General features: G+C 39.8%; 3 protein-coding genes and 1 long non-coding RNA gene across 5 annotated transcripts in view; 2 read left to right on the top strand and 2 right to left on the bottom strand.

Annotated features, from left to right (window-relative positions):
- Positions 1–28199: 28199 nt before the first annotated feature.
- LOC148733555 (uncharacterized) lies at positions 28200–32493 on the bottom strand. The gene is made up of 2 exons (XR_016000081.1): positions 31236–32493; positions 28200–30633 (listed from the first exon to the last, which is right to left on the bottom strand). It is a non-coding gene; the product is annotated as an uncharacterized LOC148733555 (long non-coding RNA).
- A 1069-nt stretch (positions 32494–33562) lies between these two features.
- On the top strand, positions 33563–75901 carry LOC148733556 (protocadherin Fat 4-like). 2 transcript variants are annotated; one of them, XM_088757224.1, is made up of 33 exons: positions 33563–34056; positions 39224–39413; positions 40818–40991; positions 41223–41442; positions 41982–42259; positions 42713–42832; positions 43296–43449; positions 48249–48448; positions 49586–49782; positions 49991–50099; positions 50795–50944; positions 51509–51928; positions 52654–53952; positions 54400–54549; positions 54935–55170; positions 55921–56104; positions 57885–58986; positions 59518–59754; positions 60341–60939; positions 61543–62247; positions 62752–63337; positions 63734–63941; positions 64300–64519; positions 65713–65832; positions 66506–66580; positions 67025–67201; positions 67555–67749; positions 68384–68537; positions 69416–69540; positions 69643–69946; positions 70299–70531; positions 71299–73356; positions 73705–75901. In XM_088757224.1, exons 1-33 carry the CDS (start codon positions 33614–33616, stop codon positions 74074–74076), a joined length of 11994 nt encoding a protein of 3997 aa, XP_088613350.1. In that variant the 5' UTR covers positions 33563–33613; the 3' UTR covers positions 74077–75901. The 2 variants fall into 2 exon arrangements, with proteins under 2 accessions (XP_088613350.1, XP_088613349.1); XM_088757223.1 differs by lacking the exon at positions 33563–34056 and adding an exon at positions 37025–37639.
- Positions 75902–77471: 1570 nt separating this feature from the next.
- On the bottom strand, positions 77472–79546 carry LOC148733557 (transcription initiation factor IIA subunit 1-like). The gene is made up of 2 exons (XM_088757227.1): positions 79061–79546; positions 77472–78326 (listed from the first exon to the last, which is right to left on the bottom strand). The coding sequence occupies exons 1-2, from the start codon at positions 79169–79171 to the stop codon at positions 78219–78221; spliced, it is 219 nt and encodes a 72-aa protein (XP_088613353.1). The 5' UTR covers positions 79172–79546; the 3' UTR covers positions 77472–78218.
- Positions 79547–111706: 32160 nt separating this feature from the next.
- The window catches only part of LOC148733558 (protocadherin Fat 4-like), a 63706-nt gene continuing 51677 nt past the window's right edge, over positions 111707–123735 (top strand). Inside the window, exons 1-3 of the mRNA XM_088757231.1 lie at positions 111707–112323; positions 118500–118517; positions 121589–121752. Coding sequence (XP_088613357.1) covers positions 112063–112323; positions 118500–118517; positions 121589–121752 — 443 coding nt within the window. The 5' untranslated portion in view covers positions 111707–112062. The remainder of the gene's footprint in view (positions 112324–118499; positions 118518–121588; positions 121753–123735) is intronic.

Raw genomic sequence — 123735 nt, forward strand, 5'->3', positions numbered from 1 at the left:
GACTCTTAATGCCTCTTTCAACATAATACGTTTCGCACGTTCATCTGGCTGTGTGACTGGTGGGTTCCACGATTTAAATCTTTTCTCTTTCTGCTCCTCACTCCCACTTGCAGTGATCGTGGGTGGTCTCCCTCTATTCGTCTTTCTCGTTGGACATACATTTGTAATCTCCATCCTAGCTAGCACTTCCGGTGATGTCGTTAATGCCAGGTACAGACCCAACTCCTGACTGTTGATACTTCGGATACTGATGTTACTCTCGTAGAAAACCTCACACACCTTATCGATTGTGAACTCAATATCAAGACTAGGATATAAAGCAATCACGTCGGTGGAGCCAATTATTAAGTTGTCGTTATCCTGGTCCTGATTAACTCTGTTCATTTCCGCGATCATGTCTTCCGTGCTCGTGCATATGGCGCTATTCTCTCTCGATTTCCATACCTCTGTAAGTACAACGCTCACCAGGTGAGAGAGCTTGCAGTTGTAACCTACCATTGCCCCGCATACCGGTCTAACGGGGGGGCCCTTGTACTCATCACTGTACTCTTTATGGTCCTTACGTAGGGTATATAGCGGTGCTACTTGGCTATCACTATTTAACATATTGTTCTTTACTCTAGTCTCGTTATTGGTCTCGCTCCCTGCATTTAAAATGCGCACCCAAGACGTCGAATGTGCATTTATGAGCTGTTGTAACCGGTCATGTTCATCTTTGGTAATTAAGACGCTATCGACAACGTGCGGTTGAGAAGCTACTCTGTAGTTCCCCATGCTGTCTACGGAGAGGCGACCTGACTTGTCTGTTTGAAACACCACACTCTCCTGACTCTGAACTTTCTTTTTCATTGAAACCAAGCCTTCCTTTTCGTTTTTCTCTAGGTTGCTCCATTTGCAAACCTTTTCATCTTTCACGTATTTTTCTGTTATTTGATTTAATTTTACTTTCAGGTTTTGCATAGCAATTTCCGACCTTTCGTCAAGAGGTTCAGGTAGATGCACTCTCTTGTTGAAGGGGAGATCTGTTGCCCTCATATTGCTGAAATCAAATGTGTAACTCTTAACATCGTACACACTTCCCTTTGTTTCTCCTTCAGGCTCTTTGTTCTCGTCTTGTTGGTTCTTGTCACCCTCGATTTGCTTCCTCTTTGTCCATCTCAGCTTCGCTAGCCCTTTCTCAATCTCCGCCTCACACTCAACAGTGTTCACCTTGTCGTATACAGCAAATTTTGGTGGCAAACTCAATATTTTCTTTTCCTTCCCATCAGTAGAACACCCTCCATAACACCTAGGTTCAGAGTTAAATGTAACCGGCAGGTCACTATCCGCTATTGTAATCCCTTCAATTTGATCAGGTATTTCTCTACTCTGTCCATATTTTTCCCTCAAAAAAGCAATTTTCCTTTTCCTTTTCACAAGAAGAATTTCTAAGCCTTAAAACCTATGACGTCCTCTTAAGATAGCCAGAGTTAGAATAAAACACAATAATGAAGATAAAACTAGATGGTGCGTAACATAACTAGATGGTGCGTAACGTAACTAGATGGTGCATAACATGGTGCGTAAATGTAATCGGATCAGTGGATCTAATCCGCTATCATAATGGTTATCAGAATATCATGATAACTCCTATGAATGTACTTATTATACTTGCAATCACGTACATGAGGTGCTAAGGTCATTCTACCCTTCAGCAAGATATTCAAACATACTTGAATACCCAGTCCATGCTGACTGATTTGGCGAAAAGACAAAAATAGCCTAGATGTCTGTGTTTTTTTAACGTACTCTTAAGATAGCCAGAGGTAAAAGAATACACAATATAGAGAACAAATGAATCGTCCAAATACAATTTATAACTAAAATTCAGATGTAATTCGCTATCATCATGGCTATTGGAAAACATTCAGTTGCAATCAAACGAAGTTTCTTTCGTCATCTATTCTGCTTGTTGCTTCCATGCCGAGGGGCAAGCATCAATGTCGAGATTGTGCGTCGAGATTGCGCGTTCAACGTATTCCGAAATGCTGCTGAATGTTCTGTTGTCCTGGTTGTTAACATAACAAGCATAGTCAGATTACTCGAGCTGATAATTTTTCTTCCAATTATACAAGAGAACGAAATTGTAAACTGAAATTCAAAAGCGGTGGAGGAATGCGAAGTTAAACAGAATTTTGGCCTCGAAGAAGCTTTTGAGCGTTCCCGCAAAAACCTGGCTGGCTGCACCTTAGTGAAAAATTACACTGTTTTTTTTTTTCATTCTGCAAGGGAATTTTATTCCAAACGTCATACGAAATGAGCCATAGTATATGTTGCTATTTTGTCAGTACCTGGCATATCCGGCACTAGTGTAGATATGGCTGCGATAGAAACATTTTTAAGAATTGCCGTTAAGGAATGAACGACAAGGAGAAGTCAACAGCTTTTTTTTTTGAAAAACGATTCTTATCGCTGTCGAGGTCTCTTGTACCTCAAGCGTTCAGATGATCTACAACTCTCGAATTATATTTTCTACTGTCAACAGCTTTTTCGAGGTTGAGCCCTTAAGCTCAAGATCTTACGCTTGTCAAGCTTGAGGTCATTTTTCTCATGTCTGATCAATTTAAAGATGCATGGCTTTGTTACTTAGAATACTGACAATTTTATCCACTCAGAGTAAGTCTCTGAAGAAAATGCTTCCTTGACAATGATGTTGTGGATAAGAACAATCTAGTGCCTCACGTGCAGTCTTACTACGACACCCTTCTATCAAAGATGACATATTATGTAATTTTCGTGATTACATAATTTTTGTAACCTGAATCGCCAGAGCGCGAAAGTTCCTTTGGGGCAACACGACCAGACCATAAGGCTTTCTCAGTCACTGAACCAAGCAATTAATCAGTCAATCAATCCACCATCGGTGAAGCTTCATAATTATAAATAGTGGGGTTAAAGGTAACTTCGTGCCACATTGCACCACTAGATTCTCCCACATCCCCACAACACTTATAAGTTGCAATGACTCGCTTTTATTTTACTCTTTTTCTGACGTTATTTGTATTCGCTGTCTTTTTGACGTCTTCAAATTCTTGGAGACGTCGAAGAAGGCGACGCTGGAACTGTTCGCCTGTTCAATGCAAAGTGAGCAACTGGGAAGCTTGGAGCTCTTGTGATCAATCTTACGGCGGGGGCTCAACCTCGCGCTCCCGGCGGATAACGCTCAGGGAGTCTTGTGGAGGTAACTGCCCACACCATTTGAAAGAAACTAAAATCTGTAACATAAACTGTTGTCCTGTTGATTGTGTTTTCGCTTGGAGTGCATGGAGTAGGTGTACCAGATGCAGAAAATCGACGCAATCACGTTTCCCAAACATAAAAAAGCAAAGTTCCTGTAACGGGCAAGATGGTCCCGCTAAAGAAACACGGGCTTGTAGCACTGAAATGTAAGTAACTCCTAATTTGTAGTCTTGTTTGTGCTGAAAATTTACGCTTTAATCATTGAAGTCGTAGTGCATCCAAGCAGCCATAATGTAAAATAGCTTAACCGGTAAACTTTTAAGAAATTTTTTTAACTGCGTCTAGGAATCTTATTTGTCACAGGTACTCTAAGGTGTGGCTTCAAAACGAGCTGTAGCTGAAAAGTCTTTCATGGCTATGTAATCCAGCAGGTGTATTTACCAGTCTCATTCGTCAGTCTCTTCTTGAGATGTGTATTTTCATGAAGTTCTTATTTTTTTGTCATCTCTACTAGTAGTGCGAGAAAAATGTTCTTGTAGGGAATTGAAGTTGTCTTTTGGCAAATTACAGTGATTTTCTTTGAGGGGTGGGAGAAAATTTTGGAACACCTTAACCCTTCTGATCATTCTGCTGAAGAGGATTGCTACTTTATCATGGGAAGATGAACGTAAGGCATTTTATTCTGTACTCTTTATTGAACTTGGCAGGCGATTTTCGGCAGCAAAACCGACTTTATTTTGAAAGCAATTGATGACTCTCAATAAGAGCTTTTTATACATTGCATTTTCAATCGCAAAACATGGTACAAGTTACTACAGAAGATACAATATCAATATACCCACTGTGAACTTCGGAGGCGTTTGATAATGGCCCAATTCGATGTTTCACAGTACCATCCATGTAGGTCTTTGGAAATATTACTTGGAGAAAATCTAACTGATCTTTAACTAGTAAGCAGTGCTTTCGTGACGATCGGTAAGAGTTAGTTACTGAGATCAGAAGATGATTAGCAAATGCCACAAGTAATTTTACTTTGCGGACCCACTTGATAAATATGTCGCATTGAATGCAAACTGTCATAACTATCATAATTCTATTCGGGACATGTTCAGGTCGTTAGGCAAAAACTTTGCGAAGCAGGATCATAGACAGGATGTCAAAATTGTAACCCGAGTGAGCTACATTTGCTGAACAACATCAATGTCCATGATTTGCACGTGATCAGAGCATGGCTGAGGCCGGTGGTGCAATTAAAGAGTAAAATTTGAAGTTCTCCTCTCTGAGTTTCTCGACGATTCAAAACAAAAATTAATTTGTCGTTAGCTCTCTGCTTATCCCTGAAAACAGAACAGAGCAGCCTGTGGCTGAAAAACATAGGTTTTCTACTTTTTCGAAAGAAGAAATCGAAAAACTGTAAGAGTAGAAGGACACCGAAAACACGGTTGTCAAGAGGTACATATGCAGTGTTTACAAGAAATAAAGTTGTATTGCTACAGACGCTCATTTTTTACCTGTTTTCCATGTGTGACCACTGGATATATAGCAAAACACTTTGTATTAAGACTTGGGAAAAAAAACAATACTGTTTTCTATTCAGTCTCTCGGAAGCAGACATTCAGTCCATAACGATACACTCGGATATTTCACCACAGGCTAGTTTAAACGTCAAACTGAACCGTTTGATTACAAGAGAGGGGTTTTTCGGGCTTAAACTAACACTTAAATCGTGTGTTTTTATTTTGGGCGCCTGGAATAGGTAGTTGCGGGATTTCGACACAATCATGTTCCCTAAATATTGAATCGCAAATTTCCAGTAACGGACGAGCTTCTCCTGCAAAGGGAGCACGGTCGTGTAAGACTTTGTGATTTGTATTCATGTTTGTAATGACATGCTTGCGTCAATCACGGAAGTCATGGTGCATCTTAATAAAATCGTTGAAATAGCTATTGGCCTCATGCCCTCATGCCCACATGGGCGGTGCCAGTCAACGTGGCGGAATTTAATGAACAGTGTCTAAGTGGCTATTTTTATTACCTGTTTTTGACCCACGATTTGCCCTTTGTAATCCAAAGTGTAGCTGCAAAACTAGGGTTGTGTAAACCCACCGGACTGTGTAACCATTTTGTTCGTCACAAATTGAGATCCCCAAAAACTACCTCAGATGTGTACTTTTTCATTCTCTTTTTGCCGCCCGTGTTTATCACACAAGGTAAATATTTTTTTCTGTAACTGCCTTTAGGCATATCTCAGTGATATCATCCTCTTTTGGGTACATAGTTTTTCTTCATCAGCTTGGCCTTTTTTTACCTTGTGAAACGAAGAAGGTAGTAAGTCGCTATCAACACGATTTAAAGCAGCTTGGGCGGAGTTGATATGCCAAGGCGCTGGTGGTAGCGGCGAATAGTGGGGATAATTTTAGAATTCTCCCACGCAATTGTATGGGGTTGTACTGTGCACATTTCAAAAGAAGCCGACGATAGCGAAAAGCGAAATCAAACCCCAAATGTGTAAAGGGCGGATAACATTATCCAGCGGATAAGTGATTGCAAAACGTGCTGCGCTATCCACTAAATTCTTGGGTTTCAGGTGACGTCACAAGCTTTGCTGAAGTTGGTGTCCGGCATGTTGGTGTCCTTCGAGTGTCAAATTTATGAATAATTAGTCGATTTCTAGAGTGAAGCCCTCTCTCTTATCGCCGTATTATTTCGCCAACTACATGAATATCCAGAAAGAAAAAAGCGTTAAAAGTATCTGGCATTCATCTTAAGGTATCCCAGTGCTCTCTGAGTATGCCGAAATTTTAGAGAGTTGGAAGGAAAGATGTTTGCAAACGATCTCGGTCATCGGGGTTGACCCTGCAAACATACCAGCCGAGAAGTTCAGTCCAAAATGCTTGCCTCCTGTAGAAGTGTCGGACTTGCTGAGTTACCTCGTTCTTGAGACCAGCTTCTACACCAAGAAGCAGTTCAAGGCGTTCAAGAGGCTAGAGGCGTTTAATCAAATGGCATCGGGACTTGTAACCTCAGTTGTAGGCAAAGTAATCGCCGGGAAGTATGTCGTGAGAGCACGAGCTTGGCATTCACAGCATATGAATGATCCTTTAGTGAACATTTGGGTCATTTCCGAAAACGATGGTCTTGTAAGCCCATTGCTTGGGATGCAAAGCTGGACTGGCTGAGTCATGCTCACATATCGCGAGTGTTCTATTTTATGTTAGAGGCAACTACTCGAATTCATGGCAAGCTCGCTGGGTGTCACGAAAACTCAGACCCCTCGAAGTGTTCTCCAAGCTTCCGAAGTGCTCCATGATTCGATAGTGCATAGCATAAAGCATGAACCAATTGTTTTATAACATAACCGGTGGAATAATGCAACAAATCCGACGCGAAAGACGGATAACAATATCAAGAGTGATTCTTCAGTGAAGCGAATCGTGACGGCGCCCAGCATATGCCGAGTCTTCTTTCCCGTTGTTTTTCTCTTTCTGCCTCATTTAGGAACTCTAGCCCGAGGGTCGCAAAATTGTCTTCGTTTTGGGACTGGTGAGCCTAGTCTCTGTTTGTATCCATTATTATCGCGAAATATTTAAGAATTTTAACAGAGCGACAACAAGGATCTGTGCGACGAAGTACAAAACAGTTAACAAACGTCCCTTTCGGCTCGTCAAAATCACGCCACATTTTAATACTTTGGTGTTGCAGCAAGCGCATTTGATCCAGTTAACTGTGAATGAAAAGCTCAAAATTAACGGGAAAAATGGAGGAAATCTAAGCTAAATGAAGTCTTGTGTCACTCTAAAATGTTTTAATACTCAACGATTGGACGATTTTGCGAAACGTGCAACTTGCGGCCTTGTTTTTGCTGCTTCAGTTGGATCAAGACCCAAAAGGTCAAAATACACGCGGCGTTACCAGGAGTGATCATGAGTCGAGTTTATCCCTTGAATTTTCGGGGGGTCTGAGTTTTCGGGGTCTGAGTTTTCGTGACACCCCAAGCTTGCTTGCACTCAGATAAAATGCTCATGGATTTTGCCGACATATGTCATTGAAGTGCCGTATGCGAGGGCTAAAGACATCGATGTCTCATCGGCTAAGAAGCTCAAAGAAAAGCTCGACCAAAAAATCGAGGATCTACAACAGCCGCAAGCCTCCAACCATAGAACAACTTCTAGTTTTCCTGTTCTTCCGCTTGATCTTAGGTATAGCGCATTAGATCATATATCTAATGAATTTTGCGCTATAGAAATAATAAAACTATTAAATTATTATACGAAAAAATCCTTAGTCTTTATGCTTTCCACTTTTGCTCGAACAGCCAACAACAATGCATAAAACCATCCCTTCTTTCTCACATTACCCTGGCTCCAGAGGTTTCTCTTTTTCTCCCTGTTTACAATCCTTTCGGGCTACGAAGCAGCGAGATTGGCCGGGCTGCGTAGCAGCGTCTCTTTTTCTCGGAGCCGCGAGCGAGAAACCTCTGGTGGAAAGCGTTGGGAGCCTCAGTTTCATGTATTCAAATTTTGAAGACTGCTCTGATTGGATGGTTATTTTAATCCTTAAATCCGTAACAAGATTGGTCGAAAAAATGTTACTATGGGTAGGGTGTACCGGGAAATTGGTCATGATTGAGGGGGGTAGCCATAGTGATTTTGTTGACAACATTTCAAAAGCTAAAAGTGTGACTTATGAGTGAAGCGTTTTAAAGTGATATAAAGTGATTTTTCGTTTGTTAAGACATAATATCAGCATCTACATGGCTTTATCTAGGAGTTTGTTTGACAACACACTTCCTACAATTCTTGATAAGCGTTTTCCGGAGATAGAACAATTCTCGGAGGAAGAGAGGAGCGCTTTGTTTGGTATTCTAAGCCATGAGGATGTCTTCGCCATATTGCCGACTGGACATGGCAACCTGAAATTCTAAGGTGGTGGCACAGAAGTATTTAAAAACATTCAAAATGGTTTGAGTAAAATGCTCTATGATAAATATATAATTATGAAAATTTTTCGAATCTCACCTCCGTTTGCAATCTTGGTTTCGGATCTTTCGCGTCAAATATATTTGGATCCAAACGAAGAAGTGAATTATTGCTATATTCTTGTGAATCAGCTATATTATGGTCTTGAGAAATAAGTTTTCGTTTAGTAGTATTTTCTTTGTTGCTGTCACGAAGCGGCGCGCAGTTCTTCTTTCTTGTTCGGAAGAGGCTAGCGGTTGACGGGGAATCCTTCGCGCATCTCTTCTCTCGAATAGAACTTTCGACATTCACAGCTGTGCTAAATTGTATGCTACTTTCTTTACGAAACTGGATGATCTCTTTGTGCTGTTCTAAAACTTTTTCGTATTTTAGAACGGTTCTGTAACACTTCTGGCACAAAACTTGCAAAACTCCAACTATGTCTCGCACTTTATCATCGAACACAACTTCAAATCGCTCGAGAAAATCACAGTGATTTGGCTGGAAAATATTACATGAGAAGCGACCACTTATTTTGATGTTCACATCGCATATCCTGCAAGAGACGTTAGGACAATTGAAAACCTTTTTGATCGGAGTTCTGCTGACTGTTTGCATATCAACATTTCGAGACATGCGAAACTTTGACAAGTTATAAACACAAAGAACTTTACTTTACCGCCCCTCCCACTGTATATTTTTTCGTTTACAAATAGAAAATATACCTCCCTCCCTCTTACGAATCTGTTATATGATCGCCCTCTCCTGATTGGTCGACTCAAAAGTGGTATTATCGATAGATGTCACTCATTTGAATACATGAAAGTGAGGCTCTAAACGCTTTCCACCAGAGGTTTCTCGCTGCTACGCAGCTCGGCGAATCTCGCAGCTTCGCAGCTCGAAAGGATTGTAAACAGGGAGAAAAAGGAGAGAAAAAAGAGAAACCTCTGGAGCCAGGGTATTCTCACATGGACTCTTCGTTAGATACGGTTTGTTTACGTTCGAGGGACACCAAGATAGCGGATAGTAACCGTTGCTAAGCTATTAGTCATGTGGGTGAAACCCAAGAATAGAGATTTCTCTATTTGGATAGTGTTTAGAAAGCAAAAACGATTTTAAAAACACTTTGAACACTCAGAACTTGAAGGGTCCTAATTAGACTTACTTAAGTATTTATAGATGATGTTGTCATGTTTTTTGTTAAGCGGCCATGTGCCATTGATTAAGTCGGCCCCTTAAGCTGCTTAGCTTTTATTACTACCTGCTAAAATAAAGGTTGTCTTTCTGTCTGTCTGTCTGTCCTTCAGAGCACAGATGAATAACTAAACGCGGTACTTGCCGCCGAGTGTTATTTGAAACGAATTACTGACATTCGATTCGGGGAGAAAATACCGCTAAGTAGTTATCGTGGAAAATTTCTGTTGCAAACGCTTACCAAATGGCCACAATTTAACTGAAGATGTTTCAAAACATACACTTTAATTTCCAACGCTTTTTGTCGAAAAGGATGAGTATTGTCTGTTTGTAAGAAACGAAGATGTCATAATTTCATCGCCAATGCCATACGGAAACGAGTTTTATTTTTCCATCACAGAAAACACACGTATTTGTTGAAAGTCTGCCAACATGTTTCATTGGATATCTTGTATGTGTCCAAGTTCGGGAAGTGATCTGATTCTTTTGCGAGCGGTGGAAGCGACCTTTAGCTCGACCCTGAGAATCATGTGCTTGACCATTTATGATAGCCCACGGCTATGACAAATGAGTAAATTGTCATTATTTTTTATGAAACTAACAGACATTTTGCAGAGGTAGCTAAGCAAAACACATTAATTACACATGTCGAAAGATCTCCTACTTGTTTTTTTTATTCAGTTAATAACGTTGAATCTCCTTATCACCATACCTTAATCAAGAAATCGTAGAAATCGTAAAAGTCGCAAATGTGATACATATTGAGCGTATTAGTTATACATGATACAAAATAGTAATGTAGGCTGTTATCAACTAGATATTTTAAAGCAGCAGCTTAGATATCACGGTGGTTAATCTGGAGCGTTAAGGCGTTCCAAAAGTTTCTCTCATCCCTCGAAGAAAATAAAATCACTGAAATTTGTTAAATACACTTTTTTGTGATCGATCAATTGTGAGATAATCTTTTCCATAGCTAAACAATAAAAGTCGGCTGAGAAGGTTCTCTGTAAAGAGTGAAAAAATGTGATAGGACGTCGAAATTATACAGAGGTTATGAGTTTAATACAGGCTGAAAAACAAGAAGTTATCATTCGCCGAGATTCCTGAGATCTTATGGCTACTGTATTGATGGAGGTGCACACAATAGCCCAATGTGTCCGTGTTTGGATAGTGAATGCGTCAGGCGAGCGTCGCCCATTTATGTTGTTGTGGATCATCTTCTGCTGTGGTTTTACAAGCCAATTCTAGAGTTACAATCTCTCGCACAGCCAATGTGCAAGTAAACAGATACCTTTTATCTGCAGAAAAAGGCAATCCTTATATCACAGACAAACTATGCACTCCTTGACCTAAGTTTATTTAGTCATAAAGTCATACGTGTCATTTCCATGCAAAGGCAAACCACAATGCCAAAGTTGTACAAGTGTTACGAAATGCCGCCGCAACAAAGTTTTATCGTCTTGGTTGTTACAATATCTTGCACAGGCAATATGAAAGTAAGCTGACGGCTGCAACTGGGTTTTTTCTGTTACTGTCAGTGTTCCTTTTCTCTCTTCTGTCCGATATTACCTGGCTGCTTTCTTCCTAGAGTACCTATTCCCGTGCGCAAGGCTTTTTGACAACTGCAGCGATGTAAAGATATCAGGAAAAAAAAGCGATTTGGCGCGAAAGGTTTTGACAAGATATCTTTGCGGCCGCTATCCGGTGTAGGATTCGGTTCGGGAGAAAGAAAATAAGAACGAGCGAAAATAAAAACGAAATATGCCTGCATTTTTAGTACGATCTACAATTTTGAGTTTTAGACTGTTTAAATCTCCGACCCACTTTTTTTTTTTGTGTCGCACTACAGTTAAGGATGTTTGGTATCGTTCTTAGAATACTACCAACTTCAGTAACAGAGACGGTCTCGTTAGACAATGCTTCTTAGATCCTAATTTTCAACTTAAGAAAAATCTACCGCCTCAGCAGTCATGTCTGGGGGACGGCTGAACTCTAATGAAGATAACAAGATTTCGTGCGGATAATAGACATCAAAACACGGCAAATGAATTATGGTTTTCGATAGGGAATAATTCGTATAGCATCTACCACTTTCATAAATGGCTGTCGAATTAATATTCTTTTGTTAAAATTTAAATTAGCCTTTCTGGCCTCTTTCTCCAGTACAAAATTTAAAAGAATACATTATCTCAAGCGAGGCCAGAAAGGCTAATTTAAGTTTAAACAAAAGAATATTAATCCGGCAGCCATTTATGAAAGTGGTCAATATGTTACTCATAACGGGTACCTACAATGTACGTGTCAAATTGCACGATGAGGCAAATCGACGTTTCTTCAACATCTTTTGTCCGGAGACACTGTAGTCAGGAGACAAGAAGACAACACTATGGAAATTTTATATAAACAGCGTCCAGGAATCCTGAGAATTTTTCACCTGTTTTTGCTCTAACTTTTCCCTGACCCCTTAAATAGTCGTGGGAAAAAAGGCTGTAACCGAATCAACATGTATCAAAAATGATGTTAGCGCCCTTAAGTTTCATAAGTAACTTACCCTCGTTTATTTTGAATCGTTTTAAAATGCCATGTCACAGTTTTCCAGTTCATTGGTTGATGCTCCTTTTTACGATGTTAAAAGTGTTTTTTTCTCTTTTTTAGTTTCTTTTAAAAATAGAATCTGTAGTTCTAGATGTTTGTGGTCAGGCCAAGGGCCAAAGTAATTACAAAAGCTAATCACAACAAAGGAAATAAATTCTTTATACAAAGCCGGCGAGAGCACAAAACAAAAACAGGAAAACGTCCGAAGCAGTGCGATTGACCGAGTGGTGATCGGTTCGATTATTCAATTTGATTGACTAACAGGGTAATGCTTGTCGATAACTGTCAGCGCTCATTTATAGCTTATAGGCTCTAAGTTTAAGCATATGGGTTTTAGTTTTTTGCTTTGTATCAAACACGGGGTGTCGTATTTCGTCTCTACATTATAGAAATTAAAAACAATAAGTGTTATATTTTTAATCGCTATTTTATCTGAATTAACGGAGCTCTGAGTAATCGAGAAAATACTGCTAAATAGACATTTTAAAACTTTTTCAGCACCGGACAACGTTTTCGCAGTAAGGGTATGTAGCGATGTACTGAACTTAGATAAACCGCTGATGAAAATGCCATGAATCAGTATTACATTGAGTTTTTCGGTATGAGTCTCATCTGTATGTAGGAAACGAAGTTGTCATAATATCTTCGCCGAAGCCTCGACAAATTCGCATCCTTTTTATTCGCTTGACGTTCAATTATCACAAACCATGTATCACTTCAAAGGTTATATAATCAAATTCGAAATAAGAGAATTCGCCTATTTCAATCATAGCAACCACGTTTGTTCCACGTGTTCGACTTAGCTGAAAGGTGACGAGAATGTTTGTCCCTGCTAGATTTCATTGGTTATCTGATATGTGTCAAAAACCGAGAAGAGATCTGTTTCTTTACGTGCAGAGGACGCAACATTTAGGTTGATTCACGAGCTTCTCCATACTTGTTATCCCGCAGTTACGTCAAATCACTAAGTTGTTACTTGCGTGGCGTGTAACCAAATCTGGGTCGTAACGTCTGAAGTAATTGAGGCTTTCAACACGCTACGAGTTTAGAATTTTTGCAGAAATGGTCAAGGTTAATGCACACGTCGAGAGACGTGATCCTCACTGGGCATCGTTTTTAGTTAAAAGCATTGTATTTTCTTTATTGGATTATCTTAATCAAGTTATCGTACACACTCCACTGAAGTACCTTAATCCATAGTTCTTGTGTATTGAGCTTACGCTTTGCTTCATTGTGTGATAATAAACGTAATAACCCTTTCTACGAATGGAAAAGAGAAATGTGTCAATAGTAAAACTGTAATGTATGAAAACAGAGGTCTGAGCTCGCTACAAATTGAAACTGAGCTGTTATTATTCACTTGAGTATTCATAACAGATTAACTCAAACAACAAACTAAGCCGATTTATCACGGTGTGGCGGTTTTTTCGAGAGACCTTTGGGTTGCGGTGTTGATAGAGGAACACATTAAGTATATTACTAATGTTTCTGTGAATCTGTTTCCGCTGAACAAGGTGTATGCCAAATGGCTAATCTATTTCTAAGTACGGGGTTTTACAAGCCGATTACTAGAGTTACAATCTCTCGCACAGCTAAAGTGCAAGAAAGCCGATGACTTCAACTAGGCATTTTCAATTACTACACTCCTCCTCTCTGTTTTGTCCAGCTATAGCTGAGTCTGCTTTCTTCTTTGAAAACCTATGACCGTGCATAAGGCTTACGGCTGGTGCAGCAATATAAAGATAAATGAAAAAATAGTTTGACACTATAGATGTAACGAAATTCAAGTAGTTTCCTGCAACTTAAAAGAAATAGAAGTTTACAGCAGTTGGGTTTTGTATTTGGAAAATTTTTCACCGAATTTTATGAAGTCAGGCTATGCATGAATACACCCAAAATACTTTAAGACGTCAATCGGCAGGTTTGGATTAGGCCTAATAAGGCATATTACCTTCACTTTTCCTTATTTGTATAACAGTCATTCTTAAATTTGAGCTGTGTAATTTAATTATTTCTTGTGGTTTTCCGTAACTGAGATTGTTGAATATTGATTTTGAAGTTTTGGGATCATGTTCTGTTTTAGAGTTTTGCATGGTTATACTTAATATACATGTGTGCTACTGGTCCACATGAATCACCAACCTACACTTGTGAAGCTTGAGATCAATAAACCTTCCCATTGTCAATGTTGTCTGAGAAACTTTTGATTGCAATACAGTAAACGATTCCTGGCCCTCATTTGCTATAACATGTTTCACGTGCACGTTTACACTGTTCTCGACTACCGAAGGTCTGTAATTTTTCGGTAAAACAGGTGTGATGGGGCTTATCACGAAGGGTGATACAGTTTTATTTTTTGCGGTATCAAAACAGTTCGACTAAAACTCTTGAACGCTGAACTTTATTGCGTGTTTTACTTTAAATTACGCAATTTTACACCTGCCTTACAAACCACTTTAGTTCACTTGACTTTGTTAACCCGCCAGACACTGGTAAAAATGGACCCTCTTCACGCTGAGTGAGTTTCTATAAAAGATTCTTCCTTGATACTGTTTTACTGGATAAAAGATCTACTGCTAAATGCGCAGGGGGGCGATGAACTCCGCTGAAGATGCACGATCTGCCTGTCGAAATTAGACGGCAAACACTTATGCAGTATTTTGTATTTACAGGACATTAATCATGGTCATCGATGTGTAGTCATTGCTGGGGTATAGGTTGCCCTAGGCGGTATCCATTTTTAGAGTAAAGTTCTTCGTGTCACATTGCAGGGTGAGGCTCGTCGACCTACCATACGACTCTCTCGGGGAGAAACTCGTAGTAGTGTGCTTTTCTTTTTTTTTCCTAGACTAGTTGCATTTACCATTGTGGTGACACCCACAGTACACTGCCGCAGCCTCATTACTTAGGGGACCGATAAACTCTATTGACGATTACACGATTTCCTGCGGACATTATAAACAACAAAGAATGATGTTTTATTTTGTGTTCACAAGACATTAATCATGGTCACCGATGGGTAGCCATTTATGGGGCATAGGTTACCTATGGAAGTATCCATTTTAAGGGTAACTTCGGGTCACATTGGGTGGTGAGGTCCGTCGACCTTACATACAACACCCTTAAGGAGACACTCGTAATGGTACGCTTTCTTCTCTCTATTTCTATGCTAGCTGCATTCACTATCGTGGTGACACCCACATTATATTGTCGGAGCCTGAACGTTTTCTTGTAGCGCAGCCAGGAAATTTTTGTTTCTTCAACCAAATTGTCAATCCATCAGTCATTCAATCAATATGGGCGTTATAAATTTACCTTGTCGCGGTTCTTGGCAAGCTCATCACAGCTTGATTTTTACGGCCTCAATCATCGATGGGTTGTCGTAAATAGCGCAAAGGCTATTTTTAAGGAGGTATCCGATAAGAGAGTAACTCACTGCCAGGATCCTCGACGCTACCCACATCACTTTGAAAGAGATGAGTAATTCTCTCTAGGAATGGCACATCTTTCCAATCACTTTCTAACTCTTTTTGTATTCGCTGTTGTTTTGACGACTTCAAATGCTTGGAGACGTCGAAGAAGGCGACGGTGGAGTTGTTTGCCTGTCCGATGCAAAGTTAGCAATTGGGAAGCTTGGACCTCCTGTAGTCAATCTTGTAGCGGAGGTGCGACCACGCGCACCCGGCAAATAACGCTCAGGGAGTCTTGTGGAGGAAAATGCCCATACCATCTAAGCGAAACTAAAATCTGTAACCCGTACTGTTGTCCTGTTGATTGTGTTTTCGCTTGGAGTGTATGGAGTAGGTGTATTGGATGCGGAAAATCGACTCAATCTCGTTCCCCAAACATTAGGCAGCAAAGTTCCTGCTATGGACGAATTTGTCCTGCGAAAGAAACTCGGGCTTGTAACACTGGGATGTAAGTACTTTCTTATTTGCTTTAATACCTGGATGGTTTCTTTTTCTTTAATCTTAAGGTTATGTAATTCAGTTTGGACAACGCTCCAGACGACATTTGAGTAAAGATGGCATCATGCAAAATCGTACTAGGCCAAAACCAAACGCCTCTAAATTTTTCATTTATTATATTCGATATTTAGTAAAATTTCAAATTAAGAGTTTAAAGATTCATAGTTAAGCCGTTACTCAGTAACTGGCCAAGATTCGGAAAAAAGTATCAAAAAAATTCAGGAACGGCCAACGCTTTGGCAGTAAAGAGACGGAAAAATGAAAATGGCTTGAATCAGTATTACAGTCACGCTTCTTGTCGGTGTAAGTCTGATAGGTCTGTAGGATGCGGAGTTATCATTCAGTCTTCGCCTATGTCCTATGGGAAAAAATTCGTCTCCTCGTTGCTCTAAAATTGAATTACCACAAAACATGTCTCAGAAGAAAAGAATTGACCTTTTTTCATCACTGCAACCACGAGAACCCCACGTGTTCAACGCAACTGAAGGATGACGACCATGAAATATCATCTGTCTTCTGATAGGTTTCATTGGGTTGCTGATGTGTCAAAGTTCATGCAAGATGTTATCTGATTTGTTTTCGTGCAGAGGACGCAACCTTTCGCATTAAGTTTCATCTTAGATTCACGAGCTTTTTCATACCTGTTATCCTGCGACTATAAAGAATTACTTAATTGTTACTTGCGAACTGTTTAACTACATCTACAACATCTAAAATGATTGAGGCTGTCGACACGCTAATCTTTTGTAAACAGTTTAGATTGTATTTGCAGAGCAATACATGTTTCTTACACGTCGTACATATATCGAGAGACCTCATCCTTATTGTATGTTCTTTCTCTTTTGAAAATTAACAGCATTGTAATTTCCTTATCAGCTTACCTTAATCAAGTCATCGTATATCCACATTTATATCTTGCCGGCAAATGATAGTTTTTTTCTTTTTGACATATTGTGCGAAATTAAGTTATTTTGCGGCTTTAAATTTTGAAATTGATGGCTACTGTATACTACGCTTTTATCTGCGCTCAGAAATATATTCACCCTGTTTAACAATAATAAAATCTGTGACGGGTTAAGGTCTCAGAGAGGGTGACATAATAGGTGTATTCAATAGCCCATTTCCGAATTACCCTTGGCCTCATTTTCAAAACGAGGCCTGGTGCTCAACCATTCTTGTGAAAATGAGTTTAATTTGCATGTGAATGCAATTCCTCTATTCGCTCCGACGAAGGGCTAACGCTCGAATCGAAACGTCAGCTTTTGTAATCGTTACGGTGGCCAATTTACCATTTCAACTTTGTTGATATATCCAAATTATATTGTATCAAGCTTATGCTTTGCTTTGTCAAGTGATAAATAAGGCAGTAATCCTTTTCAGGTCAGGAATTAAAAAAAAAGAAAATTTTGAGGAAGTTTGATCGTAAAGCTTGAAAAAAAAGTTAAAGGACACCTCTAAATTTCATTGAAGGTCTGAACCTGGTACAAATTGAAACTAAGCAGTTATTATTCGCCCGAGTATTTTGTAATAGATTAAACTAAAAAATTTAACCAAGCAGTTTTTCGAGAGACCTCTATGTTTTGAGTAAGTTGCAGTGTTGATCGAGGTTGATATTAAGTTGATTAGTAACGGTTCTGTGTGTCTGTGTTTGGACAAGAAATATTTCGGGTGGCCAATTTATTTCTAAGTGGAATAGCGAAGGGGTTTTGACAGGATAAGTTTCGCACGCGTGCTGATCTTGTACCGTGATTTCGCTCTCGCAACAACGTAACCTTTCTTGATGTATGATTTTCACTGAACGCAGTGAAATCAGTTCGAAAGAAGGAAATGAGCCTAAATTCAGTACATTAATAATTTCGAGTTTCATGCTTTTTATTGACTTTATGTCTCTGACTAGCTTTTTGTCTTGGTGTGAGTCTCCATTCCATTGTTAAGCTGAAGATTTAAGGAAATTAATTAAAGTAACTTCCCGCACCTTTGTGCAATAGGAGCTCAAGACAAGTAGAATTAAGAGTTAAATTTCTTACCGAATGTAATGAAGTCAGGCTATGTTCGAATAACATTGAAAACACTTTTAAAGACCTCATTCAAGTCAGAAGGCCTAATAATGCATTACAATAATCGTCCAAAACTTCAATTTCTCATCTTTCTTTTATCAATGAAGGACTGCAAAAAGAAAAAGGTAAATGATAATATTTAATAATGATATACACTAAGAAACCTTTCAAGTACTAGTGAATGCTCTAGACAATGGTTAGATTTAAAAAAATATCATCTTGCCGTGACTTAAAATCTGCAATATGGTCTTTCTTCGTTCTGAAGAACAAATGCGGAAACTCGTCGCAAACAAGAAAGGCTAACATCAAACGAGCCAGTTCTTTTAACGGGAGAGCTTATCCTTCGACCGAAACACAGTTCTGCAACTCATGGATGTAAGTGCAATCAATATTACTCGATTGATGCTTATATGGGCTATTTGCGGTAAAATCGGGATAATCATGATTGTTAAAAACTGGATCATTGGATAATGCAATTCAAGACTTTTCATTGGCTTAGCCATTATGGCATATGAGCCAATATACCATAAACTACGATATGGTAAGCGTACGCATAAGCTTAAAATTGAAAGGGAGCTAAAAATGTAATAAAATTTAATAATTTAACGTAGCGTTTTTAATAAAACAATTATTCCACTCGTGTTTGTTGGATATGAGATGATTATAGCCAACGAGGTGCTACGCGCTTCGTTGGCTATCCATCATCTCATATCCAACGCGCGCTCGTGGAATAATTGATAATTACCAATCACGGTATTACACGCTTAGCGGTTGTTTCGAATTATTTTGTACCTTTTTAACCTTTTAATAAATGCATCGAAAAAAAGATTGAAGATGCAAGATGTTGGAACTCGAGCCATTCTGGTTTGTTTTGCCCGCGTCAACTGGAAGAGACTCTCGGAAAATAACCTCACCTAATATCTGTGCATCAGTGAGGTCTATTGATTTTGGCGAACGTGTCACTCTATGTTTCACTTGTTATCGGTTGAATTCGTTTTCGCGATAATTGGTGCTAATTGTACTTATGAAATGACAAATCCGAACTTGTGGAAATATTGAAGCAGTTACTCATGCAACGAAAATAAACTGTTCTCTACGCTTTACGTTACCGCTACCGTTGTTTACCCATTTCAGACCACGTGAATAATCTATGACGTATGAGGCTGAAAAGGGCTATTAGCTACATCACAACACCTGTACCAAGTACGGAGAGCTTCGGATTACTTTGACACGCTCCCAACAAAAGGCATTTGCAAATACGAATTCATGGCTCGTGTTATTCATTTGTTTCTAGTGCTAGCCTTAGTTAGTATTATGTGGACGCCCTCATACGCTTGGAGGCGTCGTAGGAGAAGGCGACGTGCTCGTAGGTGCCCTGTAACCCACTGTAGTGTTAGTAGTTGGAGTTCTTGGAGTTCATGTAGTCGATCTTGTGGTGGAGGAACTTCTTCCCGTTCCCGGAAGAAGATTATCACCGAGTCTTGTGGGGGAAGATGTCCTTACTCCTTGCGAAGCTCTAAAAGGTGTAACACAAACTGTTGTCCTGTAAATTGTGTGTATACCTGGAGTTCCTGGAGTAGTTGTGTTGGATGCGGAACCTCAACGCAGTCACGAACACCACGTATTACACGACACAGCTCGTGCAATGGGAGATCGTGCCCTGCTAAGCAAACACAATCCTGTAACACTGGAGTGTAAGTACAACTGAAGTGGGATATCTGATCTACATTTGTATTGGTAATTTGAAGGGGCATATAGACTGGAGATGATTTGCTGCATTTTCGCTTTGTATCACGTACATGATAAAATTCGAAGACTTCGTTCAATCCTAGACGTGATTATTCATCACTCGAACACAAACCTGAAGTTTAATTTGTGCACTATCAATCAGAAATGACGCATTTTGTAATGGTTAGTAAAATGCGAGTCGGGTCTTGCGAATTAAGATGCGGAAAATGTCATTCAGAGAAACATACGATAATTCTCCGAAGCTATTAGGCATCCTATATCTTCCATTATGTTATGTAAACAATTGTATCTTTTCCTGTTTTTGCTTGCTAAATTCTAAATTTACTATGGATCATTTTCAGCGTTTCCGTCATGCCGTCATATTCTTTTCTTGGAATGCGTTTTTTGTTTGTCCTAGCTTGCAATAGAGATGAAAATCCTAAGATAAGAGAAAGTAGAACATACATATTGAGGTCTATTGTTTTATTGGCGAAGTTTAACTTTTTATCGGCTGACAAGGCACATAGGTGGTCTGATTGTGGTCAAGAAAGAAGGTAGCGTTTTGTAATGGTTAGTAAAATGCGAGTCGGGTCTTGCGAATTAAGATGCGGAAAATGTCATTCAGAGAAACATACGATAATTCTCCGAAGCTATTAGGCATCCTATATCTTCCATTATGTTATGTAAACATGGATATCTACCTCTGAAGTTAGATCCGCTACAAATGAGTTTTCTGTGTAAATAGTCGCACTAATTATGAAATGGCTAGATTACCAATCTCTGACCGGATGAGTGAGTTTGTTTTTCAAAGGGTGCCTGTGTAATGAATGCTAAAATTCCCTCTAATTTCGTTAGGCAAAGGCTTCTGGAAAGTATTTGCGATCTGGCTGGCTCCTCTCAGTTATAAAAAAAAACTACTCTAACTGACTCTCTTTCACAATACATAGAGTCCACTGATGTACATAAAATTCTTCAAAATAGCGATACTGTATTTCCTCTTGTGTGTGTACCTTTTCACCATTTACCCTTACTTGATATGCCTCAGTTTTCCTTCCAGTTGAATACTTATTTACTGGTCTCTATTGAACATTGAAATTCTGTTGAGGTGATAGGGATGGAGTATAAAAGAGTTTCCTATGCTTTTTACACCAGTTCTCCCCAATTCCTCCCTTTCTCCCCCCCCCCCTCCCCCCTTAGAGTTTGTCTCAATTTCAAACGACATTCTGGAAACTATTGTAATCTTTTTAGTCCTTTTTTTTTATCAGTTCTGGATTTCAATGTATCAACGATCTGCACTGCTTCAAATTTTTTTTCGTATGTTAAGGACTGATGTCATTTTCATCATTACATCTGTAAGTGTTTTCTCACCACGAAAAATACCTCTCTGCCTTGTAGAGCGCAGGAGTGCTCGGCTCAGGGATACCTGCTGTTTAGCGATATCATACAAAGCTTCTCTGGGTATTTGTGATAATCGCGGAACGCGTTTTAGGCGATCATCTACTGGAAATACAGGTTCCACAGAACAGGGCCGTTATGGAAAACGATACAAAATGTCATTTAATCCCAGAGCTGACCTCTAAATGTACAAAAACTCATTAATTTTACTTGAAAGATTAATCTAATCAATTTTGTTTGAGCGTCTCGCAAGGCGTGGTCACTTAGGGCAGAACTGTGTTCCGCTTTAAGTGACCGTACGATACAGGTAGAAGGCAACTTAAAAAGGCCGTAAAGGGTGAGCACGACCGCTTAATAGAGGTAAAAATTACAGTGACTTAGGGAAAAAAATGCGAGAATTTGAAAACAGACCGCTTAATACAGGATGATTGCCTAATACAGTACCGCTAAAACGGGTTCAACAATATTTTTCTCCATACTACACATCGCCCCGTTTACACGGGTAGACAGAGACACTTCCAAAAGTTAGATTTAAACTGGAAGTCGTTTGACGCAAGAAGTTTCGTCAACCACTTATATTGTTTTCAAAGACGGATTTACTTACGCTGTCTGCGAAATGAAGACACAAACTGCATCTCAAAGGTTTTGCGTCACAGTTGCCTTTACAATCGTTGACGTTTGTTTATCTTTCCATAATTTCACCTTTTGAGTGTTTCTTTACCTCTTTTAGTTTGTCTCAATCGTGGCCCTTTTCAAAAAAATCCTCTTTCAAAGCTTATTGTTTGACTCCCTCAGAGTTGAACAATTTTGATTCGGAACAAGCATACGAGACTTAATATTTATTTTCCATTATCAGAGAAATGATTGTAATTAAAATTTGTTAAGTGGCATTTAAACACGAAGGCGCGCTATAAAAGGAGCATTAGGTCCCACTGGACCATTCGTCAATCAACCGTCGTGTGATGTAGAACTCTTAGAGTCAAGTCAGCTTGAGCTACAGCTACTCCAAAGCAGTGAACAGGGGGCGCATTCCTCAAAATTTTTTTATGTCTTTATCACAATACAAGAATTTTTGAGATTTGTATTTCCTTTCTCCAATGGAAGCTGTCTTTATTTGTGGCGGTAAATTTGAGATCGAAGTAGGTGGTTCGCACGTTACCTCATGCCCATGCTGGTGGAAGTCAACAATAGATATCTCATTAGCTCCTTTTGTTCGTCTACCAGCATTTAAATTTGACCCGCACAGTCAACAGGGAAGACTTCCTTATATAGCGCGCCTTCGTGTTTAAGCCCTTGGTGTCAGCCTATCAGGTGCATAATTCCAAATCCAAATTCTTGTCGTATTTTCCGTAATATATTCATTGCAAAAGTGTTTCTTTCCTCGTGAGTTTAAGCGGATGGCTTAGTCCATATTTACAAAACCTCACTTTTCCGATGCCATAAGTCGTTCTGCTGAGTTCTCGAAATATTCGTGTACAGTTTATTTGTATTGAAAATAAATGCCTTTAATCTAGACGTAATCCAAAGCATTATTTAAAATTTGGATTACGTTTGAATGATGCCTTTAAGAATGTACCGTGTAGAAAACTTACCGAACATGTTATGGTATATGCTGCTTCATGAAACGTATTTTTCCAGTTGTCGAACCCAAGCATATCACGGAGAACTCCTTCATTGTATCCAAGATTTCTCCAAAAACTGGTTGACACAGGGCCAAACAGAAAACGACTTCTCAATAAACTCCCTTTCTTGTAAACGGAGGATTATACATAGCTACTCTATGCATTTGTGATGATCGCAGACCTATGTGACCCGATGGTGGCTATCTTATTGGATTGATGAAGTCTAAGAAAGAAGCAATTCCGCTATGCACACAGGTAAAGCCACAAAACGGCAATGGTCCTTGAGTTAAAAGTTGTCGCGTTGGGTCGCCTCGTTTTTCTTATTTTTCTCTCTTGTCACAATCATCGCCTCTGCGATTAAGTCCACAAGCTCCTTAGGAATTCACGTCAGCAATATAAGAACATTCAATATCATAAGTAGCTACATTGCAACACCTTTGCCAAGTACGAAGAGCTTCAGGTTGCTCTGACACGCACCGAAAAGGGATTTGTAATACAAATTCATGGCTCGCGTTTTTTATTTGTTTCTATTGTTAGCCTTAGTTAGCATCATGTGGACGCCCTCATACGCTTGGAGGCGTCGTAGGAGAAGGCGACGTGCTCGTAGGTGCCCTGTAACCCACTGTAGGGTTAGTAGTTGGAGTTCTTGGAGTTCATGTACTCGATCTTGTGGTGGAGGAACTTCTTCACATTCACGGAAGAAGATTATCACCGAGTCTTGTGGGGGAAGATGTCCTTACTCCCTGTGGAGCTCGAAAAGGTGTAACACAAACTGTTGTCCTGTAAATTGTGTGTATACCTGGAGTTCCTGGAGTAGTTGTGTTGGATGCGGGACCTCAACACAATCACGAACACCACGTATTACACGATACAACTCGTGCAACGGGAGATCGTGCCCTGCTAAGCAAACACAATCTTGTAACACTGGAGTGTAAGTACAACTGAAATGGGATAACTGATCTAAATTTGCATTAGCTATTTGAGTGAAGTAGCCTATAGAGAGCAACCTTGTAGAAATTTTGCCATTGTTTCAAATCATGTCATTTTCTTGTTAACTTTCAATGAAAACTATTATGAGGATTATTCACCCGGGCGCTAATTAATTTGCATCAGTATGCAGTATGCAGGACAGTTCTCACATGAACCTCAAGTATGTTCGGGCTCTGTAGATAAGTTATGGATAAGCATTTGGTAGAGTTTCCTGTCGGTAAATCGGAAACAACTCGGAAACAACTCGTGCTCGAGTCCTCTCGGAGGACCCACGATTTACTTGTCCTTTACTCATTGCAAAGGTGTAAAATATTCTGTACTGATTACGATAGTATTACTTTGCATTTGGAACTCATTGCCGCGAAAAAAGTGTAATGTGTCGTGCTTGACTTAAAAATTATGGCAAAACTCATTTTATCCTTGGTACATTTCAGTTCATGTCACGAAAATACCTGTTTACTTAGGATTAATTTTTGAGACAATCAGCCTTGCGCTTAAATCGCTGTCAAAGTCTAAAACTAGTACAACTATAGATAGGAATCTAAGTAGGACGATGTTCAAGTTTTATATAGCGTGATTTGCACGTAATAATTGATCAGTCAGCTCATGTGGAAGGCCATTTATCTGAAAAATCGACTGACCCCTCTGTTTGCTACGTTTCAGCGATTAATACCCTCTGAGCTTAAGTGGTGGTCTTTTATGAATTCTTAGAACTGAAGTTTCTAGGGGATCTTTGAAAGCGTAACATGAACGCTGTTTTTTTTTTTTCTTTTTTGATCGGTTTAATATTTGCTAGCTGTCTATGGAGAACGCACAGAAAAGTTATTGCTAAACAAGTCACAAGAAATTAACGACAGACCCTTTGGTCGGACGAAAGCAGCAAAAATTAAACTAATCTCAAGATCCTTTGGAACCGTTCTCTAAAACTCTCTGCTACTGAACTGTAACACTATACGATGACTATTATTTGTGTACAAGAGTATTCGACAGAGTGTCACCAGGTCACGTGCGTTATATGTGACAGCAAGAAAAGTTATTGCTTAATTGTCTTTGTTACAAGTACTTGAACACCTACCGCAATATTTTTGTAATCAGTCTTTTAAAATCATTTATTGCGTTTTGCTTGTTAACGTTGTCTGTTACCTGATAAATCGAAAAACGAAAAAGAAAAACGACTGGAGTTAACGGCTTTAAAACCTGCAACAGAGGCTAATGTTGGAAAGGTTGTTGTTGTTGTTGTTGTTTTTTTTTTCGGGGGGGGGAGGGACATTAGGGTACGTTTGATACAAATTATTGTTATGATAATTTACTTGAAAAAATAACGCACTTCCGATTGGCTGAAAACGAGTGCATTTTTCATGTAACATGAGTGCAAAGTTGTAACTTTGCAAATTAAAAATAGCGCGCTCGCTGTCAAAATGACACCTTCATCACGTAAATTATTTACAAGTAGAAAAATGATTTCTCGTACAATCTGATATAAATTATCCTCGAAATCACGTTTTTACCTATACTTATTATTTTACTTATCTATTGATTTACTTTTTTGGAAGAGTAACATATCTTTATTCTCCACCCCCTGCTTGGAGACAGTTTATTGCATTGTTCGCTTTGTTCTGATACGTGATGACGGTATGGTGCAGCCGTCAACCTGTCTAGCTAAGAGTTAAGTGTAAAAATTTGTAGGCGTAGTTCACTCCTAGACATGATTATTCATTGCTCGACCACATACCCTGTTACGTTTAATTTGCGTGCATTCTTGACAATCAAATATGACGCACAAATTGCAAGCCAGACTCTTCTGCTATTTCAGATCGTAAAGGAATTAATTGGTCGCGGCTGACTGATCTAATAATTTCGCGGAAAGAAGCACTTTTTGAGAAGAAAGTTAATTTTTGTCTTCAATTGTCTCTTTTCTCTTTCTTGCTTGCGTGAATTCATTTTCCGTTTCTTCGTCATACCGTCAAACTCTTTTATTGGAATGCGTTTTTTGTTTGTCTTAGCTTGAAATGAGCAATGATATAAACCAGATGAAAATCCTAAGATAAGAGAAAGTAGAAAATGCGGTTTTGTCCAGATTTTTGTAGCTGCCCACGAAAAATCCGAATTTTTCTTGCAAAGTTAGCTTTAAAAATGATTAGAATAAAAAGACGTCGCTCACAAATTGCAGGAGAGGTTACCCTTTGTCTTTCATAAAGTCATTATTCTACAGGTAGAATTTCTTTATTGTTTTCTTTCTGTGAACCTAGAATGCACTTTCACAGGTCCGAGCCTACTCAATGGACGATCTGCGAGATAAAAAATCACCTTCTGATCCTTAGGAGTTGTTCATGCGCACGATAGAAATTATGTTTTAAATCAAACGCAGCTTAAACCCCAAACTAACATGCGATACAATAAGTCGTTAAAAAATCATGAAACGTTGGTAATTTTGCCAGATATTAGGGCGAATTCAAATACCTCGACTACACAAGTGTGGTAAGAGACTTAAGTTGTGCATAGACAAGTCAGGGAAAAAATACATATCCTTCAGCAGATAACGAGACTGAGCAGTTAGGTGCTAATTCGGAAGTATTGTCTTTCATAAGGGCTTAGAACAGTATTAAACTAGGTCTTAAATTCGCCTGGTACCATACGCAAAGGTCAAATGAAAGATTTCTTCGGAGTGCGACGCTTTCCTTCTTGTTAAAAGCATGAAGAACTTTCTTTTGGACCTTTTTCTGCTATTTGTGGTGTTAAGTGCCTTAATCGGTCAGTCTAAGTCGTGGCGAAGAAGAAGAAGGAGAAGGTGGTGCCGGCGAAGGAATTGTATTCTGAACAGCTGGGCAGCAAGTGGAAGCTGCTCAAAGACTTGTGGTGGTGGATCCATGGTTCAACGGAAGTCTATTAATAGATGGCCCAGTTGTGGCGGCACGTCTTGTCCGTCTTACTACAGTTCTCAACGACAAAGAACTGTTTCGTGCAATACGCAATGCTGTCCTGTTAACTGCTTGTGGACGTGGAACTCCTGGAGTTCATGTGACGGTTGTGGCATATCACAACAAAGTAGAACAATGCGTATTATACGGTCCAACTCGTGCGGGGGCACTGCGTGCCCAAGCTCTAGAAGTCAGACGCGGAGTTGAGTTATACCGGAATGTAAGTTGTCCATTACTTCTTTTAGCTTTAGAATATCCTACCTTTAGCCTTAGAAATCCGATGCCTGATTCTTTTCATACTATGTCCATAATTTCAGATGAGCAACCTCGTGATACGTTCGCCAGAACTAAGAGCAACGCAGTTGCTTTTTCAGTTAGAGTGCTTAGTCCCGAATCATTTTCAGTTTATGGAGCGGAGAAACACTTTCATATCCCTTTTGACTTAAAATGGTATACGACCAACACACTTTCGACAATTGTTTCATCTTTTTCGTGATTCAACTTTCCAACTGTATACCCAAAAAGAGCAGATATTTCTAGTGTACAGAAAGCAGAAGAGACTGTTATTTGTTTTCGGATCGCAAAGCACCTTAAAGCAGGTGCAATGGATAGCAGTTAACAACTTTGTTGGGAAAGGAAAGATTTTATCCAGGGAAGCAGAGGCCCCACCTTCAATCCTATCATCTATTCCTTGTTTGCGTGATGTTTTCATTCTGCTAGGGTCATGTACTTTGTTTTCCATCAGTCTGTGACCCTATCTGTGCCTTTGCTTGTCATACCCTGTAACAGGCCAAACGACATTCCAAAAAAAGATTTCAAATAGAAAAAAAAAAAAAAAGTTTTGATTTGGCTTCTTCTGAACAGTAAAAATTGTTTCTCTAAAAGATAAATTTAAAGTTCGTGTACCTTAAGAAACTGACAATTCAAGTTAGCGCAGCATGTCTAAGCGTTACGAAAGCAACAGATGTTTGTTTGTTTGTTTATTCAAGAGAAAATCCTACAAATACGCGCGCCAAGTTCGGCCACAAGCAAGAGACGTTTGGTGAAAAGATGCAAGGATTTACTCTAGATCTCATCTAAGTTTATGAAATTTCATTGTAGAGGTTGAATGAAAATACACCAATTGCACCGGTGCAAGAATATTTCAGAATCTGCATAGACAAGTCATTACGCCAAAATTCCATCTTTCAACGGGCAATAAGACATATGTCGTAGGTTAGAAACTTGTTTGGAAGTTGCGGCATTCATAAAGGATTGGGAAACACAATACATTAGGTCTAAAATTGCTTGCATGGTACCTTCCTTTGAGGTCATTTTAAAGATTCCTTTAGAAGACAACACTCAGCCACTTAGAAGCATGAGGAACTTCTTTTATTTCGCACTTCTTATCTTTGTTTTGTGACCTGATTGGTCTGTCTGAGACGTGGATAAGAAGAAGGAGAGGAGGAAGGAGGCGGTGCACGCCGCAAGATTGTGTCCTCAATAATTGGGCCCCTTTCGGTAGTTGCTCCAAGACTTGTGGTGGAGGGCTCTGGTTCAAAGAAGGTCTGTTCGAACTTGAGCAAGGTGTCGTTGTAAAAAGTGTCCTTATTATTACAGTTCTCAACGATATAGGGCTGTTTCTTGTAATACGCAATGCTGTCCTGTTAACTGCTGGTGGACTTGGAGCTCCTGGGGTCCATGTCAGGGTTGTGAAGTGTCACAGCAAACCAGAACGATGCGTATTATAACATCTAACTCGTGTGGAGGCACTACGTGCCCAAGTTCTAGAAGTCAGAGGCGGAGTTGTAATACTGGAGTGTAAGTTAAAAACTTTATTTCCGACGTTTTGGTTTCCTTGGCAAAAAAAGCTTACGCCGGGCGCCGAAAAGCCTGATTCATGACTTGTTCCTTACCTTCAGCATTTACATTTCCACCTGTTGCAATCACTACTTAATACCTATATATTCCACTGCTCCAATAAAAAAAAAAAAAGACAAACAAAAGCGAAAGCAAAAAACAAACAAAGGATATCGAATCTAAAAATTTGCCGGCTATAATCCAATTTTAGCACAAATAATTAAGGGTCTGCCTCGCAAAGCTTAGCAATGGCCTCGCAATCTATGCAATTTGTAAATTGAGAAGTGCACTTAACGTTATCAAAGTTGTTCCGAAAGGATTAGTCCTGTTAAACTATTCGTCATCGTAACTCTGATGCGATGTCTTTGCAACATTTGCGACTGAGAGTGATCTTTAAAGAAAAAAGTGTCTATCCTCAGGTACACGCGTAAGTCGTGCTTTATCGTGCCCGCGCCACTGTCCTCCAATCAGGTTAAATATACTTTTAGGAATTTTTAGATCTCAGTATTCTTTAGAATACAGCATTTAGTTACAAAGAAAGTGCGTAACAGAAGAAGAAGAAAAAGAAGAAAACTTTATTCAAGTGTCCATGTGTTTAGCTTTCGTTTCTTTATGCTTTGTTAAAATCGTTCAAAGATGTTTTCCCCCGATCGCTGACGCTTAACCTCCTCCACGATTAAGTACGGTCCGATGTAACGAAGTGAGTGTTTGCCGTAACGGGACGTTCTGATATAACCTGCGGGATATTAAAATCAGCGTTTCTAAGCTCATAGCCTTGATAGGTAGACTGAAATATTTCTGTAATATACAGTGGCATTAATCCGTTTTTAACTTTAAAAATGAGTGTAGCTATGCTTTGTAATCTCCTTTCATATAGTGTTGATAGAGAGGCTCTGTTTAGTAAAGTACTATACGTGTCCATCTTAGATTTGAAAATTGCTCTCAGTGCTCGTTCTTGAATACGCTCAAGCTTACGTCTATCGGCCGTTTTGTAGAGTTGAAGTTTGGCTGAGTAGGGTATAAGGTTGCGTAGCCTCGTTAGAACTCCCACTTTCTGGCTTGTTTTCTTACAGATAGCACTTTTATGCGTCGAAAAGGACAAAGGAAAGAGAGCAAATTGTATTGAAAATAACTGCCAGAGGCCACTCTCATACTCTCTTTTCTTTCAAGTGAGGCTGTTAGTCTCTAGAATTTAAGACTGTGAAAAGATAATTTGATTGAAAGCTAAGCTTATCGATGAAAGGCCGCAGCCGGGAACAACGAAGTCTATTACTTAGAGGGCTAAAGAGAAGGATACATAGCATTTGTGGTTGCTGGGTCCTTTTTGTGCCTTTCCCCTTCTACTTGTTAGGGTCTCATTTCATTTTAGTTTAACTATTCAGTTTTAAAGCTTGCCTGCCCATCCCATAGGGATGATAGAAACTCGAAGAATAGTTGATTTCCATAAATCATAAATGTTTGTGTGTTTCCACGCACTGTGTACTCGGACGAATGACTTTTTGTGTCACAAAATTTAACTTTTATGCCAATGCAGTGAGTACTGAGCGTGCTCTAAACAAAGAAATCTGTATCTTACATTAATTTCCCTCGGCAATTAAAAGGATATAATGTCGCAGCCTGAGGGCTCTTTGTGAATACCGTAGGACACAAAAGGATATCTCAGAAAACAAAATATGATACGTGAAGATACCGGATGGATATAGCAGTGTATGTCGTCCTATGATTTGGTGTGAGACTGAAAGTATTGTCAGATTGTATCACTTTGTTCTCTTGATTGTTATTTGAAAGTATGAGAAACTCTCCTCAGGTCGTTTATGTTGTATCTGTGGTATTGTGCATCCTTATTAGTCTTTCTGAGTCGTGGTTAACTCGCCGGAATCGGCGGGGAACCCGAAGAAGGCCATGTACTCAACAAGTAGATTGTGTTCTTGGTAATTGGAGGACATACAGAAGTTGTTCAAAGACCTGTGGCATAGGATACTCAGTTCAGCAGCGGTCTGTCAAAGTTTGGCCGAAATGTGGCGGTAAAAGGTGTCCTTATTACTATAGTTCTCAACGATATAGAACTGTTTCCTGTTATACGCAATGTTGTCCTGTCAACTGCTGGTGGACATGGAACTCCTGGGGTCCATGTCTGGGTTGTGGCGTATCTCAACAAAACAGAACATTGAGTATTAGAAGGCAAAATACTTGTGGTGGTAATGCATGCCCGCGATCTAGAAGTCAGTCGAGAAGCTGTAATACCGGAATGTGAGTTGCTATTTTTTTCTTTTATTTCCATTTTTTGAGAGATCAGCTCTTGTCTTTCTATTCTTTTCACCCGTTCATACTAATTCCTCAGTCCCTGCATTTGCTAACAGAAAAATTCGCTACAGTCGAGGCGATGGAGGAGTAATAGGTCTTTTTGTAAGGAAAAAAATGGAATCTTGAAAAGTCATCAGGGTCTACTTTCAATTTTTTTTATTGTTATTTTTCCTTTTTACATTCTGTGCTTATTGCTTATAAAATCTAACACACAAACTAAACTTGCCTTTAACAACGCATTGCTCGGAAGTTAAGAATTAGATTCGTATCTCTAAGTAAGTGCTTTTTAAGCATGAGCGTTCGCTTGATTGATATTTTTAGTTACCATTGGTTAGATACTATTTTTGTGACTACGTTGATTTGGAACCAGAGTTTAGACAAAGTTGCTTGGATTTATGATAGACAATTCAAGGCTCGTATTGGCCTTTACAGCCATTACAGAAGTCACCATCAGTCAATGATGTGAAATGGACACCTATCTTCTATACAGAAGGGGAGCCAACGACGACGACGACGACGACGATGACGACTTGAGAAGCACGCACTGCGCAACACTTTATTTTTCTCAACAAGATGTTTAGAAGTCACTTTGAGATTATCACGGCTAGGAACGTAATTCATTTCCGGTCCTTTTGAAGTTATGACGCTATCATGCGTCATAAAATATCCTAAGGGAAAACCCACTGTTACAAGAGTGGTAGTGATAGAAATAAGGCTATTGTGGTCTGCGGAATTAGCCGTTTTAATCTCGTTGAACGCCCCACCAAAAGCCGTTTGCATGAGCGAAGCAACTATTATGCATCGTCATTTAGTAAGCGAAACAATAACAAAACAGAGAAATAACCTTTGGAAACAAGCTCATGCTTGTCGTGTTAATTGAGAGCCAGTGTCACAGGTCACTCGACTGAAATACTCTCGTGTAAACAAAGCGTATAACATTCCTCATGCTGTTAGCATCTAATTTGCAGTTGATGATTTGAAATGTTCTCAAGTCACGAGTCGCTCTCAGTCCAATGCATGGGTTTATCGCCCGTTATGATACATAATCAATCAGACTAGACACCTATGTCTGATCCTTAGGAAACTTTTCGGTGACATTTCAATGGAAATACTAACAAAACTATCAATAAAATTCGGAAAGAAATTATGGTGGTTTCGCACTTAAATGGAATTAAAATTTAGTTATTTCATGTGATTATTTTTTGTGATGGTTAGGCAATATTTTCAAGAAAACATTTTTTTCGCCTATTTCGTTTACTTTTAATTCTCGGCTGGTACCGGCATCGCTGGGAAAAAAATTAGGTTGAAAGTCTCAATTTAACCTTAACTGTTTTGTACAGGATTCGGAAAAAAAAAGCGTTATGTAACAAAATCGACTCTCAAACTAACACTTTTGTAAAACACTTCTGTTTCCTAATCTCTCGTAGCTTACTACGCGCTTCTACAAATAAAACTTTTAACTCGATTTGATGGGATTAGTACAGTCTGAATTAGGTAACATTTGCGGTAATAAACAAAGTTTAAAAATGACAGGCAGCCAATCTTACGTTGGTTAATGCTCAGCTGTGTAAATGCGTTTGAGGAACAGGATTACCGCTGGGTTGCCCAAATATAAAGTTGCAGGTAACGCAAGCATAATGATGGTCATAAGTACAATCTTAGCTGATACAAGCGCCGCATTACACTTACTTCTTAGATTTTTTTTTTTTTCCATTCAGAATGTCTTCAATGGCTTAAAATTGGATCTTACTGAATGTACATGTGCACAAGTTGACACCAAGTTCAGCGGAAGTTTTTATAACCGGAGTTTTGACTTCGTTCCAGATCGTAATGACATTAGATCTTTAAATGCACGCACGTTACAAGAACCTTCATGGGCTATCTTCGGTAAATTTTCTCAGGGAAATTGTACTTGCGTCCGAACATGAATCATGTACGCTTTGTTTCTTCAATTTGCGATCGATTTTTGGATTACTTTATTAACCCTACGTGTCTGTTGGAGCAGTGTTTCCGGGTCTTTTCCCATACATATATATATATATGTATTGACACCGATCATGTGCCATAACATTGTCAAAACCGTTTTTAAATGTTTTAAAAAAGGTTTTTAACAGTATATCTTTCTTCGTTATGAACGACTTGAGATAAATACTGCGTTACCGGAATACGTGTTCTGCCTTGTTTCTTTCCAAACAAAGGTACAACTTTGAAAACTCCTCAAATTCACCGCCTTTTTAAGCGGGGCAATATTTTACTTCGTGAACCCTTAAAACTTGAATTTACAAGTTAAATGAAAAGTAAAAGATGGAAAGATACGGACGCATAAAAAACAAAGAATGAAAGATAAGGCCAGGTATTCGAAACGATTGCAAATTTACCATACGGCAGACGATATGTGTGTTTCATCTTTCCTAAGTTTTAAACCAGTGCTCTTCTAACTGCTTATCAGCTTGCCGTGATTTTATTTTGTCGTTTTCCAAAGGTATATTAATTGTAGAATAAGTATTGATCTTAATACGCATCATAACATTTAACCCGCGAAACGGAAATTTGACCGCACAAGTTATTGCAGATTTTCAGACTTAGTTATCATTCTAAGAATATTATAGCACGTGGTGGACGACGTTTGTTTGACTTTCATCTCAAACTTGTCGCGCGGAGCCAAAGTAGTGGTTGTTTGAGGCGTGTTACGTAAATAAACAAAGTGGCCTCTACTTAATTATTTCTCAATCACCAAACAACGTCGTGCGTGCCCCTCTAAACGTTTTACTAAGGTTTCTCTTACGATTTCTTCGTAACTACGACACTTTTCGGCTTCTTAAAAACATGAGGAACTTTCTTTTTGTCATTTTTCTGCTATTTCTGGTGTTATGTGCCTTAATCGGTCAGTCTGAGTCGTGGCGAAGAAGAAGGAGGAGAAGGCGGTGCTGGCGAAGGAATTGTCTTCTAAACAGCTGGGCAGCAAGTGGAAGCTGCTCAAAGACTTGTGGTGGTGGATCCATGGTTCAACGGAGGTCTGTTTACAGATGGCCGAGTTGTGGCGGCACGCCTTGTCCGTCTTACAGCAGTCCTGAACGATACAGAACTGTTTCGTGCAATACGCAGTGCTGTCCTGTTAACTGCCGGTGGACGTGGAACTCCTGGAGTTCTTGTAGTGGTTGTGGCATGTCACAACAAAGTAGGACAATGCGTATTGTACGTTCCAATTCCTGTGGGGGTATTGCGTGCCCAAGTTCTAGAAGTCAGACGCGAAGTTGTAATACCGGAATGTAAGTTGTCCATTATTTCTCTTACCTCTAGAGCATCCCGCGTTGAGCCTTAGAAACCCGGCACATGATTCTTATCTTACTTGGTACATCCTTTCATATGCCTGAGCAACTTCTTGATACGTTCGCCTCAAATAAGTGCAAAGCGACTGCTTATCAGAGAGCTAAGTCCCGAATTATTTTCAGTTTCTGGAGCGGGGAAACTCGTACATAACCCCTCTGACTTAAAATGGGTGATGACCAACACATTTTCGAAAGTTGTTTCATCTTTTTCGTGATTCAGTAACAACACTCAAAATTTCAAATGCATCCAACTTTATTCCGAAAATAGTGGATAAAGCGCCTAAAAGCAGGAGCAATTGTCAATATAGGAGAGATTTATTGTGTGGGGGGCAGAGGTCCCATCGTCAACTCTATCATCTACTGCTTGTTTGCGTAATGTCTTCATTCTGCAAAGGTAATTTTCTTTGTTTTACATCAGACTTTGTTTGTCATATCTTGTAACAGGTCAAAAGACATTCGGAAAAAAAGGCAACTGAAAACAAAAACTGAAAGATATAGGCTGTACCTTGAACCTTTGTCTCGAACTTGCAGTATTCATAAAGATTAGGAAACATGCTACATTGGATTTAAAATTGCTTGGTACTTTCTAATGATTTCATATTAAAGATTCCTTAAGAAGGTACCTCCTTGCCACTTAGAGGTATGAGGAACTTCTTTTGGTTCGCTCTTCTTATCTTTGTTTTGCTGTGTACCTTGATTGGTCTTTTTGAGTCGTGGACAAGAGGAAGGAGGCGGTGCACACGGCAAGATTGTGTCCTCAATAGTTGGACCCCTTTACTTTAGCATTTATACCTTCACCTATCTTAACAACTTCTTAATACACATTTTTTGGCTCGAACCAACGATGGACAAAAAAAGGCAAAGACAAAAAAAACAAACAAAGGATAACCATTCCCAAGAGAGCCAGCTATAATCAAATACTAACACAAACAAGTATCTAACTGCGTCGCAACGCTCAACAATGGCCTTGTAATCTATAAAGTTTGTAAATTAAGAAGTCTACGTTAGGCTATCAAAATTGTTCTGAAAAGGCCCGACAAAGTCAACCCGGTTTTATTGCACTGTATGCGAATCAAATCCAGAATTTTGCTCCGTTGTAATATATGCATGGCTGGTTCAATAATGTTAGTGTTGCTAAACAGTTCGTTACCGTAACTCTGCTGTGATATCTTTGCAATATTTCCAACTGAGTTTGATCTTAAAGTAAAACGTGTCCACCAGATAGACGCGTTTAGGTAGACGCATTGGTCGTGCATAATGGCAAGCTTTCTTCTAGCGCAGCTGTCCTCCCATCAGGTTTAATACTTAAAAGAATTGTTAGATTCTGGTGTTCGTGAATAAAAAATAACAGCATTTAGTTAATGAAGAAAGTGCGTAACATCGGAGAAAAAAAAGGAAAGAGTGCGAGAGGTGCTGAAAATAACTGCCACAAGCCACTCTCGTCCTCTCTCTTCTTTCAAGTGTGACTAACAGTCTCTAGAATTTCAAATTGTGAAAAGATCAATTAATAGGGGGCCGCATAACTAATCGATGAAAGGCCGCAGGGACTAAAGAGGGTTTCTATATCCGGAGTTTTATCCAGATCGTCAAGACTTTAGATCTTTATTGCATGACTGAAACGCACGTTGTAAGAAGCTTAAGAAACCAGATTACCAGTAGGTTGTCCAAATATAAAATTGCAGGTAGTGCAAGCATAATGATAATCATAAGGACAATCTTACCAAATACAAGCGCTGCACTACACTTGCCTCATATATATAAGCATTCATAATATCCTCTATCGCTTATAATTGTATCTTACTGTATGTACGCGAATGCAATCGACACAAAGTCCAGCGGAAGTCTTCATAACCAAAGTTTTGACCTCGTTACGTAAGCGTTTACTAGCCGCAAGCTTAAACAAGATCTAAGCCTGCGTGAGCCCCAGCCTAACAACGTAACTCAGCAATGCGTTGTTTATTTATCTAAGCGTGACCTGTTCGATGTATGTTATGTGGGGTACACAAAGGGCCACCTTCACACGCGCGTTGAGGGACACCGTGAAAAGGCGTCATTTACAAGTAGTTTTCCAAAGAACATAACACTACTGTTCCGAATAATTTCTTAGCACGCTTCAATGTAATTAAGAAATGCGTAAACAAGTTTGACTGCCCTGGTAATGAAATGCTGTGTATTCAAGATCTTAAACCAGCATTGAATGCACAGTCGGATTCTCTTCGTGCTAGTAAAGTATTCATGTAATTAGCTTGGCACTCTTTTATGCAAATTCGCTTCAACTTAACCTTTTCACAAACCACATTTTATCATTATTTATGTAACCTTGGTATTGGCGCAAGATGCACCGAAACGTCGGTTTCTATCACTTGTATTTCTTGTCTCATAAATGAAAATAAAAGATACAAAGGTACGAAAGCGTAAAAAACAAAAAATGAAAGGTAAATCAAAGGCAGGTATTCGAAATGATCGCAAATTCACGATACGACTGACAATACATGTGAGTTTCATCTTTCTTAAGTTTTACAAACCAATGCTCTCTTGCTGCTAGTCAGCTTTTCCGTTTTCCAAATGCATATCAATCATAGAATTAGAATATACCTTATGACGCATCATAGCATTTTTAGCGCCAAAACGGAAATTTGACACAGTTTATTGCAGATTTTCAGACTTAGCTGTCATTGTATCGCGTGCTTGACAACATTTGTTTGAGTTTCATCTCAAAGTTGTTGCGCGGAGCCAAACTAGTGGTTTTTCTAACGTGTGTTGCGTAAATAAACAAAGTGGTCTCTAAATAAAATCTCAATCAGAAAATAACGTCGTTCGTGCCCTTACTGGTCTATATTCTGATAAAACAACACTTCGCAGTAAACAACATAAGTTTTAAGTCAGCAAAACACAGTATTCGTGATGTTAATTGGAAAAGGGAAGCACTTCGACGGCCATTGGGTTAACTTTTGCCTACGGTCAAACGATAAAACCACCTGATATTTTACGCCAACGTTAATTGTCATCAAACGTCTCACTTCAAATTGAAAGATCGTATTTCAAGCACTACTACGCCACTCCAGTGATTAGCCCTCTTACCACTCACTGAATCAAACTATGCGGCTATGAAGGTCGTAACGAGTTTTGTAGCGCTGGCTTTTGCGACTTGCTTCCTCTCCACTGTGGATTCTTGGCGTCGCAGACGGAGACGTCGATGCTATCGTAATTGTACGCCTGGTAACTGGGGAGGATGGAGCACCTGTACGAGGTCATGCGGCAAAGGAACACAAGCTCGCACAAGGGGGATCTCTGTGCCTGCTCTTTGCGGTGGTTCATGCAACTACAATCTGAGAGAGACCAGATACTGCAACACACAATGTTGCCGCGTCAACTGTGCCTGGAGTTGGAACTCATGGGGTCCTTGCAAAGGTTGCGGCATGTCGACTAAATCACGTACTCTGCGTATAACTCAATATCCAAGCTGCAGGGGGACGTCTTGCCCCAGTCAGAGAAGTCAAACCATAAGTTGCAATACTGGAATGTGAGTTATTCAGAAATCGTTACAAATGTTAACCTTTTTCGTAGGCTGTGTACTTCTATCACAAATTGCGCGCCTTGTGTTTTTGGAATATAAACTTCTAGCCTGTGTTGTAGTATTGTGTACTTCAGTTCTAATGTTTCTTACCGTGGACCGCAGCTTGTGTTTATTTTTCTTTGACATTTTTTGTTGACTTTCGAGGAGAATTTAAAAAAATTCTACCTCGATTTAAACCAATTTCATTGATAACTTGAATCTGCTACGTGTGATTAAGATCGTATGATACATTGTTAATGATTAATTCGAAGTAGAGTATGCTTTTGTTGAAGCATGGCTTAAAATGTAATTCTGCCACTCAGTAAAATGGGAGATTTAACGGCGCTCGTGGCACACTAGCTATCCACATGGAAATCTATTATTGTGTCAGAACTGTAACATTTATTCCTTTATGTTTCCGTGCCTTACGTGCCCTGACATGATCTCATTACCCTATCTTAGTGAAGACAAAAGACAGACATGTGTTAATGTCACATCTGGCGCTGTACCCAATTTTTTTTTTTTTTTTTTTTTTTTTTTTGTTGTCCTTGCATTAGCCATTACCTAGTAAGAAATTTGGTGTTTAACCTCTTTTTTCGCTGTAGATCTTCGATATATCTGATGGAAATAGTTAAATTGAGGTATTTTAAAGATCTGTACTCTACTAGATATCTTCTTGACCTGCAGGGGACATTGACAAATTACCTTCCGTTCTCTGCGTTCTATGGTATAAATTCTAATTTTCTCTAACTATGCTGTTTACCACACACTTCTATACGTGCAAAGAGGGAAAGAAACTAGTTTACGTACTTTGAGCCTTAAATCTTAAAAGAAAACGTTACAACGACCTCTCTGTTGACCTACGGAACCTGGCACTGGCGCTTGCTCGATTGCATAATACATTTACGTGAGGTTATGCGTTGCGCAACGCAAGTCGAGATCTTCGTAGAGCATAACTATGGGCTGGTTTCGAGTTTTCTCGCGAGAGAGATCCGATTGTGATACTTTCTTGTAACTGGACACGGTAGATGCTTCATTACTGCCCTGTAGAATGAGAAAGAGTTGGATTTTTGCATGCCTAAAGATTTTATCTTTCAATATTGAAAGCGGACCTGCCAACAGAGATCAAATTTCTGGGAGGAGAGTATCAGCTCAACTCAAAAATACTTACGTCGAGCCTTGAAGAATGGGATTATCTGAATATAATTAATAATTACGAGTTTTTATGTGCTTGAACTTCATACCGGAGATGGGTCTAATTATGAGGTATCATTGTCGCTTAAGGTTTAACTAAGCAGTAAGTGAAAATACATCGGCGCAAATCCGCCTTGGATCTTGACAAGCCTAAGTCATTAACGTTAAATCTAAGACAACAAGTTAAGGCCGATTTTTTTTTTTCGATAATTTTTTTTTCGATGGGAAAAATCTGAGACGGTAAGTAAACGATCGTTTGGGAAATTTCCGAGATTTGAAAAGTTTGCATTACTAAGTGGGTGTGAGCGAATTTCATTTAAAAAAAGCATTTTAAGCTCGCCTTTTGCTTTGACACAGATGCTGTCCGGTGAATTGCGCAGTTAGTGGTTGGTCAAGCTGGGGAAGTTGTGATGCTGGGTGTGGACAGTCCGGCAAGAGGATTCGAACTCGTTCAATCACAACGCAGCCTACCTGCTCAGGTACTGCATGCCCGTCTCTCCGAGAGTCTAAGTCTTGCCAAGGACCATGCTGCCCAAGAGATTGTACGGTTAGTGTCCAAAGTATTCTCTATAGCGTACCGATTCGCTTGTCTCAAGAGTAAACACTAGGGACCTTAAGCATCCACGACAGCGACGGCAACGAGGACGTGGAAAAACAAGAGATCTAATTTACAGAACAATAGGTCAGCACGTGCATTTTGAAACTTTGTACATTTCTTAGCCGTCCTATGCAAAACAACAACGTGAAATCGCCAAAATTTGCGTCGTCTGCGAACCGAAACCGCGACGGCAAATTATTTTAATTTCCATTTGGAACGCAACGCTACTTTTATACATCATGCTAAAGTTGAGCTCTGGCGCCCGTATGAGACAGTAAGCTCATGCAGCCATTTTTGAAATTCTAACTAAGAGTAGAAATTCATTTTTTAATCGAAGTCTTCCTTGGCGTTGCCGTCCTGACTGCTTAAACACGAAGGTGCGCTATAAAAGGAGCCTTAGGTCCCACTTGACCATTTGTCAATCAACCGTCGTGTGATGTAGAACTCTTAGAGTCAAGTCAGCTTGAGCTACAGCTACTCCAACGCAGTGAACAGCGGGCGCATTCCTCAAAATTGTTCTATGTCTACATCACAATACAAGAATTTTGAGATTTGTATTTCCTTTCTCCAATGGAAACTGTCTTTATTTGTGGCGGTAAATTTGAGATCGAAGTAGGTGGTTCGCACGTTACCTCATGCCACCATGCTGGTGGAAGTAAACAATAGATATCTCATTAGCTCTTTTTGTTCGTCTACCAGCATTTGAATTTGACCCGCACACGTCAACGGTGAGTGACAAATGAGCCTAGGTCTTCCTAGGGAAGACTTCCTTATATAGCGCGCTTTCGTGTTTAAGGTCTCTAATACTGGTGATGAAAAAAAGAACAAAAAAGGCATCTCCTTTTAAAGTGATTTTTCTCAAATTTGGATTCAATTCTGAGAGTTACGAAGTAAGCAGCAAATAATACAAGGTGTACATATGCATTTGTAAACTTCATTTCAGTCATCGTTACTTTGTTGCCGGTAGTTTCAAGCATTTATTAATGAAAGACTGAACAACGCAAACAAATTTGCTGAGAAGCTTGCTATTTGTATATATATAAATAGCAGACAGTACCGTTTCGGCCTTCTGGGCCTCATTTGGCTTTGTATGCCAAAGAGCTATATCTAACTGCAGACAGTACCGTTTCGGCCTTCTGGGCCTCATCGGTGCAGTGCTGATGCTAGGATGGGGGAGAACCCATATGGTTGCCCCGAACGATCCCACATTTGTGGTATCGTCTAAGCCATGCCAGAGTGCTCTAACTTAAAAGGCCTAGTGAGCTATGCACAATGCTAGCGGCAATGACTCACCCCACAGTGCTCAATTTGGACATGAAAGCAGAGCTTTATATGCTTTTTTAAAATCATTAGGTCACTAACTGGTCTAGTTGGGGGAAGTGTACAGCTCCGCCGGGGAGGTGTTCTGTTAACAGTGGTACAAAGACAAGATCTCGTAGAGTTTCTAGATATCCGAGCTGTAGTGGAAAATCCTGCCCACCCTTAAGCGAACAGAGCCGATGCACACCTGTTCCTATCTCTTGCAAGGTAGTCTTATTTTTGTTATTGTTGTTGTTGTTGTTTGTTTGTACTTTTTGGTTTTGTTTGCGTGCAGTTTCTCAATTCTTTTGTTATATTTGGTTTCTTTCTGTTTTGTTTGTTAACGTCTTTTTGGCCCTTTTCAGTCTAAGATTTAATCTCTCAGAAATTTGTAATTATTTGTTTCATCAGAAATTTTGATATGATCAAAACTCCTTTTTACACTCACTGTATCATCAGATGAACCCTTGGAGTTCATGGAGACCTTGTGTCGCACTTAATGGAAAATGCGGGAGAGGTTCTCAGTACCAGACACGTACTGTGGCGAGACAGCCTTACTGCAGCGCGGCGTGTCCGTCAACCAGGCAAACACGTTCGTGCACGCATAGTTGTTGCCCTGTTGATTGTGCGGTGTCCCAGTGGACTCGATGGAGTGCTTGCTCAACAACATGCGGAATAGGTAGGTGACACACGTTTACATCAGATAACTTAATTAAGCACTTGAAATGAAATAAAGAACAATATTATGACTTGCAGATGATATGCAAAGTAAACAAACTGTCTTCGCAGCAATGAAAGTAAAGAACACTGAAATAATTTAAGTTTTGACTGAGCATTATGCTGGGATCAAAGCAAATTTAAGATGGTTTTTTTGTCCAGTGGCTTCGTGGCTCAGTTGGGAGAAGTGCTAAACGAGGATCTGGGAGGCACGTCTTTCAGTCCTGTTTAAGCTTGAATTTTACAGGTTTCTTTTCTGCAATTGCTTTTACTCCAACTTTCTCGTAAATATCTTTTCTAAAATTTTTAGGACTTGAAACGTTTGTTACCCAAGGGCATCACCTTGAAGAGAATCTTCTTACTTGCGTGCATTTTATTAAAAACACACAAAAAAAGTCAAAATACAATATCATTGCTTCATTAGAGAGATTATAACATTAGCGTAAAAAGGGTAAACGGTTAAGATTTTCCATCAGCCTGTTATTTCTTTTTTTTTTTAAGGTTCAAGGACCAGAACACGAAAAATAAATACTCAGCCTTCTTGTGGTGGTAAATCTTGCCCAGCACTGAAAGACACAACATCTTGCTCGCACTACAACAACCGTGACTGCGTGATGTCCAGTTGGACAGCCTGGTCACCCTGTAGTAATGGCTGTGGAAGCGGTACTTCCACTCGAACACGCACTGTCGTCACGACAGCGTTATGCCGCGGGAAAGCATGCGGAGCGAGATCAGAAAGTAAACGTTGCACTGACTTCCGAGACAACAGAGACTGTGTGGTAAGTTACCCTACCATGGCTATGTTTTGTAAGGATGTATTGTCGTTTAGAAATCTTAGATTTGAATAAAAATTATTGCAGAATATATATGTTCATGGTATGGACAATCACTTGTTCTGCAAGGAAGGAAGTATTTCATTAATGAACATACGTTACGTAGTCATTAGAGAACGGTAGTTCGCCGGAACTCTTCAGTACATATTTCTTCCTCTCTCCCTACTACCTCTCTCCCGGCCCACTCTACAAGAAAAATAAAAAAAACAATGGCGGTCTCAAAATCCACAAAGACGCAATGTATTTCCTTCAAGTTACCAGATAGTAAGCTTGGCATCCGCTTTACAGGCTGTATGCGGGACTGACATATTCTGTAAAAGGACATTCCTTCCGTACAACTTCTCACATTGTCTTTGTGGAATTTCACATAATTCATTTAGGCGTGTACTACTGTTTTAGGTGAACTCTTGGGGCTCGTGGGGAGCCTGCAGTGAAAAGTGTGCTGTTGGATCGAAACAAAGGACGAGGACTGTAAAGATTTCTAAAAGGTGTCAAGGCCGAGATTGCCCAGTTCTACAGGTACGTTTTCTCGAGAAAAAAAAAAAAAAAACGCTTGTCTCTCACCCTTCTGTGAGGGATAGTTTGACTGGTGTCAAATACTCTTGCTCCATACTGACATCACATAAACCCGAACAACTGCATCAATTTAGCAGAAAAATTAAAGCTTGCTCAGTCTCTTCTAACCGTAGTGATGCAGTAGTAGGTACCTCTTAGTGGGTTCGTGCGATTTTCGCGAACCCTCCGGTTTTACGGTCTTTCTTTTTTGGAATGTTTATACGATTTTATTTCATTGAGAGAAAATAATGGACCCAAATCGAAGAAGGGCCTTTTGCTATTATTGTTCTTTCTCTCCGCTGCCAAGCTCAACCTCTTTAATTTTCAATTATACCCATCATTCATCGCCAGTCTTTTCCTTAGGTTCGTTCAGACAACCACATGGTGAGTAACTAATCATTTATAATGTCGTCTTCGCTTTTTGCAGAATACTACTCAGTGTGGAACGCCAAACAATGGTTGCCAACACAAGTGCAGCAATGGTGGCTGTTCATGCAACAATGGTTACTATCTGGCTTCGGATAAGAAGAACTGCATCGCTAAAGATTGCAGGATGCCCAAACCGTCATACTGCGCCCCAGGTAAATTTATAAGCACGAAGTCATAAACTTTGTTCTACAAAAAAAAGTCGTGGGTGTACGGTAGGCGTAGACATAACGATTTATAAATGTAGGTGTAAATTAAAGCTGGATTTTCCTCAACACTCACATTCCCATCCGGAATGAATTGAGACATAAATTTTTTGACAGTTTTGTTACTTTGTCAATGTCAGTGTAATACTAGGCAGGCAGTAGATGAAAATAAAGAAAAGTATCAACGATTGGATTATTAATGAATCCGATACCAAATTCTCCGAACTAACATCATAACAAAATTAAAGTAAGACAGCAAGGAGAATTACTAACGAGATACGAGATTGAAAGGGATAAGTCAGTCGTATTGTATATCAATATAATTTGGATATATCAACAAAGTTGAAATGGTAAATTGGCCACCGTAACGATTACAAAAGCTGACGTTTCGAGCGTTAGCCCTTCGTCGGAGTGAACTCCCGCCGACGCAGCCCCAAACAGTTTCTTTCAAAACTATCAGCCTTTATTCGTAGTGTATATCGTTATCTTTCATCTTTCAAGGGTTGAAAATTTCATGTTCAGATTGTTAATTGTTTCTTTCAAAACATTTTGCCTACTTTAAACCTTTAAACTTTAAACTTTAATGATAAATACTCCCAAAAAAGGTTTTTCAGTACCTATTTACAAATATGAATGCTAACTATATCTGACAAGCTATTGTTAAATTCTAAATTCTAACTGTCACTCGATCATTTATTCATGGCAAGTTTCAGGACTTTCTTAAAGGCTTTTAAAGATAGAATGTTTCTGAGGTCTTCGTCTAACATGTTCCACAGAGATACAGCTCTATAGGCAAAGGACCCTTGGCCGGTAGCTGATCTGAATAATTTGCCTACGTTGTTTTGAGCAGGTGTTCTCACTGGAGGGCCCAACAACTCATTTAAAATCGATTTTTACTGTTTATTTAACCGATCATAAAAATATTTAACTCCTTTTATTGAACAACAGCTGGCGCCTTAACTTTTTTTTCCTGAGGACCTAGAGCGTACACTCACATCCTGACCAGTGATCTTACACATATTCATTTGGCTTTTCCGGAGATCTCTCAGTTTAGAATCTTAATTACCAGGTCCTGTTTCTATTTACTTTGCGTGATCTTCTTTTCATTGTTTTCTTGTGTAGGTGAAAAAGTATATGTTTTACAGGCTTTTGTCATACGTGTGTTCGTTACGAATTTGTAATGATAAGGTTCTCGGTTTTTTCTTTTACACACTTAGATAAAAATAAAGTGTTGAGACTTTGTGGCGGTGGACATTAAGCTGTTGACGAGTAAATTTTACTTCAATCAAAAATAGTTTGACTTTGACGATGTCGTAAAAAGACGTTTCTTTCTTTTGACGATCATTCAATTTTCAAAATTACCTGGCAATAGATAGCGGTGGGGAGTATATTAATCTAAAATTTTAGTTCTATGCTTTTCTTCTTTGATCATTGAAATTGTAAATGTTTGTTCGTATGTTTATTTGTGGTTCCTGGATATGAACCTTTCACATGTTGATATAAACCAAACGAATTAGATAGAAGGTGTTTATTGCTAGGCGTGCTTCGTGCGTTCGCCCGCAGACCTTGAACTTTTAGGTTCAATTTTTTGAAATATTAATACAAGCAGCGAACTAGAGACACAGTAATAAGTGCTGTGATCGTACTACAATTATCAAGATATCGTTGTCAGTTCTCCCCTCTAGCTGCTTCACATTTACTTGTACATTTGTTGTGAGAATTTGGTGTTAGATCAAGATAACAACTACCTGATAAGCTTGAGTATTCTAATTACCCATTTGCTGGATAATGTCTGCATATTATAAAAGAATTTGCATGTTAATCACTTCTGGAAGTTAAAAGGTTAAGGTAGCTCTCGCTGGCATTTAGTTCCTCCTTACAAAACGCTGAAATATTTACGTCTTTCCAAACCACTACTGATTTGTCGAAGTACTCGTCGCGGAGCAACGAAAGGCAGAATTTATTACCTGATAAAATCCAAAATTGTTCTCTCCATTTGTACCGCCATTTGGTTGGAGATCTAAGTCGCACCTCACATCAGTCTTGGTATTTATCAAATACGGTACAGTTGAAGGGTCAACCACTGTAGCAGCAGTGCAGTTAATGTACTGATTTCCTCGAATGTTGATGAACTCGTACAACTTGCAACTCAGAGAGCGTTCAGTTGATGGGTACAGGGGGTCATAGTTGGAAGGTGACGCACGAAAGTAATCCCGGAATTCAATGCCAGTTGTTGGAAATTCACAAGTTGCCCGCCACTGAGTGGAGTGCTCGCTAACTGTTTGCATGTTGACTTTCGAAAGACGGTAACTCGATCAATTTCCATTCACGGCGTAATCGTCTTGCAAAGATTTTGTGCTAAACATGTCCGTATCTCTCCGATTTCGGCCTTTTTCTAGCGAGTAGCTTTGCACAAGGGTCCAAGCTGCTCCCGGCTCCGAACCAAAATCACAATAAACGTGTAGAATGTTTTTAGCCCCGTTTAGTATTTGATACACTCCGTTTTCGTGTTTCCCAGACAACATGATATCGTGACAGGATCGCATAGTCTTTTGACATCTGTGACCACTATAACCAGGCAGACACTCGCACTTGTGCCTTCTGGCCGTGACGTCACATATTTCGCGACATGTGCCATTTTTTTCGCATGGGCTGAAAGAGCGATGTAGAACAGTGTTTGGTTAATCAGGGTTTTGGTCTTAAACGGATTATTCTTAAAGGAAAATGATAAAAAATTGAATTGATGCAGTATAGAGGAATTACTTGTCCCTAAACAATTGCTTCTCAAACAGGTTTGATGTCGCCCTCGTACGCCTAAAAACTTAAACACTTACTTGTAAGAAGTTTTAAACTGACCATTTATGGATTGCAAGCGTCTTTACTTCGCTAAATCGTTAGATTAGGAAAAAGCCTAACGTATTCACTTTTAAGGTCAGGACTAAAGATCAACAGGTTATGAGAATTGTACCGTTAAAAATAGACATTTTCTAATGTGACAAAAATGGAAGTAAAAAAGTATTGGGAAGGTTTCAGACGATCTGTTCCATCTCATCGCTTCAACTAGATGTAGTCTTTACAGGTATATATTGGATCTTTAGATTGGTTTGCTCTTAATTAATTTTCAAGTTTCGCTTAACTCTCTCGGTCAGGCGAATAAGACATCGCTGCAATTCACTGAGGGAATTCTATAATTCCGCGTTTGTAACTTCATAATTTTCGATGTATAGTGAAAACAAAGTTAACCTTCTTAAGGTAGCTCCGAACTATCTCGTAATACCTCCAACCCGACATGACTAGTAGGGATTCAGGATTTGTGTATGGAGCAGCCTTGTTAAGCTTACAGTTTTCTGTTTCCTCACTATTCTCCTTGAAATTTTCTGATAAACACTGGCAGTTTTCGGCGCATTTTAGAAAGCAGCTGTAAAGGTTGCTTGTCGAGTGTCTTGAAAGAGAATGGCCGAAGATGCCATAGCTATCCGAAATAGCTATTACGAAATCCATCTTTTGAACTTGGCAATTTTATCTGCTCACAGTCGTCGTCGTCAGAGCAATGTGTAGTGACAGACGAGGTAAGGGAGAAAAATATCAGGTTCATTTGTGGTGATTCCACTGTCTAGTAAGTTGACTCCTATGTGATCGCTAATCGCGAAGCTCTATTAAGGTGCGTCCTTTTCACGGCCTTTTAAATTCCCATCACGCAGTTGGTGACTCTAAGGGATGGCAAATTGGTGATTGCCATGGAAATTGCAGTCGAGGAGAGTTTAGGTTTGCGTCAGGCGAGCCTTCTCATACTGATTTAGCTTCTGTGCAGAACCCAATATTCTGAGGCATATTAGAAGTCGCACCTAAAACCAGATAGGGCTGTGGAAAACAATTTTCAACAAACTTTCGATCTCGTTTGAAACTGATCTTGAAAGGCTGAAGTGATATCCATTATTGATATTATTTCGCAAGAATACTTGGAGGGCATCGTTAATTATTGACGTGCGTATGTTACTCTTCGCGATCGCCACGGTAATTTTATCAACTGCCAGTCCCTTTTCATTACTGATTTTCTGCTGTAGAGGTACTTTGAACACTTGCCGTGAAATTCATTAACTTCTTGTCAGAGTTGATGGTGACAATTTCAAAAGATGTATTCTTCCCTCAATTTTGTCGTGCTGTTGGTTCCTTTGTTTTCTTTGTTTTTATTTTATTTAATTTTTTCCATAGAATTTCTTCTACTTGATTGAAAGCAGGAGGGTTTTCTTTACCTTATGAAGAAAGAACGTGTTTCGGGAGTGTACGTTAATTCTTATCGTGCAGGTCTATAACCAGAAAAAAGAAATTATTACTTTGTTTCTTGACGAAGTGCTGGCGAAAAAAAGCCTCAAACTTACGACTAAATTGGAAATTTGGAAGGGAAGGCTTCTCTTATTCGAATTGTCCTCAAATGTTTCAGAACATTTACGCATAACAAAAGTGGCTCAAACTTAATCATTCATTCAACATGAAACAATGCTGCGTTAATAATTATAGTAAAAAATCTCTGAGTAAAGTGTATGCTATAATCTTTTCACTCCCAACATCTGATTCGTAGTTCTCTTCTCCAGCTGTTATATATTTCCTTGTAAATAAGTTGAGATAATTTCGTGTTACATCAAGCAACATTTTAACTCAAATGTTTGTCTGATCTCAATTGAAAATGCATTGGCATTGAAAGGAAAAATTGTACTGGGTGTTGCTCACTTGAAGGTTTTATCTTGTAGGCACTGCTCTCGGAAGCACTTGCAAGCATGCCCTTGTCGCGTGCCCTGGAGGCAAGACCACTTATCCTGTCACATGCTCGCTAGGATGTCCTAAGGATTATTCCATAAAAGGAGAATCTACCGTCACGTGTCAGACATCAGGAAAGTGGTCTTCATATGCTACGTCATATTGCCAACGTAATAATAATCCACCTTCGCAGGTCAGTGCTAAAAATTTAAAGAAAACGTGGTGGGGAGGGGGGAGGGAAAGGGGGGGAGAGAGGAGAATCGAGCATTACCAATCGGATACTTCCCTCTTAGTAACGAGGAATTTATCATAGTGTCAGGTCATATACTAGAGACTTTTTGGCTTGCTGTTTAGCCAGCTGAACTCCGTGTCTAGGGTCAAGTTTCGATCCCTGTTAAGGTTCACTGCGTTGTGTTCTCAGGTAAGACACATCACTCTCAAAGAGCTTCCCTTTAGCCCGGGGTAGTATAAATTGGTAATTTGGTTACATCAACCAAGTTGAAATTGTAAATTGGCCACCGTAACGAGTTAAAAATCTGACGTTTCGAGCGTTAGCCCTTCGTCAGAGCGAATGGCGAAGGGCTAACGCTTGAAACGTCAGCTTTTTAACTCGTTACGGTGGCCAATTTACAATTTCAACTTAGTTGATATAACCAAATGACCTTGTTACCCCCACCGACGCAGCACCTCAGTTTCTTTAGACCCTTTCAGTCAGCCTTTATTCGTTGGTATAAATTGGTTTAGGCAAACTGTCCTAGAAACATGATGAAATGCCATCCAGGTGAAGTAACAACACTTTAAAGGGACTAATACTTTGTAAAGACTGGCAAAAGCTACGGAAGAAATGGGTTTAACTAGGAAAGAGGTGGGGAAGAAATACTGTTTCAAAGTGATGTTACAGAAGTGCAGCAAAAACCACCGAAAACTTGCACGTGTTTAATGTACTCCTGTGCCAAACCATCTGATTTCGCTTTTAACCATTAATGGCCTCTCTTACTTTGCACAGTTGCAAAGCGTTTAGCCATAGCAAAATAAAAAACTCTCTTGTTCACAATTTGACGCAAGTGATCGAATCTCTTAGCCAAATCTCTAACTCCGCTGTAAATTTGTGGATGAGCAATATATGGGGCAAATGTGGCACTTAAGGTGTTTATTATGAGAAGAGGGGTACTTAAATGGTGCAAAGATCATCTTTATCGCGTGTCTAAATGAGACTCGTCAAAGTGGCATTTGCTTCATATTTGCGCCATATTTGTCAACCATGCCTTTATTCGTCCAGCGTGAATGACAATAATGTGATCATGATGGGAAGTTTGTGCGGATTTTCTAGATTGTTCTGTCGGGATCTGCAACCATACAAGAAAACAAACCACGTGGTACAAAAGTTGGAACGTTTTCTTCTGTGGATTCCAACAGCAAAGACCAGCATACGTACAGCATCATTAGTGGAGGGAGTGGAAAATTTGGGCTGCGTGGAGCGGATCTCTACACTTTGGTAGTGTTTGATTACGAATCCTCACCGAACCGGTAAGTGTGTATCCTAAATAAATCTGGCGTAATTTGTTTGGGAACCCTTTTGCAGTTAACGTTCACTTGATCCAAGGTCTACCTTGCTGGATGAAAAACAAAACGCTATGACAGATTTTTTGGGTGTTCCAGTGGAGGGGCCGGGACGTTTCCTGACTAATGTCAATGAAAACAACCATATTTAACGGCTACGTTATTTTTTCTGCAGGTTTTCTCTCACAATAAGAAGTACAGACAATGGAAGTCCACCGCTGAAGCTCGATAAAATATTTATAATTTCTGTGGCGGATGTGAACGAGAAACCGACAGGCATTCAGGTAAAGACTGTCACACAAGAAATGAATGAGGAGGAATTTACTATGCAATCGGCATATAGTTAGTTATATAACCCTGCTATACAAAGTTAAGCGTAGAATTAATCACCTTGACCATTATAATGTGGTAAATGACAGGTTAAAACCATAGGGTACCCACTAACGCGACAATAGCGGTAACATTAGGTCTTTGCCAAGAAAAAAGGATCAAACATGAAGTCAGCCACCAACTGCTAGTGGCCATGAGAAGCTTTGTCGGCTATTTTAGGCCTGCTTAACATGGTGTAGCCAAGTCACAAATAAGAGAACATTCCTCAAGTATAATTTAAAAGTATCTTAAGTCTCCCATAGTATGCTGCGCCACATATGACATCAGACTTGTGTCAGGAACAGTCGGTTTCTTTGTTGTTATAAGCCTCTTCATTAAAGCAAAGGCTAGTGTACAACCGTTTATTTGAAAAAAAAGAAAAAAGAAGGGTCACTGCCCACTAATGATCACATGAAAGGAAAGGCACCGAAATTTCCTTTTAAAACGAGGCCGAAAGGATTTTAAATACCGGCTGTTTTATCCTAACCTAGACGCTATTTAAGGCAAACACATTATTTCTAAGTCTCTTCTGAGAGCATTTCAACTTCATTAACTTTTTAAATCGAAAAATTATTATTGTATTGAATTATTAATTTTCTCTGCTCTTCAGTTGTCAGGCAACGCCGTGGATGAGAATAGCGACGTAGACACAGTAGTAGGCATGCTCAGCACCGCAGACCTTGATAAAGGGCAGACATACAGTTACAGTTTGTTGGACAGCGCTGGAGGAAGGTTTAAAATTCAAGGGAACTTCTTGAAGGTAAGAAAACTGTATAATAGACTATTCTGCTTACTCCGTCTCAATCTACGATGGTGGAAGTTGTCAAATTTCTTCCCGTTGTGTCATGGAAAATTTCATAGTTAAGCTGAAGGACCGTAAGCGGTTAGCAGGATACGGCTTATCTGGGTGAAAAATTGTAGGAGTATGAGATATTTAAATAGAGATTCCGGGATTTCGAACTAGAATTACAGGCATACAAACCAAAGGAATGAACAACAAGATATAGGACATTTAAGCCACAAAATTAATAATTAATAGGTTACGGGATAGTCAGGCCCCCCTCCCTCACATCTCTCACCCCCGTCCCCCTTCCCCCGTCCCGCTAATGGGGCCTCAGGGTTTGAAACTTTCCCATAGAGTGCAGATTTCTCGCTGGAAAACATGTGAGGGAGACCCAAAATGAAAGGTTTAAGAGCAACAAGGCTTCTTGCCCACCTGATTCTTTGCAGCAATGGCTGCTTTAAGCACCGGAACTGTTCGCAACTCTTTTATTTCACTTCACCACCACTCGAGAATAAATCTATATGACTAATTACGTCATAGGTTGGAAGGTCGAACAAGAACTGCATGCTGAACGGAGGTTCTCAGTGTTTCCTGAACTACGAAAGCGTATCCTCCTACTCCATAGTTGTCCGCAGTGTGGACAGCGGCTCTCCATCACTATCGATCAATTCTTCATTTAACATTAGCGTAAATGACGTCAACGACCAACCACGAGGTTTGCAGTTATCCAATTATAAAGTCAGCGAAAATGCACCAATAAATACCATAGTGGGTAATCTTTCCGCCACTGATGAGGACACAGGTCAAACACTCAGTTTTTCATTGGCTGATGATGACAATGGTAGATTTGGTTTGAACAGCAACGGTAGCGTTTACAAAGCTAAATCTACTGATTATGAAACAAACAAAGTGCATTATATCGTAGCAAACGTCACTGACAATGGACAGCCATCAAAGACGGTGAGTAAATTGTTATACGACAAAAGCCATGTAACCTGTATTATTTTTTATCATCAAATTCATTGAACGCGAACGGTTATCAGCAACACCATTTGAGCGTTTGATTTGACAGTGTAGCAGGAAGCAGGATATCAACAAAAAATATTCCTTTTTTTCTCATTTTTTCGATTTTGATAAATAACTTCCATCAGTAAGTATTCTTTCACTTAAATTTTGGCTTAGTTCTGATTAATTAGTCGTCCACTCTTGCTTTGCGGTCGTTTGATTTTGTGTATCATCCATATGATCAATGACCCAATCAGACTCTACTCGTCCTGATACCATTATTAGTTATGATTTTATCTTTGCTTTTTCCCTAATTTGGTAAATTCAAATTCAAATTCAATGGAAACCAAAAAAGTGAAATCGAAAAAATTTGTCCGACAAAGGAAGAATCGTTATCACGAAGACACTTATGACCCTTAAGATCTAAAAAATAATTCTCCCCTCCATCTGTTAGATATTTTCTAGAAAATAGTCTCCATTTGTTATATCTGTGATTACAGGTCACGTTTTACTACTATCCAATTTTAATTGAGTACCTTGCTTGATAGCAGACAATATACTTACAATTGCGTTTTTTAATCAAGTTATTCACTCGTTGACAGCCTTCGTTCGAAACTAACATTGCTAACAGTCAATATATCCAGATGTAAATAACATATTTTCTCTCATGTTTCACGCAGATGACCAGGAATTTTTCCATTATCGTATTAGACGTCAATGAAGCCCCAGTCTCCATCGAGCTTACTCGAAACAGTGTATTGGAGAATTCGAGGCTTGGCGCGGTCGTCGGCATCCTGTCAGCAAAAGATAAAGACGCTGTAGAATCCCTGACTTTTAAACTAGATGATGATTCATCTGGAAAATTTTCCCTTCCATCAAACGTGACTTGTCTGAATTCTTCCCTAAGTGGGACGCTGTGTACTACAAATTTATCGGTTAGCGGTGATATAAACTATGAAGATGAGTCGAGCTTGGACATCATTGTGCGCGTAACGGACAATAAAGGGCTTTTTCACATCGAAATGTTCAATGTGACAGTGATTGATGAGAATGACGCGCCCACGAATGTAACACTGGATGGCAGTGCTTCAGTCTCCTTGGCGGAGAACAGCGAAAACGTTCAAATCGACACTCTACTGACAGACGACGAGGATCAGGGGCAGAGTTTTTCTTACATGTTATTAAGCAATCCTGGAGGGAACTTTGAAATCAGGGGAGAGAAACTGTTTGCCTCTAGAAATGCTACTCTTGACTTCGAATCATCTCCAAGCTATCACATCAAAGTGAGATCAACTGATAACGGAACTCCTCCAAAATACATTGAGGTAACTCTAGTTATAAACCTACAAGATGTCAACGAAAAACCAACCGATATACAGTTGTCCAACCACAGCGTCCAAGAAAATCGACCTCCTGGAACGGTGATTGGCCGGTTATCTGTCAGTGATCCTGACAGAAAGCAAAGTCACGTGTGTAGCGTTACTGATTCAGCCAATGGAAAGGTAGGAATAACCAACAACAAACTGACGGTTGGTGGTGCGAACGTCGATTACGAAGAGGCAAGATCTTTTAATGTGACAGTTCTATGTCGCGATCCAGGTGGCCTAACTGTAGAAACGTCGTTCGTCATTCTCATCCAAGACATCAATGAAGCGCCCACTAACATTGCACTATCAAGCGATAAAGTCCAGGAAAATCAAAAAGGTGGTACTATTGTGGCACAACTCAATGTCACCGACCCAGACAACGTCAAGGCACAAGTGCAAAGTGTTTCTCTCTCGATTTTGTCCTCGGATCCCAACCTACCGTTTCAAATTCGAAACGACGCTCTTGTCACCACTCGAGCGCTCAACTTTGAGAGTACTGCACAGTGGACCTTTAGAATATCAGCAACGGATGATGGAAGACCCGCTTTAACCCGAACACAAGCCTTCATCATCCTGGTTATCGACGTAAATGATGCTCCAAGTGGATTAACGGTGAGCAAAATGTGTTTGCTTTCAAACGAGAAAATTTCCCCGCGCTAATCACCTGTTACTTCCGTTTTGACAGTATATCAATCAATCACTCGAAATTGTTCGCTCTTTGGAACCAGGACCGACAGATCCGAGTTAATGTTCTTAATATAATTATGCTGATGTGGACTTAAGTAAGAAACTATACCCGCTGACACACTATGTCTCTTAATACCTTTTAACAAATTGTTAAGGAAACCCGAAAAAAGAGAGGTATCTAAGTAAATTTGTTTGAGAATTTTTCTTTCGAAGGGTACAAAAATAATGATTCTCAAGGTGAGATGAACCATCTCTTTCAGGGTAAGCATTTTCTGTTTGCAAGAGACCACCAATCTTGTTGAAAGATTGGAAATGAGACCACATCTGAAAATATTAGCCGTTTTCACAATACATTTTCCTCTATCTTCATAGCTCTCTAGCTCCTTTGTGGACGAAAACAGCGACAGTGACACACTGGTGGGGACATTAACAGCCCTTGATCAGGACCCAACACAGAATCACACATTTCAGCTACTAAATAGTGCCTCAGGAAGATTTAAAGTCGACGGTAGCCAAATAAAGGTAAATTTGTCAACACCTTTTTAACTTTGCTCGAAGTCAATTTTTCAAATGTATCTTGTTTAAAGTACAAGAATTCTTAAGAAACTTCAATTCTAGATAGAGAATGAGAATTTTACTGATTCTTCTAAATTTGGAAATTGTGGAGAAATATGAAATTACTTACTTGGTGAACTGTTTAACAGAAGCAGCTGTATTTAATGAAAAGTTTGTCTCAATCAAAATGTTTCACACAATTTCCAGAACTCTCTTTGCCCCGACGTGTGTTCTTGCTATGATGTAGGCATGCACTGCAACGGAAGTAGAATGGAGATTTTATGGAATTCTTCATATTGAAATTTTTATGGGCCCTGAAATTATGTTTGATTTGAATCATCCTTACTTCAAGGTGGCTGTTCCCAACAAGCAATGTCTAAACCAGGGAGGTTCCTCTTGTCTTTTGAACTACGAGGCACGAAAACGTTACGTGATCAGAGTGAAAGCAACAGACGACGGATCACCACCATTATCTTTTGAGAAAGACTTTGGTATTGACGTTCGTGACGTCAATGACAAACCACGTGACTTTCAGCTGTCCAGTAACAAAGTGAAGGAGAACGCCACTATAAACACTTTGATTGGCCGGTGGGTTCACCATTTGTTTTGCGTTAATTCACTCACCTCGCTTTTTTAAATTACCTCCTCTTTTTAACTTTAACAAGCCAAGAAGAGGATGAAAACTAACGTTATTTTATAATGGACTCAAAGAGGAAAGTTTGAAGACAGGCAAATATAGTTAAAATCAATCCTCAGATACAAAGTTAATTAAAACCGTTTTTAGTAACGGCTTGAAATGTTTATATTGCGAAAACTCCACTCGATTTTAATTCAAGCTCGACATTTGCAGTGACAGCATTTGCAAACGGTGCATATGAACACTGATTATGATTTAATTATATTTTATAGCTTGAGTTAACCCCCCTTGCATCCTGAAATTAGTCCTCATATTCTCCACATCGTTCTTCTTTACATTTCCTCTGGCACTGACGAGGAGAACTCAACTGACATAAGGGAGCTTCTGAAATTGGTGATCATCTTCCTTTTTTCTCAGGATCTTTACATTTGAATCCAGTTCCACTCTGTAAGGAGAAATTATAAGCCATTCAATCTAAGGTGATAAATGCAAGAGAGTATGAACTGCTCAGCTGATATTCTCTTGGTTACAGGTTTAAACTAGTTCGAAATTTGAAAAATCTGTAAATGCTACTATTTCCTCTTTATTTCATAAACGGCTCGAAGCAGACAGAAAACAGCTCAGTGTTTCCCACTTTTTGTATATCTCATGCTTACATATCCTCTCTGGGGCGAATTTTTCTTTTTATATTATGTTGACAGTTTTTCATCACGCGACGAAGATGTGAATCAAACGCTGCTATATTCACTCAAGAATGATGATAGCGGTGAATTCAGGGTCGACTCTCACGGAAACCTATACCCAGCCAAAAACTTTGATCACGAGAGTCAGAATAAACACAACATAAGTGCAGTGGTGACAGACAGCGGAAATCCGTCCTTGAAGGTAATTTTCTTGATTAGAAGGACTCAAGTGATGATTGGGCACGTAACGCTAAGTCTCTTTGTGGGAATTAGAAACCTTGTATCATTGCTTAAATTTCAATAGACCCTTCCGCGGTTTTATCGGCCATATTGGTTGGGGGTCAAACAAAACCTCGTTGCGTAGCAACGAGCCATAGAATCTCTTATGATAAGAAGACGCGCATCGCTACCCTCGTTTAAATTTTCGCTTTGTTCAGGAACAAAAATTAATATTCATCGCTGAAAAAGAGAAGACGGTAATAATGGCGAATGACTTTTTCTCCTCTCGGCGAAAAAGCTTTTCTTCTCTGCGTTTTATGGGAACATTGAGATCGTTTTTCCTTGGAAGTGACCTCGTGGCCGACATAATGCCAGAAGGTCAGAGTACAGCTTTTTCGAATGACTTTTTGTATTTAAGTAACTTAACTGTGCAGAGGAAAAATTGAAATAAATGTGTTTACGTGCTCTTCAAACCTTTTCGACCAGACAGGCTAACATACTCTTGAAAAACCAATAACTCGGTAAAGAGAAACCCTTGGTTTAATGGGTTTCGGAGATAGGTGTTCTGTCGGCGGCTGTAACAACGATAGAGGAGATCCGAAGAAATGGGTCATCCACTCACATGTACAGAAGTTATCGTTCCACAAGCCCAAGCAATCATTCATTGAAGCATGGTCTCGACAGGTTCAGAAGAGAAGGAAATATTTCTCACTAGGAAAGTCAAGGGAGAGTGTTGTCGTCTGCTCCAATCATTTTCGAGACGGGAAGCCTTCAGTAAGCAATCCAATACCTACTCTTTTTTTGACTCCTTTTGAGCATTCAAATACTAAGTCACCCAAAAGGCGGCGATTATCAACATTGGTTGAAAATAGTGATATCATCATTGCAAGTGACGAATTGATGAAAAGTGGAGACGATTCCCCAGGGTTAAAACTGTGTACAGCCTCTGCACAAATAACCAGAGATGCTGATGTTCGACTCTATACTGGCATGCAAAATACAGATGCTTTCAAAACCTTATTTGAGTACTTATTCCCACCATAAATCCTAAAATTTAAAACTACACAATATGGATGGCTAAGAAAACATATTCTAATTTCTCAACCGAAAGGAGTGCTTTTTAAAATGCCATTCTCGCACCATGGCGGCCACGAGGTCACCTTCAAACAACAGATCAATCTGCCCATAAAACGCAGTGATAAAAAGGTACTTCGCCAAAAATTCGGTACTTACTTTCAGTAACGCCTTATCTACGTTCCCACCAGATCTTGGAGACGAAAATAAGCGATTTTCCCTTTATAAAGTTACGATATTCAGCGAAGGTACCGACGCGCGTCGAATAATTACAAAAGAAGATATTGCTTGTTGCTACGCAACGAGGTTTTGTTTGACCCTCGAACAATATGGCCGTAAAAACCGTGGAAGGGTCTATTACCGAAAAAGCAGATAATTTTAGTAAATCGGATAATTTAAACTTAAGTGGGAAAGAAATTGGCTCGAACAGACGCTAAGTTACGATAAAGGTATCAGTAACTGTTAGTGATAACACAATAGGCAAGAATGAAAGATTCATTTTGGCCAGACTTTGAAAAGATAATCGCCTGTTGTTGATTTTAGACTTCACCCCATTCCAGTTCTTCCGATTTTATATTTCATACATCTACGGTCTGGAGGCCTTAGACCAATGCAATCCATCTTTACTTTAATCGTGAATTTGCAGGATCTAAATCTTTAAATTTTCCCTTTCTGTTCATTCGTTCCAGATGGAAAAATTATTCATAATTGAAGTTTTAGATGTCAACGAGGCTCCGGTACACATCAACATAACATCTCAAGGAGGCCAGCTGTCTTTCCCCGATGGGCATGCACAAGTTCGCGAAAACTCCCGCTTCGGAACAGTTATTGGAATGCTAGAAGCCTTAGATCACGATGCTAACCAAACTCTAACCTTTAAGCTCGATGATGATGCTGGTGGGAAGTTCACATTGGGTTCTATGGCAAGTTGCCAGACGATTACCAATATCCCAGGGGTGAACGCTAAGTGCACCATTGGTCTCCGAGTGAATGGAGATCTTGACTTTGAACTTTCTAGTGAGTATTACGTGACAGTGCGCGTTACAGATGGCAATGGTCTTTTTACCACTGAGCAGCTCAGAATTAACATCGTGGATCAGAACGATGCACCTGAAGATGTGACTTTGGGTGGAAGCTATTCGGCCAGAGTGTACGAGAACGCGAATGGGTCACTCGTCGGACAACTGGTGACAAGTGACGAGGACGTTGCGCAGGCACACACGTATGTACTGTCGGACGATGCCGCTGGTCGATTTGTCATCCTAAACGACAAGCTGTATGTCTCATCGGCGGCTAAATTGGATTACGAAGGTCAAAATAATTTCACGGTGAAAGTAAATAGCACAGACAGTGGATCACCTTCTCTTAGTGTAGAACAGGTTTTCGACATCAGCGTCCTGGATGTGAACGAGGCCCCAGCCAATATTTCCCTCGCGCCTGCTAATATCACCGAGAACAGTCAACATGGCACTCGCATTGGTCAATTAACTGTCAGTGACCCTGATAACTATGGGCTACGTGGTACGTTGCAAACACACAGTTGCCAAGTAACCGGTAGCAACATTGGCAAGTTTACCATCCAGTCCAACGTTCTCGCCTTAGGAAGTGCAAGTCTAGACTATGAACTGACACCGGTTATGCACGTTCAGCTCAAGTGTACAGACAACGGCTCACCACCCATGTCCCTCGCGACAGATTTATCCATCAATGTGGATGACGTCAATGAGGCTCCTACAGGCATTTCCCTGTCGAGCAGCGCCATACGAGAAAATCAACCGCCATCTTTGATAGGTTTGAAAATATTTTATTCGATTATAAACCATTTTGTCATGTTATAAAATTAGGGTTTTATTGAAATGCTTTGAGGGTACTTCTTCAAACAAAGAAGTTTGATAACTTTCTCCTCATCAGTTTTCTACTAAGAAAACAATAAATAAATTCTTCCAATTGATCACTTTCGAATCGCCGTTTGGTCCACATTTGAAATAAAGTTGATAAAAACCGTTTAAAACGGAGCGAAGATGTAAAGACTGCGATGCTTACGAAAACACGACGGAGGTCTGGGTCGGATCGTCTTCACAACGCGGCCACCCCCCCCCCTGTTTTTTTTTTTCTTTTTTTTGTTGTTCACATACTATCGCGGCATTTACTAGCGCGCCCGTTTAACTAACTCAACGCATGGAACAGACTATTTTTTCCAGGTGTCTGAAAACAATATTAATTAACACCTTGTCTGTCGAGTCTATCTTAACTTGACTATTTACCGCATAAAAACAATACTTCTATCGTTTTGAATGTGTTGTCTTTGTTATCATTTTTAAGGATTTTTCTCAACTTCTGACCCGGATAACGCCAATCAACCAACAAACAGGCAAACGTTTACCTATAAACTCATGGGAAATACCACTGGACTTCCATTCGTCATTGACGGCGCTGCTTTGAATTCTACACGAAGTCTAGACTTTGAGGCCCAGCGCTCTTGGAACATCACAGTCCAGTCCGTCGATAATGGAAACCCACAGCTAAGCTTATTAACAATTTTTCTCATCTCTGTTATTGGTACGTTACATTTACCGCTTGCAATCAGTTTAAATAAGAACTGATAAACCTTTTCCTGGCCATGTAATGTCGCGGCTGTGTTGGGCAAGCAGAATGAAGTTTAGGTATTTCGATTTGTTCAAATTTCACTTAGAAAGGATGCTATGCGTTTGGCACGAATGCGGGACTAGGAAAAAATTTAAGGCCCCATGTCATTCCAATGTCCCGTTTTAATGCAGTCTACCGACTGAGCTCTGGCACGTTAGGCAAAATTTTAAGTTCATAGGTGACAGGTGCCTCACATACCTCTGAGATCGTTGTTGTTGAAAACCTCTTCATTCGACATACCACGATTGTGGGACAAAATCACAGTTTTTTCAAACGGCAGTTTTTTAGTATGGAACAGCTCATGCTTATTTGATCGATTCTCTGTAGGAAATCTCACACAGTCCATAACCTCGTCTGTCTAAAACGTTATCGTCAACGATTCGGCGTTCTTTAAAGCATATTTAATTTGGAAACACTATTACAGTTGCTGATGGTAGAAGAGGAGACACAAGACCAACATTTTAATAAGATATGTCTTTTTTCTACGCTTTTCCTGTAGATGTAAACGAAAAGCCATTCAACATTACTTTGTCAAATACTGTCGTCGATGAAAACTGCCCACAGGATACAGTCGTTGGTGACCTCCTCTCCCAAGACCCGGACCGCTCGCAGACACATACCTATACCATGGTAAACAGTGCAGGAGGTAGATTCAAACTCTATGGAAAGCAGGTAAAGGTTGCCATGTCCAATGTAGACTGCCTTAAGAACGGTGGAGATTTCTGCAAGTTGAATTACGAGAAAAAGCGTTCTTACACGGTGAAAGTACGTGTAACAGATAACGGAAGCCCACGTCAAAGCAGTGAAGCAAGCATGGTGATTTCCTTGAATGATATCAACGACCGCCCAAATGGCTTCAGGCTGTCTAGTCGTACTGTGAAGGAAAATGCAACTATCGGCACAAAAATCGGTCGGTTCACCGCTACGGACGAAGATCAGTTCCAAACGCTAAAGTTCTCGTTGCTTGACAGCGATGGGGGAAGGTTTGCAATTGATTCTACAGGTTATCTGTTCAAAGCAAATAGCACGGATTATGAGACGAGTAAGGCTCACAAGATCGTGGCCCAGGTGTCGGACAATGGGACAGTGCCTTTAAATGTAAGTTCTCTTTTTTTCAGACTTAGGCAAAAATTAAATGTTTTTATCAAATATATTAGTCAAAGCGCCGCAGAAACAAAATCAAAGAAGTCGCGAAGGCTGAGAAGAACATAGGAAAATCACGAGGAGATAAAGGGAGGTTAAAGAAAATTAAAATAAACTACCTGAAGTGCAGGTGACCAAGCTGTGACCAACTTTGTATCGGCCTGGTTGTGAGGGTGGAGAAAAGGATAACGAGCCAAGTGGCCCATCAAGTCGACGCTTAACTTCGGTCTCCGCCGCTCGAAGCAACTAGGAGTATTTCTACTCTCCCATGAATGGGGTGCTAGTCCATAGCGGGGCTTCTCCTCAGTGTTAAACTCGCCGGTACCCATTTAGACACCTGGGTGAAGAGAGGCACTGCGAGAGCAAAGTGTCTTGCCTAGGAACACAACACAATGTCCCTGGCCAGGGCTCGAACCCGGACCACTCGACCCAGAGTCCAGCGCACTAACCATGAGGCCACCGCGCCTCTCACCTCAGGGTGTAGAGGGTGGTGCAAAATCGCAGGGCGGTCATCCGAAAACTACGACATATAACATGATCATTTATTTCCTTTCACAGAAAAACAAGACATTTATCATCGTTGTCGAAAATATTAACGAACCTCCCGTAAACTTGACGCTTACATCATCTTCAGGACAACAGTCATTCCCTGACAACATGCCGACGGTCAACGAAAATTCTGCAGCCAACGCGACAGTGGGGACACTTCAAGCCTTAGATCATGACGAGGTGCAGAACTTAACGTTCTCTCTAGATGACGACGCCAATGGTAAATTTTCTGTGGGCTCGCACGTCACATGTCACAACAACACCGACATTACAGGCGTGAAAACGATGTGCACTGCACTTTTGCAAGTCAGCGGGGATCTCAACTATGAGGAAAGCCGTAATGAAGACATTGCGGTGCGCGTGACTGATCCCAACGGGTTATTCCACATTCAGCCGTTGCAGGTGGCGATTTTAGATGTTAATGACCGACCCAGCAATGTCACTCTCGCAGGGGATGATACAGCTTTTATCAACGAAAACGTAAATGATGGTTATGTGGGCGATCTTGCGACCACAGATGAAGATGCTAACCAAACTCACAGTTACATTTTGATAAATAATGGTGGGTGGAGATTTCGCCTCAGAAACAACAAGATTTACACTTCATCATTCGCAAACTTGGATTACGAAGCAAAGTCGACCTACTCTATTCGGATTCGAAGCACAGATGATGGCCGTCCAAGGTTGAACATAGACAAGACCTTCACAATAAAGGTAAGCCTGTTCAGCTTGGAGATGTTAATTTGTAACACCTTTGGGGGCGGAATTAGCTCGAGTGCTGGAAAATGAAATTCAGTAGTATTCACATCGGCCAATAAGTAGAACGAAAATTATCTCAAAGAGCTAATTACTTGTCAAGTAAAAACATGAAAAGTGTTCGAAACCGGGAAATTGCAGGTGAATCCATTTCTCATCCTGATGGGTTTTAAGACCAGAGATGACCTGATAACCTTCTGACACGAATTGCTCGGGCGAAATCGAATGTATTTTGTTTTGGTTTGTTAGATATTTGTTTTTGCTTTAACTTGGTTGTCTTTTAGTTTCTAATGTCATTCTCTTTTAACTTTTTTTTCTTTGATAACTTTGCTTCGAGAGGATAAGGGTCACTAGATTTCCAAAATGATCTCTTTAGATTTCACTGAAATGTCTTACTCTGCGCCTCATGAAGGTGTACTGACTTGACTTGCAAAACTTATAATACCGTTCTACAATTTTTAGGTTCTTGATGTCAACGAACGACCGACAGATATTTTACTACCGTCGAGAGATGTCTTAGAAAATAGTCCCAAGGGTACAGTAGTTAGCAACATATCTGTCTTAGACCCTGACGATATGGGACCTCGAGGACCTTGGCAAAATCACTCATGTAGAGTCCTCAATCCCGTCAGTATTCCTTTTGAGGTCAACGGAACAGACGACTCTTTAGTTGTTGACGGAGATTTGAACTATGAAAAATTGAGTAGTTACAGCATCTATATTCGATGCCATGACAATGAAAATCCTCCTTTATCTGTCGATAAAAACTTCAAGATAAGCGTTATCGATGTGAACGAGAAGCCCTATGACATTACCATCTCCAATAACGAGGTCACCGAGAACGCAGGGATCGTCACAATTGGACGTTTTGATACCGCTGACCCGGACAATGAGCTGACTGTGGTGCAAACTTTTACATATACCATAGAGGCTGCCTCTGGAAGTGTCCCTTTCGTTGTTGTCCGAGGCGTACTTGACACTACGCGTAGTTTGGACTACGAGACAAATTCGACTTGGTCGCTGACTGTCAAATCTACGGATAACGAAGGTTAACATAGTTATTTGTATGTAAGTAAGGAGAAAAAAAGCGCCCTTGCAAAATCAGCTGGGATGAGCCGCAAAGAGTCTATCAGAAACAACAATTAGGTCCATTTTAACGGCTAGGACACTATTATCATTTTTGTATGAAAGGCTTTGTTGTTACCTACTCGGAAAATGAGTTCTCAAATCATTCGTCTTTATGAGAGAGCGTACAATCTTAAGTTTTCCGATCAGCCTGGTTGATTATCAGTAAAACTCAGTCTTACAATTTTTCTTTCAAATATGTTTACTACTCGTTATGTGTCTGACATTCAGTCGTTTTTAAAATATATCTGATAGCTAAAAAGGCTTAAGGTTATCGAACTGAACTTCCTCTCTTTATACATATTGTAACTCTCTGTAGGTCTCACTTTGACGAAGAACTTTTCAATAATCGTCAAAGACACAAATGATCCCCCCACGGGCATTTCAGCTAGCGGTCCACTAAGTGTGAATGAAAACAGTCAACCTGGAGAGTATATAGGAAGTTTGACGACCGCTGACCAGGATGTTGGACAGACGCACCAATACCAAATACTTAATGTGTTCGCACAGGGGCATAGGAATCAAAGGTATGCCGAACCCGTGATGAGTGTCTAGCTTATCAATGTTAGTGGCGACTGCACTTGGAACTAAACACAATGTCTTTAGAATGAGTTAGTGTCGAGATGAATAAGCGCATAAAAACGAAAGGGCTACCTTACGCAATCTTAGCGTAGACCTTTTGGAGTACTGAGGTGTTTATAAAGGACAAGCTTACATGGAAGTTCTTGCAAGAAAGCTTCTTTCCTACTTCGTAATACTTGTTACTTGCTCCGATTGTGCAAAAAATTTGATGATTTATTTTTGATATGATATTGTCTTTTTTTTCGTAATAATTTCGCTCTTTTTTACCGTCATTTTCACGCTATAATTTCCCTTTTGTTGCAGTGGTTCATCAAATCTTCATAACTTGTTTGCCATTGAGTCGCCGTCTGGCAGAATAACACTACAAAAGCCAGGGCTCGATTACGAGCTGTATGCCAACTACACAGTGACAGTGAACAGTACAGACAGCGGTTTCCCATCGTACTCTACTCTGGGCTCGTTTATCGTTAGCGTTAATAACATAAATGAACAGCCCCAGAGCATGTCCTTATCTGGAAATCAGGTTAGTCGGAACGAAATAGAAAATTGTGGCCATATCTAAGTGACAGAATGCTAAACCAATAGTATTTGCACCGCACTTTGGTGATACTAATCTTAAAGCCAGGCTCATACTCGCAGGGTGCAGGAGGCTTGTCACACGGAAACCTCCATCTGGTATAACGTCTCAGCAACGAATATTTTGTAGTTCTGTTGGTGGAGCATTTGATTACAAAGTTGTGCACCATTAGCTTGAATCCCTCACCGCTCGATCCCAGGGATATGGCGAGGAAGTTAGCATTTTAAGGAATGCTAGAAACTTTCGTTGCAATCCACGCCTCCTTTGGGTGTTTTCAAAGATTGTGGACCACCCGTCTCCAGGCTCTCCTGTTAAGAGTAAAGTGAAATCCCCGCCATCAGGAGAAAGTTTAAATCTCTCGTACCCTTGTGAGATATGTAAGGTGCAGTGGCCTAGTAGTCATTGCACTGGACTCTGGGTCGAGAAGCCTGGGTTCGACTCCTGGCCAAGTGAATTTGTCTACGACTTGTCTAAGTCATATGCAATAAAGCTCTTAAGGAAAAAAAAAAAAAAAAGGAAAGAAAAAGAAAGAAAAGCTGCAACCCCAGATTTACCCATAATGGTAATAATAATAATAATGTAATATATATATTGAGCAAATTAACATGTTGATATGATCAAATGCGCATCACAACACTTTCCGGGGGACTTTGGCCAGACTGCATCAGCAGTTTACAGACAATCGAAGGAAACTTATTTGAAGATGCCCCCTCCCCCCTCCCTCCCCCCCAATTCCCAGTAAACAGGCCAGACCACATTACAGTAATCTCGTGAGTGGGTTCTTTAACGTCCCCTGCCTAACCAAATTAACTAATTAATAGATGCAGGAGACGGGACCTACGGTTTATTCGTCCTTATCCGAGAAGACTAGAATATCTATCCATTTCTTATTAAAGAAAGGTAGCGCATTCTCCTCAGTTATTTTAAGACCCTGAGTGTTGATCCGGCCGGGGCTCGAATCATCGACCTCGACCTCCCGCACAACAGTCCAGCGCTCTAACCAATTGAGCTAACCGGATTCGGGGAATGGGGTTTTCAGTTGACCAGGGCATACATTTAACATCCCTCCTTCTTTACTACTCAAGTGGGGCACTCTTCACTTATCTCATTTTAAACTAACCTATGTCGTGACATTTCAGGTGCCCGAAAACAGCCCAGTTGATACAGTGGTTGGCGACTTTTCAGTCTATGACCCGGACAACATTCACCTTCCTCTACAAAAGTTTCAATGTTCTGTGATAACTGGTGGACCATTTAAAGTAAGTATCAAATTAAAATGAATATACTTGTATTCATTTATTTATTCACTGAAGAAATACTTCTGTGTTCTGCAATAGTCCTTTTTACAGTTGTGGGCTTGGTGGCCAAGCCTTTGAACAGGAGTGAGGCTTAGGGTGACCTTGTTATGATAGAGATGTTGCTGCTTTTCAAATGCAAATTACTTTGTTATCGTGCTAACTAGATACAGGTCTCTATCTCAACAGGGTCACCCTTAGCCTCACTCCTGTTCAAAGGCTTGGCCACCAAGCCCACAACTCCAAGGGTGCTCATCAGTTGTGCGCTAAGGTTGAAACAAATAGAATAGTGACTACATCATTATTACGTCAACATGTCCAGTGCTGTTCTCAATAGATTCAACATTTATTTTCCAGTCAGACAAAGAAATCACGAACTTTTCGTAGTTTGTATCACAGAGCGTCAAAGAAAGCTTCCTGAGTAAATCCTACGACTGTACCTCTTCTCTCCACCCATCAGTTTAAGCGTCTAACGGCAAATTATCGGCTAGAATAACAACCGGCTTTATCGGCAGCTTTCCTCGTTAGAAAAAATCTACTCTGTTACGACAGTTATTTACTTCTATCAATCGAATGTCATTCATGGAAGTTTTTTTTCTTCTCGTTTAAGTTATCTCTGCTTTAAACTTGATTGCAGGTTGTGAAACATTTGACTCTGGTAGTTTCAAAAGACACCCTGGATTATGAAACAGTAGACACATACATAGTGAACGTAAGTTATCCATGATTAGCTAGTCTGACCAGTGTGGATTTTTTAAGTTTGATTGTATGTTATTCATGAAGTGTAACACGCATGTGTAGCCAGGTTGCTTTAACCTTTTCTGTTTGTACAATAATTCAAACTTTATTGCAAAACAAAAAATTGAAAAGAAAAAAATCCATAATTTAGTCATACTGAACATCCGGCGCTCTACAGATTCACAACTCAAACATGTTTTATCTTAGAGGCACAACGTCGCAATTTTTGCAGTTCTTTGTTGCGACGTGCAAAATCTATATTACCTTGAACGCAAGGCTAAGAAAATGACAAACTATTATGAGACAATATTATGGAAAGAATGAAACAAAAAAGAACAGAATCGAGAAGATTTTCGCGGAATACAGATACAGGAGTGAATCCTTTCAATCTTACATATTTGTTGATATCCTTCCACAGGTCACTTGTACAGAGCTGTTATTCAATCCCTTCTCTATCTCTTCACTGTTTGTTATTGACATTCAAGATGTGAACGAGGCTCCCTACAATCTGACCATCACCTCCCCCAAAGTGAGCGAGAACGGACCTCCTGGAGATTTTGTGGGCACACTCAGCGTTCTTGATCCTGATTCACCGGTTAGACGGTTGCTTCCAAATTCTTTTTTTTTGTTTTCTTTGCCGTAAACCAAAGTATGTATCGATAGTATAAGAAAGTCAAACACCATTTGAATTTTAGAAAAAAGGAAAGTTAATAACTCGAAGGAATTGTTACCGTTGCCAAGTCGAGTGTCCTCTAAGACTCAACTTCCTTTATTTTACAATGGAGTTTTTATTACTTTGTGTACTTGTTTACTTGAAGTTTGTTTATATGTTTTGTTTTGTTTATTTTTTCGATTGTTTTTGTATTTTACCAACCCTTCAATTAAAACTTCTGTCAGCTTTAATTTATAAGTAATTTTCCTTTACTCTGTTAATTTTCTTCCACACAGTTGAGTGGAAAAGCCAATCTATCGCTTACTTTAAAAGACCAGACACCAGGCCCTGTGGCGTTTACGCTGAACGGCACTAGACTGGTAACAACCAGAAAGCTGAATTTTGAAACTCAAGATTCTTACAAGGTGACAGTTGTTGCAACAGACAGTGGTAACCCACCACTCAATACCAGTCTCACTTTTGCAATTCAGGTAAGAAGAAACCCTAGATATTCTCAAACCTTGCGTTCAGGTAATCGTTAAGTCTCCGAAGTGATTCGCATAAAGCTCCCCATTAAAAATGTGTAAAATATCAAGCGAACTGGTGATGAGAAGATTCAAATTTTGATGTATACCACACAGATGAATAATGCTTCTTGCTCGCGCTGATTGGCTGGTTTGGAAGTGATTAGCAAGTGCTATTCACCTCCTAACAGCCGAAGAGTAAAAAAATCGTGCGCTAAGGTTTAAATATCCTACCCTTATTTTGTATTTTGACAAAAATAAACTCTTCATTTGGTTTCTGTGAGGTATATACTAAAACAGTTATTCACCTCAGTGACCGTGAAATTGATGGATAGTTTCCTCGGTGAATAACCCTAACGCGAAGATAAAGCCAGTCTTTGAACTAATTTACAAGGAAATTTTCAGTAGTTAAAGAAAAAAATTATGAAGAGATCTTGGAAATTACGCCATTCAATGTTAATTCATATTTTGCAGTAGATAAAACGATAATCAAGTGTAAATACACTTAATTCTGACGAGATTTCCAACCGCAATTTCTGTCCTATTGCTTGAATTTATATTAAGAATTCTCCGTGGTCTTAAAAATTTCAATTAATTTTAGGTGGTTGATGTAAATGACCCGCCCACTTCCGTCAGGCTAGTATCAAATGGTATTTACGAAAATGCAACCGCTGGTACTATCATAGGAGTATTGCAGGCTACAGACCAAGATGCAGATCAAAATCATACCTTTGTGGTCACTGGTGACGGTTCAGGTATTGACGACTTATGCAATGAATCTGTTCTATTTGATTATTACAGTTAAACTCGAGTTCCACAAGAGTCAACATTTTAATATTCCCCTAGTATTCCTTAGTAATTTGTACTTCCCTTCACGAAAAAATGATGGAAGTTGAGAATCGTTTTTAAGCCAATAAGGGATAATAAGGATCCTTCGACAAAGTTAATTCAAGTAAAAACGTCGTCCGACTAGTATTGTGTTTAAATTACACGTGAGCTAGCTCGGTCAGATGAGACGCGCGGAATAACGTACGAACGAGGCATACTGAGAGGTTGTCAGAGAAACGTGAACATACTGACTAATCGAACGCTAAGCACAAGCTACAGCTGCGCATTTTGCCTCGGTCATGGCCTTATACACCGAATGCAAATATGGCGTCCAATTCGAATTCCCATTGTTCTGGACTCACTAGCCTCGTCTTCACGTGGAAATACAAAAGGATTATTACAGGTGTGAGAGGCTAGTCAGTCCAGAACAATGGCAACTCAGATTGGACGCCATAATTGCATTCGGTGTATTGGCTAATCGGAAAACTGACAAATGTGTTCAAAATATCAATCAGAACCTAGTCACTGGAATTTCGAAACAGCACGTGTCTATCTCTGTTAGAGCTCTCGCACATGTTATTAGTGTCAACAATGTTCTCGATACCAGAACGTTCGAATAAGCAGGAATAACTCGTCAAATAAAATTATTTATTTCAAGCTCAAAACATCACAAAATCAAGATGGTCGCCACAGAAAAAAAAAAGTACCGAAGCTTGCGGTCCCCAGAGGCAAAACCACGAAAGGGCGGGAAAACGAGTGATATTTGAATAAATTCTTCTAACAAACAATATAATATCATTTTTAGATTGGTTCACTGTTAATGGAAGCAACCTGCAGCTCGCAAGCACTCCACTGAATTACGAAGCCACACCAGTAATGAACGTAACTATCCTTGTTACAGACAATGGCTCTCCCCCTCTTTCATTCAAGGTTGGTTCAATTTACAGAATCACAGTGTTGTTGTTGCTTTTCTTTATGAGCCTCAAGTTTTGCTATTACTGATATCTTTTGATTTATGCAATTGAATTTCAGGGTAATGTGAGCGTTACGGTGCTCGACAGCAACGACCACCCATCGGATATAAACTTTACCTCATCCCTCTCAGTAACTGATAACACATCGTTCCAGATCGTCATACCCGAGAACAGCCCGGGTGGAACTTCGCTTGCCAACTTAAGTGTCGTTGACGAGGACTCTGGTCAACAACACAATTGTAAACTTCTCGCTGGGAGGAATGATTTCATTATTAGTTCTGTGTCTAAATCGAGGTCAGAGATTACCCTGAAGGAAGGCGTTGAATTAAACTACGAAACTCTTTTGGATACTTCTCTTAGAGGTAAGAAACGGTCTTTCCTCTGATACAGAATCTGCTTCGAGTTTTTTGTCAAACTTGGCCTTTTGCTTTGATGGTTTCCTTGTTCATCAAACGCGAGGTACAAGAAACCTACTCCTGAGCCGGGACGAGATGCCTTGATACAAAAAAGCTTTAAAAATGAGTTCAGCGGGATTACCATTGTAATAAAGTCTCCAGGGTGTATCAAGTCTCAATTGACCAATACGAAACGACCAGTATGATTGCTGCACTTAGTATCATATCGATTATTGGGAAAGCGGACTTTGCATGCTTCAGCAGTACATGAGATATTTTATAGGCAATATTTATAAAAGTGTTTTTTTCCTTATTTCAGTATCAATTGAGTGCCGAGATAATGGCATTCCCCCATACTCAATACAAAAGAACCTCAGCATTCATGTGTCTGACGTCAACGAAGCACCATACGATATCCGTTTAAATGGTTCGACTGTGGTAGAAGAGAACGTGCGTGTTGGTTACCCTGTGGGATATTTCACTTGTAAGGACCCGGATAGAGGACAAGTTCATGTGTTTACTGTCATCGGAAATTACTCATCCGTCTTTGAGGTAACAATTGCAAAATTACCCTAATAGTTCTCATCTTGGTTTAGTTATTTGGCTTCAGAACGATAACTTATGCTTTTGCCCGGTTTTTTTTCGGAATCTCTTTCCCCAAGAAAAAAAATTGAAGGTAAATAATGGAAAAAAATTTCCATTATTTGGGCTAAGACCAAAAAGTTGCATTTTATTTTTGTCCCACTCTTTCCCATCCTATTTTTTTTTGTCAGGAGCACACATTTTTCATGAGCTTCGCCAGTGACTATCTATAGAAACTTATTTCCCATGCAGAATTTTTTAACTGTATGGTTCTAGACTCCCATAAATTAGTTTAAGGAAGATGATCAAGTTGCGATTTCTCAATTAAAAGCCAATTTCCTCGGAGTTCTTATTTTATAGTGACGAAGTCTTCAAAATAAACTCACCACGTGAGAATTGAATAAAGGTGATGATCGGTGTTAAGTATTCTAAGGCTTCAAGAAATTTTTTGGCTCTGTTTTTGAACAAGTGCCTCGGCATTAGAAGGAAACGTTAGTGCAGCCCAGAAGAAGATTGCTTTTGGGACATGCCTCTTCTTAGGGATGCCTTCATTCATAGGGCCCTAACCTCATTCAGACTGAAATGAATTTTCCTACGAGTTCCGTATATATAACCTTCACCGAGGAGACAAATTCATTTGGGCGGCGCTTTTTATTTCCTACTACTGAGGGTGACCCTTACTAGAGCTTCCATTGCACTAGATCTCCGAAGTGATATCAAATACGGTTTTGTTGCAGGTAAATAACAGTTACAACCTGATCGTCAAAGACCCTTCTCATTTGGACTACGAGAATCTTCATCCATATCTTGTCCTCACCGTCGCTATTCAAGTCACAGATAGCCCTACAAACGGAACAGGAGCTCCACTGAAAGCCATCGGTAACGTCACCATCAACATAACTGACGTCAATGAAGCACCTCATAACATCCAACTTGTTCCCGCTAACGTTACCGTCCCTGAAAATGTTTCAATTGGTCACTGCCTTGCGCAGATAACATCACGAAACCCCGAAAAATCGCAAACAGTAGTTTATAATCTTCTCAACTACCAGAGTACGTTTTCAATAGAAGATGTTTGCAAGGATAATTCTTCCTCTGCTTGTTGTCAAGAAGACGGGTTACCTTATCTGATTGTGAAGTCGCATCTTAGTTACAATGATTACACGATACGAGGCTACCAAATTCTGATAGAAGCTGAAGACAACGGAATTCCTCCACAAACATTTAACGAGACGGTTCAAATTCACGTGACCAAAATTGACCCATGTCCCCAGGCTACTTGTCACGTGGACGCCACATGCAGCCGCGTTGACTGGCAGAATTACACCTGCGTTTGCAATGCAGGCTATACAGGAGACGGCTTCAACTGCCAAGAAATAGACGAGTGTAACGCTACCTGCACAGAAGTAAACGAGTGTAACGCCAACCCGTGCAGAAATGGTGGCACGTGCCACGATTTCGTCAATTACTACAACTGTACATGTCCCAGCGGATATGATAATGATACGGACTGCACATTTATAAATTTTTGTCTTTCAAACCCGTGTAAGAATGGTGCGAGTTGTGGCCCAATCCTGAATGGATACAACTGCATTTGTCCATGTGGTTTCACTGGGAAAGACTGTGAAACGAATATCAATGACTGCGTGAATCCTAAAAAGTGCTTCGAGGGAAGTTGTATTGATGAAATTTGTAAATTTACTTGTGAATGCAAACCCCAGTTTTTTGGTCCTCAATGTCGAAGGAAGAAAGGCGAGTGTACAGAAGAATCATGTGAGAAACAAGAAATCTGCATACCACGAAACTTAGAAAGGTACAACACTACACAATGTGTATCTGTCGATGTCGTTGTGTCGTTACCATTTACAGAAAACAATATCTCTGACCCCCATTGGCAGTACCAGCTTGAACTTTGGTTCTCTACAAATAAACTAAATTTTTCGCTAGGAGAAATTACGAATGACGAAGATAATACAGACATGGTTAGTGTAAGAGACGTTTTCGTTATAAAACCGAGCTTAGAATCTCAGTCAAAAGTAAAAAGAAGCTTACTCGAGGAAAACCCCAATACGTTAGACTTCGTAGTACTTGTCTACTCAAAAGAACAGGGAAGATATCTTGGTGTTCCACAGAATACCGTCTTGTGCAGCATGAACAATATCTGTGTCGCGCACAAATACACCAGCACTGAAACAACGGATGATTTTGAGTACAAACTTTGCAGTGCAACGGCTATTAGGGTGAAGACGAAGAAGATTCCATCGTGCGCTCCTGATGACCCTGGGGACAGGCACCTTCGAAGGCAGCCACATCAACCGAGGATGAGCTTATATTACATCACCGCTGGTATTGGAGGGATCTTTCTGATCGTTGTTATCACAGGACTGATCCTGTGCAGAAGAAACATCCTGATTGCACGAGAGCGCAAATTTATGAAACAACACCGGTATAGGGAGAGAAGAGACACCTACACCGACAACATGCACAGGCATCACAGGGCTAACCAAGAAACAGAAACCGTAGGAACTCTGAGCCCGGTATACGGAAATGAGGAGCAGGAGGTTAAACACCAGGTAGTTACGCGGCAAATAAATGTGACGGACAATCCGCTCTATGAGGCTCCTGGCGAAATCAAAGTCAAGCGTTCGGAATCTACTCGTGGCTTTGACAATCCAATGTACGTAAGTTTCCAACCGCCGCAGTCGGACGATAAGAAAACGGTGCGAGAGGAAGAAGCCGAGGAAGCCCACACTGCTGTTGGATTCGCGAATCCCATGTTTGCATCATACAGACAGGTGGGTCTGGGATGCTTGTGCAACTATGGTATTTTCTTAGGTGGTGTTGTGCCACCTGGTCTCCAAATTTCACCCTGTTTTGAAGAATATTTCGTACCCAAAATGATACCCCTTTCTAGAAATAGTTGAATTAGGTACACAAAAGTTACCCAGTAGTTACCGCTTAATAATCTCTAGTGTGCATCAACTGTACCAGATTAAAATGTTGGACACCTTTTCAGGAAACGTCTGCGGATGTTTCAGAGATATACCCTCCTCCATGTGTTTCCAAGGTGACCTTGAATATCTTACTGCCAATCGAACAGTTACTATTTGAAATTTCAATGTACTTTATTTGACTTTTCGTAGGAAAAGAAGACATCGGAACAGAAACAAGACGACAGCGGCATATACGCTGTGCCAGTTAAACCAGACGAGCCAGTTAAACCAGACGAGCCAGTTAAACCAGACGAGCCAGTTAAACCAGACGAGCCAGTTAAACCAGACGAGCCAGTTAAGTGGGAAAGGAAAACGCCGATCTATGAAACCCTCACGAAACCAGCCAAACCGCCGGTTAACGAAGAACCTGTTGTTAGCGGAGGGCCCGGGTTCTTTAACCCTATGTACCAGACCCGCAGGGAGGTGGAAGAATTTCCCTCTGATATATCCAGCATATTTGCTCCACCTAGTCAGCCAACGGGGCAACCTCTTGATGACGATCTGGGGCAGAGTGACTGTTGAGTTTCTTTTTTCGTAGAAAAGGGCAATTAGATGATCCTCAGCTTTAAATAGAAGCTTGTAGTGTTTTAACCTTTGCGATTGTTTTTCATTCATTTCCACTTACTTTCCTTGTCTCTAAAGGAATGCGAAGAGGAAAGACTGAAATCTTTGTTCCACCCTAAATTTTTGGGAATTGTTTTTCGCACTAATTTTTCCCCAGTGTAATCAAACCAATTCATCTATTGCCATTTAGATTTGCAAGGGATTTACCGTCAAACAACACCAAGTTCCTAGTATCACTGCGTGACTTGGAAAGGAGCTAAAATTTGGTAGTGCAGTTTTTTGGAATTTCCCTTACCCAAGGCACAATTTTATTTCACTAGTTCGCCATTTTAAACCCGTTTAATCCTCTGCTATCCAAAATCTTTCTTAGTTTGACATCACCCAATTTTATTTTCTCATAGGTTACTAATGATGTTTTGTCGTTTCCTTTTAAGTTGAAATATGTTTCGAAATATTTTACAAACATTCTCAGTTAATCCTTGCACTCCCTGAGATGATCATTTAGCTATATTCTCCCAACAGTTTTAAAACACTGTGAAGCAGACAGGTGATGGGAGCCAGGACAATTACATAAATTATGTTGTCTCGATGTAACTCCAAACCCTCATAAACAGCCAACAAAGAAATGTGCAATGACCTGTTGGGAGAATTGGCTTTTAGATCTTGGGAGTGAAAGGGTAAACGCGGAGTCAATGAAATTTCAAAAGTCTGAAAAGTAATGACGAGGTCCGGAAAGAGGGAGAGAGAGAAAGGGAGATAGAGACTGCGTTTCTCGTATCTCAGAAGTTAACCTACCACGTCCATCTTTTGATTGTGAAATTTTCACGATCGGTTCATTTTCAAAGAACAGCCCACTTCATTTTATAAATGTAGCAATGAAATTATTTACAACTCCCTCTGAATTATCAGATGGGTTTTGTTTTATTGGCGTATCAGTAGCCTTGCATTGGTCAATTAACAATACCATCTCTTCACGACTGATTGACATAGGCAGCCAATTTTGTTAAAGTTTGGATAGCCTGTGTTTTTCTTGGTTAAGTGCAATGGACTTAAGTGGCTGATCATCGCCAATATTTTTGCTTTTGCTTTCCAAATTTCCGTCATTTCAAATTTCAATTATTCTTTATTCATTCACTTTCGTGACGACCTTCTTTTGAGAGGGGATAGTGAATGCAGTCTCAATTATTATTCGAGAAATTTAAAAACAATCATTTACGAGGGACACCCGTCCTCTCCAACTTGATTTCAAGGGAATTTAATAGTTATGTTAGGATTTAAATGTAAGGTATCAGATTTATTATACATATACCAGTTCTTTATTGATTATTGATAAATGTCCATATGTTAATTTCGTAATTCTTTACAAGTTATCTTTACATTTAAGATTACGAATAGTAAATGTAACTTCTTATTCCTCATTTAATCAGTTTTAAATAATATTCGTGAAAATATCAATCACGTTCAAAGAGACGTTCGTCAACTTTAAATTGCATGTTCAAGAATTCGATTGAGTGATTATTTCATTGTGATTAAATTGATTTATGGCAGTACGAAAATATCTCTAAATAAGTACATCCAATGCAACACAAATAATTTTTTTCCGATTCATTACAGATAAGTATGTTTACTATTAAACTATTTTTCATAGAGTAAATAGCTTGCATAATTTTACACACTGAAGATTGAGAATGATTTTTCCATGAAGTTGAAATGCTTTTCGGCACATTTACTGTAGCTCTCTGAATGAAATACAGCGTTGTAATAAAAAGAACTTGGCATCTAACTATTTTTGTGTTACGCTTGAGTTGGGTCTCTGGATTCCTTTCCAAGAACAGGTTCGTTGTTTTGTTTGTCTTTTCCATGTCAGGGAGAAACCTGTCGCCTGATTTTGTTGTTGCCTTCTTTGTCGAGCGAAGGCAATTGTCTTCCATTGAAAATAACTGCGGAACATGACCAGATTTAAAAAAGGTATACCACTTGACAATGGCCGGGCTTTTCAGTACCTAACTATTTCTTATACTCGACGTCATCAATAAGGGTATTTCCAGACTTTACTGTTTGTAATCATTGGGACACCTGCAATCCCACTACTAAATCCTAAGGTAGGAAAGTTTTCATCGAATTCTGGGTCTATTTCCTCAGCAAGGCCACGACTTAGTCGCTTTTTAGCAATGTTTATTCCCCTATCAGGGTCAACAAGGTCTTTATCGAGTCCATTTTTGATATAGTCATTAATCCTGAAAAATAAAGGACAAAAGCGAATTTAAAAGGCAAACTCAGCACGATTTTGTCGAAATTTATTTGATCTCGGCTTTCTACATTGCCCAATCATATTCTACTAATGATCTGTCGAAATTTCCATTCAAGAGGGTTAAAGATAACTAAACAAACAGTGTTGACATCAAGCTAAAATACCTTATCACAAGTTCTTCTCGTTTGCCACCAACTTTCGCTCCACGGCAGCTTAACCATGGCTTTAGAACGTTAATGGTACATTGCTCAACAGGTGTATTTAGTTTTGCGCCTGGAATATCATCGTTTAGTAACAGGCTCGTAATATTATCTTTTTCTACCAATAACTCTGTCATGATTAAAATTCGCGGGCTATTCCTGCGTCTCCAAAAACAGCCCCAGGGTGCTTCGCGTGTTAAGTTCCGCCCCAGTCTCCCGTTGAATTCTGGAAAAGCCAATTTTCGCATGATTCGAGACTCTCCAAGGCATGGATGCTCGTTTGTTTCATTTCTTTGACTCATGGATCTCGTCAAGTCGCCAACCGGAAGATGTAGCGGCCAATTTTAACGATTATTGAAATAAGGTATCTATATCTCCTGAAATTAAACAATCCCCATCCATGCTCTTGTAACTGCTCTACGGACATGCTTTTTCTGGGAAAAGAAAGTGTCAGCATAAGTACCAACCTGAGGAAATTTTTCTCAGGTCTCACGGGAGAGTTTCATTTCCAAAATTTACTTGGGAGTAAATTGGAAGGTAAGACCTAGTCCCCCTAAAACTGGCCCCTGCAGTTCCCCAAATCCGCCTGACGGCAGAAAAAGGGCTATTTCCTCCACCTACACGAACAAGTTCGATACTCGCTTTTGGGGTTTGACGCAACTAGGGTGGATTTCTCTTAGCCGAATCTCCCAAGCTGCTCGAGGGACTTCAAAACTTTTTTTAAATTCTAAATTAAGTCGAAGAAAACTCTTAAGTGGAGGGATACGACGTGTGAACTTATCATGAGCACGTCACAAATGACTTACTTGCTCAGGAGAACATGATGTTTTGAGTGAAATTACGCACCTTTTTGGAGGCGAATTAAAATTCTCCCAGGTACTTTTCCCAAATTAAACAATGGCTTCTATTATTTATCATTTATTTTTTTAAACTACATATATATATAATCTTTTTTACAACGATAACTTTAAACCATGTGTAGGGGCACTTTAAAGCTAGTCTCTGGTATCTTACATTCTTTTAAGATTTACCAACCCACCCTCCTTCCCAGGCTCTCTCTCTCTTTCCGTTACTTCTCACTCGCTCAAGCTCGAGTTTTCCAAAGTTCGTCATCTACAATCCGAGTAAATCGTCTCCATCCATAACCTCCTCTTTCTTTTGTAGATTATTTTTTGCACGTAGGTGTTTTTCTTTCTCACTAAACCAACACTCGATGCTTTCTTTCACAATGGCAATGATTTTTCTCGCCGTCTCAAAGATCTCATTACATGATGACATTACCATTTTCACAAATGACGATTCTCCTCTTAAGAGCAAGCTTTCACTTTCGTTTGCCGCGAAAATCTTAACATAGAGATATTAAGCAGCAAGCGTCCTCTGTAACAATGGGGTAGCTTAGACTAAGTACATGGACATGAACATGAACTTGTTCTTTATAAACAAAACACAAATTCATAATGTTCGTGTAATATTTTACTTACAAACGTTCTGACCGGCAACAATGTTTATTAAGCCATCACTTCAGATGCCCCATGGAAAAGAAATGACTGGATGTGTTTTCATTTTGTTGGAATCTTTAGACATTTTTCTCTTCTAGTTTTACACTTTTGATCCTTTTAACAATTAATAACTAACGCCTATCATAAAGGCTACCATTCTGCTTCACCATTTGCCTTTTGGAACACATAGTCTTTTCCTTTCAGATTCAGAATTCCGTCTTTCAGATGGAACTTCCACTTGTTTCGTGCGCGTGAAATCTGAAAGCAAGGAATCATAAAGTCAAGCAAAGAAATCTTCCTTGCAGATGAAATGTGATGATTTAGGCAATTATAGAAAAGAAGCCTGGTAACAAAATTCAGACTTCGACGGGATTCGAAACCGTGTCAACCAGATGCTAAATGGGCGCCACCATCGACTTAGCCTACAGAGCAGGCGCAATTTAGGCGAGCGAGAGCTCAGTATTTTTTTTAGAAAAACATGGCCGCTACCTGATATTAATGGAAGCTGAAGGCTGGGGAGAGAAAGAAATTTGTACCAGAGGGGTGAGTGACGGTCAGAAATAAGGAGAGGGGCTGTGGTGGGGGAGTGAATACTTCTCGCCCTTCCCCCGTCCCCTACTCCCAACATCCACTCTGACTCCAAATCAAACAAGGCGTACGGATGAACGATCACGAGCTTACAACGTTAACTCGCCGTAATGATATAAGACGCCTGCACTACAGGCTATTACCAACTGAACTACGAAGTCACACGTTAGAAGCGAAGCAAGTTTTTAGAGGGTTCCTCTTTCCCGTAAAGGATTCTGATCAGAACCATAGAGTAAAGGTTACAAGATTACAGTCTGCTCAGCGGACGCTGCATTGGGATAAACGGAGTCTGCACTAAACCTCATATCCAAGAGAAAGCTCGTTGTTGAACTAAATAAAATAAATAATAAATAGACTTTTCACTATTGCTGACTGCATTGTTTGAGAACAATCATCTCACATACCTTGTCAAACTGACACACGACAACGCTGTCTGTGTCAAACAAATCCGTAGGGTCATACTCTGACACGTCAGAGTAGAAGGACTCCGAAAATACGGTTGTTAAAAGGTACATCTGCAGTGTTTAAGTCGGTCCCTTCGGAGCGCAGATGAATGACTATAAGCAGTACCTGGTGAAATGAACTACTGACATTCGATCAGTTGAGAGTATAACGCTAAGTAGTTGTAATGGAAAATTTCTGTTGCAAACGCTTTAAAATTTTCCAGCGATCATATTCCATACGTAACAGAAGTTTTGTTAGACAGTTGAAGCTATCACAAAAGGTGTTTTAAGATTTTTTAGCTAACCTGTTATCAAATGGCTACCTATTGACCAAAGATGTTTTAAAACATGCACTAAACAACCAACTCTTTGTGCAAAAAAGGGATGAGTATTATCTGTATGTTAGAAACGAAGAGTGTCATAATTTCTTAGCCGGTATCCCCCTGAAACAAGTTCGTATCCTCAATTGTTGTTCCTCAAGAAGTTGAATTACCACAAACTATATCTTATTGAAAATGTTAAGTACTAAAAGATTTAAAAGAAAAGAATAAGCGCTTTTTCATTACAGATAAAACAAGCATTCCATGTGTTCAAAGTTGTTGAAAGTCTGCCAATGCGTTTCATTAGGCATCTAATAAGTGTCCAACTGCGGGAAGTGATCTGATTCTCTTGCGGTCGGTGAGAAGCGACCTTTAGCTTGACCTTGAGAATCATGTGCTTGACCATTTATGATACCCCACGGCTATGACAAATAATTAAATCATTTTAATGAAATGACTAGCACACTAGTCTATTGAGATCTACGATTTTTTGCAGAGTTCGCCAAGCAAAAGAAAGATCTGATACTTGTTTTCGTTTAAGTTAATAGCACAGAATGTTCCTTATCAGCCTACCTTAATCAAGAAATCGTATATTCTGTAGTTAAATGGTGATACATATCAAGCGTATTAGATATACGCAATATGAAACAGTGATATAGGCTGTTATCAACTGGATTTATTCAAAGAGCAGTAAAAGCCTAATCTAACAGCTTAGATATTACGGTAGATGATAGAAGAGATTTAATTAGTCCACGATGCCTTGCAAATTTAAGCCTACGGTTTGCTTCCTATGTGATCAAAAGTGTGATAATTCTTTCTACAACTAAAAAATAAAAGTCGGCTGAGGAGGTTCACTGTAAAGAATGAAAAAAGTGATAGGACGTCGAAATTTTATAGAGAGTAAGAGTTCAATACAGGTTGAAAAAAAGCAGTTATCATTCGCCGAAATTCGTGAGATCTTCTTAAGGTTGCTATAATGATGGAGGTGCACATATGCTTAAATATCGACAATAGCCCTGTGTGTCCGTTTTTGGACAGTGAATGTCTCAGATGAGCGTGGCCTATTTTATTTGTTGTGGATCATCTTCTGTTGTGGTTTTACAAGCCAATTCTAGAGTTACAAGTCTCGCGCACAGCCAATGTGCAAGTAAACAGATGCCCTTTGTCTGCAGAAAAAAAATACCATATCTTTTCTCATAGACAAGCTATGCACCCCTCTGTGTCACTTCCATGCAGGGGCAAACCACAATGCCGAGGTTGTACAAGAGTTACGAAATACCGCTGTGACAATCTCTCCCACAGCGGATGGCTGCAACTGGGTTTTTTTCTGTTACTGTCAGTGTTCCTTTTCTCTCTTCCATCCGACATTACCTGAGTTTGCTCTCTTCCTAGAGTACCTATATATTCCCGTGCGAAAGGTCTTTCGGAAATCGCAGCGATGTAAAGATATTTGGAAAAAAAAAAAAAGCAATTTGGTACGAAAGGTTTTGACAAGATACATTTCGCACACGTGTGTGGCCCCTTTCCAGTATAGGATTTCGGTTCGGCAGAAAGAAAATAAGGAAGAACGAAAATAAGAACGAAATATGCCTTCATCTTTAATACGATTTACAATTTTGAGTTTTTGACTGTTTAAATCTCCGACCAGCTTTTTGTTTTGCATCGCTCTCTATGTTCTTATTTCATTGTCTAACTTAAGACGCAAGAAACTTGAACGGCCGGTTATTAAAAAAAAGTTTAGCCGTTGTATAACAAAACCGCGTTCTAAACTATCTTCAATTAAGCCGAACCTTTCATCTGAACATTTATTTTTGTACACAGTGTCAAGAAGGCCGAAATCTTACCGTGAAAATAACATTTGTCTGATTAAATCAACCCTTTGATAGAGAATACCAAAGGCCCACTGCTTGCGTAAAACCTTGTGTAAATTACCGGCCCTTAGTATCTCCCTGTAGATTTTTCCAAACGTAACTTCACAACTAGGCTGGCTAGCTGTTGGTAAATTTGTCACCGAATTGTATGAAGTCAGATGATGTTCGAATAACACTGATCCAAAACACTCAAAGACCTCACTCGGTAGGTTCGCCGAAGGCCTATTCCCACATTTTGCAACTAAATTTCTTGAAATGAGGCATGAAAAATCGTCCACTTTCTAAATTCCCCATCTTTCTTTCATCGTCATTAACCAGCGCCTGGCTAGCTCAATGGATAGAGCGCTGGACTGATGTGCGGGAGGTCGAGGGTTCGAGCCCCGGCCGGACTTAAAATAATTGAGAAGAACTGATGCTGCCTTTCTATAACATCAAGAAATGGTTGAGATATTCTAGTCTTCTCAGATAGAGACGAATAAATGGAGGTCTCGTCTCCTGCAGGGTCAGGAGTAGGAGACGTTAATTTCCCACGCATGAGATTACTGTCTGAGGCGAGATTTCTCATCGGGATATTGCTCATAAGATAACATTCTTTCAAAGCCTCGCACGTTTCAATTGTCTGAAATGTTTGTTGTTGAGAACATTAGATGTAAACATCGCCAAATTATACAAGATCTGATATTTTAGTTTCGTTCGCGGATTGCCCCTATGAAAGGTAGAGGCCGGCGAGAAGAGAATTTTACATATTTAAAAACTATGATATTATAACCAACTACGTGGGTAGTTTCTATTCCAGAATTGGCCTAGTTTTGAAGAAACTCAGATAAACGTTTTCCCTGTTTTACCCTATAACAAAAATTACCGAAACTGTACCGAGGTAAATAATCTATTGGTGTATTTGCATTCACTCTAGGGTTTTCATTATCTTTTAAATTAGAAGGGCGCTGCCTTGTGAGTAGGCTGGTATCCTAATAAAATTGAGGGCCGAAGGCCTGAACCTCTAAGTATGCAATGAGGCATACTTAATCTAGTTTCAGAAAAAAAAATGGTACTCTGGGAGAATTTGATTATTTTAATACACATCTATAGCTACATCAAAATAATACTGTTGTTTTTTAGAGCCTCCTTCCTTCTTAAAGTTACAAGTTAGCTCAAAGTTACGAACTCATCAAGAGAGAAACTGACAACATTTTTGAAGTTTATGAAAACTCAAAGTGGGAGCCGTTATCAGAATCTTCAGCATCCAAATCTGTTAGCTCTTCCTCAATAGAAAATTACTTATAAGCCAGAGTTACCAGAGTTTCGAAATATCGAAGATTCCAGAGAGTAGGATTCCAGTGATAACATTCTCAGTGCTTATACAGGCTGAAGCAGATTTTCACGTTTAAAACTTTTAATAATAATAATAATAATAATAATAATAATAATAATGATAATAATAATAATGATAATTTAAAATTTATATTACGCAAATTAACATGTGGATATGATCAAATGTGCATCACAACACTTTTCGGGGGACTTTGGCCGGACTGCATCAGCAGTTTACAAATAATTGAAGGAAACTTATTTGAAGATGCCCCCTCCCCCCAATTCCAAATAAACAGGCCAGACCACATCACAGTAATCTTGTTAGTGGGTTCTTTAACGTCCCCCTGCCTAACCAAATTAACTAATTAATAATTTGGATATATCAACAAAGTTGAAATGGTAATTTGGCCACCGTTACGATTACAAAAGCTGACGTTTCGAGCGTTAGCCCTTCGTCGGAGCGAATAGAGTAATTGTGGGTTGTGTGTGCTTTTAAAGGCAGAAAATGGAGCTACGGTATTGGTGGGAACATGGCAACGAGAAAAACACGAATACATTAGTGGCATGAAAAGCGTTCGTTGAGCTTTTGTTCAAGAGTTTTACGGCTTTCCGTGCTACCTAAGTGTAAGGAAAGACCGCAGATTGCCATATGTTGCTTAGAATGATTAGGTAAACTAAAATGTCTAGCGACTGGTTTCGATGTGTCCTTGTCATTCTTTTCCACGTCTCGAAGGTGTTCTCCGAATAGGTCACCTAGTCTTCTGCCTGTTTCGACGATGTATATCTTTTTGCAATAAGTGCAAGTTACGCAATAGATTACATTGGCGGAGGTGCACGTGAAGTGATCGTTGATCTTAATGGATCGTTTCGGTCCCGATATTTTATCAGTGTTGTGAATGAAAGGACACGTTTTGCATCGTGCACGAGCGCATTTAAAAGTGCCTGGTTGGTCATTAGTCTGAAAGGAACTTCTGACCAAAATGTTGCCTATGTTTTTGTCGCGTTTGAATGAAACGAGCGGAGGCTGCGAAAAGATAGTGCTTGTCTCTGGATCGTTTCGAAGTGATTTAAAGTTTTTAAGAATGATAGATTTAACTGAGTGGTTGTGAGGGTGAAACGTGAGAGTGAATGGAATGCAGTCGGAATCTGTTTTATGTGACGTTTGTAGTGCTGAATGTCGATTAATAAGTTGGGCGCGGTGGTAACCCGCTTGAACGACAGAAACAGGGTAACCACGTTTATCGAAAAACTGGCCCATTGACTCTGATTTGTGGTGGAAATCAGAGTCATCACTACATAAACGACGAGGTCTTAGAAACTGAGAAAAAGGAATGGAATTCTTAACGTGAGATGGATGCGAAGACGAATATAACAAGTAATTATGCGAGTCTACAGGTTTGTAATACACACTAGCGCATAAACCGTTACCTTCAATTGAAACTTTGATGTCTAAAAAGGATAAAGATTTGTCAGAAATTACCCAGGTATATTTTAGGGCCGGGTGAAAAGAATTGACTGCGGTTATGATTGAGTGAGCTCCTCTCTGGTAGAGGAGGTAGCGCCGATACAGTCGTCGATCTAGCGACCGTAGAGTTCAGCTTTGGACCCGTTGTATTGGCTGAAAAATTCATGTTCGACAAAACCTAAAAAAAGATTGGCATAGCTAGACCCCATTTTGGTACCCATGGCTACACGATTGGTTTGTTTGAAGAAGTTGTTTCCGAATGAAAAACAATTGAGTGTGAGCACTAGTTCGGCTAAGCGTAGTAGTGTTTCAGATTTAGGTTCCCTATCAGTACGTTGATCAAAAAAAAGGTTTAAAGGCCAGAAGGCCTTCGTCATTAGGAATGACAGTGTAAAGAGACGTAATATCCATGGTGAAAAGAAGTTAAGGAAATTAAAGTCTCGAAAAATTTGAAGAGCGTGTTGGCTGTCTTTAACATAAGATGGTGAAGTTTTGACGATGGGAGCCATAATTTTGTCTAGATAGCTGGAGATAAGTTCGGTAGGGCAACTGCAAGCCGAAACAATAGGCCGACCCGGTTTGTTAGGTTTGTGAATTTTAGGTAAAAAGTAAATAAGAGAAGTTCTAGGAGTGGTTATGATCAGATTTTTTGCTGGGGCCGGCAATTCTTCTTTAGTTACGAGTTGGTTGATCGTATTCTTGACGGAGTTTTGATTGCTGGCAGTGACGATTTTTCATGCCTCATCTCAGAAATTTAGTTGCAAAATGTGGGAATAGGCCTTCGGCGAACCTACCGAGTGAGGTCTTTGAGTGTTTTGGATCAGTGTTATTCGAACATCATCTGACTTCATACAATTCGGTGACAAATTTACCAACAGCTAGCCAACCTAGTTGTGAAGTTACGTTTGTAAAAATCTGCAGGAAGATTCTAAGGGCCGGTCATTTACACAAGGTTTTACGCAGGCAGTGGGCCTTTGGTATTCTCTATCAAAGGGTTGATTTAATCAGACAAATGTTATTTTCACGGTAAGCTTTCGGCCTTCTTGACACTGTTCACAAAAATAAATGTTCAGATGAAAGGCTCGGCTTAATTGAAGATAGTTTAGAACGCGGTTTTGTTATACAACGGCTAAACTTTGTTTTAATAACCAGCCGTTCAAGTTTCTTGCGTTTTAAGTTAGACAATGAAATAAGAACATAGAGAGCGATGCAAAACGATCCAGAGACAAGCACTATCTTTTCGCAGCCTCCGCTCGTTTCATTCAAACGCGACAAAAACATAGGCAATATTTTGGTCAGAAGCTCTTTTCAGACTAATGACCAACCAGGCACTTTTAAATGCGCTCGTGCACGATGCAAAACGTGTCCTTTCATTCACAACACTGATAAAATATCGGGACCGAAACGATCCATTAAGATCAACGATCACTTCACGTGCACCTCCGCCAATGTAATCTATTGCATAACTTGCACTTATTGCAAAAAGATATATATCGGCGAAACAGGCAGAAGACTAGGTGACCGATTCCGAGAACACCTTCGAGACGTGGAAAAGAATGACAAGGCCACATCGAAACCAGTCGCTAGACATTTTAATTTACCTAATCATTCTAAGCAACATATGGCAATCTGCGGTCTTTCCTTACACTTAGGTAGCACGGAAAGCCGTAAAACTCTTGAACAAAAGCTCATCTTTCAAACCGGCAGTCTAAATCCCACAGGGATCAACGAACTCTTTTCATTCCACTAATGTATTCGTGTTTTTCTCGTTGCCATGTTCCCACCAATGCTGTAGCTCCATTTTCTGCTTTTAAAAGCACACACCACCCACAATTCCTCTATTCGCTCCTACGAAGGGCTAACGCTCGAAACGTCAGCTTTTGTATTTGTTACGGTGGCCAATTTACCATCTCAACTTTGTTGATATATCCAAATTATTTCGTTACTCCCACCGACGCACCCCCAAACAGTTTCTTTCGAAACTATCAGCCTTTATTTAACTAATTAATAGATGCAGGAGACGGGACCTACGGTTTATTCGTCCTTATCCGAGAAGACTAGAATGTCTATCCATTTCTTGATATTATAAAAAGGTAGTGCATTCTCCTCAGTTATTTTTAAGACTTTGAGTATTGGTCCGGCCGGGGCTCGAACCATCGACCTCGACCTTCCAAGGTCGATGTCGATGACCAATTGAGCTAACCGGGAGGCTTTTGATATGTTAACGCTTTCGAATGCGTTTCTTGACTTTATCTTGCATGAAGATTAAATTGGAACAAAGTCTCTTCCAAGTTTCTCGCAACTGCTTGGAATATTTAAGCTTTGAAAACCAAGAAAATGCTGGCTTTATATTGTGACACACGTGTTAGCTGAAAAGCATCTTTTACGGCGACATTCTGCTCTTGTTGTTTATTTCGCATTTTGAATTGTGCTTCAAACAGAGTGTAAAATGAACAGTTGAAGAAATGAAAAGCAAAGGAAGCATTGTTACTGTACGTAATTTCTCAGAAAAGGAGAACCATTCTTCCGAGTCCTTCTGGGTCATTGCTCTTGATCTTTCGTATGCAAACGAGGGCTTATGTGTTTTCCGCAAAGGAAAGTGTAAACATTACAAGATTGATGAAATGCTGAAACTAACCTTTTGACTTCTTGTATGTAAATGATAAAAAAAGAATCCGGGACGCCTTGAGTTTTTCTTTTGCTTGCCATGATAACTCCGCAGAATGCATTTGCTTTAAACGTGTGGCACGTTAGCTAGTTAGGCACTTACAGAATTCAATTAACGCGCAGCGCCTTGCTTGTCAAAGTACATTTTATTTTCACGATCTGGTGGCAAGTAATTGAAAAATAAGTACAGAAAGAAGGTTTTAAACTTACAACGAAGCGTAAATTTTTTAGTTGACGTTGATGATTTTTTTCTTGACGATTTTATTTTTGATTTCGTACTTGAAGTAGCCGGGTACTCTGTTTTTTAAGTGGATGGGTTCCGGTACCCGGGGCCTGGCTTCTAATAAAAACCGTTGTGAATCACTCCCAAGAAAAATCGAATGCGTTAAAGTGAAGATGAATGATGTCACTATATATGGTAGAAGTACCAATTTGTAATGTTGTACTTAGATTGAGATAGAGAAATAAATTTTTTACACTTTTTCATGGTGTTTTTGTATGGAAATGAGGCCCCAGACCTTGAACACGCAGTTGTTGTCACCATAGCAACAAAAGTGCTGCAGCCTTTAAAGAGGGTATTTTTTGTGCATCCCCTCTGAGTGCCTTACTGCATGCAAAATTTGAAGGGGATTTGAAAAAAGTTTCATTTCCCAAGATGTTTGACTCTTACAGAGACTTGTTCTTAGTGTTCACACAAATTTGGCCCTGTTTCTGACCGGGAAACAATGTGGCTGATGTTTCTTACTTTCCCGATGAGAGGTTTTTAGCCGTCACTTGGACTGCTGGTATCGACTTCTTGCGAAGTCGATACCAGCAAGAATAACACAAACAAGAATAACACAAGAATAACAAGAATAGAATGACAAGAATAACACAAACATCGAGCGATCGTGCGAACAAGTAGGAATGGCTGTTTGTTTGTATTCTACGCTTTAGGATCAAGTGTTATCAATTGGCAAGAGCTTATAGTGCAGGTACGATATCATCTGCCTTGCCTGATTCGTATTTGCCCAGCTCGGGTGTCCGGATAGTAGCTCAGGAAGGAAGAAGAGTTTCTAAGCCTTAAAACCTATGACGTCCTCTTAAGATAGCCAAAGTTAGAATAAAACACAATAATGAAGATAAAACTAGATGGTGCGTAACATAACTAGATGGTGCGTAACGTAACTAGATGGTGCATAACATGGTGCGTAAATGTAATCGGATCAGTGGATCTAATCCGCTATCATAATGGTTATCAGAATATCATGATAACTCCTATGAATGTACTTATTATACTTGCAATCACGTACATGAGGTGCTAAGGTCATTCTACCCTTCAGCAAGATATTCAAACATACTTGAATACCCAGTCCATGCGGACTGATTTGGCGAAAAGACAAAAATAGCCTAGATGTCTGTGTTTTTTTAACGTACTCTTAAGATAGCCAGAGTTAAAAGAATACACAATATAGAGAACAAATGAATCGTCCAAATACAATTTATAACTAAAACTCAGATGTAATTCGCTATCATCATGGCTTTTGGAAAACATTCAGTTGCAATCAAACGAAGTTTCTTTCGTCATCTATTCTGCTTGTTGCTTCCATGCCGAGGGGCAAGCATCAATGTCGAGATTGTGCGTCGAGATTGCGCGTTCAACGTATTCCGAAATGCCGCTGAATGTTCTGTTGTCCTGGTTGTTAACATAACAAGTATAGTCAGATTACTCGAGCTGATAATTTTTCTTCCAATTATACAAGAGAACGAAATTGTAAACTGAAATTCAAAAGCGGTGGAGGAATGCGAAGTTAAACAGAATTTAGGCCTCGAAGAAGCTTTTGAGCGTTCCCGCAAAAACCTGGCTGGCTGCACCTTAGTGAAAAATTACACTGTTTTTTTTTTTTTATTCTGCAAGGGAATTTTATTCCAAACGTCATACGAAATGAGCCATAGTATATGTTGCTATTTTGTCAGTACCTGGCATATCCGGCACTAGTGTAGATATGGCTGCGATAGAAACATTTTTAAGAATTGCCGTTAAGGAATAAACGACAAGGAGAAGTCAACAACTTTTTTTTTTGAAAAACGATTCTTATCGCTGTCGAGGTCTCTTGTACCTCAAGCGTTCAGATGATCTACAACTCTCGAATTATATTTTCTACTGTCAACAGCTTTTTCGAGGTTGAGCCCTTAAGCTCAAGATCTTACGCTTGTCAAGCTTGAGGTCATTTTTCTCATGTCTGATCAATTTAAAGATGCATGGCTTTGTTACTTAGAATACTGACAATTTTATTCACTCAGAGTAAGTCTCTGAAGAAAATGCTTCCTTGACAATGATGTTGTGGATAAGAACAATCTAGTGCCTCACGTGCAGTCTTACTACGACACCCTTCTATCAAAGATGACATATTATGTAATTTTCGTGATTACATAATTTTTGTAACCTGAATCGCCAGAGCGCGAAAGTTCCTTTGGGGCAACACGACCAGACCATAAGGCTTTCTCAGTCACTGAACCAAGCAATTAATCAGTCAATCAATCCACCATCGGTGAAGCTTCATAATTATAAATAGTGGGGTTAAAGGTAACTTCGTGCCACATTGCACCACCAGATTCTTCCACATCCCCACAACACTTATAAGTTGCAATGACTCGCTTTTATTTTACTCTTTTTCTGACGTTATTTGTATTCGCTGTCTTTTTGACGCCTTCAAATTCTTGGAGACGTCGAAGAAGGCGACGCTGGAACTGTTCGCCTGTTCAATGCAAAGTGAGCAACTGGGAAGCTTGGAGCTCTTGTGATCAATCTTACGGCGGGGGCTCAACCTCGCGCTCCCGGCGGATAACGCTCAGGGAGTCTTGTGGAGGTAACTGCCCACACCATTTGAAAGAAACTAAAATCTGTAACATAAACTGTTGTCCTGTTGATTGTGTTTTCGCTTGGAGTGCATGGAGTAGGTGTACCAGATGCAGAAAATCGACGCAATCACGTTTCCCAAACATAAAAAAAGCAAAGTTCCTGTAACGGGCAAGATTGTCCCGCTAAAGAAACACGGGCTTGTAGCACTGAAATGTAAGTAACTCCTAATTTGTAGTCTTGTTTGTGCTGAAAATTTACGCTTTAATCATTGAAGTCGTAGTGCATCCAAGCAGCCATAATGTAAAATAGCTTAACCGGTAAACTTTTAAGAAACTTTTTTAACTGCGTCTAGGAATCTTATTTGTCATAGGTACTCTAAGGTGTGGCTTCAAAACGAGCTGTAGCTGAAAAGTCTTTCATGGCTATGTAATCCAGCAGGTGTATTTACCAGTCTCATTCGTCAGTCTCTTCTTGAGATGTGTATTTTCATGAGGTTCTTATTTTTTTGTCATCTCTACTAGTAGTGCGAGAAAAATGTTCTTGTAGGCAATTGAAGTTGTCTTTTGGCAAATTACAGTGATTTTCTTTGAGGGGTGGGAGAAAATTTTGGAACACCTTAACCTTTCTGATCATTCTGCTGAAGAGGATTCCTACTTTATCATGGGAAGATGAAAGTAAGGCATTTTATTCGAAAACCGAAAACACGGTTGTCAAGAGGTACATATGCAGTGTTTACAAGAAATAAAGTTGTATTGCTACAGACGCTCATTTTTTACCTGTTTTCCATGTGTGACCACTGGATATATAGCAAAACACTTTGTATTAAGACTTGGGAAAAAAAACAATACTGTTTCCTATTCAGTCTCTCGGAAGCAGACATTCAGTCCATAACTATACACTCGGATATTTCACCACAGGCTAGTTTAAACGTCAAACTGAACCGTTTGATTACAAGAGAGGGGTTTTTCGGGCTTAAACTAGCACTTAAATCGTGTGTTTTTATTTTGGGCGCCTGGAATAGGTAGTTGCGGGATTTCGACACAATCATGTTCCCTAAATATTGAATCGCAAATTTCCAGTAACGGACGAGCTTCTCCTGCAAAGGGAGCACGGTCGTGTAAGACTTTGTGATTTGTATTCATGTTTGTAATGACATGCTTACGTCAATCACGGAAGTCATGGTGCATCTTAATAAAATCGTTGAAATAGCTATTGGCCTCATGCCCTCATGCCCACATGGGCGGTGCCAGTCAACGTGGCGGAATTTAATAAACAGTGTCTAAGTGGCTATTTTTATTACCTGTTTTTGACCCACGATTTTCCCTTTGTAATCCAAAGTGTAGCTGCAAAACTAGGCTTGTGTAAACCCACCGGACTGTGTAACCATTTTGTTCGTCACAAATTGAGATCCCCCAAAAACTACCTCAAATGTGTACTTTTTCATTCTCTTTTTGCCGCCCGTGTTTATCACACAAGGTAAATATTTTTTTCTGTAACTGCCTTTAGGCATATCTCAGTGATATCATCCTCTTTTGGGTACATAGTTTTTCTTCATCAGCTTGGCCTTCTTTTACCTTGTGAAACGAAGAAGGTAGTAAGTCGCCATCAACACGATTTAAAGCAGCTTGGGCGGAGTTGATATGCCAAGGCGCTGGTGGTAGCGGCGAATAGTGGGGATAATTTTAGAATTCTCCCACGCAATTGTATGGGGTTGTACTGTGCACATTTCAAAAGAAGCCGACGATAGCGAAAAGCGAAATCAAACCCCAAATGTGTAAAGGGCGGATAACATTATCCAGCGGATAAGTGATTGCAAAACGTGCTGCGCTATCCACTAAATTCTTGGGTTTCAGGTGACGTCACAAGCTTTGCTGAAGTTGGTGTCCGGCATGTTGGTGTCCCTCGGGTGTCAAATTTATGAATAATTAGTCGATTTCTAGAGTGAAGCCCTCTCTCTTATCGCCGTATTATTTCGCCAACTACATGAATATCCAGAAAGAAAAAAGCGTTAAAAGTATCTGGCATTCATCTTAAGGTATCCCAGTGCTCTCTGAGTATGCCGAAATTTTAGAGAGTTGGAAGGAAAGATGTTTGCAAACGATCTCGGTCATCGGGGTTGACCCTGCAAACATACCAGCCGAGAAGTTCAGTCCAAAATGCTTGCCTCCTGTAGAAGTGTCGGACTTGCTGAGTTACCTCGTTCTTGAGACCAGCTTCTACACCAAGAAGCAGTTCAAGGCGTTCAAGAGTCTAGAGGCGTTTAATCAAATGGCATCGGGACTTGTAACCTCAGTTGTAGGCAAAGTAATCGCCGGCAAGTATGTCGTGAGAGCACGAGCTTGGCATTCACAGCATATGAATGATCCTTTAGTGAACATTTGGGTCATTTCCGAAAACGATGGGACTATCTTGTGAGCCCATTGCTTGGGATGCAAAGCTGGACTGGCTGAGTCATGCTCACATATCGCGAGTGTTTTATTTTATGTTAGAGGCAACTACTCGAATTCATGGCAAGCTCGCTGGGTGTCACGAAAACTCAGACCCCTCGAAGTGTTCTCCAAGCTTCCGAAGTGCTCCATGATTCGATAGTGCATAGCATAAAGCATGAACCAATTGTTTTATAACATAACCGGTGGAATAATGCAACAAATCCGACGCGAAAGACGGATAACAATATCAAGAGTGATTCTTCAGTGAAGCGAATCGTGACGGCGCCCAGCATATGCCGAGTCTTCTTTCCCGTTGTTTTTCTCTTTCTGCCTCATTTAGGAACTCTAGCCCGAGGGTCGCAAAATTGTCTTCGTTTTGGGACTGGTGAGCCTAGTCTCTGTTTGTATCCATTATTATCGCGAAATATTTAAGAATTTTAACAGAGCGACAACAAGGATCTGTGCGACGAAGTACAAAACAGTTAACAAACGTCCCTTTCGGCTCGTCAAAATCACGCCACATTTTAATACTTTGGTGTTGCAGCAAGCGCATTTGATCCAGTTAACTGTGAATGAAAAGCTCAAAATTAACGGGAAAAATGGAGGAAATCTAAGCTAAATGAAGTCTTGTGTCACTCTAAAATGTTTTAATACTCAACGATTGGACGATTTTGCGAAACGTGCAACTTGCGGCCTTGTTTTTGCTGCTTCAGTTGGATCAAGACCCAAAAGGTCAAAATACACGCGGCGTTACCAGGAGTGATCATGAGTCGAGTTTATCCCTTGAATTTTCGGGGGGTCTGAGTTTTCGGGGTCTGAGTTTTCGTGACACCCTAAGCTTGCTTGCTCTCAGATAAAATGCTCATGGATTTTGCCGACATATGTCATTGAAGTGCCGTATGCGAGGGCTAAAGACATCGATGTCTCATCGGCTAAGAAGCTCAAAGAAAAGCTCGACCAAAAAATCGAGGATCTACAACAGCCGCAAGCCTCCAACCATAGAACAACTTCTAGTTTTCCTGTTCTTCCGCTTGATTTTAGGTATAGCGCATTAGATCATATATCTAATGAATTTTGCGCTATAGAAATAATAAAACTATTAAATTATTATACGAAAAAATCCTTAGTCTTTATGCTTTCCACTTTTGCTCGAACAGCCAACAACAATGCATAAAACCATCCCTTCTTTCTCACATTACCCTGGCTCCAGAGGTTTCTCTTTTTCTCCCTGTTTACAATCCTTTCGGGCTACGAAGCAGCGAGATTGGCCGAGCTGCGTAGCAGCGTCTCTTTTTCTCGGAGCCGCGAGCGAGAAACCTCTGGTGGAAAGCGTTGGGAGCCTCAATTTCATGTATTCAAATTTTGAAGACTGCTCTGATTGGATGGTTATTTTAATCCTTAAATCCGTAACAAGATTGGTCGAAAAAATGTTACTATGGGTAGGGTGTACCGGGAAATTGGTCATGATTGAGGGGGGTAGCCATAGTGATTTTGTTGACAACATTTCAAAAGCTAAAAGTGTGACTTGTGAGTGAAGCGTTTTAAAGTGATATAAAGTGATTTTTCGTTTGTTAAGACATAATATCAGCATCTACATGGCTTTATCTAGGAGTTTGTTTGACAACACACTTCCTACAATTCTTGATAAGCGTTTTCCGGAGATAGAACAATTCTCGGAGGAAGAGAGGAGCGCTTTGTTTGGTATTCTAAGCCATGAGGATGTCTTCGCCATATTGCCGACTGGACATGGCAACCTGAAATTCTAAGGTGGTGGCACAGAAGTATTTAAAAACATTCAAAATGGTTTGAGTAAAATGCTCTATGATAAATATATAATTATGAAAATTTTTCGAATCTCACCTCCGTTTGCAATCTTGGTTTCGGATCTTTCGCGTCAAATATATTTGGATCCAAACGAAGAAGTGAATTATTGCTATATTCTTGTGAATCAGCTATATTATGGTCTTGAGAAATAAGTTTTCGTTTAGTAGTATTTTCTTTGTTGCTGTCACGAAGCGGCGCGCAGTTCTTCTTTCTTGTTCGGAAGAGGCTAGCGGTTGACGGGGAATCCTTCGCGCATCTCTTCTCTCGAATAGAACTTTCGACATTCACAGCTGTGCTAAATTGTATGCTACTTTCTTTACGAAACTGGATGATCTCTTTGTGCTGTTCTAAAACTTTTTCGTATTTTAGAACGGTTCTGTAACACTTCTGGCACAAAACGTGCAAAACTCCAACTATGTCTCGCACTTTATCATCGAACACAACTTCAAATCGCTCGAGAAAATCACAGTGATTTGGCTGGAAAATATTACATGAGAAGCGACCACTTATTTTGATGTTCACATCGCATATCCTGCAAGAGACGTTAGGACTATTGAAAACCTTTTTGATCGGAGTTCTGCTGACTGTTTGCATATCAACATTTCGAGACATGCGAAACTTTGACAAGTTATAAACACAAAGAACTTTACTTTACCGCCCCTCCCACTGTATATTTTTTCGTTTACAAATAGAAAATATACCTCCCTCCCTCTTACGAATCTGTTATATGATCGCCCTCTCCTGATTGGTCGACTCAAAAGTGGTATTATCGATAGATGTCACTCATTTGAATACATGAAAGTGAGGCTCTAAACGCTTTCCACCAGAGGTTTCTCGCTGCTACGCAGCTCGGCGAATCTCGCAGCCTCGCAGCTCGAAAGGATTGTAAACAGGGAGAAAAAGGAGAGAAAAAAGAGAAACCTCTGGAGCCAGGGTATTCTCACATGGACTCTTCGTTAGATACGGTTTGTTTACGTTCGAGGGACACCAAGATAGCGGATAGTAACCGTTGCTAAGCTATTAGTCACGTGGGTGAAACCCAAGAATAGAGATTTCTCTATTTGGATAGTGTTTAGAAAGCAAAAACGATTTTAAAAACACTTTGAACACTCAGTTAGAACTTGAAGGGTCCTAATTAGACTTACTTAAGTATTTATAGATGATGTTGTCATGTTTTTTGTTAAGCGGCCATGTGCCATTGATTAAGTCGGCCCCTTAAGCTGCTTAGCTTTTATTACTACCTGCTAAAATAAAGGTTGTCTTTCTGTCTGTCTGTCTGTCCTTCAGAGCACAGATGAATAACTAAACGCGGTACTTGCCGCCGAGTGTTATTTGAAACGAATCACTGACATTCGATTCGGGGAGAAAATACCGCTAAGTAGTTATCGTGGAAAATTTCTGTTGCAAACGCTTACCAAATGGCCACAATTTAACTGAAGATGTTTCAAAACATACACTTTAATTTCCAACGCTTTTTGTCGAAAAGGATGAGTATTGTCTGTTTGTAAGAAACGAAGATGTCATAATTTCATCGCCAATGCCATACGGAAACGAGTTTTATTTTTCCATCACAGAAAACACACGTATTTGTTGAAAGTCTGCCAACATGTTTCATTGGATATCTTGTATGTGTCCAAGTGCGGGAAGTGATCTGATTCTTTTGCGAGCGGTGGAAGCGACCTTTAGCTCGACCCTGAGAATCATGTGCTTGACCATTTATGATAGCCCACGGCTATGACAAATGAGTAAATTGTCATTATTTTTTATGAAACTAACAGACATTTTGCAGAGGTAGCTAAGCAAAACACATTAATTACACATGTCGAAAGATCTCCTACTTGTTTTTTTTATTCAGTTAATAACGTTGAATCTCCTTATCACCATACCTTAATCAAGAAATCGTAGAAATCGTAAAAGTCGCAAATGTGATACATATTGAGCGTATTAGTTATACATGATACAAAATAGTAATGTAGGCTGTTATCAACTAGATATATTAAAGCAGCAGCTTAGATATCACGGTGGTTAATCTGGAGCGTTAAGGCGTTCCAAAAGTTTCTCTCATCCCTCGAAGAAAATAAAATCACTGAAATTTGTTAAATACACTTTTTTGTGATCGATCAATTGTGAGATAATCTTTTTCATAGCTAAACAATAAAAGTCGGCTGAGAAGGTTCTCTGTAAAGAGTGAAAAAATGTGATAGGACGTCGAAATTATACAGAGGTTATGAGTTTAATACAGGCTGAAAAACAAGAAGTTATCATTCGCCGAGATTCCTGAGATCTTATGGCTACTGTATTGATGGAGGTGCACACAATAGCCCAATGTGTCCGTGTTTGGATAGTGAATGCGTCAGGCGAGCGTGGCCCATTTATGTTGTTGTGGATCATCTTCTGCTGTGGTTTTACAAGCCAATTCTAGAGTTACAATCTCTCGCACAGCCAATGTGCAAGTAAACAGATACCTTTTATCTGCAGAAAAAGGCAATTCTTATATCACAGACAAACTATGCACTCCTTGACCTAAGTTTATTTAGTCATAAAGTCATACGTGTCATTTCCATGCAAAGGCAAACCACAATGCCAAAGTTGTACAAGTGTTACGAAATGCCGCCGCAACAAAGTTTTATCGTCTTGGTTGTTACAATATCTTGCACAGGCAATATGAAAGTAAGCTGACGGCTGCCACTGGGTTTTTTTTGTTACTGTCAGTGTTCCTTTTCTCTCTTCTGTCCGATATTACCTGGCTGCTTTCTTCCTAGAGTACCTATTCCCGTGCGCAAGGCTTTTTGACAACTGCAGCGATGTAAAGATATCAGGAAAAAAAAGCGATTTGGCGCGAAAGGTTTTGACAAGATATCTTTGCGGCCGCTATCCGGTGTAGGATTCGGTTCGGGAGAAAGAAAATAAGAACGAGCGAAAATAAAAACGAAATATGCCTGCATTTTTAGTACGATCTACAATTTTGAGTTTTAGACTGTTTAAATCTCCGACCCACTTTTTTTTTTTGTGTCGCACTACAGTTAAGGATGTTTGGTATCGTTCTTAGAATACTACCAACTTCAGTAACAGAGACGGTCTCGTTAGACAATGCTTCTTAGATCCTAATTTTCAACTTAAGAAAAATCTACCGCCTCAGCAGTCATGTCTGGGGGACGGCTGAACTCTAATGAAGATAACAAGATTTCGTGCGGATAATAGACATCAAAACACGGCAAATTAATTATGGTTTTCGATAGGGAATAATTCGTATAGCATCTACCACTTTCATAAATGGCTGTCGGATTAATATTCTTTTGTTAAAATTTAAATTAGTCTTTCTGGCCTCTTTCTCCAGTACAAAATTTAAAAGAATACATTATCTCAAGCGAGGCCAGAAAGGCTAATTTAAGTTTAAACAAAAGAATATTAATCCGGCAGCCATTTATGAAAGTGGTCAATATGTTACTCATAACGGGTAACTACAATGTACGGGTCAAATTGCACGATGAGGCAAATCGACGTTTCTTCAACATCTTTTGTCCGGAGACACTGTAGTCAGGAGACAAGAAGGCAACACTATGGATATTTTATATAAACAGTGTCCAGGAATCCTGAGAATTTTTCACCTGTTTTTGCTCTAAATTTTCCCTGACCCCTTAAATAGTCGTGGGAAAAAAGGCTGTAACCGAATCAACATGTATCAAAAATGATGTTAGCGCCCTTAAGTTTCATAAGTAACTTACCCTCGTTTATTTTGAATCGTTTTAAAATGCCATGTCACAGTTTTCCAGTTCATTGGTTGATGCTCCTTTTTACGATGTTAAAAGTGTTTTTTTCTCGTTTTTAGTTTCTTTTAAAAATAGAATCTGTAGTTCTAGATGTTTGTGGTCAGGCCAAGGGCCAAAGTAATTACAAAAGCTAATAACAACAAAGGAAATAAATTCTTTATACAAAGCCGGCGAGAGCACAAAACAAAAACAGGAAAACGTCCGAAGCAGTGCGATTGACCGAGTGGTGATCGGTTCGATTATTCAATTTGATTGACTAACAGGGTAATGCTTGTCGATAACTGTCAGCGCTCATTTATAGCTTATAGGCTCTAAGTTTAAGCATATGGGTTTTAGTTTATTGCTTTGTATCAAACACGGGGTGTCGTATTTCGTCTCTACATTATAGAAATTAAAAACTATAAGTGTTATATTTTTAATCGCTATTTTATCTGAATTAACGGAGCTCTGAGTAATCGAGAAAATACCGCTAAATAGACATTTTAAAACTTTTTCAGCACCGGACAACGTTTTCGCAGTAAGGGTATGTAGCGATGTACTGAACTTAGATATACCGCTGATTAAAATGACATGAATCAGTATTACATTGAGTTTTTCGGTATGAGTCTCATCTGTATGTAGGAAACGAAGTTGTCATAATATCTTCGCCGAAGCCTCGACAAATTCGCATCCTTTTTATTCGCTTGACGTTCAATTATCACAAACCATGTATCACTTCAAAGGTTATGTAATCAAATTCGAAATAAGAGAATTCGCCTATTTCAATCATAGCAACCACGTTTGTTCCACGTGTTCGACTTAGCTGAAAGGTGACGAGAATGTTTGTCCCTGCTAGATTTCATTGGTTATCTGATATGTGTCAAAAACCGAGAAGAGATCTGTTTCTTTACGTGCAGAGGACGCAACATTTAGGTTGATTCACGAGCTTCTCCCTACTTGTTATCCCGCAGTTACGTCAAATCACTAAGTTGTTACTTGCGTGGCGTGTAACCAAATCTGGGTCGTAACGTCTGAAGTAATTGAGGCTTTCAACACGCTACGAGTTTAGAATTTTTGCAGAAATGGTCAAGGTTAATGCACACGTCGAGAGACGTGATCCTCACTGGGCATCGTTTTTAGTTAAAAGCATTGTATTTTCTTTATTGGATTATCTTAATCAAGTTATCGTACACACTCCACTGAAGTACCTTAATCCATAGTTCTTGTGTATTGAGCTTACGCTTTGCTTCATTGTGTGATAATAAACGTAATAACCCTTTCTACGAATGGAAAAGAGAAATGTGTCAATAGTAAAACTGTAATGTATGAAAACAGAGGTCTGAGCTCGCTACAAATTGAAACTGAGCTGTTATTATTCACTTGAGTATTCATAACAGATTAACTCAAACAACAAACTAAGCCGATTTATCACGGTGTGGCGGTTTTTTCGAGAGACCTTTGGGTTGCGGTGTTGATAGAGGAACACATTAAGTATATTACTAATGTTTCTGTGAATCTGTTTCCGCTGAACAAGGTGTATGCCAAATGGCTAATTTATTTCTAAGTACGGGGTTTTACAAGCCGATTACTAGAGTTACAATCTCTCGCACAGCTAAAGTGCAAGAAAGCCGATGACTTCAACTAGGCATTTTCAATTACTACACTCCTCCTCTCTGTTTTTTCCATCTATAGCTGAGTCTGCTTTCTTCTTTGAAAACCTATGACCGTGCATAAGGCTTACGGCTGGTGCAGCAATATAAAGATAAATGAAAAAATAGTTTGACACTATAGATGTAACGAAATTCAAGTAGTTTCCTGCAACTTAAAAGAAATAGAAGTTTACAGCAGTTGGGTTTTGTATTTGGAAAATTTTTCACCGAATTTTATGAAGTCAGGCTATGCATGAATACACCCAAAATACTTTAAGACGTCAATCGGCAGGTTTGGATTAGGCCTAATAAGGCATATTACCTTCACTTTTCCTTATTTGTATAACAGCCATTCTTAAATTTGAGCTGTGTAATTTAATTATTTCTTGTGGTTTTCCGTAACTGAGATTGTTGAATATTGATTTTGAAGTTTTGGGATCATGTTCTGTTTTAGATTTTTGCATGGTTATACTTAATATACATGTGTGCTACTGGTGCACATGGATCACCAACCTACACTTGTGAAGCTTGAGATCAATAAACCTTCCCATTGTCAATGTTGTCTGAGAAACTTTTGATTGCAATACAGTAAACGATTCCTGGCCCTCATTTGCTATAACATGTTTCACGTGCACGTTTACACTGTTCTCGACTACCGAAGGTCTGTAATTTTTCGGTAAAACAGGTGTGATGGGGCTTATCACGAAGGGTGATACAGTTTTATTTTTTGCGGTACCAAAACAGTTCGACTAAAACTCTTGAACGCTGAACTTTATTGCGTGTTTTACTTTAAATTACGCAATTTTACACTTGCCTTACAAACCACTTTAGTTCACTAGACTTTGTTAACCCGTCAGACACTGGTAAAAATGGACCCTCTTCACGCTGAGTGAGTTTCTATAAAAGATTCTTCCTTGATACTGTTTTACTGGATAAAAGATCTACTGCTAAATGCGCAGGGGGGCGATGAACTCCGCTGAAGATGCACGATCTGCCTGTCGAAATTATACGGCAAACACTTATGCAGTATTTTGTATTTACAGGACATTAATCATGGTCATCGATGTGTAGTCATTGCTGGGGTATAGGTTGCCCTAGGCGGTATCCATTTTTAGAGTAAAGTTCTTCGTGTCACATTGCAGGGTGAGGCTCGTCGACCTACCATACGACTCTCTCGGGGAGAAACTCGTAGTTGTGTGCTTTTCTTTTTTTTTCCTAGACTAGTTGCATTTACCATTGTGGTGACACCCACAGTACACTGGCGCAGCCTCATTACTTAGGGGACCGATAAACTCTATTGACGATTACACGATTTCCTGCGGACATTATAAACAACAAAGAATGATGTTTTATTTTGTGTTCACAAGACATTAATCATGGTCACCGATGGGTAGCCATTTATGGGGCATAGGTTACCTATGGAAGTATCCATTTTAAGGGTAACTTCGGGTCACATTGGGTGGTGAGGTCCGTCGACCTTACATACAACACCCTTAAGGAGACACTCGTAATGGTACGCTTTCTTCTCTCTATTTCTATGCTAGCTGCATTCACTATCGTGGTGACACCCACATTATATTGTCGGAGCCTGAACGTTTTCTTGTAGCGCAGCCAGGAAAGTTTTGTTTCTTCAACCAAATTGTCAATCCATCAGTCATTCAATCAATATGGGCGTTATAAATTTACCTTGTCGCGGTTCTTGGCAAGCTCATCACAGCTTGATTTTTACGGCCTCAATCATCGATGGGTTGTCGTAAATAGCGCAAAGGCTATTTTTAAGGAGGTATCCGATAAGAGAGTAACTCACTGCCAGGATCCTCGACGCTACCCACATCACTTTGAAAGAGATGAGTAATTCTCTCTAGGAATGGCACATCTTTCTAATCACTTTCTAACTCTTTTTGCATTCGCTGTTGTTTTGACGACTTCAAATGCTTGGAGACGTCGAAGAAGGCGACGGTGGAGTTGTTTGCCTGTCCGATGCAAAGTTAGCAATTGGGAAGCTTGGACCTCCTGTAGTCAATCTTGTAGCGGAGGTGCGACCACGCGCACCCGGCAAATAACGCTCAGGGAGTCTTGTGGAGGAAAATGCCCATACCATCTAAGCGAAACTAAAATCTGTAACCCGTACTGTTGTCCTGTTGATTGTCTTTTCGCTTGGAGTGTATGGAGTAGGTGTATTGGATGCGGAAAATCGACTCAATCTCGTTCCCCAAACATTAGGCAGCAAAGTTCCTGCTATGGACGAATTTGTCCTGCGAAAGAAACTCGGGCTTGTAACACTGGGATGTAAGTACTTTCTTATTTGCCTTAATACTTGGATGGTTTCTTTTTCTTTAATCTTAAGGTTATGTAATTCAGTTTGGACAACGCTCCAGACGACATTTGAGTAAAGATGGTATCATGCAAAATCGTACTAGGCCAAAACCAAACGCCTCTAAATTTTTCATTTATTATATTCGATATTTAGTAAAATTTCAAATTAAGAGTTTAAAGATTCATAGTTAAGCCGTTACTCAGTAACTGGCCAAGATTCGGAAAAAACTATCAAAAAAATTCAGGAACGGCCAACGCTTTGGCAGTAAAGAGACGGAAAAATGAAAATGGCTTGAATCAGTATTACAGTCACGGTTCTTGTCGGTGTAAGTCTGATAGGTCTGTAGGATGCGGAGTTATCATTCAGTCTTCGCCTATGTCCTATGGGAAAAAATTCGTCTCCTCGTTGCTCTAAAATTGAATTACCACAAAACATGTCTCAGAAGAAAAGAATTGACCTTTTTTCATCACTGCAACCACGAGAACCCCACGTGTTCAACGCAACTGAAGGATGACGACCATGAAATATCATCTGTCTTCTGATAGATTTCATTGGGTTGCTGATGTGTCAAAGTTCATGCAAGATGTTATCTGATTTGTTTTCGTGCAGAGGACGCAACCTTTCGCATTTAGTTTCATCTTAGATTCACGAGCTTTTTCATACCTGTTATCCTGCGACTATAAAGAATTACTTAATTGTTACTTGCGAACTGTTTAACTACATCTACAACATCTAAAATGATTGAGGCTGTCGACACGCTAATCTTTTGTAAACAGTTTAGATTGTATTTGCAGAGCAATACATGTTTCTTACATGTCGTACATATATCGAGAGACCTCATCCTTATTGTATGTTCTTTCTCTTTTGAAAATTAACAGCATTGTAATTTCCTTATCAGCTTACCTTAATCAAGTCATCGTATATCCACATTTATATCTTGCCGGCAAATGATAGTTTTTTTCTTTTTGACATATTGTGCGAAATTAAGTTATTTTGCGGCTTTAAATTTTGAAACTGATGGCTACTGTACACTACGCTTTTATCTGCGCTCAGAAATATATTCACCCTGTTTAACAATAATAAAATCTGTGACGGGTTAAGGTCTCAGAGAGGGTGACATAATAGGTGTATTCAATAGCCCATTTCCGAATTACCCTTGGCCTCATTTTCAAAACGAGGCCTGGTGCTCAACCATTCTTGTGAAAATGAGTTTAATTTGCATGTGAATGCAATTCCTCTATTCGCTCCGACGAAGGGCTAACGCTCGAATCGAAACGTCAGCTTTTGTAATCGTTACGGTGGCCAACTTACCATTTCAACTTTGTTGATATATCCAAATTATATTGTATCAAGCTTATGCTTTGCTTTGTCAAGTGATAAATAAGGCAGTAATCCTTTTCAGGTCAGGAATTAAAAAAAAAGAAAATTTTGAGGAAGTTTGATCGTAAAGTTGAAAAAAAAGTTAAAAGACACCTCTAAATTTCATCGAAGGTCTGAACCTGGTACAAATTGAAACTAAGCAGTTATTATTCGCCCGAGTATTTTGTAATAGATTAAACTAAAAAATTTAACCAAGCAGTTTTTCGAGAGACCTCTATGTTTTGAATAAGTTGCAGTGTTGATCGAGGTTGATATTAAGTTGATTAGTAACGGTTCTGTGTGTCTGTGTTTGGACAAGAAATATTTCGGGTGGCCAATTTATTTCTAAGTGGAATAGCGAAGGGGTTTTGACAGGATAAGTTTCGCACGCGTGCTGATCTTGTACCGTGATTTCGCTCTCGCAACAACGTAACCTTTCTTGATGTATGATTTTCCCTGAACGCAGTGAAATCAGTTCGAAAGAAGGAAATGAGCCTAAATTCAGTACATTAATAATTTCGAGTTTCATGCTTTTTATTGACTTTATGTCTCTGACTAGCTTTTTGTCTTCGTGTGAGTCTCCATTCCATTGTTAAGCTGAAGATTTAAGGAAATTAATTAAAGTAACTTCCCGCACCTTTGTGCAATAGGAGCTCAAGACAAGTAGAATTAACAGTTAAATTTCTTACCGAATGTAATGAAGTCAGGCTATGTTCGAATAACATTGAAAACACTTTTAAAGACCTCATTCAAGTCAGAAGGCCTAATAATGCATTACAATAATCGTCCAAAACTTCAATTTCTCATCTTTCTTTTATCAATGAAGGACTGCAAAAAGAAAAAGGTAAATGATAATATTTAATAATGATATACACTAAGGAACCTTTCAAGTACTAGTGAATGCTCTAGACAATGGTTAGATTTAAAAAAATATCATCTTGCCGTGACTTAAAATCTGCAATATGGTCTTTCTTCGTTCTGAAGAACAAATGCGGAAACTCGTCGCAAACAAGAAAGGCTAACATCAAACGAGCCAGTTCTTTTAACGGGAGAGCTTATCCTTCGACCGAAACACAGTTCTGCAACTCAGGGATGTAAGCGCAATCAATATTACTCGATTGATGCTTATATGGGCTATTTGCGGTAAAATCGGGATAATCATGATTGTTAAAAACTGGATCATTGGATAATGCAATTCAAGACTTTTCATTGGCTTAGCCATTATGGTATATGAGCCAATATACCATAAACTACGATATGGTAAGCGTACGCATAAGCTTAATATTGAAAGGGAGCTAAAAATGTAATAAAATTTAATAATTTAACGTAGCGTTTTTAATAAAACAATTATTCCACTCGTGTTTGTTGGATATGAGATGATTATAGCCAACGAGGTGCTACGCGCTTCGTTGGCTATCCATCATCTCATATCCAACGCGCGCTCGTGGAATAATTGATAATTACCAATCACGGTATTACACGCTTAGCGGTTGTTTCGAATTATTTTGTACCTTTTTAACCTTTTAAAATATGCATCGAAAAAAAGATTGAAGATGCGAGATGTTGGAACTCGAGCCATTCTGGTTTGTTTTGCCCGCGTCAACTGGAAGAGACTCTCGGAAAATAACCTCACCTAATATCTGTGCATCAGTGAGGTCTATTGATTTTGGCGAACGTGTCACTCTATGTTTCACTTGTTATCGGTTGAATTCGTTTTCGCGATAATTGGTGCTAATTGTACTTATGAAATGACAAATCCGAACTTGTGGAAATATTGAAGCAGTTACTCATGCAACGAAAATAAACTGTTCTCTACGCTTTACGTTACCGCTACCGTTGTTTACCCATTTCAGACCACGTGAATAATCTATGACGTATGAGGCTGAAAAGGGCTATTAGCTACATCACAACACCTGTACCAAGTACGGAGAGCTTCGGATTACTTTGACACGCTCCCAACAAAAGGCATTTGCAAATACGAATTCATGGCTCGTGTTATTCATTTGTTTCTAGTGCTAGCCTTAGTTAGTATTATGTGGACGCCCTCATACGCTTGGAGGCGTCGTAGGAGAAGGCGACGTGCTCGTAGGTGCCCTGTAACCCACTGTAGTGTTAGTAGTTGGAGTTCTTGGAGTTCATGTAGTCGATCTTGTGGTGGAGGAACTTCTTCCCGTTCCCGGAAGAAGATTATCACCGAGTCTTGTGGGGGAAGATGTCCTTACTCCTTGCGAAGCTCTAAAAGGTGTAACACAAACTGTTGTCCTGTAAATTGTGTGTATACCTGGAGTTCCTGGAGTAGTTGTGTTGGATGCGGAACCTCAACGCAGTCACGAACACCACGTATTACACGACACAGCTCGTGCAATGGGAGATCGTGCCCTGCTAAGCAAACACAATCCTGTAACACTGGAGTGTAAGTACAACTGAAGTGGGATATCTGATCTACATTTGTATTGGTAATTTGAAGGGGCATATAGACTGGAGATGATTTGCTGCATTTTCGCTTTGTATCACGTACATGATAAAATTCGAAGACTTCGTTCAATCCTAGACGTGATTATTCATCACTCGAACACAAACCTGAAGTTTAATTTGTGCACTATCAATCAGAAATGACGCATTTTGTAATGGTTAGTAAAATGCGAGTCGGGTCTTGCGAATTAAGATGCGGAAAATGTCATTCAGAGAAACATACGATAATTCTCCGAAGCTAGTAGGCATCCTATATCTTCCATTATGTTATGTAAACAATTGTATCTTTTCCTGTTCTTGCTTGCTAAATTCTAAATTTACTATGGATCATTTTCAGCGTTTCCGTCATGCCGTCATATTCTTTTCTTGGAATGCGTTTTTTGTTTGTCCTAGCTTGCAATAGAGATGAAAATCCCAAGATAAGAGAAAGTAGAACATACATATTGAGGTCTATTGTTTTATTGGCGAAGTTTAACTTTTTATCGGCTGACAAGGCACATAGGTGGTCTGATTGTGGTCAAGAAAGAAGGTAGCGTTTTGTAATGGTTAGTAAAATGCGAGTCGGGTCTTGCGAATTAAGATGCGGAAAATGTCATTCAGAGAAACATACGATAATTCTCCGAAGCTATTAGGCATCCTATATCTTCCATTATGTTATGTAAACATGGATATCTACCTCTGAAGTTAGATCCGCTAAAAATGAGTTTTCTGTGTAAATAGTCGCACTAATTATGAAATGGCTAGATTACCAATCTCTGACCGGATGAGTGAGTTGGTTTTTCAAAGGGTGCCTGTGTAATGAATGCTAAAAGTCCCTCTAATTTCGTTACGCAAAGGCTTCTGGAAAGTATTTGCGATCTGGCTGGCTCCTCTCAGTTATAAAAAAAAACTACTCTAACTGACTCTCTTTCACAATACATAGAGTCCACTGATGTACATAAAATTCTTCAAAATAGCGATACTGTATTTCCTCTTGTGTGTGTACCTTTTCACCATTTACCCTTACTTGATATGCCTCAGTTTTCCTTCCAGTTGAATACTTATTTACTGGTCTCTATTGAACATTGAAATTCTGTTGAGGTGATAGGGATGGAGTATAAAAGAGTTTCCTATGCTTTTTACACCAGTTCTCCCCAATTCCTCCCTTTCTCCCCCCCCCCCTCCCCCCTCCCCCCTTAGAGTTTGTCTCAATTTCAAACGAGATTCTGGAAACTATTGTAATCTTTTTAGTCCTTTTTTTTTTATCAGTTCTGGATTTCAATGTATCAACGATCTGCACTGCTTCAAATTTTTTTTCGTATGTTAAGGACTGATGTCATTTTCATCATTACATCTGTAAGTGTTTTCTCACCACGAAAAATACCTCTCTGCCTTGTAGAGCGCAGGAGTGCTCGGCTCAGGGATACCTGCTGTTTAGCGATATCATACAAAGCTTCTCTGGGCATTTGTGATAATCGCGGAACGCGTTTTAGGCGATCATCTACTGGAAATACAGGTTCCACAGAACAGGGCCGTTATGGAAAACGATACAAAATGTCACTTAATCCCAGAGCTGACCTCTAAATGTACAAAAACTCATTAATTTTACTTGAAAGATTAATCTAATCAATTTTGTTTGAGCGTCTCGCAAGGCGTGGTCACTTAGGGCAGAACTGTGTTCCGCTTTAAGTGACCGTACGATACAGGTAGAAGGCAACTTAAAAAGGCCGTAAAGGGTGAGCACGACCGCTTAATAGAGGTAAAAATTACAGTGACTTAGGGAAAAAAATGCGAGAATTTGAAAACAGACCGCTTAATACAGGATGATTGCCTAATACCGTACCGCTAAAACGGGTTCAACAATATTTTTCTCCATACTACACATCGCCCCGTTTACACGGGTAGACAGAGACACTTCCAAAAGTTAGATTTAAACTGGAATTCGTTTGACACAAGAAGTTTCGTCAACCACTTATATTGTTTTCAAAGACGAATTTACTTACGCTGTCTGCGAAATGAAGACACAAACTGCATCTCAAAGGTTTTGCGTCACAGTTGCCTTTACAATCGTTGACGTTTGTTTATCTTTCCATAATTTCACCTTTTGAGTGTTTCTTTACCTCTTAGTTTATCTCAATCGTGGCCCTTTTCAAAAAAATCCTCTTTCAAAGCTTATTGTTTGACTCCCTCAGAGTTGAACAATTTTGATTCGGAACAAGCATACGAGACTTAATATTTATTTTCCATTATCAGAGAAATGATTGTAATTAAAATTTGTTAAGTGGCATTTAAACACGAAGGCGCGCTATAAAAGGAACATTAGGTCCCACTGGACCATTCGTCAATCAACCGTCGTGTGATGTAGAACTCTTAGAGTCAAGTCAGCTTGAGCTACAGCTACTCCAAAGCAGTGAACAGGGGGCGCATTCCTCAAAATTTTTTTATGTCTTTATCACAATACAAGAATTTTTGAGATTTGTATTTCCTTTCTCCAATGGAAGCTGTCTTTATTTGTGGCGGTAAATTTGAGATCGAAGTAGGTGGTTCGCACGTTACCTCATGCCCATGCTGGTGGAAGTCAACAATAGATATCTCATTAGCTCCTTTTGTTCGTCTACCAGCATTTAAATTTGACCCGCACAGTCAACAGGGAAGACTTCCTTATATAGCGCGCCTTCGTGTTTAAGCCCTTGGTGTCAGCCTATCAGGTGCATAATTCCAAATCCAAATTCTTGTCGTATTTCCGTAATATATTCATTGCAAAAGTGTTTCTTTCCTCGTGAGTTTAAGCGGATGGCTTAGTCCATATTTACAAAACCTCACTTTTCCGATGCCATAAGTCGTTCTGCTGAGTTCTCGAAATATTCGTGTACAGTTTATTTGTATTGAAAATAAATGCCTTTAATCTAGACGTAATCCAAAGCATTATTTAAAATTTGGATTACGTTTGAATGATGCCTTTAAGGATGTACCGTGTAGAAAACTTACCGAACATGTTATGGTATATGCTGCTTCATGAAACGTATTTTTCCAGTTGTCAAACCCAAGCATATCACGGAGAACTCCTTCATTGTATCCAAGATTTCTCCAAAAACTGGGAGAAAACAGGGCCAAACAGAAAACGACTTCTCAATAAACTCCCTTTCTTGTAAACGGAGGATTATACATAGCTACTCTATGCATTTGTGATGATCGCAGACCTATGTGACCCGATGGTGGCTATCTTATTGGATTGATGAAGTCTAAGAAAGAAGCAATTCCGCTATGCACACAGGTAAAGCCACAAAACGGCAATGGTCCTTGAGTTAAAAGTTGTCGCGTTGGGTCGCCTCGTTTTTCTTATTTTTCTCTCTTGTCACAATCATCGCCTCTGCGATTAAGTCCACAAGCTCCTTAGGAATTCACGTCAGCAATATAAGGACATTCAATATCATAAGTAGCTACATTGCAACACCTTTGCCAAGTACGAAGAGCTTCAGGTTGCTCTGACACGCACCGAAAAGGGATTTGTAATACGAATTCATGGCTCGCGTTTTTTATTTGTTTCTAGTGTTAGCCTTAGTTAGCATCATGTGGACGCCCTCATACGCTTGGAGGCGTCGTAGGAGAAGGCGACGTGCTCGTAGGTGCCCTGTAACCCACTGTAGGGTTAGTAGTTGGAGTTCTTGGAGTTCATGTACTCGATCTTGTGGTGGAGGAACTTCTTCACGTTCACGGAAGAAGATTATCACCGAGTCTTGTGGGGGAAGATGTCCTTACTCCCTGTGGAGCTCGAAAAGGTGTAACACAAACTGTTGTCCTGTAAATTGTGTGTATACCTGGAGTTCCTGGAGTAGTTGTGTTGGATGCGGGACCTCAACACAATCACGAACACCACGTATTACACGATACAACTCGTGCAACGGGAGATCGTGCCCTGCTAAGCAAACACAATCCTGTAACACTGGAGTGTAAGTACAACTGAAATGGGATAACTGATCTAAATTTGCATTAGCTATTTGAGTGAAGTAGCCTATAGAGAGCAACCTTGTAGAAATTTTGCCATTGTTTCAAATCATGTCATTTTCTTGTTAATTTTCAATGAAACTATTATGAGGATTATTCACCCGGGCGCTAATTAATTTGCATCAGTATACAGTATGCAGGACAGTTCTCACATGAACCTCAAGTATGTTCGGGCTCTGTAGATAAGGTATGGATAAGCATTTGGTAGAGTTTCCTGTCGGTAAATCGGAAACAACTCGGAAACAACTCGTGCTCGAGTCCTCTCGGAGGACCCACGATTTACTTGTCCTTTACTCATTGCAAAGGTGTAAAATATTCTGTACTGATTACGATAGTATTACTTTGCATTTGGAACTCATTGCCGCGAAAAAAGTGTTATGTGTCGTGCTTGACTTAAAAATTATGGCAAAACTCATTTTATCCTTGGTACATTTCAGTTCATGTCACGAAAATACCTGTTTACTTAGGATTAATTTTTGAGACAATCAGCCTTGCGCTTAAATCGCCGTCAAAGTCTAAAACTAGTACAACTATAGATAGGAATCTTAGTAGAACGATGTTCAAGTTTTATATAGCGTGATTTGCACGTAATAATTGATCAGTCAGCTCATGTGGAAGGCCATTTATCTGAAAAATCGACTGACCCCTCTGTTTGCTACGTTTCAGCGATTAATACCCTCTGAGCTTAAGTGGTGGTCTTTTATGAATTCTTAGAACTGAAGTTTCTAGGGGATCTTTGAAAGCGTAACATGAACGCTGTTTTTTTTTTTTTTTTCTTTTTTGATCGGTTTAATATTTGCTAGCTGTCTATGGAGAACGCACAGAAAAGTTATTGCTAAACAAGTCACAAGAAATTAACGACAGACCCTTTGGTCGGACGAAAGCAGCAAAAATTAAACTAATCTCAAGATCCTTTGGAACCGTTCTCTAAAACTCTCTGCTACTGAACTGTAACACTATACGATGACTATTATTTGTGTACAAGAGTATTCGACAGAGTGTCACCAGGTCACGTGCGTTATATGTGACAGCAAGAAAAGTTATTGCTTAATTGTCTTTGTTACAAGTACTTGAACACCTACCGCAATATTTTTGTAATCAGTCTTTTAAAATCATTTATTGCGTTTTGCTTGTTAACGTTGTCTGTTACCTGATAAATCGAAAAACGAAAAAAAAAAACGGCTGGAGTTAACGGCTTTAAAACCTGCAACAGAGGCTAATGTTGGAAAGGTTGTTGTTGTTGTTGTTGTTTTTTTTTTCGGGGGGGGAGGAGGGACATTAGGGTACGTTTGATACAAATTATTGTTATGATAATTTACTTGAAAAAATAACGCACTTCCGATTGGCTGAAAACGAGTGCATTTTTCATGTAACATGAGTGCAAAGTTGTAACTTTGCAAATTAAAAATAGCGCGCTCGCTGTCAAAATGACACCATCACGTAAATTATTTACAAGTAGAAAAATGATTTCTCGTACAATCTGATATAAATTATCCTCGAAATCACGTTTTTACCTATACTTATTATATTACTTATCTATTGATTTACTTTTTTGGAAGAGTAACATATCTTTATTCTCCACCCCCTGCTTGGAGACAGTTTATTGCATTGTTCGCTTTGTTCTGATACGTGATGACGGTATGGTGCAGCCGTCAACCTGTCTAGCTAAGAGTTAAGTGTAAAAATTTGTAGGCGTAGTTCACTCCTAGACATGATTATTCATTGCTCGACCACATACCCTGTCACGTTTAATTTGTGTGTATTCTTGACAATCAAATATGACGCACAAATTGCAAGCCAGACTCTTCTGCTATTTCAGATCGTAAAGGAATTAATTGGTCGCGGCTGACTGATCTAATAATTTCGCGGAAAGAAGCACTTTTTGAGAAGAAAGTTAATTTTTGTCTTCAATTGTCTCTTTTCTCTTTCTTGCTTGCGTGAATTCATTTTCCGTTTCTTCGTCATACCGTCAAACTCTTTTCTTGGAATGCGTTTTTTGTTTGTCTTAGCTTGAAATGAGCAATGATATAAACGAGATGAAAATCCTAAGATAAGAGAAAGTAGAAAATGCGGTTTTGTCCAGATTTTTGTAGCTGCCCACGAAAAATCCGAATTTGTCTTGCAAAGTTAGCTTTAAAAATGATTAGAATAAAAAGACGTCGCTCACAAATTGCAGGAGAGGTTACCCTTTGTCTTTCATAAAGTCATTATTCTACAGGTAGAATTTCTTTATTGTTTTCTTTCTGTGAACCTAGAATGCACTTTCACAGGTCCGAGCCTACTCAATGGACGATTGGATCTGCGAGATAAAAAATCACCTTCTGATCCTTAGGAGTTGTTCATGCGCACGATAGAAATTATGTTTTAAATCAAACGCAGCTTAAACCCCAAACTAACATGCGATACAATAAGTCGTTAAAAAATCATGAAACGTTGGTAATTTTGCCAGATATTAGGGCGAATTCAAATACCTCGACTACACAAGTGTGGTAAGAGACTTAAGTTGTGCATAGACAAGTCAGGGAAAAAATACATATCCTTCAGCAGATAACGAGACTGAGCAGTTAGGTGCTAATTCGGAAGTATTGTCTTTCATAAGGGCTTAGAACAGTATTAAACTAGGTCTTAAATTCGCCTGGTACCATACGCAAAGGTCAAATGAAAGATTTCTTCGGAGTGCGACGCTTTCCTTCTTGTTAAAAGCATGAAGAACTTTCTTTTGGACCTTTTTCTGCTATTTGTGGTGTTAAGTGCCTTAATCGGTCAGTCTAAGTCGTGGCGAAGAAGAAGAAGGAGAAGGTGGTGCCGGCGAAGGAATTGTATTCTGAACAGCTGGGCAGCAAGTGGAAGCTGCTCAAAGACTTATGGTGGTGGATCCATGGTTCAACGGAGGTCTATTAATAGATGGCCCAGTTGTGGCGGCACGTCTTGTCCGTCTTACCACAGTTCTCAACGACAAAGAACTGTTTCGTGCAATACGCAATGCTGTCCTGTTAACTGCTTGTGGACGTGGAACTCCTGGAGTTCATGTGACGGTTGTGGCATATCACAACAAAGTAGAACAATGCGTATTATACGGTCCAACTCGTGCGGGGGCACTGCGTGCCCAAGCTCTAGAAGTCAGACGCGGAGTTGAGTTATACCGGAATGTAAGTTGTCCATTACTTCTTTTAGCTTTAGAATATCCTACCTTTAGCCTTAGAAATCCGATGCCTGATTCTTTTCATACTATGTCCATAATTTCAGATGATCAACCTCGTGATACGTTCGCCAGAACTAAGAGCAACGCAGTTGCTTTTTCAGTTAGAGAGCTTAGTCCCGAATCATTTTCAGTTTATGGAGCGGAGAAACACTTTCATATCCCTTTTGACTTAAAATGGTATACGACCAACATACTTTCGACAATTGTTTCATCTTTTTCGTGATTCAACTTTCCAACTGTATACCCAGAAAGAGCAGATATTTCTAGTGTACAGAAAGCAGAAGAGACTGTTATTTGTTTTCGGATCGCAAAGCACCTTAAAGCAGGTGCAATGGAGAGCAGTTAACAACTTTGTTGGGAAAGGAAAGATTTTAGCGAGGGAAGCAGAGGCCCCACCTTCAATCCTATCATCTATTCCTTGTTTGCGTGATGTTTTCATTCTGCTAGGGTCATGTACTTTGTTTTCCATCAGTCTGTGACCCTATCTGTGCCTTTGCTTGTCATACCTTGTAACAGGCCAAACGACATTCCAAAAAAAGATTTCAAATAGAAAAAAAAAATAGTTTTGATTTGGCCTCTTCTGAACAGTAAAAATTGTTTCTCTAAAAGATAAATTTAAAGTTCGTGTACCTTAAGAAACTGACAATTCAAGTTAGCGCAGCATGTATAAGTGTTACGAAAGCAATAGATGTTTGTTTGTTTGTTTATTCAAGAGAAAATACTACAAATACGCGCGCCAAGTTCGGCCACAAGCAAGAGACGTTTGGTGAAAAGATGCAAGGATTTACTCTAGATCTCATCTAAGTTTATGAAATTTCATTGTAGAGGTTGAATGAAAATACACCAATTGCACCGGTGCAAGAATATTTCAGAATCTGCATAGACAAGTCATTACGCCAAAATTCCATCTTTCAACGGGCAATAAGACATATGTCGTAGGTTAGAAACTTGTTTGGAAGTTGCGGCATTCATAAAGGATTGGGAAACACAATACATTAGGTCTAAAATTGCTTGCATGATACTTTCCTCTGAGGTCATTTTAAAGATTCCTATAGAAGACAACACTCAGCCACTTAGAAGCATGAGGAACTTCTTTTATTTCGCACTTCTTATCTTTGTTTTGTGACCTCATTGGTCTGTCTGAGACGTGGATAAGAAGAAGGAGAGGAGGAAGGAGGCGGTGCACGCCGCAAGATTGTGTCCTCAATAATTGGGCCCCTTTCGGTAGTTGCTCCAAGACTTGTGGTGGAGGGCTCTGGTTCAAAGAAGGTCTGTTCGAACTTGAGCAAGGTGTCGTTGTAAAAAGTGTCCTTATTACTACAGTTCTCAACGATATAGGGCTGTTTCTTGTAATACGCAATGCTGTCCTGTTAACTGCTGGTGGACTTGGAGCTCCTGGGGTCCATGTCAGGGTTGTGAAGTGTCACAGCAAACCAGAACGATGCGTATTATAACATCTAACTCGTGTGGAGGCACTACGCGCCCAAGTTCTAGAAGTCAGAGGCGGAGTTGTAATACTGGAGTGTAAGTTAAAAACTTTATTTCCGACGTTTTGGTTTCCTTGGCAAAAAAGCTTACGCCGAGCGCCGAAAAGCCTGATTCATGACTTGTTCCTTACCTTCAGCATTTACATTTCCACCTGTTGCAATGACTACTTAATACCTATATATTCCACTGCTCCAATAAAAAAAAAAAACAAACAAAAGCGAAAGCAAAAAACAAACAAAGGATATCGAATCTAAAAATTTGCCAGCTATAATCCAATTTTAGCACAAACAATTAAGGGTCTGCCTCGCAAAGCTTAGCAATGGCCTTGCAATCTATGCAATTCGTAAATTGAGAAGTGCACTTAACGTTATCAAAGTTGTTCCGAAAGGATTAGTCCTGTTAAACTGTTCGTCATCGTAACTCTGCTGCGATGTCTTTCCGATATTTGCGACTGAGAGTGATCTTTAAAGAAAAAAGTGTCTATCCTCAGGTACACGCGTAAGTCGTGCTTTATCATGCCCGCGCCACTGTCCTCCTATCAGGTTGAATATACTTTTAGGAATTTTTAGATTTTAGTATTCTTTAGAATACAGCATTTAGTTACAAAGAAAGTGCGTAACAGAAGAAGAAGAAAAAGAAGAAAACTTTATTGAAGTGTCCATGTGTTTAGCTTTCGTTTCGTTATGCTTTGTTAAAATCGTTTAAAGATGTTTTCTCCCGATCGCCGAAGCTTAACTTCCTCCACGATTAAGTACGGTCCGATGTAACGAAGTGAGTGTTTGCCGTAACGGGACGTTCTGATATAACCTGCGGGATATTAAAATCAGCGTTTCTAAGCTCATAGCCTTGATAGGTAGACTGAAATATTTCTGTAATATACAGTGGCATTAATGTGTAGCTATGCTTTGTAATCTCCTTTCATATAGTGTTGATAGAGAGGCTCTGTTTAGTAAAGTACTATACGTGTCCACCTTAGATTTGAAAATTGCTCTCAGTGCTCTTTGTTGAATACGCTCAAGCTTACGTCTATCGGCCGTTTTGTAGAGTTGAAGTTTGGCTGAGTAGGGTATAAGGTTGCGTAGCCTCGTTAGCACTCCTACTTTCTGGCTTGTTTTCTTACAGATAGCACTTTTATGTGTCGAAAAGGACAAAGGAAAGAGAGCAAATTGTATTGAAAATAACTGCCACAGGCCACTCTCATTCTCTCTTTTCTTTCAAGTGAGGCTGTTAGTCTCTAGAATTTAAGACTGTGAAAAGATAATTTAATTGAAAGCTAAGCTTATCGATGAAAGGCCGCAGCCGGGAACAACGAAGTCTACTACTTAGAGGGCTAAAGAGAAGGATACATAGCATTTGTGGTTGCTGGGTCCTTTTTGTGCCTTTCCCCTTCTACTTGTTAGGGTCTCATTTCATTTTAGTTTTTCTATTCAGTTTTAAAGCTTGCCTGCCCGTCTCGTAGGGATGATAGAAACTCGAAGAATAGTTGATCTCCATAAATCATAAATGTTTGTGTGTTTCCACGTATTGTGTACTCGGACGAATGACGTTTTTGTGTCACAAAATTTAACTTTTATGCCAATGCAGTGAGTACTGAGCGTGCTCTAAACAAAGAAATCTGTATATTACATTAATTTCCCACGGCAATTAAAAGGATATAATTTCGCAGCCTGAGGGCTCTTTGTGAATACCGTATAACACAAAAGCATATCTCAGAAAACAAAATATGATATGGGAAAATACCGGATGGATATAGCAATGTATGTCGTCCTATGATTTGGTGTGAGACTGAAAGTATTGTCAGATTGTATCACTTTGCTCTCTTGATTGTTATTTGAAAGTATGAGAAACTCTCCTCTGGTCGTTTATGTTGTATCTGTGGTATTGTGCATCCTTATTAGTCTTTCTGAGTCGTGGTTAACTCGCCGGAATCGGCGGGGAACCCGAAGAAGGCCATGTACTCAAAAGGTAGATTGTGTTCTTGGTAACTGGAGGACATACAGAAGTTGTTCAAAGACCTGTGTCATAGGATACTCAGTTCAGCAGCGGTCTGTCAAAGTTTGGCCGAAATGTGGCGGTAAAAGGTGTCCTTATTACTATAGTTCTCAACGATATAGAACTGTTTCCTGTTATACGCAATGTTGTCCTGTCAACTGCTGGTGGACATGGAACTCCTGGGGTCCATGTCAGGGTTGTGGCGTATCTCAACAAAACAGAACATTGAGTATTAAAAGGCAAAACACTTGTGGTGGTAATGCATGCCCGCGATCTAGAAGTCAGTCGAGAAGCTGTAATACCGGAATGTGAATTGCTATTTTTTTCTTTTATTTCCATTTTTTGAGAGGTCAGCTCTTGTCTTTCTATTCTTTTCACCCGTTCATACTAATTCCTCCCTACATTTGCTAACAGGAAAAGTCAGTATAGTCGAGGCGATGGAGGAGTAATAGGTCTTTTTGTAAGGAAAAAAATGGCATCTTGAAAAGTCATCAGGGTCTACTTTTAATTTTTTTTATTGTTATTTTTCCTTTTTACATTCTGTGCTTATTGCTTATAAAATCTAACACACAAACTAAACTTGCATTTGACAACGCATTGCTCGGAAGTTAAGAATTAGATTCGTATCTCTAAGTAAGTGCTTTTTACGTATGAGCGTTCGCTTGATTGATATTTTTAGTTACCTTTGGTTAGATACTATTTGTGTGACTACGTTAATTTGGAACCAGAGTTTAGACAAAGTTGCTTGGATTTAATCAGATTTACAGTAAACTGTTATCGAAAGTTTCACCAATATCAGTGGTCATGCGATTTCGCTAGACGTTACTTGAGAAGCACGCACTGCGCAACACTTTGTTTTTCTTGACAAGATGTTTAGAAGTCACTTTGAGATTATCACGGCTTGGAACGTAATTCATTTTCGGTCCTTTTGAAGTTATGACGCTATCATGCTACTAAAATATCCTGAGGGAAAACCCACTGTTACAAGAGTGGTAGTGATAAAAATAAGGCTATTGTGGTTTGCGTAATTAGCCGTTTTAACCTCATTGAACGCCCCACTAAAAGCCGTTTGCGTGAGCGAAGCAACTATTATGCATCGTCATTTAGAAAGCGAAGCAATAACAAAACAGAGAAATAACCTTTGGAAACAAGCTCAAGCTTGTCGTGTTAATTGAGAGCCAGTGTCACAGGTCACTCGACTGAAATACTCTCATGTAAACAAAGCATATAACATTCCTCATGCTATTAGCATCTAATTTGCAGTTGATGATTTGAAATGTTCTCAAGTCACGAGTCGCTCTCAGTCCAATGCATGGATTTATCGCCCGTTATGATACATAATCAATCAGACTAGCCACCTATGTCTGATCCATAGGAAGCTTTTCGCTGACATTTCAATGGAAATACTAACAAAACTCTCAATAAAATTCGGAAAGAAATTATGGTGGTTTCGCACTTTTTGGAATTAAAAATTTAGTTATTCCAAGTGATTATATTTCGTGATGTTTAGACAATATTTTCAAGAAAACATCTTTTTCGCCAATTTCTTCTACTTTTAATTCTCGGCTGGTACCGGCATCACTGGGAAGAAAAACTAGGTTGAAAGTCTCACAATATAACCTTAACTGTTTGTACAAGATTCGAAAAAAAAAAAGCGTTATGTAACAAAATCGACTCTCAAACTAACACTTTTGTAAAACACTTATGTTTCCTAATCTCTCGTAGCTTACTACGCGCTTCTACAAAGAAAACTTTTAACTCGATTTGATGGGATTAGTACGGTCTGAATTAGGTAGTATTTGCGGTGATAAAAAAAGTTTAAAAATGACAGGCAGCCAATCTTACGTTGGTCAATGCTCAGCTGTGTGAATGCGTTTGAGGAACAGGATTACCGCTGGGTTGTCCAAATATAAAGTTGCAGGTAACGCAAGCATAATGATGGTCATAAGTACAATCTTAGCTGATACAAGCGCCGCATTACACTTACTTTTTAGATTTTTTTTTCCATTCAGAATGTCTTCAATGGCTTAAAATTCGATCTTACTGAATGTACATGTGCACAAGTTGACACCAAGTTCAGCGGAAGTTTTTATAACCGGAGTTTTGACTTCGTTTCAGATCGTAATGACATTAGATCGTTAAATACACGCACGTTACAAGAACCTTCATGGGTTATCTTCGGTAAATTTTCTCAGGGAAATTGTACTTGCGTCCGAACATAAATCATGTACGCTTTGTTTCTTCAATTTGCGATCGATTTTGGGATTACTTTATTAACCCTACGTGTCTGTTGGAGCAGTGTTTCCGGGTCTTTGCCCATACATATATATATATATATATAACTGCAGACAGTGCACACTGTTTCGACCTATGTGGGTCTCATCAGTGCAGTGCATACACTGGGCCAAGCTCTGGAATAAACCATTGCCTGGGCGCTACACTTGTGGGACCAAGTGCAGACACGTTGCCATGCGCGAGTGCTCTAATCACAACTAAGGTGATGAGCTTCGCCCGAAGGCTAAGTGCATGGCAACCCCAGTGTAGAGTGCTCAATCGCAAGGTAGCCAAAGGGCAAAGCCAAGCGAGAGCTATCTAACTGCAGACAGTGCACACTGTTTCGACCTATGTGGGTCTCATCAGTTTTTTTTTTTATGTTTAAGGTGGACGGCCGGGCCCCGATGAAGGGAGGTGCAATCCCGCCGACCTACATGTCTAATCCCAACCCATTGGCTTACGTGCAATGCCTTAGGGAAGGGGACCACCAAAAACGAGGGTCACCAGACGCCAAACTCGCTGGGGAATCGAACCCCACCTCACTTAAAAATTAACACACACACACCCAGAAATTAAACACACCCAGTCAAAACTTAACTAATTTTTTCTTTTAGTTTTTCTTTTTAAGCCTAAGTTAATTATATATTTTATTTTGGTTCTTTAGATTTTTTAAGTGACCGGTAAAACCTAAAGGCAGTAGAAATTTCACGATGTTCAAAAACATATCTCGGATCAGAGTACCAAACGGAAATATCTTTACCAGCAGGAGCAGGCAGGTGATGTAACACAGCAATCTCGGCCAAAAAAACGCGGTCCTCGGATGAAATAGTGCTAAGCCACGGGTCCTTTAAAAAGGCAGCGGAAAGTTCAGAGGGAGTAACAGCAATAGGCTTGGCTGCAGCAGCAGAATCAGTGGGTGGGGCCTGTTGGGTCCTCTTGACAGTGTTATTAGCAGAAGTGGGAGCCGGGGAGGCTGAACGCTTCCGAGAAGCAGAGGTCGTCTCTCCGACATCCATATCGGAGACAGGGTTAGCAAAACCCTGTGTTGCCGGTACACAATCATTTGGTAATTCCTCACCCTCGTTTAAAGAGGTGGAGCGATCTTCACTCGCCTCAGATGAGAGCGAGCAGGCTTCATCAGCACTGTCAGCGGGCGGCTCTTCAGGCATAGAGGATGGCTCGACATCGTCTGTGACTGTAGGTACATCAACGGTGGCCTTACAATCTCTAGCAAAATGGCCTTGCTGTGAACACCTAAAACACTTGCCCTTGGAAGGGCAACTCGCAGCCTTATGGCCTATTTTACGGCACACAGTGCACTGCAGGGGTTGCCCCCTGTACCAAACCCTACAACGTATACCTCTAATACCAATGAAGGGTGGAATAACTTTCTGAACCACCATCTGAATAATTCTAGACCCAGTAAAGACCGAGGGTCTACCCGACCAAGACTGATGACGGACAGACTTGACGATGCCAAAAGCAGACAACGCAGTACGTATCGCTTCATTGGAGCCCTCAAAAGGGAACCAAGACAGAACCACAGTGGTAAGTTGAGGTAGGGGAGGAGGAGGTGTAACCACCCTACACTCCACCTCACCTAACTTAACCACGCCCAACTCTTCAAAAAAAAGCTTGGCCACATCAGCTGCAAAAGTAACCCTGGCAACGCGACCAGGACACGCCTGCACTGCCTCCACAACATGATCAGACTCACGATCAAAATACTCAAGGAGTAACTTTACTGCCTCAGGAAAAAGCATCCCCTCGGGGAGCCCCTTGCAGTCCACATCGATTGTCCTACTAAAGGAAACAATCATCCTGAAGTTCGGCCCCAACCCAAAGACAAAGCAAAGGGATGGGTAACCAAACACCGACCAAAAGCGAAAAAGGAGAAACCTGACCGAGAGGAAAAGATCACAAGTTTTCCCTCCCGGCAGGTACTCACTTAACTGATACTAGACCTCACCAAAAACAAGCACACCACAAACCAAACTCCCAACCACTAGGGAAAGGAGCGAACACTTACCGACAAGAAGAATCCCGCGTCATGTGGGTCTCATCAGTGCAGTGCATACACTGGGCCAAGCTCTGGAATAAACCATTGCCTGGGCGCTACACTTGTGGGACCAAGTGCAGACACGTTGCCATGCGCAACGTGTATATATATATATATACAATATATATATATATATATATATATATATATATTGACACCGATAATGTGCCATAACATTGTCAAAACCGTTTTTAAATGTTTTAAAAAAGGTTTTTAACAGTATATCTTTCTTCGTTATGAACGACTTGAGATAAATACTGCGTTACCGGAATACGTGTCCTGCCTTGTTTCTTTCCAAACAAAGGCACAACTTTGAAAACTCCTCAAATTCACCGCCTTTTTAAGCGGGACAATATTTTACTTCGTGAACCCTTAAAACTTGAATTTACAAGTTAAATGAAAAGTAAAAGATGTAAAGATACGGACGCATAAAAAACAAAGAATGAAAGATAAGGCCAGGTATTCGAAACGATTGCAAATTTACCATACGGAAGACGATATGTGTGTTTCATCTTTCCTAAGTTTTAAACCAGTGCTCTTCTAACTGCTTATCAGCTTGCCGTGATTTTATTTTGTCGTTTTCCAAAGGTATATTAATTGTAGAATAAGTATTGATCTTAATACGCATCATAACATTTAACCCGCGAAAACGGAAATTTGACCGCACAAGTTATTGCAGATTTTCAGACTTGGTTATCATTCTGAGAATATTATAGCACGTGGTGGACGACGTTTGTTTGACTTTCATCTCAAACTTGTCGCGCGGAGCCAAAGTAGTGGTTGTTTGAGGCGTGTTACGTAAATAAACAAAGTGGCCTCTACATAATTATATCTCAATCACCAAACAACGTCGTGCGTGCCCCTCTAAACGTTTTACTAAGGTTTCTCTTACGATTTCTTCGGAACTACGACACTTTTCGGCTTCTTAAAAACATGAGGAACTTTCTTTTTGTCATTTTTCTGCTATTTCTGGTGTTGTGTGCCTTAATCGGTCAGTCTGAGTCGTGGCGAAGAAGAAGAAGAAGGAGAAGGCGGTGCTGGCGAAGGAATTGTATTCTGAACAGCTGAGCAGCAAGTGCAAGCTGTTCAAAGACTTGTGGTGGTGGATCCATGGTTCAACGGAGGTCTGTTTACAGATGGCCCAGTTGTGGCGGCACGCCTTGTCCGTCTTACAGCGGTCCTCAACGATACAGAACTGTTTCGTGCAATACGCAGTGCTGTCCTGTTAACTGCCTGTGGACGTGGAACTCCTGGAGTTCTTGTAGTGGTTGTGGCATGTCACAACAAAGTAGGACGATGCGTATTGTACGTTCCAAATCCTGTGGGGGTATTGCGTGCCCAAGTTCTAGAAGTCAGACGCGAAGTTGTAATACCGGAATGTAAGTAGTTCATTATTTCTTTTAGCTCTAGAACATCCCGCGTTGAGCCTTAGAAACCCGGCACATGATTCTTATCTTACTTGGTCTATCCTTTCATATGCCTGAGCAACTTCTTGATACGTTCGCCTCAAATAAGTGCAAAGCGACTGCTTATCAGAGAGCTAAGTCCCGAATTATTTTCAGTCTGTGAACCGTGAGCTGTGCCTTTGTTTGTCATATCTTATAACAGGCCAAAAGACATTCGGAAAAAAGACAACTGAAAACAAAAAAAGATATAGGTCATACCTTGAACCTTTGTTTCGAATTTGCAGTATTCATAAAGATTAGGAAACATACTACATATGGTTTAAAATTGCTTGGTACTTTCTACTGATTTCATATTAAAGATTCCTTAAGAAGGTACCACCCTGCCACGTAGAAGTATGAGGAAATTCTTTTGGTTCGCTCTTCTTATCTTTGTTTTTTTGTGTACCTTGATTGGTCTTTTTGAGTCGTGGACAAGAGGAAGGAGGCGGTGCACACGGCAAGATTGTGAGTTTGACTAATGGTCGTGGGTCGTGGGTCGTGGGTCGTGGGTACAAGTCGTGGGTCGTGGGTGTGGGTGTGGGTAAGAGTCGTGGGTGTGGTTAATACTTAATAATATAAATAACCATTTAAAATATTAAATATAATAATACATAAATTTTATACAACCCTGTCATTCATTAATTTAACTGTTCTTTCTTCTAGTTATTTTATTTTGTTTATTCAATTTACCCTACTTTACGTCTATTTTTATCTGTTATCTCACTGTCAATGAAATTAGTTTTAGTTTCCCGACGGGAAGAGAGATAGATCTTGTAATTACATTAAATTAGTTTCACAACACGATAATTCCGGATCTGTCACCAGCGCGATCGCCGACAAGCGTCCATTGGTCGGCTACTCTGGGATTTGATTTTTCCCTTTTTCTGCTTTTTAGGGTTGTTGTCAAAGGAAATCCACAGGACATTCTTTTGTTCTCTTGCGGTTTTCAAGCCCCAGACGATAAAACTTTCCCGCGGTAATTTACTTAGGGAAAAATCGGTCACACTTGCAAATTTGGGTTTCCCTAGGACAAAACCCTGTAGTGTGACAACAGCTGATATCGCGTTTACGATCCTCCACTGTCGAGTTACCAGTCTGGCAGAGGTTATGTGTGTGCCTTTTGAGTAAGTCGACCTGTGCACAATCAGTTTTCCTTTGTGTATATAGTGTGTAATTACCAGATTTATCTATCATTCATTTGTTATTGATGTTGTCAGACGAGACCTCGGAATTTCTGTTCCTTGGCCCCTGACTTTAGCCGCAAATATAGAATTCACGAGCGCTGTCGCAATTTTAACGTTATAGTACTTCTACGCTATGAAATCATTTTTGGTACAATCGTACAAAGCAACTCAGGTGTCTCGTTAACACAGACCTCGAAAACGCAGAACGCAGACCGCAGACCGCACAGCTCGAAAAACGTGTACACAGTGTGTAATTACAAGATTTATCTCTCTTCCCTTTGTATATGAGAACGATCCTTCGCAGTAAAGCACTATTTGAGCAATAGTGAAAATCAGACCTGAAAAAAATTTCAGGCCTGTACGGGACTCGAACCACTGACCTCTGCGATACTAGTGCAGCGCTCTACCAATTGAGCTAACAAGCCAACTGGGAGCAGGCCATCAAATTAATTCGATATAAACCCGTAGATGATAAATCAAACAACAACAAACATATGAAACATATGTGTGAACTGCGGTTATCAATAATTGCTCAAATAGTGCTTTACTGCGAAGGATCGTTCTCATATACGTCTCATAACCGCAGTTCACACATATGTTTCATATGTTTGTTGTTCTCTTCCCTTTGTTATCAAACGAGATCTCGGAATGCGTCGCGAAACTGAAACTAATTTCATTGACAGTGAGATAACAGATAAAAATAGACGTAAAGTAGGGTAAATTGAATAAACAA

This window comes from Stylophora pistillata, chromosome 4 (assembly GCF_964205215.1).
Source record: "Stylophora pistillata chromosome 4, jaStyPist1.2, whole genome shotgun sequence".
NCBI classification, from domain to species: domain Eukaryota; kingdom Metazoa; phylum Cnidaria; class Anthozoa; order Scleractinia; family Pocilloporidae; genus Stylophora; species Stylophora pistillata.

Excerpts from the sequence above, each read along its gene's own strand:
- LOC148733556 (XM_088757224.1), top strand. The coding sequence starts at position 33,614 with ATGAGGAACTTTCTTTTTGTCATTTTTCTGCTATTTCTGGTGTTATGT. Across the intron at positions 51,929-52,653 it reads ATGGACAGCCATCAAAGACG|ATGACCAGGAATTTTTCCAT; the intron begins GTGAGTAAATTG and ends TGTTTCACGCAG. Across the intron at positions 55,171-55,920 it reads ATAAACACTTTGATTGGCCG|TTTTTCATCACGCGACGAAG; the intron begins GTGGGTTCACCA and ends TTATGTTGACAG.
- LOC148733557 (XM_088757227.1), bottom strand. The coding sequence starts at position 79,171 with ATGTACCTTTTAACAACCGTATTTTCGGAGTCCTTCTACTCTGACGTG. Across the intron at positions 78,327-79,060 it reads TCGTGTGTCAGTTTGACAAG|ATTTCACGCGCACGAAACAA; the intron begins GTATGTGAGATG and ends CCTTGCTTTCAG.